Raw genomic sequence first — 137,376 nt, forward strand, 5'->3', positions numbered from 1 at the left:
TAACATGGTGGTGAGAGCCCTACAACCATGAATAGGAGGAGTCCCACTAGGTAACCAGTCATGGCTACTGATGTGGTAAGAAACTATCCATTAATTCTTTTTCACAAATATTGATGAAGGCCTAGGCACCACTGGAGGGGCTTGGGATACAGCAATGGAGTCAAACTGCCTTTCCTCAAGGAGCCTACATTTTAGTGAATAAGAGACAGACAATAAACAAATATCTAAGCGATAAGTGCTTCTAGGATAAGGAAAGTGGGGCGAGAGGGAGGGAGAGCAGACCTGAGCTTTAGGAAATTGTGCCCACCTAGTATTTCCCCCAGAAAAGCTAGTTCTGTGAGATGTTCCATGTTAAAAGGGCAAATAAGTGCTGCCTGTACTCTTTCCTTCCAGAGATTCCCTATGCATGCTAGTAAATTGAAGGCCCTGAGAAGTCCTGCAATGATGAAACTCATTTCAATTTCTTTAATCTAGCACTTTCCAACTATAGAATGTCCATGGTACCTCTTGGGCTTGGTATAATAATATAATTCCCTTATGTACTTGTATAATATCTCTTTTATATACTTTCTGGGAGCCGACTTTCCAACTTTTTGTGTCTCTTAACTTATTCCTCAAAAAAGACTGTAGTTGGGTTCCTGGGTGGCTCAGCTGGTTAGGTGACTGCCTTCAGCTCAGGTCATGATCCTGGCTTCCTGGGATCCAGTCCTGCATCGGGCTCCCGCCTGGCGGGGAGTTTGCTTCTCCCTCTGACCCTCCCCCTTCTCATGCGCATTCTCTCTCTCTCTCCCCCCATCGCTCTCTCTCTCTTGAATAAATAAATAAATCTTAAACAAACAAACAAACAAACAAACTGTAGTTTCTTCCAGATCAATCCACAAATGAGGCCCTTATAGCCACCAGAGAGGCAGCATGTGTTGGGAAAGGAGCCCTACCCTGGCCTCCTAGGGGGCAACTCCCAGAAAGCTTCTTGGCCTTTCAAGGCCTCAAAGATAAAATGAAGATCTAGACTCTGTGTTCTCAGATTCCCTCCAGCTCTAAAATTCTATGGTTTTTTGGCTGCGTTGTTAGGACTGTGGTCGTTCTTGGTTATTCATGTTCCAGACACTGATCCTGCCGCTTTGGTGTGGAAAAGAGGTTCATTCTCATTTACGCTCAGACTTAGGATCAGTTGGAAGCACTGTCTCTAAGGTGAGCACTGGAGTCATCTGGAGGCTTAACAAACACCCTTACTTAGATCCCATGCCCAGAGTTTCTGATGGAACTGGTCTTGGGGAAGGGCCTGGGTTTTGGGATTTTGACAACTACCCTGGGATTCCTAGGTGCTGTGAGGTTAAGAATCACTGCCTTTAAAATGCAGCCTTCCCTGGGCAGCCTTTCTTGTATACCCCCCATGGTCTATTACCATATCTGAGTACCATCTGGGCATGGGAATGTATGACTATATGAACAGTTTTATCTTTTTCTATAAATACAAGATAGCCACAAAACAAACCCCCCCCCCAAGATGGAAAGCAATATAATTAAATTCTAGCTAGATCCTAGTGCCTGCCAAAATTCTGAGCCTGAGGTCAGCATTTTCTTTATGGAATGAGATGTACAAATGTAAGAACATATTCTGGTCATGGTGGCCCCAAACTGAGAGTTTCCCCCCCAACACAACCACAGTGATGGTCAGAGAAATGAAAAGGGACAGATTCCCCTTTGAGTGGTTCAATATATTTAATGATGCATCTGGGACCTCCTCAATTCCTCTTTCTCACTACCGCTGGATCACACTTTGGGGGATGCTCTTTAAGGCCTCTGATGTTATTTCTTAAGGGAATTATTACTGGAAGTGGGGCTGTGAGGTCAGGGACCAACTTACCAGGACTTATTTTTCCAGTATTTAGGAGAAAGTGTCCCCCCCACCCAAAAAAGCATCAGAAAGAGAAGACAAGGTGAGAACCAGAAAAATGCACAGTGAGGTTGAACCTGGCAGGGCATCCACAGTGGGGACCAGCTATAGCAGGTGAGCCTGAAAGGGAGGAGAGGCAGGGGAGGGCGACCTGCTGCTCCTGTGTGTATGAGAGCCTTTCCCCCAGCTCCACCCAGCAGTGTGCCCTCCTCCTGGCCCATAGCCTGGCTGGAGGAGCCTACTCACCCCCCCCCCCCAGAAGTATAGGGTCCAAGGGCATTGCCATGATTTATCCTAAGATAGGATTAGCTGCCTCATTCCCTGTTCTGGTTTTGGAATATTCTGTGCTAAGGAGAAGCCTCCTAATTAGGCATTCGAGAAACCCAAGGAATAGGCTCTACCAAGAAGAATGTTTTTATAAACCCTCAAATTTAATAAACAAGAAAGAATAAACTGTTCTGTGAAAAAGGGAAGTCTGAAACTAACTGGAAGTGTTGCTTTCAAGAGGAAATGAAGCAAATGGGAGCACGAGTTCCCAAATGTGATGATGATAATCACATCACCTTTAAAGATTAATGAGTATTATTTTCTGTCACAGCAATAATTCTGGATGGGGAAAAAGGGAGGGCAACACAGTGCTTCTAATGGTAAATGTCCTCCGTCGTGGTGTTAATGAAGCCACCTCGTTCTGTTGGGACTTTGCTCCAATAACCTCCAGCCAAATGCTCCATAAGGAATCAAATGCCAGCTGGAGAGACATTTATCATGTCCCGGAAAGGACAAAGGCCTTCAATTATCAGCCATGAAATGAAACAATCTATCAGCCAGTAGACTATGAGCTTTAAAGGAGAAATGTGATGCAAAGAAACCCAATCCGGGGCTGCCAAAGTTTCATTCTTGCCTTTCAAGCCGCTTGCCTGGGAGAAGGCCAAGTCCAGTGAAGGCAGGAGAAACACTTCTGAATTCCCTGGAAGTTGTGAATGGAGGTGTCTGTTTTTAACTGGTATCGAGCTCTGTCATGGGGGCTGATGCTAAGCCATTGAGTAAAACCAAATTGGATGCAGGTTTGCATGTAAAATTGATTGGAAACTGTCTCCTCCAGTGTCCATGGAGCGAACGGGAAGAAATACGTGCCTCTATTGTGTTGGCAGTCAGGGAGGTGGTGGCAAATATATCAGCAAACAGACCCATGGAACCTCAACGGGGAAACTTTTTTTCACTCTCTTTTTTATTTAGTTTACTGTCATGGAAATGTTTGTATTAATTCTCCCTAAAAACTTCATTTTGGAAAAAAGAAAAAGAAAAAGCTTACACGGAAGTCTGAATAAGCCTCTACGTATTAAAGAAGAATCAGTATTCATTACCCGCCAAAACAAGAGCACCAGCCCCAGATGGATTCATGGGTGGATTGTACTGAATATTTAAGGAAGAAATGATATCAATTTTCTATAGTTTCTTCCAGAGGATAGAAGTGGAAAGGACACTCCTTTAACTGATTCTAAGAGAGCAGCTTTGTCCTCATACTAAAACCAGACAAAAAATTACATTGTTTTATGCAAAGGAACACTTCTGTAGAGTCTTATGATGTCAGTTAAATTGGAGCATTATTTTGAGACCAACCAATCAGAGCTTAATGATAAAAAGAATCGAGTATTTCAAGTGTTGAACTGAAAATTTTTTATGATTTTTCAAACCAAAGTGGAAAAGCCACTGAAGCATCCTACAGGTTTTAGTTCCTAATAAGGCAAATACTATAATCCACATAAACAAAAGCCTCTTTTTTTTTTTTTTTTTAAATGGTAAAGTGTTCTTGAGACAAAAAGTTAGAAAGCCACTGTGGAGTATCCCTGGCTGTGATAGGTCCATCTCTTGCTATGACTTCATAAGGAGTCATTGTTATGGAATTCCACGCACCTATATAAGTCCCTGGCTCAGCCTAGATTTTTGGTCCTTCTAGCTTAGGAAGCTGGCTTTTGGTCACCTGAGGTACTTTCACCAAAATTAAGTATTTTCCTTTTTGACTTTTTGTCTATTTTGCTTATTTAAATTTTTTCCTTTTTTTATCTTTCTTATTTTTTTAATCCCTCTAGTTATAATTTTGTAATTTATATTTTTTTCTGTTGCATTTCCCCCTTTCTTTTTCCTGTTTTCTTATTTTTCTTAACCTTTTACTTTTCCCAATTACCTTTATTGTCTTTTCCTCCTTTTTAAATTTCATTTTTATGAGTTTTTCTTTATTCTGTTCCATCTTTCTCATTTTTAAATTCTCTTTCCTTTTTCTAATTTTTATTTTTATTTATTTATTTATTTATTTGACAGACAGAGATCACAAGTAGGCAGAGAGGCAGGCAGAGAGAGAGAGAGGAGGAAGCAGGCTCCCTGAAGAGCAGAGAGCCCGATGTGGGGCTCGATCCCAGGACCCTGGGATCATGACCTGAGCCGAAGGCAGAGGCTTTAACCCACTGAGCCACCCAGGCGCCCCTCTAACTTCTTTTCTTTATTGTGAGAATGCATATTGAGAATATACGATGTTTCCTTCTACATGTCCACGGAATGTGAAAACCTCAAGAAACTCTTTGTCCTCGGTCCCATCAAGGAAGATAGAGGTGATCATGAAGGTTCTGTGGGTGGACATGGACCACGAGAAGGAACTAATGCTTTACATAGAACCACTCTCTAACTACAAGGAGCCTGGGTGACGGAGTTGATGGTGTCCATGGGCTACATGTGGGAAAGGAACAAGGACTCACGGATGGGTCAGAAGTATGATGAAGTGATGGTAATCTCTGTGCTCAGTCCTGTAAGTGATCTGAACCAGATGGCCACCCCATCAGGCTGAAGCTCCACCCTTGGGCTGGTCCCGCCCACAGCTACCATTTATACTCATCCTGCAAGATACGGCATCATGCCCGAAGCAGTGGAATTTCAGTGAGCCTGCCATTTCCACCTCTACCTTCCAGTCTGAGAAGAGGCAGGGCAGCAAGACAGAAGAATTGTGGCTTGAGGAAGACCAGGAGTTAAGACAGAAGGCCAGCAGCTCAGCCAAAGCGTCTGCTAGTCCCCTACCTGGCGGAGAAAGGAAGACCATCCCAGCAGAGTCCCCAACATGGTCCTGTAGCATCCCCAGCACCCACACACCAGAAGCTGTGATGAGTCCCAAATGGAACCAGCTCCCCCTCCCCTGCCATTGTATCCCCCAAAGGAAATGCCACGCCTTCCACACCAGCAATTGAGACAGGTGCCTGACCACCAGAATTTGCCTGATGGTGTGACCCCATCCTCTCCCTCTGGCCACAGCCAGGGCCTGCAGGGGGTCACTGGGAAGGGAAAGGTCCTTCACCTTCATCCGCACCTGTGTTGGAGGTCAGCCAGAAAGACCTGGCATGCAGCTGAGCCTGGAGACGACCAGACCTCAGGTAGCCAGAGCAGTGACAGAAACAAGAAGACATGCTGGGAGGGCAGGCGTGCTCCCTGCACTTCCCACGAAGCATGAAGATCATGAGCTCCATGGAACCTGTCAAGAGAGTGTGGGAGACGGGCCAGGTGCTGGACACAGACAGCGCTGGCAGGAACTGAGCAGGACGTAACTGATGCCATGCGTTCACAGCCCGCCGCGAGAGGACTTCGTGCATCCAAAGAGAGAGGGGCCTATGTGCCCTGCCTTTGCTCACAGGGTTCAGACGAGAGGATGGCTGGCACCTCCACAGCCTTCACAGGCAGTCTCCACTTTATAAGAGAATGGCCCTGAATGCTTCGAAATTCTCTTGTGATCCAGCTGAAAAAAAAGCCTTCAAACCACTTTCTTTGAGGGAAATCAAAGCCTGGTGAGCTCACTCTAAGAATGGGACAGATGTCAATGAATTGTAAAGGGGACTACATTCAGGACTATGACATTGGCTTTTCTTTCTGGAAAAACAAGGCCTGAGGATCACATCTATCTAATCAATATTGCTAGGAGACAACCTTTTCAATATTTATAAACCTCTAACAATATGTTCTCTCTCATAGTCCTGTAGAGTTGGCTGGGCTCAGCTAGGTGGCTTTCTCTGCTCCTTGTGGTCTCTCCTGGGCTTGCTCCTGTGGATTCATCCAGCTGGTGGCTGGGCTAGGCTAGAAGGTCCAAAAACGGTCTCTTTCAGCCATGTGAGGCCTTAGCGCTGATTGTGAGCTGGGGTGCCCCTTCCCACAGCAGGAAAGCCAGAACTTCCCTCTAGCATGGCAGTTGGAATCTAAGAGGAAACATTCCACGGTGACAAGATCCAATGGGAAAGTGCTTATCAAATCCTTGCTTGCCTTATGTTAGTGTTCCACTGGTCCTAGCAAATCACATGGCCAAGCCCAGAGTCAACATGGGAAGGGATCACACAGGGATGAGAGTACTGGGAAACATGACTCACAGGGGACCATCAATGTCACAGTCTACCCCATACTGCTGTATAGCAGAGCAACAGGCTCATTTAGAGAACCTAGTGAAAATGGTCCTAATGGTGAGTTTCACAGCTGAGGGTCTGCACACAGAGCAGCAGAAGAAATGTGAAGGCTGACAGTATATCCATTGTCACTGTCTATGGGGTCCATCCGTGGTCATTCTGGGCCATCAAAAGCCATGACTCCCAGGGAGGCAGGGTCTGATATAGAAAGTTCAAGTGTACTGCCAATGGCTGTGTTTCATCATTTTGGGAGCACAGAAGCTGGCTGTGGTGGAGAGTGACAAAACTACTGTTGATGTCAAACGAATATTCAGGACAGAATCTAGCACGGTCATTGCCCAAGGATTGGTGCCATCATAGATGTCAGTAGCCTGGCCAAACCCCTTGCTGACTGAGAAAACGGGGCCTCTCTGCAAGGACTGAGGTTTTGGGGGTTGGGGCATCTTTCCTTATCCATCTGTCAGGTGTCATCCTTGTCTCCCAAGGAAGTCCCCTACACTCAGTTATTTTTAATGTACAGCTGTATCCTCTTCCCCTTTCCTTTATTCAACATGTTCTGCTCTTGCTGATTTAATATCTGCATTCTGCTGGCCTCGCAGCCCTGGGAATAGAGAAATCATGTGTTTTCCTCATCACCGTATCTCCAGAGCCATGGATGTTGAAGCTGAACATCGAAAACTGCTTTCCCTTCTTTCCTTCCAGGACCTCTCCCTTCCCCCGAATCACTGTTTACCTCTGAAACCACCAACTAAGAAGCAGGACAGCGACCCCCACCACTCTGTCCCTCTGACCAAGGCCCCAGGCAATATCTCTGTTGGAAGGAGCAGGGGCCACAGGGTGTGGCACTCAGCAGGAATGATGGGACCCTTGCCCTCTGCCAGACTCCTGTCACACAGATGTCAGCCAGACCCTCGCTTCCTGTCCTTGGATGGTCACGTGACACCAGCCCAACCTTCCATTCCCTGTGTAGCAGGATCCCAGCCAAGTTCCCAATCTCAGTGGGGATTCGTGAAAGTCAAACATGTCACCAGGTCACCCTGAGATTTTTGTTCCAGTGAATTCCGGATCTCTCCCTCATCTTTCATATTTCAGCGGCCCCTGTCTCGCCATCCCATAGCTACCCAGAGAGGCTCAGCTCCTCTACCTGATTTCTCCTGAACTACACTCAGTCAAGGCCATTACCTTTCTTATTAGAGGTTCAGGGTATAAGTGTGGGGGTTACATCAGAGAAGAGCACAGCAGATAAAACAGACTGTCAGTCATCATTAGTCTTAAAGCCTCTGGTATCCCCTTTCCCTCGGCCCCATCCCTTCCTCATTGGGAATGTTCGCTGGTCTTCTCTTCTGTTTCCTCCAGACTCAACTTCTTCCTGGGTCCCTTTGTTCCCCTTCACCTCCCTCCTCCTCACCCTGGCTCATCTCCTCCTCCTCCCAAAATAATCCTGCCTCCTCCTCCTCTTCCTCCTCCTCTTCCTCCTCCTCCTCCTCCTTTTCCTCCCTCTTCTAGTTCAAAGAGCAGTCCTTTTTATCTTTTGAAGATTTTTTCCCAACTTTATTGAGACATAATTGAAGAACACTAAACTGCACATATTTAAAGTGTACAATTCTGTTTTGACAGACACACACTCTTGAAACCATGACCTCTCCAACAACATTTCCATGACCTCCCCACCCAATTTCCTTGTGCCCTTTTTCATCCTCTCCTTCATCCATCACTACCCCAAGCAACTGCTGATCTGCTTTCTCTGCATATAGGTTAGCTTATATTTTCTAGAGTTTTGTGTAAATGGAATCAAGCAGTATGTTCTCTCTTTTTTTTTTTGCTTGGCTTCTTTCATTCAGTATGATGATATTCTTCAATAATGTGTGTATTAGAGGTTTGTCCTTATTGCTGGGTAGTAGCCGGTCCTATGGATATTGTTGTTTATCCATTCACCTACTGGTGGACTTGAGTTATTTCTGGTCTTTGGCTTTAACAAAGCTCCTAGAACATTCATGTACAAGTCTTTGGGTTTCATGCTCTCATTTCTCTATGGTAAATACCTACGAGTGGAGTGGCTGGGTCATATGGTAGAAACTGCCAGACTGCTTTCCAAAGTGGTTATACTGTCCCACACTCCTACCACCAACGTGTGAGTTTCAATTGCTCTATATCCTCACCAACATTTGGTATGGCCAGTCATTTAGAATTTCATCATGTTGTGGTTTTGTTTGTTTCAATGCACAGCGGTTTTGCTACCTCTTGGCTTCACTTCTACCATACGTTTAGATTAACCAGATTAATATATGCTTAGATTAACCAGGTTATGCCTGCTGTGCAAGTGAAGTTAATAGTGTCCCTTTTACCCTGTAAAGTGTCCTGGTTTGTGTAATAAAATATGTGATTTCTTTACTGCTATTTCCAACTGGTCATACCCCCAGGCTGTCTGTCCACAGCCGCAAAGGCTCATCAAGGCATTATGCTCAACAAAGACTTTCCTCCTCTACAAAGGATTTTCGTGCTTTTTCTGAACATTTGTTCTCCTATCACAACAGGATTCCAGGAGGAAAGGATTGGCATGATGTAGTTTAGGACTAGAGTTGCAGAGTGGGGTGGTGGATGGAGGGGAGAGGAGGAGAGAGTCAGACCAGGTCCTGATGACATCATTTGAGCGGGATGCAGCCATGCTTGGCATAGGCTTTATTCCTTAACTTTTGCACACAAGAACACAGAACCCCCACTTTTTTGTTTTGTTTTGTTCTGTATAAGCTATTGTAACTTGTATTTCTGTCACTTGCGATTAAGTCCTGACTAGTATGCATAGTAGGGAACTGTGCCTCAGAAAGGCAATAGCTTTTGCCAAGCCCTGGCTGCTTCTCATTTCACATCTTAAGTGCTTTCTGCCTTCCCTAAGAGTTACTGTTTTTGCTGACCTAGCCCTAGGAATTTAAAGCAGGAGCATTGGTCACATTGGTTGGGGGAATGAAACTTCAGAGGACACTAAATGCCCAGGGTCAAAGTATTCAAAACTATCACCACATGGTTTGTTTAATCGAATACTCCAGCTCCCTGTACCCGCTGTAATTCAGCAGGCTCTTTAATCTTTAACTACAATGTCATTTAGTGGTATGATCCAAAAACTGTTCTGAATTTTGGTAAGCAATCTCCCTTTCCATCTAGCATTTTCTGTCTTCTTAATGATTAAATTTAATCCTTATAGGAACATAACCATATTTACTCAGAGCGCTATACGTTCAAACAAGCAACCCTATTAAGAGACGTCTTCGAGCACATCTCTAAGTAATCGGTGGTTCATGCCCTCTCCTAGCAGGGCAGTGAGTTACTAACGTTGTGAGGACATCTCTCTCTGAGCAGTGCAAAGGTAATTAATTCTCCAGTGGAAGAAAAGAGGAGGTCGAAAGTCTGGGGGGGTCAGAAGTTAAAAAGATCCCATTCAGTATCCTCTGGAAAGTTCTCAGCTTGACTGCTGAACTGAACTGAGCGAGGCCCCTGACATGCAGGTCTCCCTCCCCACAAGGAGTGCCCAGACCCTGCCCCATGCCCCAAAGATGATGTAAACTCAGGCTGTTGGCCTGGTAGTGTTTGCGCCCTGGGCTGCTCTTGCCGTAAAATAGCTTGCCAGGTCTCCCCTCAGGCAAGACTAAACACCCTCCATCCCGCACATCCAGCCCTGGGTCTCTGATAAAACCACTCTCCTCAACCCCCCAACAGCTGCAGGACCCAGGGTAACCTCGGTGTGACCGGCAGAGGCAGCCTGAGCATCGGCCCCGCCCACTCAGTCCCTAAATCCCGCCTCCGTGCCCCCGTGGCCCACCCCTCCCGCTGTGGCCCCGCCCCTGCTCTCCCGTATTCCATCTCCACCCCCACGCGCTCGGGCCGCCCCCGAGCACCAGGGCCCCGCCTCTCACACTCCCCGGCTCCGTACTCCACCCTCTCGCGTTCTGGCCCCGCCCCTCGGGGGCCGTGTCCCCGCCCCCGGACTCCAGGGCCCCGCCCCAGCGCGCTCGGGTTCCGCTCTCCCGGGCTCGAGTCCGGCGCTCGTGCCCCGCCCCCACGTTCCCTCTGGAGTCCCGGGAGGAGTTGCCGCGCGGGGGGAGGCGTGGCCGTGGTGCCGGCGGAGGCGCGGGCGGCGCGGCCAGGACTTTGGCTTTGACACGGACGGCGAGCTGGAGCTGTGGCTTCGGTGCTGGGCACTGAGGCGGTCCTGGCGGATCCCGCGTCCGAGTCGGGAGCAGGACTTTTCGGCTAGATCAACGCAACTGCGGCGACGCCGCAAGTCCTGGTGCAGCCTCGAGACTTGGTGCAGCCACGGCGGCCGGATTTCGCCGCCGCTGCCGCCTCCGCGCAGCCCTGCAGCTCTTGCCGGCTCTGGGAGAGCGACTCTGAGAGTTTCTCCTGCAGAAAGAGCCGGGACGCGCGGCTGGAGGCGGCCCAGCCACTGACCATACACGCGCGGGCACCCGGATTGGAGGCAGGGGGCCCGCGCGGTCCTGGGCTAGGCTCAGGCTTCTGAGCCGCAGGTGGAAGGACGCCCCGGGGGAGCAGCGGAGAGGTGGGGCGCCGGGACCGGCGGCGGGTCTGGTGGAGGTCAAGTCCCTTCTCAGTACCTGCACTAGTAAGGACGGGATTCCCAAGTTGCAGATGGTGCTGAGTGTCAGGAGGAGGGGTGGGCGTGGGAGATGCGCTCTCGGTTCTTCCTGGGCCCAGGTGGGGGCGACCTAAGGGGAGGATGGCCTCTTCGCTGCCAGAGGTGAGAAAGGCAGAGACCAGAGATGTGGGCTGATGAGGGTAGGTCTCTTTCCAAGAGAAGCAGCTCATAGTCTGTTTGGACCTCGATATGACAAAAATCGGACCTCTCCAGAGGAAAATCCATATGGGCCAGCCTCATTGTGTGTGTTCAGGAGTTCACGGACAGCCATCAGCCTGGGACTCCTGGTTAAAACTCCTGCTCTAGATAGGGAGTGCTAATGCAAACTGATTAACTGATTCAATCGATTTGTGTGTTTATTAATTTGTTTTCCAGGTGGCCAAGTGAAAGGTACTTTTGGACACCCTGAGCGTGGAGATTTAGTGTTTGTCTTTGGTAACTGTTTCATTCCCTGCATCCTGAACCTGCCCTCTTTCTGTGCCAGTAAGGTCTATTGGGCTTCCTCCCTAGCCAGAGAGTTCTTCTGCGGTGGTGAGGCCTTCCCAGAACACTGACCCTGGCCGGCATGGGGAGCACGCTGGGCTGCCACCGCTCCATACCGCGGGACCCCTCGGACCTGTCCCACAACCGCAAGTTCAGCGCGGCCTGCAACTTCAGCAACATTCTGGTGAATCAGGAGCGACTGAACATCAACACGGCCACAGAGGAGGAGCTGATGACCCTGCCTGGTGTGACCCGTGCAGTGGCCCGCAGCATCGTGGAGTACCGCGAGTACATCGGTGGCTTCAAAAAGGTGGAGGACCTGGCGCTGGTCAGCGGCGTGGGTGCCACCAAACTGGAGCAGGTCAAGTTCGAGATCTGCGTGAGCAGCAAGGGCAGCTCGGCGCAGCATTCTCCCAGCTCCCTGCGGCGGGACCTGCTCACTGAGCAGCAGCCTCACCACCTGGCCACCGCCGTGCCCCTCACCCCGCGGGTCAACATCAACACGGCCACCCCGGCTCAGCTCATGAGCATACGCGGCCTCACGGAGAAGATGGCAGTCAGCATCGTGGACTACCGCCGTGAGCATGGGCCTTTCCGTAGCGTTGAGGACCTGGTGAGGATGGGCGGTATCAATGCTGCCTTCCTCGACAGGATCCGACACCAGGTGTTTGCAGAGCGGTCCAGGCCCCCGTCTACCCACACCAATGGAGGCCTGACCTTCACCGCCAAGCCTCACCCCAGTCCTACCTCGCTGAGCCTGCAGAGTGAGGACCTGGACCTGCCACCCGGGGGGCCCACCCAGATCATCTCCACGCGCCCTTCCGTGGAGGCCTTTGGAGGCACAAGGGATGGGCGGCCAGTGCTGAGGCTGGCCACTTGGAACCTGCAGGGCTGCTCAGTAGAGAAGGCCAACAACCCTGGAGTGCGAGAAGTGGTGTGCATGACCCTCCTGGAAAACAGGTGAGGGCGGGAACCACCGGGGCATTGGGTGTTAAGGCAGTTCTCACATGGCCTCATCTGGGCATGCAAACGAGTGGACTCTTTTGGGGATAGGGAGAGGGCAAGACTATTTAATCAGTGCTCTTGAGGCCCCAGTCAGTACTGTCACTGTGGCTGAACTCTCCTGCTCTAGAATTTTTTTGAATACAGCCATTGGGGCTTGTGGCCCATATCTTGAACAAGATATATTCAAGATCAGTTCCTAATTTGGGGGGTAAGTGGAGATTAGGTTGATGTTATTGCTTTGGAGAATGCTGTTTGACTCAGAAGACTTTGTGGGGTTTACACCAAATCAGGCACTCAGAGGCCTGGGAACCATTGCACAGTTTTGCATATGAGAAGAGAGCTAGTTGGATTTTTTTTTTTTTTTAAATGAGAGGGAAAGTCACATTTGTCTCACCAAATATGCCTATTTGTGTGCACAAAATCATCTGAAAAGGCAGGTATTTGCAAACACATACGCTGTGTATATTCACCGAAATGCTGTGAATGAATCACTCCTCATTCTTTTTCCTTATTTAGCCTGAAGTTGGTGTTCAGGCCCACAATTGCGGCCCCAAATGTATGTAACCTCTCTTGTCCCCATAGCCAGGAAAGGTCAGGCTGACATGTGGTGAATATTGGCCAGATTTTACCATTTGAACCACAGGGGAAGAGACTTGTAGGAAGGGCTCTTACCGCAGCATGTTTACATCATTCACAACACTGCTCTCTGTAGGAACTTCCGTTACTGCCCCCCCACCCATGAAACAAAACAATATGATTGTAGCAGTTAACTCCTGCTGTTAGTAAAATAATATAGTGTATCATGTAATCAGCTTTGGGAAGGAAAAGAAATATTTTTAATGGTCTCGTCTGGGTCAGAAATCCTCCGAGTCTGGTCTTGAGGGACTGTACCCCTGCTACCGGCCAGACGTAGGGTGGCATGTTTGTGGCCACTGGCTACTTGCCTGTGCACTGGCTCGTCAGTGAGCCTGACGGGCAACAGTTTAGTGACAAGAAGTGAGTCCTCAGCGGGCAGTCGCGGTGCGTTGTGGCAGAGCGTCAGGATAAATGAGTGAGGAGAAAACCAGGTCACACCATTTCCCTGGCACTGTCCCCATGGCACACTCTCATCACAGGACTGAGGGATGGTGCAGCAGGTCAGAGAACTGGACCGGGAGAGCTCCTGAGTGCTCCTCCTGCACAGCTGTGTCCCCTGCCTTGTGCTGTAGCTCACTCCTTTTGCAAAATCGTCTTGTACACAGGTGAGAACTAGACTCAGCGTTGGGTGATATTTATCAGGAACGGCCTGATAATTGTTCTCTTTATCCATTAGCAACGTAGGTGCTTGTGGGGGAAAGGGGAGGGGAGGAAGAGGGAGGGATGGCTGTTTAATTCCTATCTTGAGTTTTCTTTTTTCTTTTCTTTTTTTTTTTTTTTAAAGATTTTATTTATTTATTTGTCAGAGAGAGAGAGGGAGAGAGAGCGAGCACAGGCAGACAGAATGGCAGGCAGAGGCAGAGGGAGAAGCAGGTTCCCTGAGGAGCAAGGAGCCCGATGTGGAACTCGATCCCAGGACGCTGGGATCATGACCTGAGCCAAAGGCAGCTGCTTAACCAACTGAGCCACCCAGGCGTCCCTCTTTTTATTTATTTATTTATTTTTAAGATTTTATTCATTTGATAGACAGAGATCACAAGTAGGCAGAGAGGCAGGCAGACAGAGAGGGGGAAGCAAGGCTCCCCGCTGAGCAGGGAGCCCGATGAGGGCCTTGATCCCAGGACCCTGGGATCATGACCTGAGCCGAAAGCAGAGGCTTTAACCCACTGAGCCACCCAGGTGCCCCCTATCTGGAGTTTTCTTAAGGCTCCATTTTGGGGGGGGGGTGAAGGGGGTTGAATCAGGATCTGAAGTCGCCCCAGAGAGAATAATAGACCAGGCAGCTCTTGCCCATTTACTATGACAGTGGTTTTTCAAGTGTGGTGTCTGGATCAGCATCAGCGTCAGTGACTGACTCAGAAACCCTGGTTTTCTGTGTTTTCACACACCCTCCGGACGGTTCCAATACACACTGAAGTTTGAGCCCCATTGTGCTGTTTGTTGGGCCATCAACTGTCCCTGTGGTTTTCTCTGTAAAGCACCTCGTCCAGGTCCGTGAACCCACAGAGACCTTCCAGAACTTTCCAGGTACTATATTTTCTTAGATTGTTCTGATCATCCCTGTAGTTGTTTAACTTCATGATGCTCTTTCTGGCCAGAGTTTGAGGGACTTATTCCGCCTCTAAAACAGATGAATGCGATGGGTAGGGAATGGGAGAGAGAGCAGGGGCCGGTTGGCCTCAGAGTGGTCTTTACTCTGCAGTGTAGACCTGGGTCAGCCAAGGGCACACTGAGGAGAGTACTAGCAACTCTTGTCCCGCATGGAATTAGGACTTCTCCTGGTGTTTCTTCTTTGGATTTCCTGGAGGGATGGTGGTTTGTTGAAGTCATTTAAATACTGTCCTCAGGTGAGAGGAAGAAGAACTTACCCAGACTTGGTAGGATGGAGAAGGAAACACCTGTAAGTAAGCAGGAGGGTGACCTATATCCCCATCGCGTTTCTCACACTTGGCCAGCTAGGTTGTCCTGTGGCTTGGTGGTTTCTTTGGCCTGTTCACAATGTGTTCAGAGTATTCTGGGCACTCCTAGCATCTTATTAGTGTCCAGTCAACATACAGTAATGGGCTTAGGGCTTGGTCCCCTGTAGAGCTGGAGTGGATCCATTTGTCTGTGTGACTATCCCAGGGCACCCAAAGATGGCTGCCTGTTCCAGAGTGGGTCCCATGTCCTCAGAACAGAGTGCACATTCCCCAAGAGCTGTTTGTTCATCCTGATTCACAAAAATCTCTCGCATTCCAATTGATCCCTTTATTAGTAAGAGGATGTACATGTAGTTTGAGCAAGAATGAGTGCTGGTAATTTTCAAGGTGGTTCTTATTTTTGTACATGTGTATATGTAATACAAGTCTTGTTCATATTTTCTGATACTTCATATTCATTTGGTTTCCCCATTAGCCTGGGAAGGGGATAATGCTTGTTTTTGTAATGATGCTCCATCTCTGGGTGAGGAAACTGAAACCAAAGAAGTTAAACGACTTGCCTCCATCCCATAGCTCATTAGTGACTCAGCTGGGACTAAGACCCAGACCTTCTCACTTTAGTCCCATGTTCTTTGCAGGCACACTGTGTTTTGTAAGCACACCGCCTTTACCCTACCTCTTGTTCAGGCATCCCACCCTCTGCCTAATCAAGGCCACTTGCCAGTTTGTGTGCCGGTCACATTTAAGAAAATAAATCTATTGTAAAAGCATTAAAAAAAAAAAAAAAAAAAACCTTGGCTCCACACTTTCTGTGTAAAATCAGTGAAATTCCTTAACTTTTCCAAGTCTCAGTTTTCCCATCTTTTAAATGTAACTAATGAAAGAAAGAAAAAAAGCCTTGAAAAAAAAAAAATGGAAAAAAAGAAAAAAAAAAACTTTTTTTGTAAAGGGAATTGCTAGCTGGCTCTTCATTTTCCTTTCTGTGGATTTGCTTTCTTCCACTAAAGGGTGCCAGGGTGGGACTTCAGGGCTAGAGTCCTTTCTTGCCCTGAGAGGCTGCTCCTGGATGGACAAGCATGTGTGAGCTACAAAAAACCGAGTTTTACATGAAGACCAAGGTAGGACCGCAGAAAACTAGCTAATCATGCAGTCACCAGGAGCCTTCAAGGACATCACCCTGTGGCACAGAGCTGACGGGTTTCATCACATTCCTTTGCCAAATCTCAGTCTCAGGCAATGTTTCTCCTCATCCAGTGTTTATGAGGCAAGACAGAAAGAGGAATGCTTCTGCTAAACATCCTGGCAAATTTTGGGGACAGCCCACATATGGAATGAAGATTAATTTTTAATTTTCACTTTTTGCTGAGTAGCTCTTCTATTCTGAAAAGTCCCTTTGGTTTTTGGAAGCATAAGCCCTGGAGGAGCAGACGTTGACAATCTCCAAAAATAAATAAATAAATGAATGAATGAATAAATAAATAAATAATAAATAGGTTTACTATCCTACTTGTGCATTTCCCCACGGCCTCCATCAGAAAGGAACCTGTCGAAGTCTTCAGCTTTATAATGCTCTAAATCTGTTTTCTTGCTACATGTCTGTCTGCAGTATCTAAGCACAAGGTGAATTGGTACGTTGTGCGAGATGGGGTTTTAGTTGATCAGACATGATTAGTAAGATCCATGTAGACGCAAGCCGTATGGTCCTTTGATTCATTCATTGAAAACTGCGCGGAGTAGCGGCTGTGTACATGCAGATGGTAAATGCGGGAATCAGGTTGGCCTGTTATTTAACTTGAGTGAAGTAAATGGGAATCAGCTTGTGTGGCTCAGCCTCCAAAGAGTCTGAGAAACCCAGATTTTGGGTGGGTGGGTGGGTGGGGGAAGTCATGGAGTGTGATTGATTTCGGGTTGCATCTTTCCCATCCCAATAATGAGCTTATCCTGGGAGATTGAACAGTGAGTAGATGCAGCCAGACATAACATCTGAGGCAAAATGGCCAGCAGTCCTCTTAAAACAGAAATAACGAAAACTGCTTTCACTGTGGAAACTGAGGCGCAGAGCAATGTGATAGCATCTGTGTGGCCTTCAGAAATGTGGATTGCGGTCACGATTTGAAGCCAGGCTGTGTGTGATTTTAGGGTGGGGAGTGGAAGTGTCTTTTCCCAAACACCGTGTCCTTTGATTGACCCTTGGCCCACCTGCTGTTTCCTCCGTCTTGGGCCTCGGATGGCCAGGCCTCAGAGCTTCACCTAGACTTCTAGGGCTCAGTCAGGCCCCGGGAGGCCTCTGCTCCCTTCCTGTTTTTGTTCCTCTGAAGGACAGGGCTTATGGCCAGAGGTAGAGCCGTCCAGAGGGCGTCAGGGCTTCTCCACCCGGCCCCTCAAATGTGAGTCTGTGACCTTGGCTGAGCTCCACGGCAGAGTTCCGCTTTTGTGAGCCAAGGAGTTCTGGGTGGTTTCCAGAGGGAGAGGTGGTCTTTAATAAGACTGCTGTGGATTAATAAGAGGAGATGGTGTGGCTGAAGGGAAGTCCTGGGGTGGGCACAGGGCAGGCTTTATTTCACCAAAGGGAGAGATGTTAGTTTGTTTTACAAGATGGGCCCATTCGGGATCTGATTTTGGAGGTTTGATAGTAGTGCTTCTCCCGGGGGCTGTTCATACCTCTATTATTTATTTCTTCCACAGATACTTTTTGAGCTCTCACTAGGTATGAGGTTCCGTGTCAGGCCCCTCATAACAAGATATTGTCCCTGCTCTCATGTGAGGAGCTAGACAAGTCAATACATGATGGATAATGACGGATAATGGTGAATGCTGAAGAGGATGGAGGCGAGCTGAAGAGAAGCCTGCTGAGGTGGCTGGGGGTAAAGGAAGGCCTCAGCTAAAGCTGATGGATGAGAAGGACCCAGGCATAGACAAAGCTCAGGGGAAGAGTACTCACTAGAGGACCCAGCAAGTGCAAAGGCCCTGAGAGTGCTTGTTCTAGACAGAAAGCCAGAGTTCTGGGCATGGTGGGTGGTGGGGAGTTGAGGGGGGCTACAGAAGGAGGGGAGGCAGGCCAGATGGATAGGGCTCTTATTTTAGCAGGAGGAGGCCATAGAGGATTAGAAGCAAAGGTTGGTGACTTACCTGTTACCAGGCTCTTCTAGCTGCCAGAGTAGGGGGAGGCACTTGGAGCAGGTCCTGGAGTTCGGTAGAGGGTACAGTTTGAGAAGGTTGAATTGCAGAGTCAAGGTTACAGAGGATACTGATGGGGAGAAGGGGGAGTGGGTGGTGACGAGAACATCCTTTGGCAGCAAAGACTGGAAAGCCATGCCTGTGTTCCAGACGTCGGGGGGATTAAGCACATGGATTCCTAGAAGGCAGGCTCAGAGGGGGTTAAGGAACCCCAGGCTAGCCCTTGTGACTATGCATTGCATTGATGTGATGCAACTTGCCAGCCTCACCCCTCCCCTCTCTTCTTGCCTCACACTGGACGGGTGCATAGTGCTTCTTCTGGACAGGGAGGGTCTCGGTCCATAGTAGATGGAGGAAAAGGCCTTGTGGTCTGTCCTCTGTGCAAAGTTGGGGGCCACTTTCTTTACAGTATCAATTACATATATAACAAGGGCATATTTGGGGGGATTGGGGGTAACTATTTCTATTAAAAGACATTTAACTGAATTTAATTCAACATCAATTAAGAAGCCCTCTTTATCCCCTCTCCCCAGTGGCTTGGGGACACAGGGAGAGCCCACCCTGTGGTTAAGGAGCTCACAGTCTGGCTGGGGGACACATCCACTGGTACTTACAGTGTGCCATGGGCTGGGCTGTGAGGGAGGAGGTGACGTTTAAGCACAGGGATCTGGTACCTGTCAGCTGGGCTCTGGAGATAGATCAAGTCCTCATACAGGGGAAGGATGTGGGGCTAGGAGCAAGTCAGGTGGCTTGGAGGGAGCTAATGTGGAGAGGAGGGTGGGGTCTGGGCGTAAGCGTGTGGTGGTCCTCACAGTGAAAGCCAGCAGCCCCCCAGCAGTTCCTGACACTTTGGGGGTCCAGGCTGGCTCGCTGGCCAGGTTTATAATCTGAAATACTCAGGGAGCACAGTAGGTTCCCAAGAACCGTGCCTCATAGTAGGGAATAGTATCGAGGTAGGTGTTATTTGCGGTGTGTTATTTTTATCTCAAAATTACCCTACTTTACACAATTTTAATCTCAGAATTCCTTAATAACAGTCTGTGGATAAGAAAATGATGCATTTCACCAATATTTGATGTGCTCGTCACAGACACCCTGGTCTGAGTGTAGTGATGCGCAGTTGAGTGGAAATTTCACACCAGTGACTGCTGGCACCGAAGCAGCCAGCAGATGCCACACAGAAATGTCCCGCTGCCCCTCCAGATGTGTGATCCTCCTCAAATATTTAGGAACCCCGGAAGCTTCCTGACCTAGCTGCTTGTGACTATCTGCAGGCACGGTAGGGACAGCAGCTTTTACCGCGGTATTTTGATTGACAGCTGCCCAGTAGCTGGAGAGGAACCCTGGGGATGTGTGCTCAGAGTAGAGGTTTCATTGTAACGAAAAGTCTTGAATTCTTCTACCAAACTGCTGGATAGAGAGACCCTGGGTTTTCTTTCCTGAGCACAGCTCCCCACCTCTGTTGCTTTGGCATTTGTTTCCAATGGCCCTGTTTCCTGAGAATTCTATTTTGGTTCCGTCACTACCTGATTAAGCTGTTAAGCTGGGCCTTCAATTGTTTTATCCGGAGACCACGGTAAGCTCCCGGAACGCAGTACCGCGGCCAAGACAATATTGTTCACGTTGCTTCATTTAAGGCTGCGTGCATTTGGAGTGCGGTTTTACCGTGTTCCAAGGATCCCAATCCCGTTTGCTCACCCAAGTGGATAGGTGACGTCTGTACTTTTGTCTTTCTCAGCTTGTACTAAAAGCACCATGTCTTTCCAAGCAGGAGGTCTCGGAGGGATTGTTGTTTTTTAAACTACTGCCCCAATATCCTGTTGGAAAAAAACAAAAACAAAAACTTCTTCAGAATGTATTTTCAATAAGCAAATTCAGTCTGACTTAAAATTTTTTGCCGTCTTCATTTTCTTAAATGGCAAAAAAGTAAACTTTTTGGTGGCCTCGAAGTACCAATGATTGGCTTTAGGCTGTGGACTCCTCTGGCCTTCCTGGCTTGGTGGGCAGCCTTTGCTGCTCAGGCCGCTGTGTTCCTCTACCGGTCAGGTCTTTAAGAGTGGTTCTCAGTTGTTTTTAAGTTGAGGACTCATTTAAAACAAAACAAAACAGAACAAAAAAAACCAGCAAAACACTGCATGTCCCTCCCACCACCTGGTAGTGGTGGTTGTACTTTCAGTGGCTTCGTGGACCTAGTAGTTGTACTAAGAACAGAAACAGTGGTAATTTGGATCATTCCTATGGCTGAGGTCCAGAGCCCAGCAGCTTCACAAGTGGGTATCACCAGTAACCCTCTTATACAGATGCAGAGAGATGGCTCAGAGAAGTTGCATAATTTCCCCCAAGGTCACACAGGTTTTAAGTGGTGGAGCTTGGACAATAACCAAGCAGTCAGACCCCAAATTTGGATGATAAAAACCACTCTGAGCTCACTAATGCTTTCGTATGTACTTGTATTTACGTATTGCCCTCATCTGCACACCTGCATATGAGAATACATGTTCCTCTAACCAACCTGTTTTGAGTTCCCTAGGCCATGACCTTTCCTAAGTGTGTTGATCTGAGATGTTATCTGTGTGTGTAGCTTGTCCTTGTTTCTTCAGAGTGGAGCAAGGATATTTGCAAAGCAATCTGAGTGCAGGATACTGTATTTTTATGGCTTTTCAGTCTTTTACAGTGGTCTCACCCACACCTATTATAACAAAGGTTTCTTTAAACAAGTTGCTTTTATAGAAGCTTTGCCAGCATTTGTCTTAGTTTACTTAGAAACCACTTCTTTTTCTGCTCACTATTTCATCTCTTGATGTCACATTTTAGGAGACCACAGTCACATGTCCAACTGACATAAACCTGGGGACAGATACACCTGAGTCCGGGTGAACACGTGACACACAGTTGATCTGGCCAGGAGTACTGAGCATGCCATGGCCATCCATCCCTCAGAAGGGACTGAGGATAGCCTGCTGGGTCCCCCAAGTAGAGGTCAGTTAGGAGAGCATCTTTGGGATATTTTGAAAAATGCTGGTATCTGGGCCCTGGGCCCACATGTACTATTTCTATAGTCTAAAGACAATATTTGCCATATATGTATATTGCAGACCTCCTGTGGTAACTGCAGGTTGGTACCGACACACTATTATTTTCTTAGAAGACTGACTCAAATGTTGTATCTAGTTATAAGGTCGGGGACTCATTGTCCCAAAATCCTCACCCCCCAAAAAATCTCTTGCAACTTTTAGAAATAAAAGAGGTGAGGAAGCAATGAGGGTTTTTTTTGTTTTGTTTTTGTTTTTGTTTTGACTGAAGACCTATACTAGCCAGCATCTTCTCGGTAACATGGATGCGCTGCTTATGACATTCGTGAATAACAGTAAGCTGGGAGGGATTTAAGCAAGCACTGTGGACTAGATACAGTATCTTTTAAAGTACATCCCCAAATGTGTACCTCTGTGCTTTCTTTTTTTGCTGGTCTGAACTTAATTTAATTTTCAGGTTTGATTTTTGTTAATGTTAAATACACGCGCAGACACGCAGGACTGAGCAAGACACTGTTGCGTTGCTCTGCACACGTGCTGGACTCGGTGAATGGCCAGGCAAGACTGTCTGGGGTTGATTTGTAGTCTTCAGTTATGTTACTGTTCATACTTCCAACATTTCTAATAAAAATGCAGGGAGTTGTAAAATATCGCTCGAGTTTCAACTTCGAATTTGCTTCTGTCTTTTAAACTTTGGGGTAAATTCAATTGAAGAGCTTCTGAGATTATAAGATGGTTGTTTAAAATGTTACCATTTGCAGCCATTTATCAAATCTTACGAATATCAGACATTCCTTGTTACTCATCTACCAAAGCAAGGTATAGAAATAAGCTAGATGACGGGAACTCCCCTCTACTTGCTAGATAGGAAACAACAGGCTGATTGATAAAACCAAAACATCTTGGGGGGAAAAAAAGAAATAAATGGGATGGAGAGTGAGAGATGATTGCAGGATCACCCATAACCTCTGATTTCAAATGAAATGTTTACATTCATCAAATAGCTGTGCTATTTTTATTGGTGGATTGTATGGGTAAAGGTTATATTTTAGAAGTATACGTTTCTTCTAAATCACAAAAGTCTCTTCTAATCCTGAGGCTTTTTCAAGAGAGGGTAAGGGATCACTGTTTCTGCCAAATGCCCTTCAAATCTGAGAAGGAAAAGCAATTGTTCCTATGGGCAAGATGTGTATTTATTTGCTATGGCTGTCCTAAAAAGGTACCACAGACTGGGTGGCCTAAACAACAAAAATTTATTTTCTCACACTTCTGGAGGCTGTAGGGCCAAAATCAAGGTGTTGACAGGGTTTTTTTGTGTTGTTGTTGTTAGTTTTATTTGTTTTCCTGAGACCTTTCTCCTTGGCTTGTAGATGACCATCTTCTCACTGTGTCTCAAATTGTCATCCCTCTCTACCTGTGTGTGTCCAAATTCCCCTCCTCCTCCACTGCCACTGCCGCCACTGCTACTACTACTTCTTTTTCTACTTCTTCCACCTCCTCCTCCTCTACCTCCTCCTCCTCCATTTCCTCCTCCTCTTCTTCTTCTCCTCCTCCTCTTCTCCTTCTTCTTCTTTTTTTAAGTGGGCTCCATACCTAGGAGCCTAACATGAGGTTCAAACTCATGACCATGAGATCAAGAGTCAGATGCTTAACCGACTAAACCACGTAGGCGCCCCAACCAAATTTCCTCTTCTTATAAGGACACAAGTCATATTGGATTGCAGCCACTCTAATGGGCTTCTTTAACCTTCATTACTTCTTTGGAGACCCTGTCTCCAAATGCAGTCACATATTTGGGGTTTGGACTTCAGCATATGGCTTTGGGGGACACCATTCATCCCATAACCAAATGACACAAGAAAAATTGCCCAGGGATTCCTTCTTGGCTCCTTGTGAGGACTCTGCGTCTTTGGGTTTTTCCTGGAGAGATGATGATTCAGGATACTTGTTTAACAGTTTAAACACTAGAGAACATTATACGAGAGTCCTGGAGTGACAGTCTGATGGACAAGAGGGATGGCTTTCTTGCCAGCCACAGTCAGCATGGACCAGCTCTTAGGGTCTGGGATCCTCAAACGTTTCTCTTTGCAGTTTGAGAAAACCTTGGTTTTCTCCTGAAATTCAGCAGTGACCTGCAACCTTTTACCCACCCTGCCAACAGTATTCCACTTTGCTGAGTTCATTGCTTGCCCTTGGCGGCAAGGGATGGTGATACTTGAGTGTGTCTGCCCTTTTGAATTTAGTGCCCTTTGGAAGCGTTGGCAAAGGTGAGATTCAGAGGGACCACCATGAAGAAGTCCACTCAAGTTCAGCTATCCTTGGCTTGTATGGTTAAGCACTGCAGCTGTGGGCTCCCCGGTTGGCTTATGTTCCCCTCCCAAATAGTCATTGTGTTGTAATTGCCTGTATGTTGCCATCTGCGCTCCTAGACCATAGCACAGCCTACTTTCAGCACCATAATACTCAGGGATTTGTGGAAAGAAGAAACCACCACTGACATTTATTGACTATTTACTTTACCCCAAGCACTTCGGCTAAGCCTTTTATCTTCATACCATCCCAGTGAGGTAGCTAAAGTATCCCACCTTGCACATAAGGAAACTTATCTTACAGAATTTGAGGAAACGTGCTCAAGGTCACATGGTTGGTGCATGTGGAGCAAAACTTCAGAGCCAGGAAGAATTACTCAGAGACCAAAGCCTTTTATACTCAAAGGCAAAGAATCCATAAACTTGGAGATATCCTAGCCTTTTTGTATTTGGAAAGTATGAAGAGACACGTTTAATTGGGGGGTACTCCCTAGAGTGGGTCCCAGCTGATACTGAGGAAATCATCCCATTCTATCATCCGGTGAAGTCAGGAACGTGGGGCTTTCAGGGTGCTGGATTTTGTAAAAATCGTGATATAATTTACATAGCAGACAATTCACCCTTCTAAAGTGTACAATCCAGTGGGTTTTGGTAGATTGACAAAGTTGCGCAACCCTCACCCCGTACTTGAACATTTTCATCACCCGAAAAGGAAACTCTGTACACATTAGCAATCACTCCCCGCCCCACCGCACAGGGCAACCACCAAGCTACTTTCTTTCTCTTTGGATTTGCATAGTCTGGAAACTCCTTATAAATGGGATTGCATAATATGTGGCCTTTTATGTCTGGCTTCTTTTACGTAGCATGTTTCAAGGTTAAGCTGTGTTGTGGTGTGTATGTTTCATTTTTTTTAATGGCTGAATACTATTCCATTATGTGGATATACTACATTTTCTTTATTCAGTTGTCAGTTGATGGACAGCTGCGTGGCTTCTCCTTTACGGCCATTATGAATAATGCTGCTGTGAACATTCATGTGCAAGTTTTTGTGCGGACGTATGTGTTCATTTCCCTTGGGTATATATGGAGGAGTGGAGTTGCTGAGTCACATGGCAATTCTATGTTTAACATTTTAAGGAACTGTAGACTGTTTTCCAGAATGGCTGCACCATTTTATATTCCCCTCAGTGATATACTGGGTCTCCTATTTCTCCACGTCCCTCTAACAGTTGTTATTCCCTTTTTTTCTTTCTCCTTTTCCTTTTTTTTTTTTTCCTTTTTCTCTTTTTGATTATAGCCATACTGGTGCGTGTGAAATGGTATCTCATTAGGGGTTTGAGTTGCATTTCCCTAATGACTAATGTTGATGTTGAGCATCTTCTCATGTGTTTCCTGCCTTTTGTAGATCTTTGGAGAAATGTCTGTGCAGATCTGGGTGGGCTGTTTTCACAACTGTTTCCAAGCGGATAAAATACAGAATATTTTATGCGGATTCCCTTTTTACTCCACATTCTCCCTCTTCCTTGCCCCTTAATCACGGGGTCATTATACCAGAGCCTAAACTAGAATAATCACTTTGTAATAGGAAAAAGGGCCCACCATCCTACAGGAACACCCCCCTCCCCCACCCCATCTGGGGAGTAACTTTGAGAACACCATTTTGTGCTTCAGTACTCTGGCTGGAGTGGTCTGTCAACACTGCACTTTCAATACTGTCCTTGAGAAGTGCTTGGTGTCTTCTGATTTTTATATTTAAACTGTGTGTTTTGGGTGGAACTTTAGCACTTTTTCTCTAAAGCCAAATGTAACATACGCTATGCCAGGGTTTGCAAAGAGAGGGGAGCTTTGGATCATTCATGACAATATCTGCAAATCACAGGACCCCAAGCCAGGAAAAGAACCTTGAAGGAGCACTTTCCATAAGACCCTGCCCAAGTCATCATGGCCAAATGGAAACTTATGTGTATTCTTTTGAGCCCAAAGGTAGAGATTTGAGTCCTTCCTTACACTCTGCAATGTACAGCACCATGTGTCACCCATCGATGCTAGGCCCCACTTCCGTTTGGTTTTATTTTAAAAATGTCTCTTCTTCTTCCTCCTCATCCCCCTTCACCCTCTTCCATAGATCCCCAGTGCAAAGTGTTAAATAAACGTCCTTAGACATATCTTGGAGAAATGGAGTGACTTTAATCTCCAAACACCTCATGTTTTTATTGTTGCCAGCTAGCTCTTTGCTGCTGATGGTTGCTTTGTCCCTGGCCATGTGCAAGGACAGGTGCCTCATATGCTTACCCATCCCCCGATGGTGACACACCAGATGGCCTGGGGCTCCCGGCTACCTGTGAGGCCAGCGTGTCCTTCATGTCCTTTTCAGCCATTTGGATTTCCTCTCTGAGGAACAAATTTTCTCAACTTTTGCTCCTTTTATAAACTTTAATATTGCCTTAAAATTTTTTTATTATTATTTTAGTTGTTCGGAAGTGTTTATGCACATTCTAGATGCCAATCCCCAGAGACTGCGAAAAAGCTCTTCTCCCAGCCCATCACCCTCTGCTCGCTTTGTCTTTGGTGCCCGTCATGCAACAGAAGTTGTTCATCTTGATGTGACCGAGTCTGCCAAACCCGTCTCACCCCCAGTTCACACCTACATTTTCCTCTTCTCTTCTACATTTTATAGTTTGCTTTTGCATCTAAGTGTTTGACCTAACTGAAGAAAACCTTTGTGTAGGGATGAGGAAGGGACCCACTTTGGTTCTTTCTGACTTTCCTAATACCAACCCTTAGCAAGTTATCCTCTCCCCCCTGATTTGGGATGCCACCCTTATCACATGAGTCCATCACGTCTCATGATCCATTTGTGTGTACCTGTGTCATTCCCACACTGTTAATACCATGGCATCTTGTCAGGGGGACTGTCCTTTGTTCTTCTACTTCAAGATTTCCCTAACCGCATATACTTTGGAGTCACTGCACATCTCAAACATCCCGTTGGAATTTTGACTGGAATTGCATTAACTTTACAGATGACGTTTGAGGAGAAGTAACGTCATTGCAATGTTAACTCACCCTGTCTTTGAACATTTGTATTTTTTCCTTTATTTAAGTCTTCTTTTGGAACATTTAATGGGTCTTCACTCATTTCTCCATGGAGGTCCTGTGCATTCTTTGTTGGGTCAAATCTTAGATGCTTTGATTCCTTATTTTTAAAATCCCCAGAGCAGTAAGTTCCGTGGTTTTATTTTGTCACTCACGCTAGTGTGACAGAGCCCTCCTTACTACTACATTGCTCTTCCTCTACTTACTCTGTATCCTTCATTTATAGTTTAGGCCCTTTTTGCTGAATCCTTCCTAGTAGAAGTAAACACCGGCCAGCCAGAACCTCTGTGAGGCTCGCTCTGGACATGGGAAGGCCTCCATTCAGCTTCCTTCCACCTTATGGTCTCGCTCTGAATAATGTAACTTTATTTTGCCTTTCTCCGTGGTTCACATTTTTCAAGGATAGATCAATATTCTAGACCTCAGATTGTCCTTTTTTTTTTTTTTTCTTAAAGTTTCCTTGTTTCTTTTACTAATCTCAACATTCAACGTGGGGCTTGAACCCACAGCCTCGAGATCCGGGTTCACACACTCTTCTGAATGAGTCAGCCAGGTGCCCCAGATTGTCCTTCTTGTATGAGTAGATAATCCACGAGTGGATTCCGTGGAAGAACCTAAAGATATGCCACTGGCTTAACCCAAGCCTCCCCCAAAATACATATATATAGACCCTAAATTATAAATGTTTAAATTTCAAATTAATTTTATTTGTGTAGAACAACTCTAGCAGCGAGTTGCATTTTATTGTGCATCAAATTTGAGATCAGAGACCTTGGAATTATCTTTAATAGTTCAAACATCATTTATGGAGTCTCATTTTTATAAATCTTATTTCCTTCTCACGTGTCCGTGGATTCCTGTGAGTCTGACCACAGACATATGTCTGTACATGCCTCCACCCACAGAGTGTCTGGGTATGTGTGAGTTATAAATATACCCATCGTTTTAAATAGATCTTTATCTTTAGTGTTAATTGCTTCTTTCTTCTTCCACTTTCTCAGTGAGTAAGCTGAGTTGGGAGGACCTGTACGCAGCTGGCTGTGCACTCCCTTCTAACTAATTATTTCTAAGTTCTCTGTAGTTCGTTTCAACCCAGCCCAGTGGTACCTGGCATCTGATTTCACCTAAAAGCAACCCAGGTGAAAATGAGAAATTTCTTTTTCTATAATCAGGCTTTCAGATGGCCTGGGGGTTACCAAAGTCAATGTCAGGTGCCATGACTTAAGTCTTTTTTGTAGTTAGAGCCAAACTGTGTCGTTTCCTTTTGGTGTCCAAGTCAAGACCTTTAGTTTTGATGTGAGACATTTAAAACATACAGAAAAATGTAAATAATGCCTGACCATTTTCCCCCTCTTGTCAATGTATCTTGCTTTCTTGAGGACTCAAAGCCCTTTTATCCCACTGTCATCCTTTTGGATTCCTCCCAGCCCACCCCTTCTGTGCTTGTAATATTTCCTTCCTTACAAGACTTGGTGCACAGCAGAGTCTAGCCCCCATGGGGGCAGCTGGAAATGCAGAGGCTCACTTTCCCAGTATCCTTTGCAGGTTGGGGGGGTCCATCCTCATCTCTGAGTGGGCAGCCAGTGGGACTGACAGCTCAGGGACACAAAGAGCTCACTCTGGCCCTGGAGACAGTTTACACAGGATCGTGTCCCTGGGACAGCAGAAAGTGGCTGCTGGTAACAGTGGGGTCCCTGGGGGGTGTTGTTGACTGCATAGGCTGCAGCATCAAGAGTTTGGAATTGTGGCAGTGGGGTCCTCACACCCCAGTTCTGCGGCATGTTCACCCCTTGTTCCATGATTGCCCAGCCCCAGCTTCTTCGTATCCTTTTAATGAAGTACTTTTCTGCCTCAGTCTGCTGATGTTGGTTTCCGTTTCTTGCCATCTAGAATTGTGACTCATACACCCTGATCTAGAGGCCCTCATTGTGCTTTTAAAACACTTTGTAGCCAACAAAATCTGTTTGTAAATGAAATCTCATGGGGAAGCACAAGGTAAAGCCAGTGGAAGGGCTTCTTTGGGTGAGGGGCCTCCGCTAGGCAAAGCACAGTTGAAATCCACAGCCCTGACATTTTTTGACCTTGGATCAGTCACTGTCTCTCTACCCACATTGCCTAAGCCCTGTTTTCTCTGCCACGCAGCCACTGGATGGGCAGAGGGTGGCGTTGGCTACTGGTTCTTCACTGGTTTGTGTTTCCAGGCCCCCAGGACTCTGGCCTTCTCTCTGATGGCTTGCACAGGTGAATGGTTATGAACGTGGCCCGCGTCCAAATCCTGTGAAACCTGGAGCAACCTGGAGCAAAGGACGTTTTTTTCCATGTCTTCCTTGGAGTCTTCTTTAAAACACACATCCATTTTTACAATAAAAAACTTCACTGTCAACTAATTAGTGAAATTCACCCTCATGTGTGGAGAAGGAGGTGCCTTACAGCGGCGTTTCTCAACCTGGGCAATTTGGACTTAAAAAGACCTTTCATTCTGAGGTTATTATAGATCCACACTCTGACACGTTGAACCAGATAATTCTTGGTTGTGGGGGTTGGTTTGTGCATTGTGGGGTGTTTAATGACATCCCTGGCCTCTAGACGCGAGGAGAACCCTCCTTCTCCAGGTGTGGCAACCAAAAACGCCTGTAGACATTCATTGCCAAATGCCTGTCCCTTCTCAGTCCATTTGTAAAGAAGCCTCGAAGCATGCTGTGGGGAGCAGGGCTCTGCCTGGCAGATTTTCCTTGGCTTCAGTAGAAGTGCTGGGCTGTGGGGGCATGGGCTGGATAGGGAAGGAGGCAAACCAAAGAGGCTGAAAGGTAAACCAACTGGTCTCGGTGAGGTTGAAGAAGGCAGGCGGGTGACCTCTTGCAGCTGGAGAGCTGGGGGAGGGGTAGCAGCTGGGGCATGTAGGTGTCAGCCATGGGGCGGCTGTATGTGGAGTAGAAGGCAGGGTTAGGGAGGTAAGGGCCCAAAACCCCTCTGCACCCCTGACCCTTGCTGGGACTACTGAGTGAAGAAGGTACTTGGGAGCCACAAACTGATCTACCTCCCTGGTCATGAGGGTGAGTCGGGGATGCAGGAAGGGCAGGAACACTAAGCATAAGGCCCCATGGAGGAGATTCCCTAAAGAGGATAAATCAAGACCTTCCTTCCCTAGGGAGGCTTATGTACCTGCTGGGCTGTGGATCTCCGCCAGAGCAGCCTGGAGAAAATCCCTTCGCTCACGCAGCCCGGTGCAGTGCAGAACTCTGCAAAGATAGGGGAGGAAGGCTTCATTATCTCCCAGCCTCACTTTACAATAGAAAAGTTGGGTCTCATGGGAGCCTAGTGGATTTGGCAAGTTCTCTTATGCAATGCTTCTTGAATAAAATTACTTCTGTCCTCTGGTGCTGGGAGGTATCGTTGTAACCGTTGCGAACGTGTAGGGAAAATATTAGCAGGGTTTGAGACCCTCAAGCACTAGTGTCCGTACTTCTGTGGGGGAAATTATAATTTTCCCTTAGTAATGACCTCCCCTTAAAATAAACACAAAACCCTTGTTGAAACAAAGTATTATTTTGTGTATGTGCAGAGAAACATCACAAAGAGATAATTGTATTTGACTCTAGATCGTGCTAATTTGATGTGTGCTTGACTGTATCATAAATATAATCCTAAATAAACCGCTAATGCCGAAAAGCAGACTAAATCATTTTCAGTAAGGAAAAAGACGTGGGAGGGAAATAGCATATGGTATAAAGTTGTACAGCCTAAAAATAAAGCTGCCTGGTTCTCCTCAAGTAGCTCTGAGGCCCTCTGAGTGTCTTCAGTGGAAAAAAAAATAATGAATCAAAAAATGATAAGGTATATTTTTACTTAAAATGTGAACACTTTGATTTTTAGGGACAGAAAATGGATCGGTAGTTGGGGCCGGGTTGACTGCAGATGAGCCCAAGGAAACTTTTGGGGAGGATGGAAGGGTTCCAAAACTGGCTTGTGGTGATGATCACACTACTATAAATTTCCTGAAAATCACTGGATTATACATTTGCAATGGGTGGAGTTGACGGGATGTAAATGTTCCTTCGCTAACGTGATCCGAGAGTTCTCGCTCTGTGCTAGAGGTAATACCTTAACTTGACTTCTCAGCAGTTTTTCTGTGTGTGTGTTTCCTGACCGCTTTTAACAGGTGTCTCACTTAAGGTAGGTCTTAAACTCTCTGTGCCTCGTGCCGTTTTCCTGGAAATGGGGGTGATCATGTACTTCCCCAGAGGTTGGCGGGACCTGCAGCTGCATTAGTAAGTGTGAAGCCCTTACAGCAGCCCCTCTTCCCGATGTTCTTGTCACCACCACTGGCATCAGCATCAGTATTCAGGCCTGTTGTCATTTCCTTCTCTATCCTGGCCCAGGCCTGCCTCTGAGCCTCCCGTATCTTCCTTTCCACAGTCAGACTGCAGCTTCCGAAAGGAAAACCTAATTTTTCTGAAAACAGTGCTGTAGGTGGTTTCCCATAGCTCTTTGGGTAGGGGCCAAACCCCCTGTACTAACAGGGACCCCCACCCTCTCTGTGACCCCTTCTTCATCTCCAGCCTCACCTCCAGCTCTCCAGCCATCTCTCAGCCCTCGGCGTTCCTGTCAGTTGAGAATTCTTCCACTCCCCCATCCGGGCTCTTCCTGGAAGGATCTCCCCACCATTTCTCTTTCTGTAGGTGCTGGCATCCCTGTGGCTTGTGGGGAAATCAGCCTGGAGCCTGTGCCAGGCCCTTCCCAAGCCCTTCAAGCCATTGCTCCCATCATCCCTTACCTACCTACTGGGAGCTCCACAAGGTAGGGCATGCCCATCTCCTCTGTGTTGGGCGCAGTGTCCAGCACAGGGCCTGGCTCTTGGTCACTGACCCTTGAAGAACAGCTGTTTCTCTCAAGTGCTAGATTGCCTTGCTGCTTGAGTTGCCCTAGCAAAACAGGCTCCTCCAAGTATGGATTCTGTTCATTGTAGGAAGCCGCAGGTCTGGAACCCTTTCTCTCTTTGGGTCTTTGTTCAAGAGAAAGCTCATCTGGTCTTCCACAGGTTTGACTTAAACTGGAAAAGAGATGTGGCCTTGGTATTTCACAGGATGGTGCTTTTCAAAGGCAAAGATCCTGTCTCTGTCTGATCTCCTGGGATCTTAAAGCCCTAAATTAGAAATGCTGTCTTTGCATGGAATAAAAGAGCTTACCCATTAACCATCTGCTCACCTGCAAACCAACTTTTTCCTGTGGAGATCTCCTTTATTTTTCTACACGTGTGTATAAAAAATACATTTAAATAAAACAAGGTTTCTGTTTTAATCTGAGGGATTCAGTGGTTTAGCTTCCTCCCTGATAATCAGCCTTTCTCTCTCCTGCCACGGCTGGGCCAGTGGGGGACTGGCAATTCCCTGAAGTTTTATTTATGTGAATTTTATTATGTGAATTTTATCTCATCCTTTTAATATTTCTATTTTAGGTGTATTTGATAACGTGTACAATATTACTTTAGTGCTTCTACATAATTTATCAGTAAGTTTTATGTGTGTATATATATATGTATATATATACACACACACACACACACAAAATACCAAGAATACTGGTGATGCTGTAAGGATGGTTGAGGCAGTGATGTGTTATTTTAAAAATTAGAACAGAAATTAGAAACAGGAGGGGCGCCTGGGTGGCTCAGTGGGTTAAGCCGCTGCCTTCGGCTCAGGTCATGATCTCAGGTTCCTGGGATCGAGTCCCGCATCGGGCTCTCTGCTCAGCAGGGAGCCTGCTTCCCTTCCTCTCTCTCTCTGCCTGCCTCTCTGCCTACTTGTGAACTCTGTCTGTCAAATAAATAAATAAAATCTTTAAAAAAAAAAAAAAGAAAAGAAATTAGAAACAGGATTACAGTGACACAAAAACTTATCTAGATGCATTGGTTTGCAGACTTTAAAAAAAAGCAGAAGCTTTTCGTACAAGAAAATTGTAGGTAGAACTCCAGAACGTATACAACACGCACCCCGCACCTAAGCACGAAGCACTGGGGCCCAGAGTCTTGCCCATGTGACTTCCCATCACAGCAGTGCTCAGCCTGGTTTTGTGCTTCTCAACCACCTGAGGAGCTTGGAGGATGTTCCCACGCCCATTTCTGCCCCAAAATGCCCCTGTGCTGCCCAGGGTGGGGCTGGGCGTGGGAGTTTTCCTCGGGGCTCCCTCCTGGTGCTGGGAGCAGCCCGTTGAGAACCGCTCCTCCCAGCCCAGTGAGCAATGGCTCCAAGCTCCCTCCAAAGGTGCTCAAATACTGGAACTGTGGAGCAGTAGGAAAAGATCTATGCAGACTCTGACACCAAGAAGAGATTCACAGATAAAGGAATTGGGTAACTGGCAGAGCCTAAGAGGCTTAGGATAATTGTGCAACCACGGGAGGAAGTGACAAGGGGTAACGCCCTACCCATGCAGCAGGTGCCAACAGTTTCCTATCTGATTTGCCATTTGTCTGGTTATTATCTGATGTCATATTTCATTGTTGCACTTTCCCACTTGGCCCGACCAGGGCTGGCAGAGGAGGGCAGAGGTGATGCGACCGCAGCTGTTTCCTTCCTTCTCTCCTTCTGGCCCTGTCCACTTCCATTTCCCATTCTGGGGATAGTGGAGGAGAAGTGTCCAGAGCGGCTGCAGATCTCCCCCAATAGCCCTTCCCAGAAACCAGGGCCATGGAGCCTCTTTCTGGCTCTGCTTATGGAATGTTGGGGTTTGTGTGGCTGTACTCATAGCTATGGGTTGTCACAGAAAATAGCAGGAGGCAGGAGATGACATACTCGGGACACAGGCAAGGTGGCTGGCACCAGGAGCTCTGGGAGGTTGGGCATGTACCCCCGCCCCGCAGCAGGGCTTCTCTCTTCTGTGCCTGCTGGGACAGTGGGCATCGATCATAGGCCTGGTCTGCAAACTCACACTCCCAGCCCATCAGTGTGCATGTGGCCTCATGCCCTTACTCATCTTGGGGCCTCCTGCCCCTTCTCACTTTGCCAGCTCACGGTGCCCTGGACTGATTAAGCCTGCTTATCCTGTCACTCCACAACTCCCTTGCCTTCAGCAGTGTTTCCTAGAGTCAGGTTGGACAATCTGCAGAATTACCCGGAGTGCTTTCTTGGTGCGGATTCCTCAAGCCCCCCAGGACCCACAAGATCTGACCTCTATGGGTGGGGCCTGGGAAACGTGTGTTTGACAAGCTTCCCGGTGATGCTGGTGCAGGCTGGAGTTTGAGGACCAGTGAGCCCAGTCCCCCAGGTGCTCAACAGCAACCTGTCCACCGGCCCTCTTTATCTTGCATCCTTCCCCCCTCCCCACCCCACTGTCGCCACATCCCGCTGCCCTCAGCCTCCTCGCCACCTCCGTTCCCTCCCACACTTGGAGGGCTTTGCAGTCAGTGTGTCACAAATGCGGGCCGGGGACCCCCCTCCCCCCCCCGCCATGGCCCCCTCCTCCTGTCCTGTGTTCCTCTCTCTGTTTTGGCCACTACTGAATTGAACTGCCGCCCACCCCAGGAATGACTTTTCTGTAAGCTTCTCAAGAGGAGAGGTCCTATTTCTGCATGACTGGCAGCTCACATAGTCCGACATGAGAGGCAGAAACAGACGTTTTGAGCTGAATGCAAGTCGAGGGTGCCCAGGGTATGAAGGCCCTTGAGTTGCCTGTATCTTGCACATTTTCCCTGTTCTTAGCCCCCAACCATCCTCCTCATTTTATTTTTATTTATTTATTTATTTTAAGATTTTAATTTTTTATTTGACAGGCAGAGATCATAAGGAGGTGGAGAGGCAGGCAGAGAGAGAGAGAGAGAGAGAGAGAGAGAGAGAGAGGAAGAAGCAGGCTTCCTGCCAAGCAGAGAGCCTGATGTGGGGCTTGATCCCAGGACCCTGGGATCATGACTGGAGCCGAAGGCAGAGGCTTAACCCACTGAGCCACCCAGGTGCCCCTCACCCTCCTCATTTTAGAGGGAAAAAAATGTGGATACATTTGGGAATACTTTGGTGTAGGAGATAAATAATTATGGCAACAGAGTTAGAAAACATCCATGTTTCTCTTGGTGCCCCTGAGACCTGAACCCCAAGACAGGCTGGCAAATGGAGCTCACAGTTTCCCCTTTCATAGACGTGTTTAGTGCATTTGTTTTCATATCCCTTAAGTGCAATTGTTGTTTCCCCAACTTTTTGTGGGTGTTAACAAGAAGGAGGAGGAAGAGAAGGGGCAGGGCATCAGGACAGTCTTGCCACAGAATGTTATCCCTTCCCTAACATTGCCAACAAAAACAAGGATTCCTAACACTCTCAACCCCAATTCCTATCTCTTATGTTTCTCACCATTGACTAATTGACTAAAGCCATTGACGAAAATAAAGATGATTTACAAAAGAGTAGCATCAGGGAGGTGGGGTTAAAATCTGTGATAGGCTTCTGGGAATTTATCCTGCAAACAAACCAAAACACACAAGTGAGTGAAGTCTGGATTAGGCTGCGCATTGTTTGTGACAACAAAACCTGCAAATAGTCTGTGTGTCTACTGTTAACAGACTGGGCACAGCCCCACCAGAGGACTCCGCAGCTGCAGCTGTAACAGAAGAAAGAGAAGGTCCACACAGAAAGATAGCCGTTCTATCTTACTAAGGGAAGAAAGTAAGGTAGAGACAACATATATACCTTTGTGTAAGAAAAGGAGAGAAAAATAAGACAATATATTTGTGTTTACTTGTAAATGTGTTGAGAGATGCTGGGTAGACACCAAAGATCCAATAAAATGGTAATCTATGATGGAGGATGCCTGGGGGACAGGGATGGGGATGGAAGCCAGATTTCTCAGTGTGTCTTTCCATAGTATCTTGATTTTTTTACGCCTATGAATATATTTCCTTTTAAAAAATTATATACAAATGAAAATACTTCTAATATGTTTTTAAATGTAATGGTACACCAATAGACTATTATTTTGTAATTTAAATGAAATGTTCACATTCCTTCTATTCTGTCTTTGCGAGGCGGTCATGAGCTTTCCTAGGGCCATGTGGTCAGAAATGGGCAGGCAGGCTGGGAACGCCTGGTCCCCAACCCAGGGCTCAGTCTGTACCATCCTGCAGCAAAAGCAGAGAGCTTCCTTCCCTTCAGCAGATGGCCACAGGCATTAAAACGGCTCCCTGGAAGTGAGATCCAGCATCTTGGGTCTTCCTGCCCTTTCAAAGTTTTGCTTCACTGCTGTAGATGTTCTTTAGGGTGTCCATGTGCAGGTACGCTCTACTGCTTATGTGACAATGACCTTAGACCCCTGGCCTCTTCCTTCCTCTGAGGACAGTGGGAGCCATGGCCACCTCCAAGTTCTGGTGTTGGTGAGTCTTCTTGGTTGGATGGGTCCTCAGGGAGGAGGGCCCAGAGGGGTGCCAGTCCTTGTGTGTAAGCCCCGGCCTCTAAGCCAGTGCACAGTCCAGTTTGTTAGAACTGTTCTTGTCAGATTCGAGCAGCTGAGTTTGGGCTGCCCCTGAGTGTCTGAGGATGTGCGGATGGCACGCACACATCATTGTGTTCTCCACAGGGACTGAAATCTGGTTGGCTTGGCACGGGTTCTGTACTTGGGTAATCCACAGTCTAGTTGTGTTCCGAGGAGAAGATGGCGAAGACCCAGGAAGGCTGAGCATGGTCTCCGTTTAAAAGAATCTGGTCATATCTACTTCGTAGACCATCCTGACAGAGCGCTCCACGGAATTGTGCACTTGGCTTCTGTCACAGTAAGCTCTCGCTGTGGGGATATTGTTAGGACACCAGTCAGCGTGGCAGCATCACCCCTGACGGGAGAACAGCTTTGCTCCAAGTAACTTGTGTTTTTGTTCATTTTCCTCAGACTGTGTAAGTTTTTCCACAGTACTGTGACTGCTCAAAACACAGATTGGTATTCCAGTCTTGTTAACTGTGTAGGCCTCATAACCTGGATGGCCTATCTCTCTGGGCCGGTCTCCCCATTCTAGCCAGATGACTCCTGGCCCTCATATTTAAAATTTATATTCTAGTTTATTATATAGTGTCACAGAAGCCATAAATTCTTTATGAAATGAGCCTGAATATAAGCAAAGAAGCACATTTTGTGTCTCAGGTTCTTTTCTATTTGCCCTGAGGTGTTTTTTTTTTTTTTTTTAACTTTTCTCTAGGATAAGGTTGTCACATTTTTTTCTGTGAAGGGTCAGATAGTAAATATTTTAGGCTTTTGGGGCCATTACCATTGTTTTTTAAAGATTTTATTTATTTATTTGACAGAGAGAGATCACAAGTAGGCAGAGAGGCAAGGCAGAGAGAGAGGAGGAAGCAGGCTCCCCACAGAGCAGAGAGCCCGATGTGGGGCTTGATCCCAGGATCCTGGGATCATGACTCTAGCCGAAAGCAGAGGCTTTAACCCACTGAGCCACCCAGGCGACCCCGGGCCATTACCATTTTTGTTGCAATTACTCTGTTTGCTGTTTGTCGTAGAGGGAAAGCAGCCACGACGACACACAGATGATGTGGTTGTGTTCCAGTAAAATTCTATAGACACTAACATTTGAATTTTATGTAATTTTCTCATGTTAAAGACCATTCTTCTTCTGATATTTTTCAACCATAAAAAAATGACGAAACCATTCTTCATTTATAAGCTGTACAGAAACCCGTGGCAGACTGGAATGGGCCCGTGGGTCTGCAGTTTGCCAAGGCCGGCTCTAAGCCACCAGTGGGTTTTGAGGACTTCTAAGCAAAAGGAGCTCACGGTATGTAATCTGGAACCCGTCTTATCCAAGTGACAATCACAGAGTCAAGAATCAAGTGTACCCTGGGAATATCAGATCTGGGACCACGTGAGGGCAGAAGATGCCTCTGGAAGGACAAATCCATGTTTCTTCCTTCTCCTGAAGAATTCCAGTCCCTTCAGTTTGAAGCTAGAATGACTCTGTAGTTCTCTCTCATAACCAGAGAGTAGCTGTTGACTCCCTTTGCTTTTTATTTATTTATTTTTAATATTTTATTTATTTTTTTGTCAGAGAGAAAGAAAGAGAGGCACACAAGCAGTGGGAGGGGCAGAGGGAGAAGTAGACTCCCCGTTGAGCAGGGAGCCTGATGCAGGTCTCCATCCCAGGACCCTGGGATCCTGCCCTGAGCTGAAGGCAGCCACTTAACTGCCTGAGCCACCCAGGCACCCCTCCCTTTGCTTTTTAAAATAGCATTTTTATAAAACCACAAAAACTTTCACGAAATATCTATAAGAGGTAAAGAATTAGAGAGGTGGTATACACCCATTTGCTACCACCCAACTTAAAGAGAACATGGTTCTCTTAAAATTCCCTTTGTGTCTTCCCGGCACAGAGATGATGACTTGGGGAGATTTGTGTTCATCATTTCATTGCTTTTCTGGAGTTTGACCACTTGTATTTGTGTCCATCAACAGATGCATTGTCGAGCTGCATAGACTGGAGTAAAGTGCCCCATGTTTCTCTGCAGCTCAATCTTGGTCACACTCAGCCTCACGCTCCTGAGGTCTGTCCACGCTTGTGCTCAGAGCCATCCCTCATTCGGCTCGGCTGCTGTGCTGTTCCACTCTGTGGGGGCACCACGGTTGACCTGTCCATTCTACTGCTGATGGACATTTAGATTGTTTCCAGGTTTTCGTTATCGCAGGCAGAACCATATAAGACATTCTTATATATGTCATGGCGTATGTGGGTGAGAATTTCTCTTGGGAAGAGATGGGAAGGAGACTGGCCAGTTTTTGGTGTCTGATTAATTTTTATTTTATTGATCACACTAGCATCAACTATCCCTTTGCCAGATGTGATTTAACAGTGATTGCTGAGCACGTCGATTCCCAGTTCTAACTCCTGTGAGCTTAGCCCACCCCATTGCTACTCTAGCAAGATGTTGCCCTTTCCCACTGATGAAGGGTGCTGGTAGTTAGGAGCATCCTGAGTTGAGGTTAGCTCCTGTAAAAAAAGGAGAATTGTGGGGCGCCTGGGTGGCTCAGTGGGTTGAAGCCTCTGCCTTCGGCTCAGGTCATGATCCCAGGATCCTGGGATTGAGCCCCGCATCGGGCTCTCTGCTCAGTGGGGAGCCTGCTTCCACCTCTCTCTCTCTGCCTACCTCTCAGCCTACTTGTGATCTCTGTCTGTCAAATAAATAAATAAAATCTTAAAAAAAAAAAAAAGAAAAAAGAAAAGGAGAATCGTGCTCTCCATCTGTTCATGGTTCCTAAGCAGCTTTGATGTTTTGCTTGGTGCCCTTTGTGTTGGTGGCAGTGTGTTTGTTTGGCGTGTTGTTAGACTTTGCAGGGATCAAATGTTCTCTATCAAGTTTCTTTTAAGCTCCATAGAAGATCTTCACCTTGGCGTAAAAGTGTACAGCACAAATCAGAATATCCTTTTACCCATTGGCAAAAGGGACCATTTAACATGGAAGCAAGTGTAACTGGCTGTTCTGTTATAACTACAGATAGTTGAAGTGCCTTTACTCACTTTTTCCTTTCCAGAGATTATATTTATTTTGCCTGGTGGGTTACTTTTTTCCCCTGGCATTTGTAGAAACCAGCAACATGTGATCGTATCTTTGCCTTCCCCAGGGATCCAGAGCCCAGATGGCCAAAACTTTGTTGGCACCCAGACCCGACGGCAGCACCTCTCAGGGCCCTCCCCTCCCCTGAGTACTGGCACACCAATTTCTCCTGCCGTTTTCCTTCCCTCTGTCTTTTACCCTCCTCTTCCTCAAAAATCTACTGTGTTGTCTTTAGTTTGCTCAGGATTCACAATGAAGGGTGACAGTGAAGGCAGGTGGGGAAAGGGCTTTAGGGAAGGCTGGCTCTTCTTCTGACCCTGGAAGGTTTATCCCAGGTGGCATCATCCTAAATTTCTGAGTATGATTCCCAGAGAGAAAAGCAGGGTGCATTCCTCTGGCTCCAACGCCAGACCTTCAATGAGAGTCTTAGAGGCTTCTGTCAGCCTCATTTAAAGACACAAAAAACCACATCACCATATCCTCCTTTTGGATTGTGAAAATACATTAACAGCCTACTGGAAGGACTCAATAATTGTCTGTTTTTTCCTTTAGGAGTTCATAAATCAGAATGTCTGCATTGATCTAAGGGAAATAGAATGATTCAAGGCAAGCAATTAAAAGCAATTCAAAATAAATGTACAGTTAGGATGCCTAATTGTATACTTGTGTGGGTGGAGGTAAGGCAGGATCATTGCTGTGGCCGGGGCATATGCAAAATTTGGGCTGATCAGAATTTGACAAGCTAGCCAATCTTTCAGCAGCGTTAGGAGCTATTATTGGAAATGTTAGATACTGAAACGTTTGTCCATATCACGTGTTTCTATGATGTAGGTTAGCTCATACACTATTATAATCATAAATATGGCAATGATGTCAGTATAATGTGGAAGTCAACTATTCCTAGCATATAAATATTTTGCAGCAGTGCACAAATCCAGCAGAACTCTGCAAGCCAAGGAGGAACCCATTCACCTTGTTCTTCTTGGTTCGTTTTGGCTGTGCACTCTCTTCCGAAAGTGACTTTGTGCGGGTCTGTCTGAGCTTTGTGCATTTCACCCTTGTCATTAGAACCTGACACCCCCAATCCCCTCATCCCTCCTCTTCACTCAAGCCACCTTTACCTTTTAGAATTTTAAGTGAAGTCTTCTTTTTTAAAATTTTAGGGGCACCTGGGTGGCCCAGTCGTTTAAGCATCAGCCTTTGGCTCAGATCATGATACCAGGGTCCCTGCATCTGGCTCTCTGCTCAGCGGGGAGTCTGCCTCTCTCCCTCTTCCTGCTGCTTTGCTCGCTGGTTCTCTCTGTCTCTGTCAAATAAATAAGTCTTAAAATTATTGTGTAAGACAGATATAACATAAAATTTGCAATTTTAACCATTTTTAAGTATATAATTCATTGGCATTAAGAACGTTTGTTTTTATGGAAACATCATCACCAGGCATCTCTAGAACTTGTTTTTATCTTGCCAGACCAAAATTTTGTGCCTGTTACACACTAATTCCCCATGCCCCTGTCTTCCTCTGGTCCCCGGCAACAACCATTCTAGTTTCTGTCTCTGGGCATTTGACTATTCTTAAGTGCCTCATGTAATGGAATTATATGGTATTTGTCCTTTTGTGACTGGCTTATTTCACTTAGCTTAATGTCTTCAAGTTTCATTTATGTTGTCGCACATGTCCAAATTTTTTTTCCTTTCTCCAGCTTAAGAATATTCTTAAAATTAATATGTATATAACACATTTGGTTTATCCACTCATCTGTCTGTAGACCCTTCGGTTGTTTCTACCCTTTGGCTACTGTGAATAATCTTGCAAGCCCTGTTCCTCTACTTCTTAGTGATGTAACTTAACTGTGCTGATAATTTTTTAAATCGGGATGGCTAGTTTCTTTAGTTCTCTGGGTACAAATTTGCATCAGTTTTGAATTGTATCACTCTCTCTTTTCCTGTAAGCACCATTATTTTTACCAGAGGATTTTTAGAACATGTGCTTTTTTTTTTTTTTTTTTGGATAGTCAATATAGCAGTAATGATTGTGTGTGAGGAAGAGGCCAGACATGAGTAGGAAGAGGCACTTCCTATTCTACTAACATCAGTTATATTGATGTAACTTTATCAGTCATTCTGTGTGTCTGGCACCTGCCGGCATAGAGCTGGGAGCCGTCTGGATGGTGTGGTCATGGTCTTCGATCTCCACAGCATTAGGATGCTGCAGCTAGCTAGCAGTGTGGGGACTGAAACTAAGACGGGTGGGCCAGATGGTTGTCATCTGGGTCCTGCAAGAACCCAATGGCTAGCGATCAATAATCAGCTTCAATGAAAAGCGAGATCTCCAGTAAATAGATGGTGAGGGTCAATTCTACGTCCCTTTTCTCTTGTCCTGTTTCTTAGTCATCTGTTGAATTGAGTGGTTTGTGTTAGTGGAATAAACAGGTGGGTGGTTGCCAGAGAGGTGGGGGGAGGTGACATGGGTGAAGGGACCAAGAAGTACAGACTCGCAGGTAGAAAATGAAGAAGTCATGCTGATGTAGTGTATGGCATGGGGAATATAGGCGGTAGTGTTACACTTACTGTCTATGGTGACACGTGGTAACTAGACTTACTGTGGGGATCGTTTCAGTGTCCACAAGTGTCGAATCACTGTGTCGTACACTGGAAGGGAATACATTGTATGTTACTTTTACCTCAACGAAAAGAAATGCCAACTTTAAAAAAACTGAGCACTGAAATATGAAGTTGGCTGATTATGAATACTTTTAAATACATTTGGGAAATGAGTAGATGAATTCTTATGGAGCTCATTGGTTACTATACAATGGAAAATGCCACATGTTATCAAAGATTTATATAATTTCATATTTGGAACTGCTTGGTAGCAATTTATCAGCAAATGTTAATTTCTGCATGTAAAAATATCTGTTTAAAGCATGACAGATTGTATATCCTTTAGTGGATTCAATTGGACAGATACTGTGGAAATACGAATAGTAACCGATCCCATGGAGACATTCCTGTCCTTCACCCTGACCTCTGTGAGTAGGTGGCAGACCCTTTCCTCCGTGCCGGGCCCCCCGGGACCAGGGATGCAGTGAAGACAGCCACTGGGGAAACTCCAAGGCACCCAGCCCAACACATGGCACAGTGCGGTCCTCAAAAATATATTTGCTGATTGGTTAACCCAATTTATAAAAGTTTCAGGATGAGTTCTAATCTGATGTCCAAGGATGGAATATTTGTCACGTTGAAAATAGGGATTTTTTTTTCTTTTTTTAGTATTTAGTCTTGAAATATTATTACTGATGTAATTATTAAGTGTTCAATAACAATGGTATAACATATTCAACTTCTTTATGTTACCTTATGTTTAATTTTCCTAAATCTCTTTGAAGTTCTTTGCTTCTGTTATCTTCTTTTTAAAAATTTTTGTTTATTTATTAGAGAGAGAGAGAACATGAACTTGAACATGAACATGAACATGCAGGGTGGGCAGAGAGGGAGAAGCAGACTCCCTGCTGAGCAGGGAGCCTGGTATGGGGCTCGATCCCAGGACTCTGAGATTATGACCTGAACTGAAGGCAGACACTTAACGACTGAGCCACCCGGGTGCCCCCTGCTTCTGTTATCTTCTTGAGGTAGATTTTTGTCGAATGTGAGGCTCTGGAATTCCAGTCAGTACCTGCCCTGGGTAGAAGGCTCCGGTTGGTGTAGGCTTTTGGGGTCAGAAAAAAGCGTGTACCCCACCCACCCCCAAGATGACTGAGAAGGAAGGCTTCCCAGAAATTAGTTCTTCTAGCTCCCTTGCTGAGGTTATTTAATGCTGTGGTTAAGAGCGGAGATCTGCAATTAGTTCAGATCCTGTGCCTGATGCTTGCTGTGTCTGACATGTTAGACAAGGTATTAACCTTCAGTGCCTCAGTTTCCCCACCTATAAGATAAAAATAAACATGGGCCTCGTTGGTTTTGATGACATGTGGATGAGAAATGCATCTAAGTCTCTGTTGGCCTGGGGCCCTGGTCAGTGCCATTGTTTTTAGCCTGGGGACCTCAATTTGGCTCTTGTGTCAATCTCCCACTCTTAATTCCGTGCGTAGTCAGACAAACAGATCAATGTAATCGTGACCAAGAAGTGATTCTTGTTTGATTTTTCAAAGCCTGCACGTGTCGTCTTTAGGCACAGGCCCCTCTTGAAGGTGAAACGGGGCACAGCAGCAGCACATAGGCTGGCCTTCGTGGACTCGCGGAAAGAAAAACATCTGGCACCTTCCATCGGCTTCCTTTGTTCCTTTGGGTTTATTTTCGTTCTCTGAGTCTGATACCTAATGGAAGCCTGACACACAAAAATAACACTAATCCGAGTACAGATATAAAGCAGCCCTCTCTTTGAAGGTGGGGGAGTGGGGGATGAAAGCCTGGAGCTTGATTATCCCTGGGTTATTTTTAGAGAGGAGAAACCCACCGTCAAGTGATTGCATATCCTTCCTGGCCTCTGCTTTCTGGGGTTGTGTGGGAGCTGCTGAGGCCGGGGCCAGGAGCGTGACTCGTACCCACCACACCCAGAATGTTCAGGCTTCCTCATTCTGGTCTCTTGCCAGCCGTCTCCTCTGAAGTCATTACCGGTCATTGACCTCTTCCCCAGGAAAATGCTTAAGAGGTTTCTGAGCTTGAAAAGATTTCTACATTCGCTTTGACTCAGGGAACGCTGTAGTTTCCTCATTTGGGCCAGGTGATGTAAAAGCAGCACTTGGAAATGACCACAGTGGTGTCGAGTTAGGAAGTGTCCATGGAATGTGTCAAGGAGACATTCTTCTGAGAAGAGTTGGTTTGTGCCAGATCCCATGACCTTGGACATCATAGCTACTGGTCCTAAAGTTAAGCCTGGGCTTGGCCTGCCCCAAGCGAGTTCATGGGACTAGGAGATGGGCTCCTGAGCATTGCGGCAGCAATCCGCAATGGCTTTTGTCTAAAACCTAAAATTGGTGTTTCAGCCCTGATCCCTTGCTGAGGGCGAAAACTCTGTGGCATGGCTGTATAGGTAAGCACGGGAGAAGGTGTTTGCTGCACACCCAGCAGATGGGGAGAGGGAAGCCGGAGGAGCCTGGAAGCAGCTTTGTCCTCCCCATTATGGCCGAAACCAGAGGTGGCCCTGACCAGGGCTGACTAGCATTTGCTTTGCCCGGTAAGATGTCCAGCCCACCCTGAGTAAGAGAGAGGAGCGCTTGGATCAGGAATGGCTAGTGACCCGTTCAGCTGCCTGGTCAAGTGTGAGCCATCTCAGGTGACATACAGGTGGGGCACTTCTTATTAAAATCAGACATGTGCTCATGTCCTGTCTGTCCCAGATGGCAGTGCTGGGTCTCCAACCAGCTGCCCTTCCTGGTGTGGCTCCGCGGCTCCAGGGACCATATCCAGGTGAGTTTGTGGCCAGAGACCACGGCTTTTCTGGAGTCTGGGATCCTGAGGCCGGTTGTGATCCCTGCCATGTGCCTGTGAGTAGAATGGGCAGGTTTGGGGGCCCACGCTTCGGGGCACTGAGGCTCTCTCAAGTTGTTGGAACTGCAGGTTAAAACACCTCATCAGTACAATCTAGAAGGCTCCGGGCACCCAAGTCTTTCACCCTTTTCTAAAAGTAGAGAGTGTGAGCTTTGCATTGCAGATGCGATTTTTATTTTTAAACGCCAAGAGTGATGGTGTATGAACAGTGACGCATCCCCAGCCAGCTAATCTGTATTGTGTAAAAACACACAAACCACAAATTATTTTTAAAAGGGAAGAAGGCAAAAGAACAGATGCAGAGAAGTCCTCGCGTCACGTGAATCAAGGGAAGAACGCTGCTAGAGGCTTTTCTGAGCAGCGGCAGAGGGAAAACTAGCTCGATGGGAACGGATGGGCAGGAAATTGTCTGCTTGCCTTCTTGGGGGTACTGACACCTGTCTTTGTCTCTAATTTCCAGGGCCTTGATGACAGCCATCGTTAGGTAGATGTGTTCCTTCTTTCTCTTAAAATGAATTTGAATACCTTTTGTGTATGTGCTGAAAAGTACAGAAATTGGAAGTACAGAAATTATAGTATTGTCACAAAGTGAACGGATGTGGGGGCTCTAGCAAGAGATCCTCACCAGTCAAAGGCCTGCATCTCAACACTGGGTAATACTGGGCAGACCTGGTTTACTAAACGCAGGCTAACAGATCACCCAGCGACTCTTGTATCACAAAATATAAATAAATAAATAAATAAATAATCAAACAAAGTAAATTTTTAAAATTTGATATTAAAACCTGAGAAGAGAAATGATACTTTTTGGATCAATAACTAAATCGTGTTTCCACAAATGAAATGAGAGTCCTTCAGGACTGAGTGGGAGGAATTCCTTCTTCCCTGTCCCTCGTTAAAGGGACTGGTTGCTCGGCACGTTCTCCCTGGGGAGGAGTGATGCCCAGATGTTCCTGGGCTGGAGTAGAAGGGCTGTGGCCCAGGGTTCCTTCTGGGCCTCAGTCTCTTGTATGGGCTCAGGTCATTGTGGAGCCTGGGGAGGGACAGCCTGGCCTAGACCCTTTCTTTCTGCTCTCCAGATAGTCTCAGCCTGGCCCTACTGGGCCCTGGTCTCTATCTAGACTGCAGCAACTCCCGGTCCATTGGAGGAAGCAGGCAGGGCACAGAGTGGGACCTTCACAGCATAGAAACTAACCGAATCTTGGGGTGAGCGGGGCGTTGGGGAAGGCCCCCAGAAGAACTGATAATGAATGCTAAGCTCTGAAGTGCCATCCAGGAGAAGTTAGATGGAAGAAGAGACTCAGGGAACAAAGTTCCAGAGAGAGAGAGAGTGCAGAGGCCCAGAGCCAGGAGACGAGGGAATGCTTGGAGAGTAATGAAGGCAAAGTATGGTGAGTGTACAGAAAGAACCATGTGGGGGAAATGAGGGAGAGATGAGGCTGCACAGGAAGGGAGGGACCCCCTCATACAGACCGTGGAAGGCCATTTGGAAATGCGGAGTTCCCCCAAGGGCAAAGGGAAATCGTGGAAAGAGCAAAGGACGGCACAGGAAGACCCATCAAGTTCTGAAATTTTCATTATTACGTGTTAATGGAGTTGTGTCCTGAGATGACCAGATACCCTCTCCTAGTGGAGATGGAAGTCTAGAAAACCTCCAGGGACCACAGCTTCTAGAAGGCCCTGCCTTGGTACACTGTCAGCTAGTGTTCTGTGTTCTGTGAGGGGCAATCTTAAGGACATGTGCCTAGAACTGTGTTTTCTGAGACATTCAGGAATTGAAGCCATCGTAGGTGACAAGTCAGTGATGAGTAGCAGACCAGCTAACACAGTTACTAAGGCTTTTTCCAGAATAATTATCACCTCCTTGTCATGTGGCCTTTGGGGCCATATTGCCATGCTGTGGCAGAGCTGGCAGTCAACTTAGGCCTTGGACAGGATGTGAGGGGCTTGGAGGGCTTTGCCTAGAGCCGCTCATCTTAACTTGAGTCCTCACGACCAGGCTGCTCCCCAATAATCCGAAGATGGGCCAGTTCTGGGTTTGTGTGGCCTCTGAACTCCATGTTTGGAATCTTCTTCATTCCAGAAGAATGATGCTACTTCTGTCATGAGGGGAAAATAAGATCTGAGTTTATACGTGAGGGACCTTTTGGATTTCTCATTCCACATGAGAAAAGGAGCCTACTGTCCAAAGTAGTGGATTTATTTGGCCCCCTACAGTGGATGTCCTCTCATCTAGCATGTCTTCCTGGCCTTGAGGACCTCTGTTGGAACAGCTGAAACATATGTGGAGCCAAATTCATGCTTTAGGTTCAGACCCATATCCAGACTTGTTGAGTACATGTTGGTAGAAGAAATCCTGAAGTGAACGAATGAATGAATGAATGAATTCTAGTTCCAACCTGGGAGAATTTTCAAGTTGGTGATTTTTACCCCAGACATCATCCTGCCCTGTCCATTCCTTTGTGCCTGCCTCCATGGCGAGTATCCCTGAGGGCTTGGGGGGAACCTCACAGAACTTCCCATGTCCTGGGCCCTCCTGCTGCCACTGTCTTTCCGAGGCTTGCTTCCCCCTATTCCCTTTGCATCATGATTTAAGTGTTATGAATTGAATCTTTTAGGACCTGTTCATCCTCATCCCAGGTCTTAGTCTCAGAGGAAAAGCCCTCACATGGCTTTCTGGGGGTGCTGTACTAGTGCAGGGACGCCAAATGGGATGGACTGTACGTGATTGTTCTTATTAGAGAGTGGTCCTCAAATGTCCCCCTACTGAAAGCTCACCTGGGCCTCATTGTAGAGAAGCAGATTCCCTGGCCCTAGTCCCAGCCAGTCTGACTCGGTAAGCATGGGATGCAAGCCAGCAGTCATCATCTCTAATGGAACCTCAGGTACTTGTGAGGTAGGTAACAGTGGGGGTGAACGGTGCACTTAGGGCGCTGCGTGGAGGCACCCGGGGCTAGGCGTGGGCTGGCCCAGGAAGAATGGTGGAATTGATTGGGAGTCTGCCATGAGAGAAGGAGATGGGAGAGGCAGTCTTGGGTCCTCAATCAGCCCTTCTCATCCCAGGTTGCCAGCCTCGTTGGTCTGGAAGTGCCCATTTTTGAAATGTGCGGCAGTTTATTGGAAATGTGCGTGTCCCTCTATGTGCTAAGATTTGTTACTTGGCTCCAGGTCTGATTTGGATGTGACTTTACCTGGTCTCCAAATACGGGACGCTAAAACTCATGTCCTTGGCGACTACTAAATCTTTAGTTTTCAAACGAATCCTAATGCCCCAGGTAGATCTCTTGACTTGCAGTCTGTCTCTCGTTTCTTTGTTTGTTCCTTTCTGTATTCCCTTGGTGATCAGGTGTTCCTGAATGCATTCGCTGTAGGGACCTGTCCCAACCCTGGTCATATAGGGAGAAGCCGGAGGCAGGGCCCCCTACCGAGTGCCGCAGGTAGGTGCCCTTTCAGCATGAGACATGGGGCCGAGAGTGCTGACAGGGCTAGGGACCTGACAGACTTTGTGGTAGGAGGAGATGAGGGGAAGCATGTCTGATGTGTTCCCGGGAGAAATGAGGGGACTCAGAGCCGCCAGGCCCCTACAGCCAGCTTCCTGGCTGCAATGCTCTTGGCAGTGATTCCATCCAGGACCTGCTCCTCCCCAGGAAGTCAAGGGTGGGTCTGAAAAATAGTTCCCTTCCTAATGATTCCTAAAAGAAGCCAAGAAACCCATCAAGAACGACCTGAGGTCCTTCTGCACTGAGATCGTAGTGACTTCCCCAGTTCTCGATTAAGGCTCTGACAAAGTGTGCAAAGGTAAGCAGGTACCCTTTGGGTCTGTGTGCAACTTGAAGAGTACGTCACTGCTGGAAAGTTGAGGCCCTTCTTCCCTGAAGATAACAGAGAGAGCTTAAAAAGATGAGACATTCTGTGTTCCTTGGTTTGTGGGAACAGGACGAGTGCTATCTTAAATCAAGGCACAGTTTGAGATTGAAGGGTACTTCGGTCATGATTGTTCCATCTGCAGAGGCCCCAGCCAGCACCGTGTCCCCAAGCATATGTTCATGGTCACAGGGGTGGAGCCTGCTTCCGCCCAGCCTTCCCCGTCTTTAGGGATCTGACTTACAGCATGCCCTGTGGCCTGAGCAGTAAGCCTGGTAGAATGAGGGTATTCTGCTGAATGTGCCTGAAGTTCTCACAGTGAGGGAAAGACCCCAGGGAGGCCCAGGGGGAGTCTCCTAGCTGTCCCTCTGAGGTAGCACACTGCAGGGGTCTCAGGATTGTCTACCCACCCAGCCAGCCCCAGCAGGACGCAAGCTTTGCATAATGCCTTCCACTGAAACCCTGGCCCAGAGATGCAGGTTTGTCCTTGGAGGAGAGGAGACAGGAGTTTTTTTTTTTTCTGTCTGAGGAATCTGAAGAAAGTTCTCGGAGAGTTGCGGTACCTGCCAATGCTGAGTACATGCTGCCTCAGACCCATGTGTTTAGGGTGCTGCCCTCCCTAGCTGTCTTTCCTTGAGGTCTCAGGAGATGCCTCGGTTCTCCAGGGACTGTCTAGATAATAAGAATTTTCTAGGAAGGGGGACTTATCGTTATTAGCATACCATCATTATTAGTATCATTAGTAGTAGAAGCATTAAAAGTTCTTTATCCCCTCCCTTAAGAATTTTAAGTTTCTAATTATTGGCATGGCCCTCAGAAGAGGGGGAGACAGTGGCTTGCTAAGAGATGGCAAAACATGGTGTTTGTAGGAAATGAGACCTCATGCCTGGGCTTAATAATAATATAATAATAATGTCTGGGATTAATGAATCCATAACTTCTGAAACTTCCAGAACTCCCAGGACCAGCTTTGCAGAGCCTTAGGAGAAATGAGTGCTGTTGGATACGCCTGGGTTCAGACCACTATTTACTGCCCGGGCAGTGGCTTCCTTGCTGACTCTCCGCTCCTTCTTCCCTAAAATGGGAATCATAGGCCCTCTCCAGGAGTCGCAGTGCCCCCAACATCTGGGGTGGGAGGAAGGCTTCCCCTGGGTGTGGGGAGCTGCGAGTAAATCTTAACTTCTTCCCACTCCTTTCAAAGATTTCTGGGTATTTTCTTCCACACCATCCCATGGCTTTAAGCCTGCCCAGTTTTGCTTCAGATGAAAGCCCAGCTCTACAAGGAAGAACTTACTTTAAAGGAATCATTACCTGCACCTTCCAATTTTTTAGCACGGATTCTCTGCTGTGCTAGATCTGCCCATTGGAATGTTCTTCTTGGGAAGATGACATCAAGGGACTTGTCTGTGTTTTTGTTCTTCCTGTCACTGAGATTACCAGATTTCCCAGGCCAGATCCATGCCCCGGGCTGTTGTTGCCAAGCACTCATTGGAATCTTCTGCACGTCATCTGTTGTGCAAACTGGCCATCAGCAACCACATACCCAGGTTTCCCGAGTCCTGTAGCCCTACCCCTGTGACAACGGGCACGTGCTCCAGAATCAGCTGTCCGGACATTTGGGTAGCCTTCACGTCTCCCCACACCATCCTTATTCATTACCAAGGAAAAAGCCAAAACGTTCCCCCTGAGACACCTGCAGACATCACCACACCAAGACATCACATGCTCGGGCATCTCCTGCTACAAGGCTCTAACGAGAGCACAGGCTCTCCTCTGGGCTATTTTTGCCCAAGTGCATAACCTAAATTTAATCATGAGGAGACAACAAACAAATACACATTGAGAGATAGTCTCCAAATGTCTGGCCAGTACTTTTCAAATATGTCTGACTCCCAAAAGAGAAAGAAAAGCTATGGACCTGCTCTGTGCCAGGTTGCAGGGGACCGAGGAGACACGGTGACTTGGTGTGGTGTGGGGTCTGGATTGATCCTGGGGCAGGAAAGAACCCCAGTGGACCACTGGTGAGACGTGCATGTAGCCTGTAGGGTAGTCGATCAGAGTATTGTGTCACCGTGACTTCGCTGATGTTGATAATTGCACTGGTTTGAAAGATGTTAACCTTCTAAGGAAGCTGGGTGAAGGGTTCGGCGTCTTTCCTACACCAGGGTGTGGAGAAGAGCACTCAGGTTTTGGAGCCAGAAAAGCCTGGTCTGGGTTCACGTCCTGCCTTTGATAATGATCAGCTAAGTGAGGCTGGCTAGGTAGCATTATCCGTCAGAGCTGCGGTCCCCTTCTCAGCCAGTCCCCTGGCGTTACTGGGAGCATAGAGGCACCTGTCTGCACCCCACTGAGGTTAATGTTCCCTTCCCCAGTGGTAAACCAGGGATCTGTCTTTTTCCCCACCTCCCAGCCCTTCCCTGCCCCGTCCCTTATCTCTACCGACCTCCACCGTGCACTCTCTCATGCAGAATTTTCAAAAAACCTGCACGTGCATTTATGCCCAAGGTCTGGGAAGCTGGTTCTGTGGGTGAGAAACCCTCTCTGTGGTTCTTGCCAGAAGAAGTCTGAGGTAGGAGTGAGGCCTGGCCCATCCTGCCCTTTTGCCAGCTCTGGTTTCTTTTAGGATTCTCCTTCAGAGGCTTCATGCCCCTGAAGCAGACCAGCAGCCTCAGATTCATCCAAGAGCATGTTAGAAATGCAGAGTCTCAGGCCCACAGGCTGTGACTCTGCATTTTACCAGGTGCTTCGTGATTCAAGCTTGAGAAGTCCTCTGCTTGACCTGTGAGCAGTCTGCCTTCTCGCGTGTGTCTCTGCCGTAAAGAGGCTGGACGAGGGTTGATGAGAGAGCTGAGAAATGTGAACACAGGTTAGAAGAGACTTCAGGAGGCATCGTTCTAGACCAGGCCCTTGTGTGGAATTCTCTCCTGTGAAGACTTCAGAGATCTGATATCCTGCCAACTGCCTGGAATTTTGGCCGGGATGTCTGCATGGGGGTGCCTGGCCAGGGAATCGCTGGGGAAGGGCTGTTTATTTTCTGTGAAGACTTGGATTTCTCACCCTGTTTATTAGCCTGTGTCAAGCATGCCTGGTCCCCACCCCCAACAGGGCTGACAGCATCCAGCGGCCCCAAGGATGTCCACAGGAAAAGGATAACGGCACAGGTTGCTTTGAGACGATTGGCTTATGGCAAGACTTGATACCGCGCAGCGTGACAGGTACCGCATAGCTGTCATTGAAACTAAGCTCACATTTCTTGGATGATCTGGCGTTCCCAGGAACTGAGCTGTGCACTTTATCTGCCTTGTGTTTAGCTCCCCCCCGCCATAAGGTAGGACCACCATCAGCCCCATTTTATAGTTCTGGACACCAGGACTCAGAAGGGCCGATAGGGGCTCAAGGTCATGTAGCTTGTAAGTGGAACTGGGATTTGAACCCAGAGCCCATTTTCTGAACCCTATATTGTACACACTTGGGTGCCCTTCTGCTGTCTAAAGCAACACAGCCACACCAGGCCTTCCAGCAGGCTCCTTCCTGGGATTCTGTACTTGCCCTGAAACCATGTGCCAGGACCCAGTGCCCCAGGTCCATGATGAGGCAGGGTATATTGGGTGCAAGGGTTGGGTTCTGGGTTTGGCTGAGAAGGGAGAGTTGCAGGCCGGGAGACCAGGCAGAACATATGGGTCAGGGATGCTTGTCCTGGTGCCAATCCTGGAGGCCAGACCTGAGCTGGCATCCAGGCTTCTTCCCACAGTGGTTGTGAGGCGTGACCACTTCAGTTGGGTCTGGAACAGTCACAGAGTGGGCTGAGCCCGGACAGGAAGTAGCTCAGGAAGGCACCGCAGGTCATGCCTCACACCGCCCACGCTCGTTCCTGTTCTGTGGGCATTTTCCTTCCTTACCCTTCCCTGTCTAATAGATGAGCAGAAGAAAGCAGAAAACCACCAGAGACTAAATGAATGCCCCGCCAGTTCGCTTTAGCCCGGGGACTCTGGTGCAGGAGAGGCTGGTGTATTTGAAATGGGTTTTCCTTTAGAATCAACTGAAAGGCTCAGAGGTAATTAGCTGTTACAGAAAGACTCTATCATCATTTTCAAAAACTGCCCAGTGGGAGTAATCATTATTTGTGATAGGGTGGGAACATGGCAGTAAAAATAGACCCTGGACCTCATTTGTAGGAGCTAATGGAAAACTGGCCAATTAGCTTAATGAAAATTAGGCAGTGGGACAAAAGTTGTCACTCTCTCTCTTTTAAATGTAAAGAAAAAATGTCATGAAAAGAACGCATTTTACTGTGAAAATTTAGAGGAGTCAGAAAAGCACAAGAATAAGGTAAAATTATCCTTAATACTACCATTGGGAAGAATTTTTCCTAGTTCTGCATTTCCTGTGCTCGCAGATAAAGGTTTTATGCACAAAATTGGGATCATATTGATGCATTGTCTTATAAAGTACTTCTTCCACGAAATAATATTTCAGTTTTCCCCCACGTCATTAAATGTTCTTTGCAGTAGTCAAATGACTGCATTAGATAAAGGCATCATAATTTATCTAAGAACACCAGTGACAACGGCGATGACAAGGAGTACAAAGTTTTGTATGGAACGCGCTCTGTGCCAGGCACGATTCTGAGCTAAACGTGTGAATCTACTTTATCGTCACACAATCTGTGGATGAGGGTTGTTGTGCTTCCCATTTAATCTTTGTTGTTTGACATTTCAACTTTCTCTTTAAAACAAAAGGTATTTTAAACAACTTTGTAATAAACACGTCTTTTTTTTTTTAAGATTTTATTTATTTATTTGACAGAGAGATAGCACAAAAGTAGGCAGGGCAACAGGCAGAGGGAGAGGGAGAAGAAGCAGGCTCTCCACTGAGCAGGGAGCCCGATGAGGGGCTCAATCCCAAGACCCTGGGATCATGACCTGAGCCAAAGGCAGCCGCTTAACCACCTGAGCCACCCAGGCACCCCTAAACACACGTCTGGAAACACACCCTGTTTTCCCACAGGTTGCTGCTGGGTCAGAGGGTGTGCACATTTTAAAGCTTTGATGCACTTCCCCTTTGTCCTAGAGAGTGAGTCTCCACTCCTGTCTCTGTTCTTCTTCCCTTTTTTTTGGTCTGGAGGTGGCCTCGTGGTGGCCTGCAAGGTCAGGGAGGGTGACCATCAGCCCTCTGCTGAACACTGTAGCTTGTGACTGAGGGGTCTGGAGGGAGAGCATGTCTTTAGTCCTGGTTCTTTAGGTCCCATTGCCCTGATCACTCTCTTGGCCCTTTATTGCCCCATATTAACTCCAGTCTCTTATGTGGTGTCTCCCAATTAGACTGAAAATTCCTTGAAGGCAGAACTGTTTCCCTTGTGTTTTCTCAAAGCTCAGTGTCCTACACAGGCTGCTTGCTCTATAAACATTTGCTGATTGAGCAGAGAGGAGGAGACTAGTGTCAGTAAATATGGGTGGAGTTTACTAGTGGCTGAAATAGATTTAGGAGGGGGTGAAATCTGATCACTGCCCCAGGCCAAATCCCCAGCCAGCAGTCTTGCTTTGGAAAGTCCATTGGGTTACATGGTGTAGGGTCATTTGCTCACCTGAGTAGAGCACCGACCTTGACTCATAGACCACCCCCACCATGCACTTCAGGGCTCTCTGGTCCTCTGGGGTTCACAGGTGCCCCAGAACAGACTGGGAGTGAAGTCTGAGGGTCTGAAGCCTGACTGGCAGATGGGGCCACATGGGCTGTGGAGGCTGGGGCTGCCACCGCTCTCTGGGTGCGTCTCCCTGCTGCCCAAATGTGGAGAGCCTACATGGAGCTCTGAAGTGATCGGAAATGACTCTCCGGCGGTGGTTTAGAAAGTTGCGTGTGCTCTAGGACAGTATAGGAAATACTGGTTGATTCCTTCCTGGGTATCAGCTACATCCTGTGCTGACCCTGGGGGCATTGAGATGAATAAATCATGGCTCTTCTCCTCTAGGAACTGGGGAAGACCATCCCGTAAGGGTTCTAAGACAGCGTGGAGCTTAGCTGTCTGTGAAGCTGGGAGCAGCTTCTGTTCGCATCAGTGGCCTGTCACACATAGGTCCTCCCCGGCTCTCCTCCACGCTGATTCCCCACGGGGAGAGGGTTACGGGTGCCTGGAGCCCTGGCCCTCAAGGCAGGCCAGATGGGCAGGGGGAGGCAGGGCCCACAACCAAACGGGCCAAGCAGACATCAGGTTGCCTCAGAATCAAAAGTTGAGAACAGGGCCCCGGACGTGGCCGCAGGGTGGGCTTTCCCCTTCACTCGCTTCGGTGTTTCAGGGATTATTTTTACCATGAGGATGCAGCCATGTGTTATTGGTATAACCAGAGTAATTTAGAAAGGTAAACCATAGAAAAGAAAATTAATCTTTGACTCCAGACTCTCCAGAGATGCCTCTCCTTTCAAAACTGGATGGTGTCTAAGTCACAGCCGCTCGATTGTTTGGTGATGAGGAGGACAGGCACCACAGTTTACGTGGAGGAGGAGGGAGCAGCCTGCAAAGTATTTCTGGCCTCTGGTGAGCTTTGAAAAGGGTTTCAAGTTTCACTGCCCAAGCAGCCCGGATTCCTTCTTGGCTCCAGCCCTGCTAGGGGCCAGGCCGGGGAAAGCATTTGTCTCGTCTCAAGCGTGGTTTAGAAAATTAAGCTGCAGGTGAAAAGCAGGGATTGTGATTCTTTCCCCCCAGGTGAAGTGGCATTAGATTTGGAATGACATTTTTAAGTTTTGAAAAGAGTGACGAATCCCCAAAGGGCGTGGGCCGTTAGATCAGGAGGGGTTATAAGCAAGGAGCACGTGGAAATCAGAGCTCTGGCTCTTTCTAAAGTAAGAGTTTTAGTGCCTCTGCAATGTGGTATTTTCTGCAAAGAGGGGACAAAGGTAGCGAAGAGTGGCATAGACAAAACCCCATAGAAACTCTGCCTGCGACTCTAGGGTAATGGGGCCACTGAGCTAAATGAGGGCAGGAGCCCGCTGAGTACAATGAGCTCCGGCTGCCAGGATGGGCTGAATTGAGGCCGCCGTATCCTCCCATCGCACGGCAGTCCCTGTGCGCTCAAGCCCCAGACGACCCGCTGAAACACAGTGTGAGCCACGTACACAGTTTTTAATTTTCTAACAGTGTAAAAAGGTAAGACAAAACAGGTGACATGAATTTTAACATTTTTATTTAATTCAGTTATTTCCAAAATGTTTGCATTCAGCATTTATGCACATAATCAATATCAAAAGTACTAATGAAATGTTTTACATTCTTTTTGTGTGCTCTTGGTTGCTGTACTGGAGAGTGGACGTCTAGGAACCATATCACTCAGCATCTTACCGAGTGAGGGGTGCAAAACTGCCAGAATGCCCTCTGGGCCATAGGATCACTGTGGCATTTGATGTACAGTTCTCAGAGCGTTCTTTCACCGTTAAAAAACAAACAAACAAACAAAACTTAAGTGGTGCCTGGGTGGCTCAGTTGGTTAAGTGTCTGCCTTTGGCTCAGGTCATGATCTCAGGGTCCTGGGATTGAGTTCTGCATTGGGCTCTCTGCTCAGTGGGGAGCCTGATTCGGGAGCCTGCTGCTCCCCCTGCTTGTGTGCTCTCTCTCTCTCTCTCTCTGACAAGTAAAAATAAAATCTTAAAAAACAAACAAACAAAAAAACCCTTTAAACTCTAATAACAAGTTATAAATAATAATTCTTTACATTTTCATAGGCCTTTCCATTATAGGATACTTTAGTATTTTCTCTCTTACTCCTAAAACTCTAGGAGGGAGGCAGGCAGGGGCAATTCATTTGACAAAACTCTATCAAGGTTTTACTGGGTGATAGGCCCTGATTTCACATACAACTCCTGCTTGGAGTTCAGATTCCAGTGGAGGAGAAAAACTACTCATTGTGTCAGTATGGTTGGAACTGTAGTGGGAATGTGAGCAGGGACAATAGGAGACACGGAAGAAACACCTTCATTTCTGCCCAAGATGTCGGGGAAGCTCTTCAGATGTGGGATATTTGAGTAGAAAGTTGCAGAATGAGGAGGCTTTTGCTAGGCGGAGGTGGTGAAGGGGAGAGGCATTCTGAACATGATCCACTGGGGTTAGAAGCTCCAAGCCTAGTAGGTCCATGGTACAGGGTAGACAGAGTAGGCCACTTGCTTGATGTCCTGCTGGGTATACATAGGAGGGGTTTCTGGAGCCCAGGAGGTCAGGGTAGCCACGCCTAGGGGGCGATTTATTTGGAAAAAGTGGTTTCTGAGCAGGTTCCTTAGAGAGTTGGTGGTGGGAGAGGCCCTTTCCAGGGCCTTTCCTGCCTGTAGCCACCAGATCTTGTTTTGAGATCTGAAATAAGAATGGCCTGCATGTAATCCTGTATTGTCATTACGTTCAAGTTCAGTAAGGACATGCGCTTTAAGTACCATTTGCTGTGGTTCTGTTGGAGTTACTGGGGAGTCTTGGGAGAAAAATCACTATTTCTGGATGATTCCAACCCCAGGTGATCTGACTGCCCATCTGGAATCTTAGTTCACGGGTTTAAACCCAGACAGGGACGTGGGCTCTTGCCTTTTGTCCACAAAAGTCCCTTGGCCCCCATGAGGACAGGACAGAGACGGCACCCACATGCCGGCCGAGGCCCTGCTGCCCTCCAGGAACGGCGAGCCTCCGCTGGGCTCAGCAGTTTTTATTTTTATCTCATCAGCGTGTTCCTCCTTTTAAAGTGTGAATCCTAGTGACCCGAATGAGCTGTCTGCCTGGGCCTGGGCCAGAGGGACCAGGTTACTCCAGTTCAGAGGCGGCCCTGGGCTGGGATTGCAGAGATGGGGGTTTCCTGTGTGGCTGGCTGCAGTGGGGCAGGGCGGGCTCCCCCCTGGCCAGGAGCAGAAGTGACCTACCAGGCCGACAAGTTCTCACGCTGGGCAAACATGATGCTAAATGTAACCTGGGGCCTGTGTTCCCCCTCCCGCATCCCCTTTATAGCAGTCCTTTAAAAAGAACCAGCAGAGTTTGCAGAATTCAGATTAATGTTTAGAAACACAAAGTCAAAGGTGGGTACCTCTCAGAGCTTGGCTGTGGATAAAATTCAGGCCCGTTGGCTTTGGTGCTCATGCATGTGAGGCTTGGCTGAGATTTTATCCGTGCTGAGGCACCAGAACAACACGGTTTCATATTCAGAGGCTGGACATTGGGGCTGTGCTCTTTCCCTGGAAATGAGCAGTCAGGGGCAGCTGCCCCAGCCTCTTAGGGGAAGGTATGGTAGAATTTCAGACACAGAAAAGCAGAGACCTGCCCTGACCCTCTCTTGGCTGATGCTTGAAACCCACCTGAATCAGAAGTAAGAAAAATAATATTTCTGGTCCCCCGAGGCTGTACTAGGACCTGTGTTAAGTGCTCTGCCTCTGTAGGCTCATGAGTTCCATGCAACTGTTCTGTGAGTTTATCATTGTTAGCGGGAGTTTTCCTTCCATCGGGCAGTAGTTCTCCAGGTGTGGTCCCTGGACCAGGGGCATCAGCCTTACCTGGGAACCTGTTAGAAATGCATATTCTTAGGGGATGCCCATGACCTCCAGAAATGAGGACTCTGGAGAGGGGCCCAGTTTATCTGTGTTTTCGCAAGTCCTCCAGGTAATCCGGAGGCACTCTAAAGCTTGGGAACCCCACCCGAAAGGTAAAGAGCACAGTCCTGGGGCTAATCTGGGCTCAGGTCTCAGATGTGTGGCTTTGGGTGAGTTGGGCAACCACTCTGTGCCTCCATGTCCTCGTCTGTAGGTTGGGGGGTGGGTATTAATAGTGGAGTACACTGACGTGTGGATTCCATTAAATAATTTGTATTAAAACTAGGAATGGTGCTAGGCATATGCTCAGTACCCCCTAAGTGTTTGCTCTAACTATCTCAGATTCGGCTTTGATCCCAGGTCTGATTGAACTCAGGGCCATTTACTAATTTATTGTACTGGCTGTTTCGTAGAAACCTAATTCGTTTAGCATCTCATTCTGCAAAAATGTCAGATTTTTGTAGGTCCAGGCTAGCAGGGATGTCCCTGTCTCATTGTCAACTCTGGTACCTCAGTAGGAGCTGCTGGAAGCCTGAGAGAAGGATTTTAAGACCACACCTGATCTTAGCATATGTGTGTTGTTATTGATTAGTGATGGCTGTTCTGGGTGCCCACAGAAGGGTTCTTCTTTCCTGCTGTTGGTGGTTGTCAAGCAACCTAGAGTAAATTTCTTTTGCTTTTTTTTTTTTTTTTTTTTTTAAGATTTATTTATTTGAGGCGACTGGGTGGCTCAGTGGGTTGAGCCTCTGCGTTCGGCTCAGGTCATGATCTCAGGGTCCTGGGATCGAGCCCCGCATTGGGCTCTCTGCTCGGCGGGGAGCCTGCTTCTCCTTCTCTCTCTGCCTGCCTCTCTGCTTACTTGTGATCTCTCTCTCTCTGCCAAATAAATAAAATCTTAAAAAAAAAATTATTTATTTATTTAAGAGGGAGAGCAAGCAGAGGGAGGGGGAGAGAGAGCGAGAATCTGGAAGCAGACTCCCCGCTGAGCGTGGCACCTGAAGCGGGGCTTGATCCCAGGACTGGCAGGTCATGACCTAAGCTGAAATCAAGAGTCAGTCGCTTAACTGACTGAGCCACCCAGGTGCTGGTAAATTTCTTTTCTTTTCCTTTTTTAAAGATTTTTATTTATCTGAGAGAGAGAGATACCGAGAGGGAGCACAAGTGGGGGGTGGGGGTGGTGACAAGAAGCAGGCCCCCTGCTAAGCAGGGAGCCCTATCCAGGGATCATGACCCTGGGGTCATGACCTAAGCCGAAGGCAAGTGCTTAACCAACACTGAGGCACCCAGGCACCCCCGCCTCAGTAAATTTCTGATCCTTTTCTGTTATTGGGTTTTAATGGGAGGCTGTTAAGAGTCACCACTAAGTGCTGCAGGCCAGAAGAATTATTGTGGGATACATGTGTTCAGGGTGGGTTAGCGGGAGTCTGCATGTGGTTTGCGGGTCATGTCTGGCCTAATGTACTCCTTGGCCTGGTGCTGTCCCTTTTGGGACTTGTGAGTGACCGTGGCCCCAGAAAGGGACCAGTTGAGGATCTGAATGTTCTGAATCTTGGCCAGATACCTGTGTATTTTATCATGATTAATAGGAGCTTTTAGGTCCATTTTGCAGATATGGAAAGGGCTCTCACAGCGGAGTACCACAGACTAGGTGGCTTAAACAATAGAAATTTCTTTTCTCACAGTTCCAGGGGCTAAAAGTCTGAGATCAAGTTGTCACCAGGGTTGGTTTCTTCTGAGGTCTCTCTTCTTCGCTTATAGGTGACTGTCATCTCCCTGTATCTCCACATGGTCCTCTCTCTGTAGCTATCTGTATCCAAACTTCCTCTTCCTAAGGACACCCACCATATTGGATTAGGGCTACCCTATGGCCTCATTTTGACTTATCCCCCTCATTCAGCATTCTATCTCTAATTACAGTCACATTCTAAGGTACTGGGGATTAAGACTTCCACATATAGATTTGGGAGGGTCAATTCAACCCATAATACCTGGCCTCAGATTATCCATGTGGGTCTTTCACAAAAGGGAATCTTGCCTGGGCAGGTTGGCCTTGAGGTGACTGAGTTCACTGAGTGCAGAGATGAGGAGAGGAGAAGCTAGCTTAGAGGGGGTGGCGGAGCACTCTGGGGAACACGACATTTTGGACATCCTGTAAACATGAGTGTTTATAAAGCAGAGAGATAAACTGAGGTAGAGAAGTAGGCAGGGGTGTGGAAGGAAAGGAGGGACCCTGGTTTGAGGAGGTGGTTAGTTGTAATAGCTAAGGCAAGAGATAACGTTGTTGTCATGACTTGCTCAACATCCATTTCCCCCACTAGAAAGGGAAGCAAATAGAGAAGCTCTCTGCCTGGTTCCCTGCTGTGTCTTCAGCCCAGAACCATGCAGGGCACAAAATACCAGCTTGGTAAATATTTGTTGAGTGAATACAGGAAAGCATGATGGTAAAACATAATACAAATGCACCGTAATTAAAGTAATGCTAGTGTATGTGTGGAGACAGAGATAAAAGGAACAGAATAATATCTTAGAAGCTAACCCTAGTATTTATGAGCTTTTAATATATGATGATTGAGTATCACCAATCAGTGGGGAGAGGGGATGAATAATTATTCAATGACTGATGCAAAATAATTATATCTTTTCCTCACAACATGTATCAAAATGAATTCCAATTGGACATATCAAATTACATGAAAAATCCAAGTAAGTATGTGGGACCATAGTGAAGAATTGGCTTTCTAAGCACAAAGCACTGGGGGAAAATTCAGAATAAAGAGTTGCAGATTGGACTACTTTTAAGAATTAAGCGTATAACTTAAGGCCTGTATCACGTGGCTTAGAAATGAAATTTATCATCGATGTAGAAATATTGAAACGTGACAGAAAAACATGTTTGAAGCCTTTAATATGCAAAGTATTACTAATTTAAGTCTATGGGAAAAAACTCATTAATATCTCAATAGAAAAATTAGCTAAAGGGAAGATATAGATAATGCGTAGAAGAAATATAAGCAATGATAATATAGGGGAAGATGTTTAACTTAACTGCTATCAAAAAATTGCAAAGTAAAATGAGATATAATTTTTCTCTAGTCAGGTAACCCAGGAGAGGTTGGGTTGCAGAGGGTACTTTGCTGAAGTGCTGGTGGGAGTTTAGCTGGAGAAAGGTTTTTTGGCATAACATTTTAAAGAGGCTTAACTCTATACATGTCTTTTGCCCTACTAATGCCAAGTCTAAAATCTAACCCAAGGAAATAATCAGAAGTACATGCAAAGATATTATTAGAAATATGAGCTATGTGGGGGAAAATCTGCATGTCCAGCAATAAAGGAAGTAGCAATTCGGTTATGGTACATTCACACAGGAAATATCACATAGCCTTTAAAAATAATTTTTTAGGGGCGCCTGGGTGGCTCTGTCGTTGGGCGTCTGACTTTGGCTTGGATTGTGATCCGAGGGTGTTGGGATGGAGCCCCACATCGGGCTCTCTGCTCAGCGAGAAGCCTGCTTCTCCCTCTCCCACTTCCCCTGCTTGTGTTCCCTCTCTCACTGTCTCTCTCTCTGTCAAATAAATAAAATCTTTAAAAATAATAATAATAACTTTTTAAAAAGACTTAATTATTTATCTTAGGGAGACAGTGTGTATGTGTGTGTGTGCATGAGCAAGCAAGTGGGGGGAGGGGCAGAGGGAGAGAATCTTCAAGCAGACTCTCTGCTGAGCATGGAGCCTGACTCAGGGCTCCATCCCACAACCCATGAAATCATTGCCTGAGCCAAAATGAAGAGTGGGACGAGTAACCGACTGAGCCACTCAGGTTCCCCCCAAATAGTTTTTTAAGATTATTTCATGCAGAAAATTTTAACTAAGGGCCTTTATTTGTATCATGCTCGCTAATGTCCCATTGGCTAAAGCAAGTCATGTGACCAAGCCCTGACTCATAAGCAGTGAGGAGTGAGGGCCACCTACTTGTCAGATACGTTGGTATTATGATTGCATTTTCTAAACACAAGACACACAAAAACACACACACCTATACAAATAGGACAATGTTATCAATGGTTATTTTCTAATTTCTATGTATTTTCAAAATTTTCTATAATGAGTATATATTTTATCACAAGCAAAAGATATACATTGAATTAGGAGAGTATGGCTATGGCTTTGGAGAACTTAATATATGATAAAGTTTAGATTCAGAAGATGGTTGGGTAGATAGAATTAACCTGTGTCAGTGGCTTTTCAGGTGATGGGATATGGCAGGGAGTAGGGGGTTCAAGAATAATGGCGCTCGGACCTTGGTTGGATGATGTCTAAGGTGGGGGAAGTGGGTATAGACCAGCTTTGCTGGGAGAGCTCTCATTTAATGTGTTGAGTTTGAGGTCCCTCTGAGGCCTTGTAGTTAGAGTCCAGCAGATATTGGAAATACAGAGGTGGAGTTCAGCAGGGAAGTGGGTACTGGAGAGAGAAATATTTTTTTTGAATCACTGCTGGTCATTGTGACAGAGAAAATAGGATTGGGTCTTTTAAAAATATGATTGGACCCAACATTCAAGGCACTGACAAGACAAGGGTCAGGCCAGTTCCCGTTCCAGACCCTGCCTTAGTGTGGCTTCCTTCAGAAGGCCCTTGCTCCAGCCCCAGACTAGGTTAGTCACCCCGCACCTCACATCCCCTCATATGCTCTCCGAGGACCTTGTGCTTCTCTTTTGGAGCACTTGACACGTTTCTAATGAAATGACCAGTCATGTAATATGCTCCCGTACCAGCGGGAGTGGGTCATCAGTTGCACGCGAGCAGGGCGAGCCCTGTCTGTCCACTGTTGTTCATCACTGCGGTCTGGCATGGGTTTTCAGGGAGAATGAATGAGCAGAAACATGAGGCAAGCAAGCCAAAGAATAAAAGTGTAAGAAGGATTCAGAGAAGCTGCTGGGGGTCTGGGAACATATCCAGGAGGGATCAGGGGCCAGTGCCAGGCAGTGGTGAGAGGTAGAGAGAGATGGTTCTAGGAAGAGTGGGAACAGGTCCGGGGGAGGAGAACGTGATCGGTCTTTCAGGAGCACAGGTGGGTGCGTTGGTCTTGGGCAAGGGGAGTAGAAGCTCTTCTGAGTGGCCAGGATAGTAAAGAGGTTGGAACAGGCACATAGGAAAGAGGAGGCCATGGAGTAATTCAGATGTCATGGTTCGAGGCCAGCGGAGTTGAGTACTCTGTGACATCTGATTTTTCAAACCGAGTGTCCACAGGAAATAGGTGCCCTGTTTGAGAAACAAAAGTTGTAGTCCTATCTGGCAGCCAAGCCACCAAGAGTCTCCCCAGAGAGTGTGCCTCACCAAGGCTGGTGCCTTGTAAAGTTGTCTTTGTTGAAATTGTCATGAAAGTGGCATTCTGAGTGAGAGCAGATTCTAATTCAGCGATTCTTCAAGTATGGTTCCCAGTCTGGCAACCCTTGCCTCTCCTGGGAACTTGACAGAAATGCAAATTCTCAGGCTTCCTCTCAGACCTACTTAAATGGAAAACTCTAGGGAGGGGGCCGGTGGTCTGTTTTAACTCTACAGCTCGAGGACCACTGCTGAGCTACAGAATGCAAGCCAGCGCCTCTTGGAAACCGGCTCGCTCCACTGACGCTCAGGCAGCATCCTCCAAGAGCAGGGATGTCTGCTTTCTTTCTGCCTGCTTCCTGGAAGAGGAAGTTGTCAACTTAAAACACACTTTGGAACTCGAGGCCCCTGTCTTGCAGAGGCCCCTTCCGTGTTTCATATAGGACCAGCAGTTTCTGCGGGGATCCCAGGCAGCTTTCTGGGCCTGACTCTGCAACAGGAGGTTCTGAGCCAGCTGGTGAGGGGAGGAGAGATGGGAGGTGGGCTTCTGGGTCTCCCTGAATTCAGTATTTTAAATTAAAGACAGTGAAGAACTGGAGAGGCCTGAGTTAGAGGCTGGAGGATAAGGTTTCACGCTTAGCAGCTGGAATTCATAGCAGCCCTGTCTGGGACGATTGCTTTGAAGACCCCATGAGATGCTGTCGTTTGACAAAAACAGGTCCCAGCCCCCCAGCCGCTGTCCTCCTGGTGACTCGGCACCCCGCGGGGACAGACACCAAGCCCCTCTCGCATCTTGGGTTCCCTGGAGATGAAAGCTTGGCAGTGATGGCTGCTGCTGTGACTTTTAAGGGACTTCACTTCTTAGCTGCAGCTCGCAGTATGGACACCCAGCCGCAAACGTTAATTGCTAGAGAGATTGAGGGAGTCTTCTCCTTTCATAATTTGGAGGGACAGATATCTGGGACAGACATCAAGAGACCAGCCGGATCCCCACACATGTGGAGCTGACTCTAAAAACCAGGGGCTGGAGTTTTACAGGTAACCAAGGCTCCCGGCAAAGCATAGGTGGCCATTTGTCCCTGCAGTGACATGCTCACTCTCCCTCCGAGAGCCTGGGGATGTTCTGTTGGAATCCTTGCTGCCCAGGGTTTGTGTTCCAGTCTGTTCTGTACTGTTGAGTGCAGTGTTGTGGTTAGATCCTGAGGACCCGTGGCTGGCACTGGCCCCTGACGTTGGGGTTATTCCCGGGTGGGAAGGCCTGCGGGCCAGTGCCTGTGCTTTCACTTGGGGGCTCCCTCTTCCCTTCTGGAAAACCTCTGGGCCTCCCTGTAGACTGCAGACTTATGTCCAGTCTGACTAAATTCTTTTGCATTGTGCACAGATGCATCGCTACTTCTTTTGCTGCCCAAACCGTAGGGAAGGTGGGAGTCCTCAGTTCTGGTTGTAGTGTACCCAGATGACTTTGAGCCAACAAGGAGATCTTTCAAAATACTTTTTTTTTTTTTTTTTACTCTCTCTGAAGTAAGTAGGCTTCAATCATACTTCTTCTGGCTGGTGGGGCCCTAGACAAAATTGTTTTGGCAAAATATTGATAGTAGTTGTTTTCAAGAATTTGGGGGAATTTAAAAGCCTTGTACGTACTGTTCTGGTGTCTCCAGAGAAATATATCCAATTAAGAAAGGAGAGGGAGGAGACAAATGGTTTGAGAACTTCCACTGAGGTACAGAGGTCTGATTGTTCATTGATTACCCTGCACAGGGCTGCTGAGCTTTGCCACCCCCCACACCCCACTACATCCCCACTCCAAGCTTTCCAGTGTGACTCCTAGGTGCTGCAGAATATTCCCTGGGACTGCTCCCCTCCCTTGCCATCACTCACTAGCTCTGATGAAAGAATAATTAAAACCTTCAGTTTCTCTGGTGGAGAAATACATGTAAATTTAAACAGCTTAATTACGCCTTTTCCACCTATTGGATTAGGGAGTTTTTACATAAATTATACAGGCCAGGGAAGTGGGTCATACAACAGGTAGCAGAAGTCTAAGTCTGCAGAGCAGTTTTGCAAAAATTATTTAAAATCTTAAAAATACTCATAGTCCTTGACGTCCTGGAAATTTATTGTTGGAAACAAAGTTATACAGAAAGTAGTATGTTCAGAATTATTCACCAAAGTGATCATTAGAACACTGAAACATTGGAAACACCTGCTGGGGTGGAAAAATGTTTGCTCTACCCTTCTAGGTTCTTTGGCTGATCTGACAATTAAATTGACGTAAGATAGATTAATAGGAGAAAAATAAATTTTTAATTTCATACCTCTGAGAACCTCATAAAAATACAAGACCCAAAGGCAAGTCAGGCAGTTGAGGCTTATGTGCCATCTTGAGTTAAGGGATGGGCAAGGGGCCTGGGGCTTCAAAGGGGAGGAGGGTGATTCATAAAGCAGTAGATGCAAGATGTGAGCAGATGTTCGATAATGAGCTGTTTGCTCTGCCATATAGATGGGTCATTCACATAGAAAGTTATCCCTGGTAATAGCTCTCTTTCTGGGCCAGGCTCCATATCTAAATTGTTTATGGTAGTTAAGGGAGAGGTAAAAGTTTTTCTTGAATCTGCTGAGTCTTGATTGCCTTTAGCTAAAACAATCCACACGCCAAAATGGTACATGGTGGGGCAACCTATTCTGCTCCCTGTCGCAGATTAGATGTCCAACAAAGATTGTTAAATATAGCTTATATCTGTATTTATATCTCTTTAGCTCTATTAAAATTATATCAAATAATACTTAATGACATCGAATCATGCCAATTAATAATGACAATAATTTATAACATAATGATAACTTAAAAATAATAGAACAGCATGTACAATATAATTTCAATTTTCCAAAATGCATATATTCATCTTTTTTAAGTCTAAAAGCGTAGAGATGAAGTTATTAATGATAATTCCTGAGTGGCAGAATTATGGTCAATGTTTTTTTTTTCCATGTCTCTTTTTGTATTTTCTAAATTTTCTCATATAAATATGTGCTTTGCAAATGACTTCTTTAAAAGAAAAAATGAAAGATTGCTGTGAAATATGCCCTCATAATTGCTGCTTTAAACAACTCCCTGACCAGAGAATCTTACTGGCTCATTTGCAATATAAGGAGGAATGAATGTTTACTCTTTAAGCTGATTAATGAGGCCATTGCTTCTGACAAAACCCAGGGGTGGATTTTGTCTGGCCTAAAAGGAAGAGAAGCCTAGCTAAGAGGTGAAAGGTCAACCTTGAAGCCAGATGAAAAATTTTGGCTGGAACATTAAGTTGGAATCACAGACCCTGCATTGTGTTAGATAACTTTGTAATTTCTAGTATGTTCTTGAAAGTGGAAGTTTTTTTTCTCTTACATATTCAGTTCATCACTCTTACTCTTTCCCAGTAACTAAGTTCTTAAGAAGGTGCCAGTGTATAGCTGAAACCAGTAGCAATAAGCCTCCTTGGGCAGCCATGGCACTAGGGTCACTGAGACGTGGGCAGCGGACTGAAAGGGTCACAAGACAAGCCAGTCTTATTTGGTTTTGAAGGGCGCCTGGAGAAATCATACTGAGTACTATGTGAAAATAACACTCATTTCTTGGCTGAAAATATGTGATCAAACATAAAGTGGAGCTTTAGAAATATTCATTTCATGGTGGCTTGATGGAAACATTAAAAGGTGGAGGAGTTGAGCTGGAGGGGAAGAATGGCCATTTAGTCCAGGTTAAGGGAGGCTTTGGTTAATGAAAGCTTCCGGGACAGCCTTGAGAAAGGCCTGGAGGACAAACATTCATGCTGGTGGACCTTCAGTAGAGCTCCAGGGTGGGCTCCCACACTGGAGTCTAGGAGTCTGCAGGGATTTGTTCAGTTGAGAATGAGAGGAATTACTTTGAAGCCAGCCTTTGTGTGAAATACGAGACAAATCACTGGGCTCCGGCTTACTTTGAAATGCATTTTAAAAAAAGAAGAAAAGAAAAAAAAGATGGGTAGATGGGTGGTTGGGACAGATGTGTGATAAAGCAAATAGTGTGAAATGCTAATGATGATAGAAAGTGGGTGGTAGGTATGTAAGTGTTTACTGTAGAGTTCTCTGAATTTTCCCAAAGGTTTGAAAATTTTTGTAATGAAAATATCGGGAGCAAAAAGAGCAACTAGTTGGCAAAACCTAAACTTGCGGACATTTACAGAAAAACTAGGTAACAAGGAATCCCCCATGAATCCCAAAATACAAAAAGGGTGGGGACAAAAAAAAAAAAAGCCAAAACTCATAATTATTGCTATGATAGCTGGCCAGCCACATAGTACTCAGTACTTATTTCAAAAAGCAAAGGTGTGTGTGTGTGTGTGTGTGTGTGTGTGTGTGTGTGTGTGTTGCTTACTTCCATTCTCACAGGATTTGATGCACATAAGGAAATAGATATAATGCAAAAGATTAAAATGTTGGAGGGAAGCTTTGTGAATGGAAAGGGAAGACAGGAAGAGACAGGATCACCCCTCAAAGTACGTCTCATGTAGTTGTGAAGGAACTGCTAGGGAAGACCATAGGAAAGTAGAAATGTAATGGGGAGAAAGGTCAAGCTATACCCCTTTCCAGGTAAGGTCATGCAGGATGGGGATACTGTCCCCACAGTACATACAAAAACTTATTTGATCTGGTTATTTTTTTTACCTCCCCCAACGAAAGTCAAGGAGCAACCAAAGAGGATATAGGAAAAGCCACCTGGAGGAATGCCTGGGTGGCTCAGTTGGTTGGACGACTGCCTTCAGCTCAGGTCATGATCCCGGAGTCCCAGGATTGAGTCCCGCATCGGGCTCCCAGCTCCATGGGGAGTCTGCTTCTCCCTTTGACCTTCTCCTCGCTCATGCTCTCTCTCACTGTCTCTCTCTCAAATAAATAAATAAAATCTTAAAAAAAAAAAAAGCCACCTGGAGAGGAGTGTGGTGAAAAATATTTCTTCCTCAAGGAAAAATTATCTTCAGATGATATCTGCAGCATTTTCTGACTTGTGTTGGGCAGGTAGCCCTTCTTGGGTGAAAGTATGTTGAAAAAAATTACAGAAAAAGGTATGAGTTCCAAGAAGTCCCCAGTTTACTTGGATTAGAGAAGGAACGGTACCAGTGTAAGAGCCCCCTCGGTTTAGGGACATCTGGGCCTGCATTTCGTCATAACCGCTTGGAGTAAGAATGACCAACAAGAACCTCATCCAAGTTCTGAGGCTGTGTCATTAACCAGTTGGATGCGACAGCAGGTGGGAATTTGAAGTGAAACCAAGAGGTGCCAGTCAGGGCCCTGAGCCCTGGGTTTGAATGATGGCTTTGCTCTTGCCATGTGGCATAGCCCCACTGTAGTCCTCTCTGAAGCAGAGCTAAGGAGGCCAGACTCTCTGTGATGGGCAGACAAAATGGGGATGCTTGCGGGGCATCTGGCCCTTTGCATTGCAGATGGCAGGCTGAGAAGAAGATTTTTCATTCTCCTTTAATCCTCTGTCCTCATAATGAACCTCTAGCTATAGCTCAATTCTTAAAGAAATAGTAAAAGTAGTTGAGCATTTTTCTCTGTTCAATGGGAAAGTTTCATCCTTCAATGTAAAATAACTCGATACTTAATTTCTTTTCAACATTTCATGCAGTTTTATCTTTGAGGGGGTTCTCGTCTTTACCGTTTTGTTCAGAGACTTGCATTCTGTATGAATGGCACAGCTCTGAATGAGTGTAAGAACCAATGCTGTGGTGGAGGCTTTACTTATTTATCTGCATATCTTTTTGTTTTCAGTTTAGAGGAGGAAGGAGAGCAAAACTATGGGGTCTACTCATCCAGAAGAGTTACAGCCTTCTTTGTACCTCTTTGAGGGAGGGTGGTGTAGATTGATCTAGAATTAAGGAGCTAACTATTAAAGAATTTAATTGAATTATTCAATAATAATAATGGGGACACTGCAAATTCTAACATCAGTGTTAAAAGGCTTGGCATTAAGAACTTAGCGACTCTATGTGTATAGCAACATTTCGAGGTTGTTGGTCAGTCATTTAGAACTCATTTAAGTGGCTAAAATACCAGCTTGATTTTTAGGAGTGAAAACTTTGTATTCTTATCAGTTCTAAGGAAGATGAGAATTGTGTACCAGGCCATCTCTATATCAGTTCAGATAAATATTAATAGCCATCATTAATTGAGTACCTACTATATACTAGAAGGGATTATTCTACAGTAAGTGCCATTTCACCCAATCCTTATGATGACCCCTTTAAATAGAATCATTATCCTGATTCTATAGATGGGAAAATCCAGTCTCTGACCCGATGTCATCTCGTGGGATAAGTGTTCCTGACTTCCTCATAGCACCCTTACTACTCCTTTACCCTACTTAGTTTCTACAAATTCATCACCACTGGGCACATTACCTAGTTGTATGATTTATTATATATTCAATTTGTAATTAATAGAAGATTGGTTTGTCGCAGATCCCTGCTCACGGTGGTATGCTGGAGCTGGTGGGAAGTGGCGTGTCTCTTCCCATCTCTGTGTTTAGTCACGTCAAGCTGGTGGCTTGAAATGGGCCATCATAGGAGTATTTCCACCAGGGAAATCAGCAAATGCTGCAGCTCTCCTGTCCCTGCTTCCCTAAGGCCAGTGGTTAAACAGAAGCCAGCAGACCACTACTCCCCACCCCTCGGCAGAATGAAAGCTTCACGAGAGTCAAGATTTTGTTTTGTCCATTGCTCTATCTCTAGTGCCATATGCCTGCCACACAGTGGGTGCTCAGGGAACATTTGTTGCTTGAGTAAAAAGTGGCAAGGGCTTTCAATCATCCAGACCTGGGTGCCATTCCCTGCCCTTGTGTGGATTTTTCACAAGACACTTGATTTCTCTGAAGCTAAAAAGTAGGAGTTGAAATCCTTGCCTCTTCAGCAGAGAGTAAGCTATCCCACAGCCAGGAGGAAGAAAAAATGATATTGTGGCATGCAAATCATCCATTCAGTCCCCAAATGCTCTTTCGCTTTGGAATCTGTGGTTTGTTAGAACTATGTCCACGAGGAGAAACTTCGAGGTGTAAGTAAAATAATGTCATAAAGGCTTAGTGCAGTACCTGACATCTGGAAGTCTCTCTGTTAATAGGATCCTCTTTCTCCTCTTCATTGGTTCTGTCTACATTTCCATCTGTTCCTGTGTCTTTTCTTCCAAACTCCCTATGAATAAAATTGCCCAGTTGACTAGAGCTTTATCTCCTGCAGTTAAAGCAGGCTGTTAACTTTCTAATGGGCTTTCCATTGGGGCCCCAGACCTTAGATTAGGTTAAATGTCTCCGCCTTTTAGGAAAGTGGCATGAAGTAGGCAGTTTGCTGCTGAGGAAAAAAGTGCAGGTGTGGAAAAGTGATTCCTGGTCTCCATTTCCATCTCCAACCTCACTTCCACTGTTAGCTTGTCCAGTCTTGGATCTGATCACCTTCTGCTGTTTTCAGTTAAAGTCAGGCTTCCTCACTGCAGGCCATGCCCCTGGTTTGTGCTTGAAGAGATTTCCAGAAGGTCCCATCCTGATTCTACCCTGTGGACACCCTACCAGGTGTTCAGCAGCCTTGAGACCTGAAGCCCTGGGAGCTCTGAAGGGCCAGATCGAATGCGGGGAAACGGTTTCTCTTTTGGATACTTTTCCCCACATGGAGGACGAAAAGCCCTGAAGTTTGAGGGAGCCAGTCTTTCCATTTACTGAGCAGGCCAATTGCTAAAAACGAGAGACCGGACATTATCCTGCCCTTCAGAGACCCCATCTCTGGAAGGTTTGGCTCAGATACCCATGATGACACAGAAAAATAACAAAACCTCACAGGCCAGCAAGAACTGAGAGGAACGACAAATGGCGGAAACTTGGAGGTGTCAGCTGGTGACGGTGATGAGACGGACAGCACCAGGCTGGGGGAGCCTACCCAGGGTATTGCTCGTGACACAAAGGGCCACCAGGAGAAGACCCCACCTCACCACCACCCCCTTCAGCCTTTGCCTGAAAAACAGTGAGAAAGTAATTTACACGTTTTTCATCATTTGTTCCTGACTCACACACTTAAAGCAAATTCCAGCTGGTTAGTCTTTCCTTTCTATCCTCCGCTACTAGCCTCAGATGTGGGCCCTTCCTCACAGTGCCGTCTCTTTGGGATTTTTCTCCATTGCCAAGTAGAGAAAAAAGAAACATCAGACTATAACCAGATGGGAGATAGGGGGAAACTGGCATGATTTCAGTGCACTCTAGTAAATCTACTCCCCAAAAGCAAAGTGCTACAAGTGGGGTGTCCTGGCAGATGCACGTGTTGGGAGACACGATGCTTTCTATCTTGAACTGACTGAGAGTCTCCAAGGAGGAGGCGAACCGAGTTGGCCAGGAGCTGTGCCCTCAGCCAGTCCCCTTCCATAGCAGGTCTGGAAAGGAGATCCATCCTTTATGCAGGTGAGCAGAAAACAGCCATCGTCAGTCTGCTCATAATGTCTGTTGAAAATCAACCATTGGTCAGGACAAACCTTTCCTTACTTAAGGATGAATAAGACAAAAAAAGACTTTATGGAAAATTCCTGCAGAACAAAGTAAAGGCAGAAGCTTCTGGAGACCCAGAAAGTCATCTATAGCAGGTTACAAAAGAGAATCTGGGGGAAATGTGTGGCATCCTCCACATACTACGGCAAGACATGGCCGCTCTGGAACAGGGACAGAAAAACATAAGGAAAGAATGGGCTAGTAGGAAAAGGCAACAGAAATAAAATTTTAAAAAGAGATGCAGTGAATTAGGGAAGGTTTTGAGGAAATAAAATTCCACAACAGAACTAAAACCCAAATTAGTAGGAGTATAAAGAGTATTAATGCGTGGTAGGCTGAAAAATGGCCCTGAAAAGATATCCATAGCCTAATCCCTAGAACTTGTAAATATTATGACCTTATAAAGCAAAAAAGATGTCACAGATATGATTAAGCTAAGGATCTGGAAAGATGGGGAGACTATCCTGAATTGTCCTAAGTGCAATCCCTGGTGTCCTTATGAGACAAGCAGGGGAAGGTTTGCCGGAAGAGAAGGCGCTATGATCCAAGAGACGGAGACCCATTGCCGGATACTGGCAGCCACTGGTAGCTAGAAGAGACAACTCATTCCACCCTAAAGCCTCCAGAGGGAGTGTGGTAGACCCGATACCCTGATTTCTGCTCAGTAATACTGATTGGAGATTTCTGGTCTCCAGAACAGTGAGAGAATATATATGTGTTGGGCTAAGTCACCAACTTTTTGATAATTTGTAAGAGCAGCCCCAGAAAACTAACACAAATGCTATGGGAAATCAGTGATGTGAATGGAGGGGAAGAAAAAACCAACCTTGAGAAATGGTTCTGGAAAATACAAGAAAGAAAGAGAAAAATAAGAGACAAGGTTATCAATGTGGAAGACAGAACTGACAGCCTCTATTCAGATTGGTGTTGGTGATTACTGGGACCAGTGATCCGGATTTAGCTACCTCCCTGAGCAGCAGAGAGATTGGGTCTGGGTATAAGGTACTTGCTCACCACGTTCTGAACAGCTGTTGGAGAAAAGAGGCCCAGATCTGGGTATAGCCCGGGAAACAGAGAGAATAACAAGGACAAAAGGGGGAGAAATTCATGGGAATCCAAGCAGAGAAAAGAATAACAAAAATCAGGTTGGCTTTAGGCTTGTTCTCTGCAACAGAGAGTCTATATCTATGGAAGATGTTGGAAGACTAGAACACCTGGGAATGTTGTGTTGTCTTGTCTTTAATTCAGATATGTTCCCAGGCCCTGTATCACTCCTCCCTAGGTGGGGTCTGGAAATCTGACACATTAAAAGTTCTTCTGATTGTCAAGTAAGTTGGCAAACCAACTCTGAAGTTTTGGGGGATATGTTGTAACCCAACAACTTCACATCACACTCGGCTGAGTTGTCTTTCGTTTATGAAGCCAATCAGAAAGACATTCTTGGGCATGCAAGGGCTTGGGAAAACATAGGAACATACTCCTTACTTTAAAGCTTACTTTGGGGCGCATGGATGGCTCAGTGGGTTAAAGCCTCTGCCTTCAGCTCAGGTCATGATCCCAGGGTCCTGGGATTGATCCCCGCACATCAGGGAGCCTGCTTCCTCCCCTCTCTCTCTCTCTGCCTGCCTCTCTGCCTACTTGTGATTTCTGTCTGTCAAATAAATAAATAAACTCTCTAAAGCTTACTTTAAAGATACGTTATAGAAGTTTAAGAGATAAGACAAAATATTGCTCAAGATGAAGTAACACAGGGGCGCCTGGGTGGCTCAGTTGGTTAAGTGTCTGACTCTTGGTTTCAGTTGGGGTCATGAGATCGAGCCCCATGTTGGGCTCAGTGCTCACTGGGGAGTCTGCTGGAGATTCTCTCCCTCTGTCCCTCCCTCCTTTCACTCTATAAAAAAAAAAAAAGAAGAAGAAGAAGAGGTAGCACAAGCCCTGGAATCAGTAGAACTAGCAATTTTTTATTTTAAGTTTGGTAAAGAAGCAAATAAGAGTGTCAGATATTGTTCTTAAGGGGCGCCTGGGTGGCTCAGTGGGTTAAGCCTCTGCCTTCGGCTCAGGTCATGATCCCAGGGTCCTGGGATCGAGTCCCGCATCGGGTTCTCCGCTCCGCGGGGAGCCTGCTTCCTCCTCCTCTCTCTCTGCCTGCCTCTCTGCCTACTTGTGACCTCTGTCTGTCAGATAAATAAATAAAATCTTTAAAAAAAAAAAAGAAAAGAAATTGTTCTTAAGAGCAGCCACAGGATGCAGCAGTAGCAGTGGGACTATACTCTGGATCTGTTAATGGGTGTTAATGGAAACCAAAAAGCAAACGGGAGATAGAGAGGTTTGTTGTGCTGCTTATCTGGAAATAGGTTGGTAGCACAAAAAGTTGTTGCTTTCTTTATTCTGATTTTTAGAGAAGTGTTAATAGCTTAAAAAAAAAAAAAAGCCCTCAATAATATTCATACCAGTATCCACCATTGACAGTGGTTTACCCTGAGCTAAGCAATGTGATAAGTACTTCCCCTGTGTCATCTATGTTCAAGGTCATAGGGGTGAATGCCAGATCCCTTCCCTGCCTCCTACCTGCTATTCTTAAAGTTCTTAAGATCCTGCAATGAGTAGGTGATACAGCTTGAACCCAGGCAGACTGACTGCAGAGCCCTTCCCTAATCCCCCTACAGTAATATGAAAGCTTAAAGGTACACACTGGGAGATTGAAAAAAAAGTTCTAGAACTACTCAAACCCTGGGAAATAGGGAAAATCATCATAAAATAGACCAAAAAAGAAATACAATCCAAAGAACTATCGACTCCAATAAGAGACCAAAATAGCAGCTTCAGACTTGGTGGTAGACGGCTACATAATGAAATTGGAAACAAGGATGAATATTTACATAGAGAATGAATTTTTATTCATGGCCTTATATATAATAAAGAGATCTGAATCATGAATACCTGACTGAAGAAGGTAAATAGAGAAACTGAAGAAAACAATGGAAACTTGGTGAAAGGAATTAGTGAAGGTAAATGTTGACCTGCTTAATTAGGAAAAAAAAAATGGTAGACTTAATAAGTTCAGGACCTATTTTTTTCAGAGGACCAACAAAATAGACTCATCTCTTATAGATCTACTTTTTTAGATGAGGAAAAAGTATCTATACACATTAAAGAACGAGGAAGGGGACATCACCACAGAAGCAGAGGTTTTTTAAGTTAAAGTGACCACTGGTACCATTCTGTGCTCAAACTTTGAAAGTCTGAATGGATTGGGCAATTTTCTAAGAAATTTCTAAGAAATGGAAATTACTGTAATTGATTCAAGCAGTCGAAAACCTGAATAGAACAAAAACTATGAGATTGTCATCAGAGAAGTTTCCTGCCCACTGTTTCGCAGCTAGTTTTCTCTAACCTGCCAAGAACAGCCACCCAAGCTAAATTCCATGCTGATTGTTCTGATGGTGTTGTTGTGGTTCAGCCCTTGGCTTTGGGAAGGAAGGATGAGATGGTGAGTGTGTGTTTGGCAGCAATGGGACGAGATGCTGAAAAGGGCGTGTTCCCTGGGGGCCTGCCTTCTCTCTGAGGTGTGCACGCTCACTAATATCCGGAGGCTGATAGCCGCTGTGTTCTCCCAGCCCTGAGTCAATGGTGGAAGAAAATCTAGCCTTAGGGAAAACAAGTCTGCATTTAACATCCGTGGTGGCATGTCTAAAATTTGATGATCAAAAGAGAACTCTTCCTTCCTTTGTTCAGGAGAAGTTAATGGGGAACCTTCCTTCAGAGAGAAAGGAGAAGCAGTCCAACGACTGGGTTGACCTAGTTTCTGAATTCGACTTTCGTGAAGTCTTAAGTGGCTCCCATGTCCTGCATGTGGATATATGGATAGAGAATCATCATTGCCTGTGGCTGCTGGCTGTGATTCCATCTTCTCTCTAAATTCTGCTCTTGGGCCCCCTGTCCCTTCCTGGGAGTCTGCCCGGAGTGTCCCCTCTCTAGAGATTCACATCTGTTCTGCTGAGGATACAGGTGGTAACCACGGCCCCGCACTTGCCTGGTTTCCAGTCCGGGAGACAGTTTGGGCTGGCATGCTGGGTGCAGAGCTCGGATCTCACTTACTCCATTCTTGTCCCCCACTCCCACTCCACCCCAAGCCCTTCACACCAGAGCCACTTTATACCTTTATCGGGCATCTTCTGCCCCTTGGGGTCTCGATGGCACCACTGCCCTAACTCATCATTAGCTACTCCTTGCCTCAAGATACAGTTCAAACTCCTTAATATGGCTTAACCAACCCTCTAAGCAGGCCTGGCCCCAGTTGTTTCTGCAGAATAATTCTTTGGCACCTATCCCACCCTCCAGACATCCCTGTGGTCCCTGGTGGGCATTCAGTCTCTAGGCGGGGTGGGGGGATATGTTCACTCTACCTCCTGGTTCCTTTGCTCATGCTTTTCCTCCCACTCGATCTCTCTGCCTTGCAAGCCCATGGGCATCAGCCTAGAACAGTCACCTCCCAGGGAGCCTGCCAGCTTTGCACTGCCCTTCCAAAGAGCCCATTGGCACCCTGTGTTTGCCCCTTGAGGGTGCATCTGTGGCTGATGTAGGTACCTGGTTCCTCCATCAGACTGAGAAGTTTGAAGGCAGAGGCTGTGTTTGCCCATCACTGCACCCCCAGTGCCCCACAGTGCCTAGCGCATAATGCATAACCTTAAATATTTTATCCATGCAGTGAGTGGATCACTCCTCCATGTTATATGAACATTCGTAACGCATTACCAAATGCTGCTATGTCTCACGCACTATACTGTGTCCCTCATAAATGCAGGGGAAGCTCGGTGCCAGAGTCCTCCAAGAGAGGGAGCTGGAGGGAATCCTTGACTCTGGTGCCGCCCATGAGTTTCTGCATAGTCGCAAGTTTGGCCTTTAAGTGATTTTGTGGCACCCATAGAGCCATCTGCCTCTTATCTTATCTGACTCTTTGCTGCCTTTTCAGGGGCCATTAAGGTTCAGTCTGTAGCTCCAAGCCACCCCAGACTGCAGTGGGGCGGGGGGAGCCCTCCAGCTTCTGTCTCTTCAACGTTGTTGCTTTGCTTCCCTGCTTTCAGTGTCTGGTCCGTTCTCTGGTCCTTTCCCCATCGCTACCTCTACTTCCTCGATAGACCTCGCTGGACCAGGCTCTGTGCCGCGGGATAAGGCCTCGGCCCTCAACCAGCTCATCTCCTTGTGGCTTAGTTAAGCAAAGGTTAATAGCATGCATTCGTGGTCTACCCAAGTGTTGTCCACTTTGACTTCAGAACTTGTCCTTAAAGTCGTTTTTCTTTTTTTTTTTTTTTTTAGATTTTATTTATTTGACAGACAGAGAACACAAGTAGGCAGAGAGACAGGCAGAGAGAGAGAGAGAGGAGGAAGCAGGCTCCCTGCTGAGCAGAGAGCCCGACGCGGGGCTCGATCCCAGGACCCTGGGATCATGTCCTGAGCCGAAGACAGAGGCTTAACCCACTGAGCCACCCAGGCGCCCCTTAAAGTTGTTTTTCTAAGTAAAGCACTGCTCTTGGCTGCTTTTGTGTTACCATTTGCCTCCGTTCTCAGCTGGGTGCTGAAAAAGAAATTGCTTGTCACTGAGACCTCTGATGGGAGCTCTGCTGTTTTCAGAGGATGGTGACCAAGCCCCAGGCCACCATAAAGATATGCCCTCTTTAGTCCAGCCACCAGCCTACAGAACCCAGGAAAGGGGGGCACACTTCCTCGGGCACGTGCCCAAACAGGATCCTAGCCTCTGGGAGGGCAGGGATAGTGTGGGTTCATCTCGGTCACCCTGATGCCTGGCAGTTTCTGAAATATAGGAGGTATTCAATACACATTCATGGACTTAGCAAAAGCACAGAAGGAGGACGAGAAGGAGGGAGAGGACGAGGGAGGGAGTGAGGGAAAGATGAGCAAAGCTGACACAGAGATGAGGGGAGAAATGAGAGGTGTTAACTGGAGGATTCGGAAAAGGGCTTCATAGGAGTGACATTTTGTCCCAGGGACTCTCAGTATCAGATTAGAGGAATCTGATACCACACATACTGAAAGAAATACTCCAAACTTGGAGCATTTCCAATAAGGGAGAACTAACATTAGGGTAGTTATGTAACAGGAAACATCTCATATACTCTTAAAGACTACAGCTCTGAGGAGGGGAAAAAACCCACAGCTCCCTGAAGAAATCCAACGTTATAGCAGCTGGGGCAGTAATTTCTTATTACCATGTGTTGTTTCCATTTTGAAAGATTCAAGTGTCTTTTCCTCTTCCCATCTTTTCTCCCCCTGCCCCTAAAGCAATCTCATCTCACACTGATGCTTTTGAGTAGTGTGGGAATGCCTCTCTTTTTCTCTGACCCCCTCCATGGGTTAATACTCTTTGGCTTTGGTTGTAGAGCAGGTGTTAAATCAGTTTAATCTGACGTGCCCACTCGAGTAGGTTGGTTGGGTCTCACTGGAGTGTTGAGGATTCTGAAGCTGCGTCTAAAGTACACGGGAGCAAAGTTCATGGGAAGAGGTGGAGAGGGTTGGAGAGTGGCCCTAGGCATGCCACGTATTTGCCACATGCCCATTCAAGAGGAAAGTCAGAGCAGGAAGCAGCATCCTTCAGGCGCTGACTTAAATGAGAGTCAACTGATGTTGTCTTTATGTCATTTTCCCTTAGAGCCTGAAACTGTTGGTTTTCAGCTCACGTTCTACAATGGCTTGTGTGTAATATCTTTGCAAGCAGGGAGAGAAGGAGAGCTGACTATCTCAACAGTGTTTAAACCTTTCCTCTCATCGGTCGATGTCTGATATCCAATCCTGAATCGGACTTCAAGACCATGGACTGGGGCAGAAATGAGACACTGCTGAAAAATTTCCCCTGGTAGAATTATTATCCAGTGGTTATTTCAGAAGCAATTTAAGCTTCTGAAACTTGAGCTCCAGCTAGAAACCCCTCACTGAGCATGTAAGTTGCCATCCAAATCGATGGCCTGGAATTTAGATTCGTGGGGAATCAGAATGTGCCGAGGAGTAGCCAGGAGCGCTGACCGGCCACTGGATACATCCCATTCATAGCGGGCGTGCGTATACATGCCCGCAGTGCGTGTCACCGAGGGAAAACACACAGTCATCTCGTTGGAGGCATTCTTTCACAGAGAGAGAAACTGAGGCCCGGCCAGTGAGCCAAGCTGGACTGCATCAGCTATAATATTGACTGGGCCCTGCTAGTCGGTTAGTAAGTGTTCCTTGAATCCTTTCCATGCCTCAGTTACAGAGCCTGCAAACAGAATGGTGAGAAGACCCTTGAGCTCCCAACTGTAAGGAGCTTCCTTGCTGTTTGGGAAGGGACAGACCACAGCACCCCAAGAAATCAATGCTTTAATGGACTAGGAAGTGGGCCAGAGAAAATGAAATGTGACGATCAGAGACGCTGCTTGACCTCAGTGTCCAGAGAAGGCTGCTTGGAGGACATGGAGTTCACATTTGGCCTGGAATGACACAGTGTCAGAGTCAGGGTTGCAAAGATGTTGGGCAGGACCCAAGCCGATGAACAACAAAACCAGTGTCCGAGAGACGGAGAGTTAGCGTGGCTGGAGAAGAGGGAATGCCCCGAGTCCTGTCTTTTTGCTCTGAGAGTTGCCGAACTGTTAGTCGTGCTGGTAGTGTCTTGTAAACTTTAAAACCATTATCGTACTTCCCCGAGTTGCTCTTGTGTAAGCCATTGCATTTGGCTGGATGGGCTTGCCTAGTTGCATGGAGAGAGTACGAAGAATTCTGTAAATTAAGGTGAAACTTATCGTGAGCAATAACCCCTTTGGAGGGAGGCTCGTCAGGTGGGGAGTGGGGACATTTCTGCTCCAGAGAATCCAGGCAGGTTGGTCGGAGGTAGAGAACACAGTGGCCAGTGACCACAAATAGATTGGCTCTGAGGAGAGGGAGTGTCACGCACCACCCACAGCTGACCTGCTCCCTAAACGATCTCAGCGAGCGCTCGTGCTTCCTCCCATGTGCTCTGAGTCTGGCCTTCTGGCCACAAACACATCAAGGGCAGCGTGTCGTGATGGGGAGGATGCCTCCTTGTAAAGCCTGCATCCACTAACGAATTCTCGTCTCAGTTGCTGGCTACGGTCCGGGCTCGGGTCCCTAAACCGGAAACTGGTGGGTTCATACGCTCCACACCTCTCCTCTCCCTCAGTGCCTTTGCCTGGGCTGCCCCTCTGTGGGTCGCCTTTCTCCCCAGTCAAGGCTAGCCCAGACCCTCCCCCAGGAAGCCTTCCTTGTCCTCTGCCAGGACCGGGCTTCTCTTTGCATCTTGGCCCGTCGACGTGGCACCCTGCCTCGTGTTCTGACTGTGGTCTGACTATGGCCTCCGAGAGGCTGTGAGCTCCTGAACAGGGAGCGTGTCCTGGTCATTGAGCACCCTTGCCCACCTGCACACAGTAGGGCTTGGTTACTGTCTGGTCAGCAGCTGAGCAGGCCGTCTTCGTAAGCAGAGATTTTAGCTGTTGGCTTGTTGGCATCAAAAGGACATGAAGGAAAGATTAATACTGAACATGGGCAACTGTTTACTTCTTTATATTCCTCTGAATGTGTTCAGATCCATTGCATGAAGCAACTGTCATTATATTTAGAATTTTTTTTTTTTAAGATTTTATTTATTTGTTTGAGACAGAGCACAAGCAGGGGGAGTAGCAGGCAGAGGGAGAAGCAGGCTCCCTGCTCAGCAGGGACCCTGATGTGGGACTTGATCCCAGAACCCTGGGATCATGATCTAAACCAAAGGCAGACGTTTAACCAACTGAGCCACCCAGGCGCCCTATTTTTGGAATTTTTTTAGGTGAAATGTACATAACATAAAATCTGCTATTTTAACCATTTATGAGCATGAGAATATGCGAGTACATTCACAGCACCATCCATCTTCAGAACTTTTTGGTCATCCCAAACTGAAGCCCTGTACCCACTAAACAACAGGTCCCCCATCTTCCTTACCCCCGCCCCAGGCAACCGCCCTTCTGCTTCCTGTCTCTTTGGATGTGACCGTGCTAGCTATCTGATAAAAGTGGAATGAGACAGCATTTTTCCTTTTGTGTCTGGCTTGTTTTACTTAGCATCATGTCTTCGTGCTTCCTCTATGTTGTAGCACGGGCCAGAATTTCCTTCTTTTTCAGGCTGAATACAATTCCATTATAGGTCTCTGCCATATCTTTTTTATCCCCAGCATTGTCCATTAATGGGCATTTTAGTTGTGTCCCCCTTTTGGCTGCTGTGAGCATGGATGTGCAAATGTCTGCTGCAGGTCCTACCTTCAACCCCTCTGGGTGTAGGCCCAGACGTGAAATTTCTGGATCCTATGATGCCATCAATTGTACAATTTAGAAACATTTTTGATCATTCTGAAGCGGTCATTTCAATTCAAAGCAAAGTTCCTTTAGATGGGACTCCGCAGAAATGCAGGCTGACAGGTCAAAATTTGTTCTCATGACGTGGCTGATACTTGGTGATGTGAAATGATTTGTTTTCAATTTGAAATGATTTGTTTTCAAGCCCAGTTTCATTTTTTTTTTTTTCTTACAGCATCAAGCTTCTAGCTGTGCAGGAACTACTTGACAGAGAGGCTCTGGAAAAGGTAAATCTTTTGTTCTTACCGCCCCACTGTCACAAACGTAGAGCAGAGGGCCACACACGGGAAAAACTCAACTCCCTGTGGCCAGAGATAGCACTTACTGCAAAGTGCGTCTGTTACTTTGTGTTTTTACCAGTCAGTGAAGCGTGCAGCATTTTCATCCACGTTTCCCACATTGCTCACATCCTGTTACAAACCCAGGACTGCTCGGCCGCTTCAGGGTCCTGTTGAACACAGAGGCAGCCTTTCTTTTCCTTTTAACACCAGGCACTGGACCAGACTCCATGCTGGCCCCTTCACTCCCCTTCTGCGTGTGGGTGTTAGTTCCTGTCTAGGCTTGTGAATGATAAAACAGAGGCCCAGTAAACTTAAGTCACATCCCCAAGAAAAATTAACTAAGCGGCAGAGTAAAGATTTGAACCCCACGGTTCCATTTCCCAAACCAGTGCTTTTTCTGTTTAATGGGCGAGTTCATGAGTTTGATCCCCCTTTTAGGCTCTCTGTGAGGATTAGGAAACTCCCTCCCCAACTCAAACTAATGTTTCACTATGCCCTGGAAGAGATACCCAGTGTTTCAGCTCTCCGTGATCAAGTCAAGCAGGCAGCTGAGGATCCTTTCCAGGTCATGAGTTCAAGTTCTGTGTGCAAGGTTGGGTAGGCTCTGGAAAACAGATCGGGCAAGACCAGGACCCACCTCTTGGGCATCTCAACTCATACCAAGCTACTCTCCTGGGAGTGGCTTTGTCTCTTCCTGAGTATGTAGCTATGGGTACTAATTAGAATCTATAACGTTAGTGTAAAAGGAAATGGTTAGAGATATAAACACTCAAGCAGTATTATTTTATTAATAGAATTTTACACGTTTGGATTAGTGGTCAGTCTGCTGGTTGGCCCTGATGCAGTCTTGAAGCACCAAGTGGTCATGTGTGGAGAGGGGGCTGCTGAACGCTGGCTCTGAATTTAACATTACTTCAGGCTCATTTTGGCCCCGGGTAAAACAGAGATGATGCTGCTTGCCTGACCTCAGAGAGGCAACATGAGAACCAAATGAGCGAGTGCAGCGGAAGGGCTATCTAAAATGCCAAAGCACTCGACACTTGTTAATTCTTAATGATGTGTATCAATTCTTAATACACATCCAGCCGTTAAAATGCAGGAGGTCTGGCTCACAAAGATATCCTTGGGCCAAATGACAATGTTGGATGTGGATCGTGGATTAGATTAGAAAGTATTATATCAATGTGAACTTTCCCTGAAGTCGATAACTGGCACATGTCAGAGAATGGACTTGTTCCTAGGAATTATGCACTGATGTGTTTAGGAATAAAGGGGCATGCTGTTTGTGCCCTCTTCTCAAATGATTCAGAGAAAACTGTGTGTACACACACACACACACACACACACACACACACACACACACACACACGTGTTGGGGGGGAAGAGGTTGCGTAGATGATAAAGCAAATGGGGCTGAGTAGGACTGGGTAGAGGAGCGTATGAAGATTCTTTGTTCCAGAAACCTTTAAAAAGTTACCTCTCCGGGGTGCCTAGGTGGCTCAGTGGGTTAAAGCCTCTGCCTTCGGCTCAGGTCATGATCCCAGAGTCCTGGGATTGAGCCCCACATCGGGCTCTCTGCTCCACGGGGAGCCTGCTTCCTCCCCTCTCTTTCTCTGCCTGCCTCTCTGCCTACTTGTGATCTGTCTCTCTCTCTCTCTCTCTGTCAAATAAATGAAATCTTAAAAAAAAAAAAAAAGTTACCTCTCCACAAACAGTGTTCTCCTCAATATTCTCTATGGTTCTTTTGTTTTACTACTTAATTTCAAAGAAACCCAGAGCCCTTCAGATAAAACTCATAAACCTGTGGTGTCCGTGCACTAAGCTGTATCTGTATAATAAGAACTCAGGCACCGAGACCATCGATTAGGTCTTGCAGCTGTGTTAATACTTGATTTGGAGAAGCTGCCCCAGGCAAGCCAGTTTGGGGGTACTGACTGGGGGGGGGGTCAGGGCTCACTGTGGGTGGCAGGGGAACCGCTGTGCTGCCCTGAGGTGGGAGTGGTGAGCCTGCCACGGAGTGGGGTGGGGAGTGTGGGGCTCAGGCAGCCTGGGCCGGAACCTGCCTCCTCCTTCGTAACTAGGGCATCCCAGGTCACTGACCCTCTCTGTGCTTCCATTCCCCAGTCTGTAAAGTGCAAATCTTTATCATCCCCACTTCACAGAGGGCTTGAGAAGATTGAGTAGACAGTCATTGTAAAGGACTTGACTCTGTCTGACGCTCAGTGATCCCCAGAAGTTAGTGGCTGCACCTCCCCCCTCCTCTCCCCTCCCTCCTTCCTTTTTCTCCCCAAGTCTGACAGTGGTTTTATATTATTCCCCGATCTCCGCATGTGGTAAGTAGAAAGATTTATGAGATAGTCTAAATATGCACAGAGGCTAGCTGGGGACCAAGTTCACTTAGTGTCCTTCTTCCTGCTGCCTTCTGTTCATTCGTTCATTCATCCATCCATCCATCCATCCATCCATCCATCCATTCATTCATTCATTCATTCCTCTCAAGGCCTCTGTTGAGCTTCCTATGTGCCAGGCAAGTAGCAAACATTCTTCGGAAAGTCCAGAAGCAACCAGTTGATGCCAGCTGGGTCGTCAGTGGCATTTTGAGGGACACATGGTCTGTTACCTGGCATCGTATTACCTTTTTTGCATCAAGACTGACCTGGTTCCTTTGCTGGAATGAGATAGGCTCCCAAGATGCTTCATGACGTGTGGATTCTCATTCACCTGGACAAGTTCAAGACCTACCTAGGAAGGTGCTTAGTAAACTTCAGAGTTTGCTGTTCGGAGTGTGGTCTGTGGGCCAGCAGCATCGTAAGCTGGTTAGAAAGGCAGATTCTCAGGCTCCATCCAGACCCCTAGAATCAATCTTCCTCCTAAGAAGACCCGTTGAGTTGTGTGTGCTAAGGTCCAGGAAGCTGTCCTGAGGATATCAATTCTGATCACCATCCCTGCTGTTGATGCACCCATCTCAGTAGAGAACCTCTGAGGTATCAGGCATTTGGTTTGGGGGCCAGTTAAGCTCTTTTTCTTCCTTTCTTTTTTTTTCTTTTTTCTTTTCTTTCTTTCTTTCTTTTTTCTTTTTTTTTGCACCAGAAAAGCAGCAAACATCATCTTTCTATTTGTCAGAAGCCAGTTTTTATCTTTAGTTTTCCTGTTTTTTCCTTTCATTTATTTTATATATTTTTTAACACAAGGATGATAGTTCAGTTTTTTTGTGGGTTTTTTTTTTTTTTTTTTAGATTTTATTTATTTGACAGAGAGAGACAGCGAGAGGGGAACACAAGCAGGGGGAGGAGCAGTGGGAGAGGGAGAAGCATGCTTCCCGCTGAGCAGGGATCCCAATGTGAGACTCGATCCCAGGACCCCTGGGATCATGACCTGAGCTGAAGACAGATGCTTAATGACTGAGCCACCCAGACATCCCTTCTTTTATTTTAGAAAATAATCTTATTTAATTTAATAGTTAGAGCCAGAAAGGCGTCAGCTAGACACACATCCTGCAAACCTCAAACCTCTTTGACTGCCTTTGGAGCTGGGCTTCCAACAGCAGTCTGCTTTTGCGGTTTGCAAGACTGAACTCCTGAGACCCTGCCACAGTGGAACTGGTCCCCTTCCAGACTCAGGCCCAAGAGCGGTGACCTGTTGCCCACATGCCTTTCTCTTATACTGTGGAAGCTATTTGGGCATTATCTCCCTCCCAGGTACTTGCAGGTTGAATCCGACCAGTAAACAGTCAGACTATGTAAAACATACTGGAAAAGGCTGAAGAGAAGCAGTGTTTTGGAATCTCCTAGATACTACGATTTCTAGTGCTTTTTCTCCCTCATATTAGGCATTATTATGGTCTTAGTATTTCAGCTTCAAACTACCAGCCACGTGCCTGACTCCTCCTGTCCCAGGTTTTAGGCAGAGAGCCTCTCTGCTGTAATAGTGGCGAGGTTTTCCTGGCTTCCGCAGGGCCTTGGGGTCAGCTCTGGGGAGGCTCTGTTGTTGTAGAGCCAAGGTCCCCTCCCAGTCTCACCCCTATTTGGCTACTGGACCTAGCAAGGGACCTTCCTTGGAGGCCCCAGCCCCTTTCTTCATGCATAAAACTGATCTCTCTGGTGCCCTCCTACCCTAAAATGCTTGGGTTTTACTTTCTTAGTACATCTCTGATCACATCATGAAGAGGAGGAAATTGTTTTTTTCATACTGTTTTCTTGTATTTTCTCTGCTTCCCTGCCCCAGTGGTCCTTACTGGGCTTCAGGACCTCTATGGCTAACATCTGCCCTACTCACCATTAGAACACCCTTCCTGAGGAGATGTGAACATTGAGCACAGGCCCAGCAACCCTCACACACTCAGTAGGGTTCCAGTTTTCACCTCTCCTAACACTGCTCATCTTAAATCAGTTGCAGTAGATTGGGTTGGAGCTTAGGGACCCCTGGGGGGATTAGGTCTCTGAATTTCTCTTCTCTACAAATGCTGCAAAAAGTCATTTCCTAGATGAGTGTCTATTACTTGTCTTTTATTTAAAAAATAAGCTATAAACCATACAATTAATGAACTAAGTTTCTCTACCAATTTCTTGTCTTAAAAAACTGTTGGAACCACAAGAAGATTACTTAATATGCATACATGTCAGGACATGTGACATACCCCTGACAAGAAGTTTTGGATTTTGCTGGGCTTTATCGTCAAGCATCTATCAGGAGCGGAGAGTGAGGACCGGCTTCGAGAAGGGTACATGCCATCCTGTTCTCTCCGTTCTCTCTGGTTTAAGTGTGGGACGCTTTTGTTTTTCTGAACTTAAGGCACACAGACTAGTTTCCCAGGCCTTATAAACAGGCCCATCCAATGCCTTTAAACATGGCATTGCATGAAAGGAAATAAAAATATTAGTACAGCTTGATTTAGTAAGATCATTTTTCAATGACCCTTTCAAACAGCTTCCTGCAAAGCTGCAAACAATAGTTTGGCCGTTCACTCCAGCTGAAGGTCACCCTGTTGCTGGATGAGCCAGAGGGCAGAGCACCGGCTGACCCAACTCCAGATCCAAGGCGGCCTGAAAAGCTGCCTGTGTGAGGTTCAGGCCACCCAGCACACAGCCATCAGCCATCTCGTGCTACCCCCACCCCGGCCTCCACAGGCCATGACTCAACCGTTAATCACAAGCTGGCTGAGCCCACGCTCTGTCCCCTGGGACTCTAGCTCCGAGGGTGAACAGACTGGGGTTGAATCCAGCTCTGATATTTACCAGCTGGGGGTTCTCGTGGGCAAGTTATTGATCAGACTTTGTTTCTTTTTGACATGAAAGGACTAATACCTACCTCCTTGGATGTTTTACGAGAATTAAAGACAATAACATGTGAGATAAAAGAAATTATGTCTAGAGTGAGCACCAGAGTGATGGTGGCTGGTGCTGTCCCTGCTTACTGAGATTATCCGTGTTGTCACCATCACCATCATCACCATTGGTATCTCTTTTTTCTCCTTTCTTGAGAAGCCCAACTTGAGATTGAGCTGATGCCTTAGAGGACGTTGAAAAAGGAGTTACCACCCTGCCCTCCCCTTTTTTGGGAAGTTGTCCAGGACAGAAGGCCTGCCAGTCTTCGTGTGTGCTCTTGGACATTTTCCCTAGAATTTCAGCACTGAACCCAGGCTCTGAGTCTAGTTTTCCTACAAGGGGAGCAGATGATTCCTCAGACCTCTTCTAGCACTTCATGTGGGAGATGAAGTGAATATGTTTCACCTACGAGCCTGACACTAGAAAAAATGAACTTGGGGACGCCTGGGTGGCTCAGTTGGTTGGACGACTGCCTTCGGCTCAGGTCATGATCCCGGAGTACCAGGATCGAGTCCCGCATAGGGCTCCCAGCTCCACGGGGAGTCTGGTTCTTCGTCTGACCTTCTCCTCGCTCACGCTCTCTCTCACTACCGCTGTCTCAAATAAATAAATAAAATCTTTAAAAAAAAGAAAAGAAGAAAAATTGAACTTGGTGCTTGTATGTGGTGCTGGTCAGGAACTTTTGCAGCTGGACCCCGGTGGTGGGCAACGCTGGAATTCAAAGTTAGTAGCTTCCTGGGAACTTTCAGAAGGAAATAGGGGGTATATAAGAGTCACATCGATGGGTATGACTGAGCTATGGATGCTAAGTGCTTGTGTCTCTAACCGGTGACCGGCTTTCCTGAACATATGCGCAGGTGCACATAAGCTTTAGCTCTGACATTACCTGCTGGAGTGTTTTTCGCTCTGATTTGGACTTCCAGTTAATTTAGTTTGTGCAGCAATCAGGTACTTAACATTGTGCCTAAGTTGTACTATATACCAAGGGAGGTAAAGTTATGTAAATACATTTGAATGGCGTGTGTAGAAACTCAGAATGCCAGAGCTGAGGGAAACTGTTCAAACCCTGGGTTCTCACCCTGTCATCTTATAGACAGGACACAGAGGTCAAAGGAGCTGAAGTGTCCCCTTGACCCAGGGCCAGTTGTTTTGGAACCAGGAGTGCTCCAGTGGAAGGGGCTTCAGTCCAGAACTCCCTTCAAGAGAGCCACTGCCTGACTCCCATGATCTCATGTAATCTGGACATGAGCTTTCCCGCAGGCTTTGTGGAAGCTTCTATCTCTGCATCTTCCAAGAGTGACCCAGAGGGTCAGTCCTAGGCCAGGTGATGAAGAGGTGAGACTCAGGGCTTTTAACAGAATGACTTGTAGTGAAACAGACACAGGCATGTAGTGTTGGTCTCCCTGAGCCCCCGTTGGGTCCAGGAGGGGAAATAGAGAATATGGGCTGGGGGTTGGAGGGCTCCGGATATGGACAGGCCCAGGGGAGCATCTGAGAGTGGTGTGAGGGCTGCGGGGGTCTGGGGGCCTGCAAAGGGGCAACACAGAATGTGCAGCAGACACGCCCTCCATGTAGGCTCAGCGTCAACATGAATAGCTTCAAGAACCTCAACATGAAGTCTACTTAAAAATACCTTCAAAAAATAGCACTCTGTCTTCATTTAAAAATATCAGAGTGAGATTCTTCAACTCCCTTGGTTTATTTTTTTCTCCCGTGCCCCGGTCCTTCGTGTACTCCGAGCCTAATTCAAATGCCATCTTGAATGGTCAGTATTCATGTGCCTGTTACTTTTTTTCTTTTTTTAAGTGGGTTGAGCCAGATCAGTGTCTAAGCATGATTAAACTCATTGTAACCATGTTTCTGGCCAAATCCCTTCCAGCAGGCAGCTTGTTACCTTCCAGAAGGGTCCAGGAAGCAGAAATGGAGACCCCTATTGTCAGACTCCCCCTGTTGGCTCTGTGGAGTCTGGCTCAGGCCTACCACTGGGCGGCCACAACCACCCCCTCACCAGTTCTGCTTTACAAACTGCGCACTTCGACCCCACCCCCGTTCTGGAAAGGGCTCTTGGCTGGGGTCCCCCCCCACACCTCCTCCCCAGCCCCTCAGCTGCCAGAAAATGGAACATCTTGGTGAATTATGGGCCAGGCCTCACAGTTCATTTTAAAAAAATGTATTTTCTCTTTATTCTTTAAGAATCACCAAGAGACCAGGTAATTTTAGGGTCTCCCACCACCTTTCTTTCTTTATGAAAAGCTTTTATTTGAAGTGAGCAAAAAGTAGAGTTCCAAAAGGGCTCTTAAATCCCCTTTAGCGTCCTTAGCTATCAAAGAGACATAAATTAAGCAAAAAACACTTTTAAATTTATTACATTAGCAAAATTTTTTAAGGAACGTTATAGAATGTTCATGTGGGGATAGAGCCGGGGATCCCCATTCATTGCTGGGTGGGGCTGGTGATGAGGTGCTGTCTTCCCATAAGCTCCTGGGCAACATGTTTTATCAGCCTTCAAGATGCCCCTATGCTTTGGCCAGCGATCCCATTCCTGGACGCACATCTTAAGGAAATGATCCATAAAAGCAGAAAATAATAAGCCTGTCATATCATGCTTTATAATTATAATAATGAATGGCAGTTCAGTGCTCTGTGGGAAGGGAGGGGTTAAACGGTCTGTGGTAGCAGTCCCCAAACCTGAAATGTGTGGCTACTTGTCCTACTTTCCTCTTCGGTCCTGTCCTATTTCTCTTCTTTCTTGCACTTGGAGTTTCCTGTACCCTACACGGTCAGCCTTCATCCCTCCTCAGCGATCCTGAACCCTTTGGAGCCTGACCCCTGCCAGTTCATCTGCTACATCATGGATTACCCTAGCCAGCTTCCAACCCAGAACATTTTTATTTAGGCTTTTTTTTTTAATTAAAAAACTGTCAACTGATTTTAAATAGAACTTAAAAATTTTATAAGCAGTTATACATTTTTGATAACTTCTGTGTAACTTTGTTTTTGTAATGGATACATAATGATTTTATGTTAACAAATATTTCATAACAGTTTGAAGCCATTTAGATACAATGCTAGGAATCTGGGAGTGGGAAAAGAAATCATATCTGAGGCTTGTCTTGTCTAGGTGAGTCTGAACCCCCTGCCGCATTGTACCTGTGACGGGTTGTCCCTGGGGATGTTCTTGGTGATGGTTCCCTTACTTTGCCTTCCCTAAATTCATTATTTCTTCATCTCCTAATTGATTCTGTATGTATAGAGGAAAAAAGGAGAAATCTCATATCCACGTGAATTGCAGGTTCAGGCAGAGGCCCACCCAAGGCCTATTCCAAGAGCAGAAAGATAATTTGATTCAGGACTTCAAAGCGGAGGAGTCCTTGAAAAATCACTGCTCTCTGTTTTGCTAAGAATTATATTATTATCAACTAGAGAGTGACTGGCTTCTCCTAGTGGCTTATAAATGATGGTCCGGTCTTGTGCACTTGTCTAGTCCATGATTTAAACATACTGTGTCCATGTTAATATTTTTCCTGTGCTGTGTCTTGGCTTGAGATGCCTTCTTTCCTCTTCAAGAGGGCATCTGGGGGCCCCAGTTCTAGAAATGACAATGTAGCTTGTATCAGTATAGCCTTCCCTCAAACAACAATGATCAACTCTGCATAAAATGAAAAAAGCATTTTAAAACTTCAAATTTCAAAAATTTCAGTAAAAATTTTTCAAAAAAATAAAAATATTTAAATTTCAAAAAAATTTCAATAAAATTTCAAAAATTTGAAAGCACCAAGAGCTACCCAAAGCAGGCAGACAGGGGAGAGCCATCAACCCTGGAAAGAAAGAACCAGCCCTGAGTGAGATCCACATCTGTTTGGCTTTCCCCCGATAACCTTGCCTGGCCTGTGTGCTCAGCTAGAGTTCAGGCAGGAGATCTTTGGGGGGGATATCATGAGTCTTCTTTTTCTTTTTTCTTGGTCAGTCTAGCTAAAGGTTTCTCTTTTTTTGTTGGATTTTTCAAAGACCTTTTGAGTTTATTGATTTTCTCTGTTATTTTTAATCTTCTATTCCACTCACTTCTGCTCTGATCTGTGTATCTTTCATTCTCTTTGCTTTGGGTTTAGTTTACTCTTTTTTCCCCACCGGTGTCTTCAAGTGGAAGTTTGGGCTATTGATTTGAGATCTTTCTTCTTTACTAAGATAAGCATCTACAGCTTTAAGTTTTCTTCTAAGCACTGCTTAGATGACCCCCATAAGTTTTGGCATGTTGTATCTTCATTTTTATTTATCTCAAAACGTTTTTAGTTTCTCTTGAGATTTCTTCTTCTTCCCATCGGGAATTCACAAATGTGTCGTTTAATTTCCACTTAATTCTGGATTTCCCAAAATCCTTTCTGTTATGAACTTCTAATTTTTTTCCATTCCACAGTGATCAGAGAACATGCTTTACTTAACTTCAGTCCTTTTAAATGTATCAAAGCTTGTTTTATGACCTAGAATATGATCGATTCTGGGGAATATTCCATGTACACTTGAGAAGAAAGTGTATTCTTCTGTCGTTTGGCTGAGTGTTCTATAAATGTTTATAGGTCTGTTTGGTTCATATTGTTGCTTAAGTCTTTTATTTTCTGTTAATTATTCATCTAATTGCTTAACCATTATTGAGAGTGGGGTATTGAAGTCCTTAACTATTGTTCCTTCCTTCAGTTCTGTCCGATTTTTTTTTTAAGATTTTATTTATTCATTTGACAGACAGAGATCACAAGTAGGCAGAGAGGCAGGCAGAGAGTGAGGGGGAAGCAGGCTCCCCGCTGAGCAGAGAGCCCGATGCGGGGCTCGATCCCAGGACCCTGAGATCATGACCTGAGCCGAAGGCAGAGGCTTAACCCACTGAGCCACACAGGTGCCCCTCTGTCGAATTTTTTTCTCATGTATTTTGGGACTCTGTTATTTGGTGCATATAAATTTATAATAGTTATGTCTTTCTGATAGAACCCTTTTATTATTATAAAATGCCCTTCTTTATCTCTAGTAACAGCTTTAATTTTAAAGTCTACTTTTCTAATATTAGTTTAGCCATTCCAGCTTCCTTATGGTTACTGTTTGCATGATGTGTCCTTTTTATCTTTTTACTTTCAACCTACTTGTATCGTTTAATCTTAAGTGCTATCTCCTGTACCCAGCATATAGTTGGATATTGTTTTTTATCCAATTTGACAGTCTCTGCCTTTTGATGGGGTTATTTAATACATTCACATTTAATGATATTATTGATATGGTTGAGTTTACAGCTCCCATTTTACTTTTTGCTTTCTGTATCTTACATCTTCTTTTGTTCATTTTTTCCTCTTTCACTGCTTTCTTTTGCATTGAGTATTTTCCAAGATAGCATTTTAATTTCCATAATGATTTTTTTTCACTCTGCTTTTTGAGTTATTGTCTTCATAGTTGCTGTTGCATTTACCATATAAATCTTAATGTATCAGATTTACACTAACTTCTTTCAGATCTGTACTAACTTAATTCCAATGAGAGATAAACCCATTGCTCCTGTATAGCTATATTTCCTTTTCCCCTTTTTGAGGTGTTGTTACACATGTTACACCTAACTACTGTGCTACAGACCCAGCTATACATTATTATACTCATTACTTTATATACTTGTATGTCTTTTGCAGAAGATGAGGAGAGAAGAAAGGAGAACAAGTAGCTATTTATACCATTAGCTACATTAACCCTCTTATTTACCATTTCCATTTCACTTCATTTGTTCCTGTGGATTCACATTACCATTTGGCATCATTTTCTTATTGGCATCTGTTATCTTATATGTATGTACAAATGGACGGATGAGTGGGTAGGTGGTTGGATGAATGGATAGTTGGATGGATACATGGAAACATACATACTACATACATACACACACAGCTGGCAGGCAGACAAATAGAATATACCAGATTGCCATATAAAAATATATTTACCGCTATGAGTCATGGTCACAAATGTTTGAAAACTGCTGTCCTGCACTATTGGTTGGTTTGGGGGAGAGGAAGAGGCTTGCTCTGGCATTTTTTTTTTTTTTTCAGTACTCAAAAGGCTTGCCCTTGGGTATATCCTGAGCACTTTCCCCTCTGACCTTGCTTGTCTCTTGACTCTATGTTGCTTCTCGACTGAGAGAAAAGGTGCTCGACTCACCACATTCCCTTCAAACTGTAATGTAGCCACTGCCTTGTACAAACACTCACATCACCATGGTGACTGGAGTTACACGCAACTTCCTGTCCTATTTGGTCCACCCTCAAATGCCTCTGTTATCAGGAAATGCTAACAATGAGTTAGTGCTGAGAGAACTTTCAATTCACTTTTTTAGAGAATTCTGAGACTTTTCACGAATGATTCATTCATTCATTTCTTGAGAGCATGACTTTGTACTTAGCAAGTGTGGGTTTCTTTGTCATTTTAAATAAAACAGAAGGGCAGGTAGGTAAAACTGTTTTGCTTAGTTGCTAAAAACATTTATGCTGGGTGTTCTCAGTGGGTAAAATTATCCTGATTGAGCTGGTCACTAGGGCTTGCTTTGTCAGAATTAATTCAGCAGAGAAAGCTATCAAATTATTAACTACCCATTTAGAATGAGCAATTCCTACAGCTGATAAAATATTTTTTTATTAACCTTCAGGAGGCATTGAAAAGGTGAGCTTGGGCCTTAAGATTCCAAACTTCTGGGAAAGCATCCAACCTGCTTTCAGAGATTTTGATCTATCTTGGTAGAATTTCAGAAAAGTCTATTGACATCCCTTATGAACACAGTCCAAGACTCCTTTCTAGATCCTAGACTTGGTTTCTCTTCCACATTCTGACTGTGCTGCCTGGCACTCCTTGCCTCACCGCCAGAATTCCCACCTAACTCTCATTCATGAGATGTGGTCCCATTTTCACAGGCAGAATTAATTAGGTTGGAAGAAGACAGCCAGAGAAAACAAAGCAGCTCCCCATATATGAATTATTCTAAAATTACCTGCCCTCCTAGTTATCTGTCAGTGACTTCCTATACCAGTAGCCAGTCCAGAGATTTATTTAAGTGGCTCTGTAGACTCATTACTGAGACAAAGAGCACCTTCCTGATGTGTCCAGCCCTCGGTAGCCACAGGAATCAGAAGTGCCCAGGGCTAAAGCAGGATCCCCAACATCTATAAGCCAAAGAGCTGAACTTGGAAGGGAAAGTGACAAGCTATGGTTTTTGGCCTGAATTTCCAGCATTTACCCCAGCTCCAGAGATGGGGGTAGGAGCAGTGGATATGGATTAAAGCCTTTTCGGCCTTGATTACAAAATTATGAGACTGTCGTTTTGTATTACTGTGAATCTTTGCTGTCTGGCAAGACTTGTCTTCCCATCGTCTCTCCACCTGGCTGAAACTTCTAGTTGAAGAATAAGTTGCTACATATCAGTTGTTCATTTTATTTCTAAATTACCCAGACATCCCTGTATATGCGCTTCATCAGTGGGGCTCTATTTGTGAATAAAAGGGGAAGAAGTACAAGTATTTTTAGGCTTCATTTCAAGATGTGGCAGGGACTTTTTTAATGTTGTTCTTGGTGTTTATTTAGCAACAGCAATTAATTTGCTTTTATTTATGAAGAAAATACAACGTGTGTGTGTACACAGACTGGCACGTCTTCTTCCTGCACAAAGTTCAAGCCATTTGATTAGTATTTATGCAATGGCTAGAAAAGTGAGATTTCTAGAAAACTTGAAAGCAGAGAGAAAAATTAAAGCATAGACAAGGATTATTTGGTCTCCGTAGTTGAATTTTGTTTCCGTCCTTCATTTATAGTGTTACCAGATAACCCTTCTAAGATGCGGGAGGGATCATGCAACACCTCTCTTCATTCTTGCATCAGCAGGAAGCGGAAGGGCATAGTGGGGTCACATAGATGGGGATTTGGGTCCTGGCTTAGCCCCTTGCCCTCTGGGTGATCTTATCCCCTCCAGGCCACACTCTTCATTGTTCCAGCCACTGTGTGAGTCTCATCAAGCCACGTGTGCAAGGAGCCAGCCATCATGTTTGGCTTGCAGTGAGCTGCTTTGGTTACAGCTCATTAATGTGGACGTCTTTTGGTGCCCTGCAGGACACTGTTCTGGCGTCCCTGGGTTGGCCCTTGCCTGGTAGGCCACTGGATTTGTGTACCACTTCTCTCCGCCCTGTTTGCTTTTACTCCACCCACTCCCAGGAGTTTGCAAAGAGCTGGAGAGCCTATCAAGCTAACCTCAGGCAGCTAGGCTCTTCTAAGTGCCTCTGGCCAAAAGTGTAACAGGAGGGGAGTTTGACTAAAAGATAGTTCGGGGACTTGGCTTTCCATTTCTCCCATTAGCACAGAAAACTGAGAAGTGATGAGCCTCAGGCCATTCTTCAAAATGAGGATGCTATTTCACGAACCGCAGCCTAGAGTTCTTGCTGCCAGAAATGGCCTGGGGTGTGACAAATCGCCCATCTCTCCATCCCTTGCTGCCCACGCAGAAAAGAACAATCAAATATATGGGGTTTGCCCTGAAATAATTTAGGAAATATGAAGGCTTGAAAGTGTAGGATTTGGCATAATGCAAATCAAAATAAAGTAAGTCATGAATCAGTAATACTTTCACCCACAGCTTCGAAGTCTTTATTTTTATGATTATCGCTGCTGAGGACGGCAGCCTGCATAAACGCTGTTTAGAATAGCTGAAGACTGGCGTTTTATAAGAAAAATGGCTACCTGAGCAATTTCCCTGAGGGTCCATAAGAACTAATTTTGTTTAATGTGACGGTTCCTAAATAACTCTGGCTTCTTCACAGGAACACACGGGGAAGGTCTGGGAGCTTTGCAGCCGAGACTGAGTCTAGGAGTGAACGAGTTGTCAGTCTTTAGGGACTGAGAAAAATCTATCTCTGGGGCTAAAAAGATGTAGGTGTTCTCGTAGGAGGATAGGGATGAGGAACTAATGTAAACCGTGGCTTTGTTCTGCTGCTTTTTGGATTATTTTCTTTGGATTTAAATACCTAAATAATGGTCTCCTACTCTCTTGTCTTGGCTTTTTCTCTCCTCCCATCTTCCCTTTCCTTGTCCCTACCCTTTCTGTTGCCATATCTGAAACCTCAGAAGTAAAAATACTCTTATTAATAAATTGTACTGTAGGATGGTTTTGGGGGGTCTAGAGACACTCTTTTCCTGATCTATACCCATCTTACCTAATCTTTGAGCCTGTTCCCCTGAAAATATCAGAAAGGGAAGGAGATTCTAGAAAGGAAGAGCCATCATTGGCTACACCAGCATGGCTTGTCTTAGGAAATGTGATTGTTACCTTACAAGCTTGGGGCAGATGCCTTTTGCTTATAAGTAAAATGTTGTAACATGTATGGATCACATTTGCTATCGAAATTTTGGTTCAGCATTTCATGAGGAAGGGCCGAATGAAACTCTGTGCTCTCAGCCTTGTCACTGGCATGTTTCTCAGGTGATATGAAAATATTAGGATCTGTGAAATGGCATCCTCAGAGCAAACCATGGTGTGACCATCCCAGTGTCTCTGCTCCAACGTGGGGTGCTTCACTCTGCCCGTAAGCTTTCCTACACTCTCCTAAAATAGCCACAAAATCCTCCAAAACTCATTGCTATTTTCAGACCTGCTTCCACTTGGAATAATTAGCTTCAATCATTACTCACATGTTTAATGCCTAATTTGGGACAAAGTATTTATTTTATTTGCCCTAAAACTGTCTTTTTTGAGCTTTGGAGAGCCTCTATTCCATGAATTACTGGGTGCTATGATCCTCTTCTAGGTGCTCTGTAAAGTGCCGAGAACCCTGGAGTCATCCCCATTGCAAGGTGGCCTCCCCGGGGCTGGCACTGAGCCCTGTTCCCTGCCGGGCAAAGGGCTCTGGGACAGCCCTCGCCCTGGTTCGCGTCTGGTCTTTGTGGTTGAACAGAGTGGTTCCTCTGCTTTACCTCCAACACCCAATCCATTGTCCAAGGCACTGTCGTTATTATCTATGTAAAATTCACATCCCATAAAATTAACTAGTGCAGAGCTCACTAGGAAGCATGTCATCTGGTGGCATTTAGCATGTCCACAGTGTCGGGCAGCCATCAACTCTGTCTTGTTCCAAGACATTTTGATCATCAAAAAAGAAACCCAGTACCCCATAATGAGTCACTCCTCCCTCTCCCTTCCCCTGGCCCCTGGCAATTGCCAGTATGCTTTCTGTCTCTGTGGATTTGCCTGTTCTGGGCATTGCATATAAATGGAATCATACAACATGAGGACCTTTGTGTCTGGCCTTTTCACTTAGTATAATATTTTTGAGGTTCATCCATGGCAGACAGGGATTAATAGGTCATGCCTTGTTGGGGGTCACTACCATTGCATTCCATGGATGTAGTACACTTGGTGTATCATTTATTGTTTGATGGGCATGTGGGTGCTTTTTATCTTTGGGCTGTTGTGAAGGGCGCTGCTGTGAACATTCCCATCCTAGTACTGGTTTGAGTACCTGTTTTCATTTCTTGGGAGCCAAGTTATGCTTGTTTCATGATTATCTCCCAAACTTGTCCACTGCTCTCCTTTTAGTCAACCACCCTCATATCTTACTGCGCTACCTAACTGATCTGGCCCTTCTCCAGCCTGCATTCTACACTGCAGCTCAAAGGCCTTTTAAAAATGCAGATCTGTTATTCATGCCCTTCATCAATTTTAGGATTGCTCTTAAGGAACAGAGTCCTTGCAGGTCGGGCAGGGGTCTGCAAGCCAGGCCTCGGACATTCCTTTAAGCTCATTTCGCCATTCTGCAGCTCACCATCCGTGCTGTAGCCACAGTGACCTTTCTGTCCTACAAATCCTCCATGTGTGCCCCACCTCAGGCCCTTTGCATATGCTGTTCCACTGCCTGGGTTGCTGTCCTCTCCTCTTTGCCCAGTTAACTCTGTCTCATCCTTAAACATGACCACACTTAACATTACGGCTTTGTTTAAGGCACCAGAGTGGGGTAGACGTTCCATTGCACTGTGGCCTGGCAGGACACCTGAGGGTCCTTACAGATAGATGGACAGCAGGACAAATTCTCTAAAGAGACATTTTATTAAAAAACAAAGCTAGGGGCACCTGGGTGGCTCAGTGGGTTAAAGCCTCTGCCTTCGGCTCGGGTCATGATCTCAGGGTCTTGGGATCGAACCTCGCATCGGGCTCTCTGCTCTGTGGGGAGCCTGCTTCACTCTGCCTCTCTGCCTACTTGTGCTCTCTCTCTGTCAAATAAATAAATAGAATCTTAAGAAGAAAAAAAAAAGCTAGAGGGAAAAAAATAAAGGTGAAATTTATTTATCTGTAGGTGAAAGAAACTGAACTATTTTTGAAGATTCCTATCTCTTATATCAGGGAGTTAAAAAAAGAAAGTGTCACTTCCTCTCTGATTGTACATTCCTGGGGCTTAAGCTTAATGTCTGTGGTCATTCACACTCTAGGCCCTGTGCTGCCGTCTGTCTATTTATCACCGGTATATATATTTAAATAAGCAAAGACCTCCTGATTTATTTTCAGAGCTGAAGATGTTATCATTGTAAACACTAACTTACTGAGGATTTTTATTTAAACTTGTGGATGAAATCACTTTGAGCAGGTGAAGGTAGAACTGGTCTTACGGCTACCTTGTTAGGTGGTTTTAGGATGTTTATAGTGAAACAAAATGAGCCTCAAAAAAGCAGAAATTTCTTCCAACCAAAGAAACCTCCAGCACCGTAGGATGGCATGCCACATCACATGTATAATAGCATGTGAGGCATCCCATGGAGTGGATCTAGAAAGGTTTCTAATAGCATGGCACAGTATATAGCTTCCCACAGTAAGTGGGAAGAGCAGAACACAGAGCCGCATGTGTCTGTAGGAATAGACAGACGTATTGACGAAATCCATAGGAAACAGCCTGCAAGGAAATCCACAAAAGGTTAGCGGTGCTCACCGTCACATGGTGGCCTTCTGTGGGTCTCTGCTTTACAAGTTCTCCTATAATGAGCTTGTGTTCCTTTATATCCTGACATAAGCCTCGATTTAGAGAAGAGAAAAAACCCACCACAAAACTGTCACAGTCTTCACATCCAAAGACCTTTGGAGAAGAAAAAAAAAACCTTTGGAAGCAGCCCTGGAGGGCAGCAGTGATCGCTGATGAGGACAGTGGGGAGGGCAGTGCGAGTGCGGGTCCCTCCCTTCCCAACCTAACTTCCACCTCCAGGAATCCTCCCCCCTACCCTGTTCTCCATCTTACCATTCCCCCTGCAGAAAAATGTCTCAACTGCCCTTGAAAAGCGTCCCCCCTCCCCCGACTTCTGCATATTTTTAACCATCTTGTTCAGGAAACATGTGATAAGTAACTTTTGGGAGCACAGAGGAGAGGCTACCAGAACCCGCAGCGTTCTGTTGACAGAAGTGCATGTGGGCGTCCCTTCGCCTGACTCTGTAAAGGCAGCTAATGATTAGCTGGTTGTGGAGGCTGAGGAAACGTCTCTTTGTTTGCTCTTTATCCTCCTCGGCATGATAAGAACGTTTAAACAAGGGTGAACAGTCACCCAGAATTCCGCTCGGGTCCCCACGGAAAGCGCCTGTTCTTGGAGCTGATGTGGAAGCGCCCCTCCCCCGCCGCACCGCCCCCGGGGGGATGAAGGGGCTGTAAGGCCATGGCCGCCCTCCACGGGTGATGGAGGACGGGGTCCGAGCTTTAGAGCAGGGGCTGCCTTACGAAGCCCTGAGTGCTTGAGGTAAGTTACAGAACCGGCTAGTCGTGCCAGACCCTGGTGCCCACCGGCAGGAAGGCTGAGGTCTGACGCGCGGAGCTCTCCAGAACTGCTGTGTCCCCACGTCCCCGGGCCCCCGGGGCAGTGACGATGAGCTCCAGCAGCACTGTGGAGACTGCGCAGGGTCTAGTTCCGGAGAAGCCAGATCCTGGGGTGCGGGGGACACACCACACTCCCCAACCCCTCCGCCCACAGGTTTGGGTTTTCTCAGCTTTTCCTCGTCTGTGCGTTTCGGCCTTCGAGCTGCGCATGCCTGGGTTCTCGCCCCGCCGGCCCGCTTGCTGGCAGTGAGTGACCTTGCCGTGTTTCTTTTCCGAGCGCTGCTTTCCTCGTGGGTCCCATGAGAGTATTATTACCTGCCTCCCGGGGTTATCATTAGGATTAAATGTGATAATCTGTGAAAAGTACCTGCCAAATAATTGGCACTTAATAAATGTTGGTTCTCTGCCCTCCCCATTCCGTCGTCCCTCTGGGTCTGTTTTTCATACAGGGTTCGGAAGCTGACCTGCTTGTAGATTACTGGCCACCTGTGTTTCCTACTGTTGTTGGATGTAGGCAAACCTAACCTATTAGAATTACTACCTATTAAAACTATGCTCTTATTCGGGGCAGTTGAGTGAGGGGTCTTTGAGTGGGGCTTAGGGGATGTGAAGGGAGGCCGATGCCATTTTGGGAAGAGGGGAATCCACTCTTCCTGTTCTGGGGGGAAAGCCTATGGAAAGTTCACCCAATGTCCTGTCAATGTAGGCAGCTTCTTCGCAGAGTTCATGCAGGGATTATCCCAGAGAAAGAGGGAGAAAGTTCTAGTCTTTGTGAGAACCTTGTATTCCCTCTCCCATCTTTACACTGCCCTCACATGTTCCCCCCTCCACCTTTCCCTCTTCTCTCACCTTCCTCCCAGAGTTCTAGAATCATACAGTTTTGGAGCCCGAAATGTCTTTGGGCTGGGTCATCTCCTCTCATCCCTGTACTTTATAGGTAGGGAGACCAAGACCCAGGGTCCCAGAGCTCCTCTTCTTCTTCCAGCCCAGGAAGGTGGCCCTGAGGAAACTTGCAAAGCTAGGAGGAAACAAGCCCAGTTCTTTCTTTCAATAATGGAAAACTGTAGTTGCTCAGTGAGCCCCCAGGAGCAGAGAGAATGACCTGCTTCTCTCCCTCTGCGGACTCGTGGCCTTCTAGGAAAGGACATGATAGGCAGTGCTGTAGCTGTATTTAGAGAGGGGCTCTGTGCCCTGGAGTCCCCACCCCACCCCACCAACATCGCTCTCTGTCCCACATTGCACCCGGATATGTACCTGCGTTTGCACTGACCTAAGACAGGGCTTCTTTCTTCTATAATGGTCCTGGCTCTGTGGGATAAACCGATGAGCAAACTATTTTCTTCTGGGCAGATTGAGACAGAAAGAGGGTTTAAAGACTTTTTGCTTTTGCTTTATGTCCTGTTGCATGCTGTGTGTGAGCCCCTGCTCTGCAGAGAGGCATGCCAGGGGCCGGTCAGATCTCAAAGAACCATGAAGGCACTTAGCTCCTAGTTCAACCAAGCGGTGGAACTGAGGACACTGCTGCCCCATAGGCCTTTAAAACACCAACATCTTAAAGTCTAAGTATCCCAGGAAAACTTTGTAATAGACTTGTTATACTTAGAAGGCCAAACAGAGTTTGACAGTTGACATTCATATGTAATTTGCTTTTGCATTGGTGTTTTCACTTAGAGTAGGCTGACATTTTTTAATGACCTTAACCAATCCTTGGTTTCACTTTAAATGTGATCCTTCACCAATACCGGTAGATGTGCTGGCTTCTATTATTGTCCCTAACATTTCCACCCCTGAAGATCCTGGCAAATAATAAGCCCTTGTTTGCTATTAAGATTACAAAAATGTCTGTGTCATTTGCTCCAGTTTCTATAGTATTCAAATGAAAGTTCAGTCTCTTGACCTCACACCGTCTAAAACAGGGACATTTGTATTTGATGATGGCAATTTATCTCTTTAAAGGAGAGCTTACCTGTGCTGTTTTATCCATCATATGCTGCGTTTTCAATGGCCCACTGCTGAGTGCAAGGAAAATGGGAAAATCCTGTCCAGGAGAAGTGACCTCCACACTCTGAAAAGCAAACAAAACAAGGAACTCAAGGCAAAGCAAGTTTATCTGGAAATTTGACCCAGAGGGTTCTGAGTGAAAACACCCTTTCCCCACCATGCGGGAAGCAGGACCAGGGTGGCCGTTTAGAGCTGGCCTTTGAAATGCCTGCCAGCACTCCTGATATTCCATCTTGGGCTAACTGGGTGGTCACAACCTCAACACATCTTTATGCCTACCTCACAGAACCCCAGGTTTCATTCTGACATCACCGGACAGGGACAATGGAGGGATCCCTGAGCGTGGCGGTGGCTGGGCCACGGAGTGACGCTGGAATGCCTTTCCTATTTATGTTTCTCACTCAGGACCAGATAAGTGAGGATGGGGAGGGAATAGAAGGAAAGAAAAAAAGAAGTCCGGAGGTCCACAAACAAAACACAGTTTGTCTCAAGGCTCAGAACCCTTCTGTCACTGTGGAGATGAGCAGAGTGAGGTGATCCAGGACAGACCCAAGCTGCGGCACATCTAAAACAGGGCTGAAGGACTCTTTTCTTTTAGGACTTGACATGCCTAAATGCCAGTGCCTCAGGCGTCTTGTAGATTGGAGTTATCTGTCTGACTTTGAGGTCCCCTATTGCCGAGCCAGAGGACAGGGTGGGTGTGGAGTTGATGATCAAGTGCACGGCTGTCTGGACCTGCTGGTTATGGGGCGGGGGCTACAGAATGGTGATATCACCCCATCTGGTCTGCAGCTAGAAAACAAGTCCAGCCCAGGGTCATTCTTGTGACTTATCCTGGGAGAGAGAAGCCGTTCCCGGGATGCTCAGGAGATAGCCCTTTGATTCATTCATTCTTTGGGCCGGTATCTACTGCTTGCCTTGCTGCACCTTGCCACGGGTGGGCTCCCTTCATGTATCTCCCAGGATCATCTGACAAGAGCCACAGTCAGAGGCTTTCACAGTGTGTGGGGACAGCCAACACGCTATGTTTGTTTTGAAGAGTCAAAACCATCTTTCTAGACCACAGGTATGAAAAATATGAAGGCTGAGTTCAAAATCAGCAATTGTTGAGCCTTGTCTGAGCTTCTGAAACTTTTTTTAAAAGATTTTATTTATTTATTTATTTGACAGAGACAGCAAGAGAGGGAACACAAGCAGGGGAAGTGGGAGAGGGAGAAACAGGCTTCTTGCTGAGCTGAGCAGGGAGCCCGATGTGAAGGTCGATCCCAGGACCCTGGGATCATGACCTGAGCCGAAGGCAGACGCTTAAGGACTGAGCCATCCAGGTGCCCCTGAGCTTCTCGAGCTTTAAAGTTGCTCAGGGGAGCTCATGAGAACTGCCCAGATTGGCCCTAACCTCAGTGATTCCAAGTTGGCAAAGAATGAGGTTCACAAACCTGTGGTTTTAAAAACAGGAACCGGTGTGATTTTGATGGAGGCAAGGGATAGGCTGAACCCCAGAATTTTAGAAACACGTTTGAGAGGGCTTGTTTTGGGTTATGCAGGTCAGTTACCTGGGAGAATTCTTCCCCATCATACACATCTCCCCATTTCCACCCTTTCTGGCCTGGTGAGCCTCTTTTACTTAGGAGAATATTATCTCTGCCTTCTGCTCTGTGGGCAAAGCAGAAAATTTGAGAACCAACTGTTCTACATAAAACAGTTTCAGGCAGAGTTCAGATAGAGGGCTCTCAGAGGATGCTTTTGTTTTCCTGGGACATTTTTAGGAGAAAGGATGTAAGGCTTCGGTAAGGCGACCGGCCTCCACGGCCCCCCCCCCGGCCCCCACTATTTCACCTGTCCAGCCGGGAGGTAGGGCAGCAGGAGGCAGACCTCAGTTCAGACCGTCCCCTCACACTTACCCACTGTGTAATCTCGAATATAAACTCACATTTCGGTTTAGCGTTTCTTGCTGCCCTTCACTTGGGAGTCACCGGTAGGCTGTCGGCCTCAGGGGGGCCAGTGGTGGGGGCTAATAGGGCTGAGGTATACAAAACAAGAAGGCTCTGAGCAGGCTTCTCACATTTGCCGAACTTGTAAATCATTCTGGGATCCCGTGAAAAGGCCTATTTCGGTGCAGGAGGTCTGAGGTGAGCCTGAGACTTGGCATTTCTTTTCTTTTCTTTTTTTTTTTTTTTAAAGATTTTATTTATTTATTTGACAGATAGAGATCACAAGTAGGGCAGAGAAGCAGGCAGAGAGAGAGGAGGAGGCAGGCTCCCTGCTGAGCAGAGAGCCCAATGTGGGGCTCGATCCCAGGACCCTGAGATCATGACCTGAGCTGAAGGCAGAGGCTTTAACCCACTGAGCCACCCAGGCGCCCCGAGACTTGGCATTTCTAACAGACTCCCAGGTGAGGTCAATGCTGCCTGTCCATGGACGACCACGCTCCAAGTCGAAACAATCTTTTTTTTTTTTAATCTTTTTCTCCTCTGAGTAGCAAGAATCTCTGAGGTGCTCCTCAGTTTTGCTGCAAACCAGGAGTGCCGTCGACAAAGTTAACTGGCAACTGTTTTCTTAGCCCTAGGAATAGAGGACAGTCCTCCGGCTCACCTAGCACTGATCATGCAGATGGGCAGAGAAGGCTTCCAGCCGTCAACAACTTTTTCCCGGTTCCTTCAACTATGAAGTGTGTCCGATAACATAAGAACTACTGAAGAAGGGGACAGAGGGGCGGGTCATCTGACTGTGTGGGCGGAGAGAGGTAATCAAGATCAAGGCTTCAGATGTACGAAGGAGAGGTGGCCCTTAAGGTTTAGGAATTACGGTTCCTTAAATCTCTTAGGAGTTTAACTGCTAAAGAAAGGCTTTTAGGTAGAAAACGAAAGGAGAATGTCTTTCCAAGAACAGTAGCTTTAAATTGTGTCAGAGTCCCCTGCAGGGTCTGTTAAAATGCAGATCACCTGGCCCCAGCCCAGAGTTTCTAATTCAGTCGGTTGGGGCGGGGCCTGAGAATTTGCCTGTTTAATGAGTTCCCAGCCGAACCTGAGGATCCCACTTTGATTAGCAGACTCGAGGCCCCAAAGGCCATAATCTCGAAGAGTGGGAAGCACGGAGCACAGTGCCAGCCCGTGCCACGTCTTCACATTCTAACCCTTCCGATCAGAGGGGCGTTGCCAGGAGGGCGAAATGTTTACGCAGAGCTGGTGGCTGGCGTTTGCAGTGTGAACTGGAGCTCCGAGTGTCTTGAGGTATTGGAAGGTCCTGTGAGGGTTAGGAAACGTGAGATGTGTAGCACCTACATATAGCTCTTTCCAGCGTGATGGGGTCCCCCAAGGACTGGGGCTCTCTAATCTGGCTGGTTGGCTAATCATCTGATGGGGCTTTTGAAAAATAGAGCCCCATCCCCCAGCTGCTTCCTGGGAGATCGGGGAGCAGCCAGGTGCGGGACTCCCCACGTGGAGTGGGGGAGCAGCCAGGTGCGCGGGACTCCCGTGTGGGGAGGGGCGAAGCACCAGCCGGGCATTAGGAGCTGCTCTCCTTTTTAATGATTCTCGGATTCGGCTCTGGTGATCACTCAGCAAGCAAATGATTCCCCAGCAGGAAATCAGATCCTTCATGGAGTGCATTTCCTCGCTGGATCCCTGAAGTCGTCGTCAATACATTCCGGCTGCATTTTCCAAAGGGCTTCATTTCCCATCCGAGGATGGCTTTCAGCCAGGACCATCTGGCCAAGGGGACCCATCTGCGATGAAGGCCCCATTAAGAACAGCGCTGGCCACAGCCACTCAGCCCCGATGACCAAACCCCAAAGAGAATACCTCTCAGGCAAACTCAGGGTCAGGTTCAAATTGAGGCAATTCTTTAGATAAGGAGCTGCAAGGAGAAGTGTTCATCATACCCGGATTTGAGGCGTGCCGGCCTCCCCGGGGTTCCCTGGTTCACCAGCAGATGCTCAGAGAGGGTCCCTGGGCACCATGCTCGGTGCCAGGTGAGCTTGATAAAGGGGGCTTGGGAACAGTCCCTGCTCTTATGTTACCTGTGGTCAGGAAAAGACAGACACTTAATTGCCTACCTGTCAGCACAGAACCCCGAGAACAGCGTGTGTCTAGAGTAGACCTCCTGTCACGCATCCTCCCTTGCCCGGCGAGGGGTGCCCCCTCTTCCCCCCTGAGGCATAAGCCAAGTGAGGGCCCTCCCAGGAAGGGCCAGGAACGCAGCGCTGTGCGGTGGAACTGTTTCTGCGGGACTGATGGCTGACAGCTGTTTGCCCCCGCCTCTGCGCTGCGTGCGGGGGCGGGGGGTGGGGGGGGGATGCCTCTGAGGTCAGGGCAGCCACAGTGGCTCTCCCACCTTGGTGGGCATCAGAATCACCTGGAGGGCTTGTTAAAAACAGGTCGGTGGGCCTCACTTGCCGTTCTGATCCTGGAGGTCTAGGATGGGGCCAGAGGATTTCTAACAAGTTCCCAAGTAAGGCTGAAGCTCATGGGCCCCAGGCCACACTTGAAGAACCAGAGGGCTAGCATGTGAGCATGGCCATCACAGCTTCCCCAGGGACAGATGGAGGGAGGCAGGAGCACTTCACAGCTATGCTGCTGACCCAGGCGAGAGAAGATGGGACTCTGAAACGGGCCACAGCCGTGGGACTAGAGAATAGAGAGAGGGAGCTCAGGACATGTATGACAGTAGAATAGGTGGGCCAGGCCCAGTGAGGAGAGGACCCGGGAGGGGAGGGAGTAGCTGCAAGGATGGAAATGAGAGGACCGGAGATGGGAATGGGACCAGGAGAAGGGAGATGGGCTTGTCTCTTTGTGACCTGCTGGGTTTGTGGTTCGTGGAGACCTTCAGGTGGAAACGTGAAAAGGGTTGTTAAACTACTGTTCAAACCTCAGGAGAGAAATCCGAGCTGCAGGCCCAGATGTGGGGGACAGAGGTTTAAGCTAAAGCTGAGGAGTTAAGTAAGACTAGTTAAGGGCAGCTCCTAGAGGAGAGAGTGGTGAGGGCTGGGCAGAGAGAGAAAGAGGGGGCTGGCGTTGCTCCGAGGTGCAAGAAGCAAAGGGACAGACAGATGGTGTCACCAGAAAGGGGCAGAGCCAGATGTTGGAGCACCTCAAAAACTGACACATTGTGGGGACTCCTCAAAAGAACAATCCTCCCGAGTGTGGGTTGCGTTTGAGGTGAGAGTTGGAGGAACTGATCCACATATTTTGAAATAGCTTCTTAACTCCTCATTGTTTCTTAACTCCCCATTGACTTGGCCTGGGCAGTTTTCTTAGGCCTTGGTGACCCAGTGGCTTCACGGGTCCGCCATTTTGGTGGAACACGCATAAGCAAAAAGAAGCAGACCCTGAGAACACAGGTGGAGTGCAGCAGCCATGGTAGTAGGCTTCCTTCTCCAAAGAGCGTCAAAGTGAACAGTATGGTAGTTTGGGGTGAAGCTGGGGGCCCATTTTTCCACCTCTAAGCTAGCCTCCAGGGAGAAAAGACACTGAATTCCTCTTCCTTCCTCCCACCCCATTTGATACCAATCTGGACCCCCTCTCACATCCCCCTCCCCCCCAGGACCTTGAAGCCACTGGTTTTACAAGGTTAAAAAGGATTCTGACTGCTTGTTTTGTGCAATTTGTACGAGAATGCTACAGAAAGAATTGATTTCTATGAACTAACTAAGCCCGCCAGGTGATAATTGTATATTTTATAGTTTGCTTTTTTAAATTGTGAGGCTTTTGAGTCCTCTGGGTCTTCACAATCCCTAAGAACACAGAGAAAGTCCGAAAATCTCTAAATAAGGCCGATGAGTCCGGGTCAGGCACTTCCTGGCCCCTCTGGTTGCCACCAGCTATTAGGAGCTTTGGGCAAGAACACACACCGACTTGTTGCTCTGTCTTTGCAGTTCTGTGCGGAGTTAAACCAGCCTATCCTGCCCAACATCCGCAAGTGGAAGGGGCCCCGGGGATGCTGGAAGGCCGTTGTTGCTGAGATACCCTCCACTCAGCTCCAGAAGGTACCCTCCCTCTGCAAAACCTGGATTTTGTCTGCATCTTACTGAAACCTCCTTTTTCCCTAATCACAGGCATTTGCAAATTTCCTTTGCCAGCATCCTTGATGCAATTCTGTGTTTCTGCACATTTCTTAGCTCTTTGCCATTCATTTCAAAATGCCCTGGTTCCTGTTTCATGTTTAGATCAGGAATGGACCGCTGCCCAGACGGAAATGGGAGTTTAGGGTGTTGGGAGGAGAGGAGAAATCCTGTCTGGAAGCCAAGGCTGCAAAAGGGGTATTTCTGTCCTTTGTCCTCTTAATCCCGTCTCCACAGTTCCATCCTCTGCCAAGTTTGTGGAGAGCCCATTGTTCATTGAGTGAAAACTTCAGATTTGCTCAATTCATACACAAAGCATTTGCTTTCAGTGGTAGAAATTGTGCGCATGGAAATGTTCTGTGGACATTTTGAGCAGATTCTCATTTTGAATGTTCTTTGCTGGCATTTCCCCTGTGGCTGTGGGTAAATTGTGGAAAGGGTACCTGTCACTCGTACAGGTAGATTCACGGCCGGTTTTCACTCACTTGGAATGTCTGATATTAATGGGGTTTTGATCTTAAAATGGACTTCCAATAGTTCATCATGAGTCAGAAATTGTCAGTACATAGTTTTTCTATAAATGCGCATGTCGTATTTTTTTTTCTTTCTAGTATACCTCACATGTTTATAAATACACAGGAATAGCATTTATGTGAGCGATACTGAGACATGGGGCTTTTAAATTATACATACTGGGTTAGAACTATTTTATGGACATTAAGCTCTCATTTATGGACAATAAACTCTCTTTTTAAAGCTACTACTTAAAAATGTGATGTAAATCTGATTTCTCTGGGTTTTATGTTTAGGACTATAAATGGTTCCTATAGCTGGCAGCCGGTGTCTGTTTCCCCATAGGCTGGAAACTAAGTCAAACTGGGAGTTATCTAGTCTTTACCTCTGTAGCCCATGGCTGTCCTTTCTCAGTCCATATAGAAATAATTCCACCTTGCCTTTTTTTAAGGAAAAAATAGCATGTTATCCGTACATAGGGTCACAAGGCTCTCCTAGTCCCTCTATTTATCCGCTGAGAAATTGTTAGAAATGTTCCCACGTGCCAGGCACTGTGCCACATGCCAGATACACATCAGTGAAAAACACAGACCCAGGGACCCAGGCCTGCCTGTTTGTAGTCCTCGCAAGTCCAGGGGGAGAATCCATGCTGAGCTGATGGGGCCCCTCCCTCAGGAGCTCACAGCCGGCTGGAGGCACAAGGTGGGAAACCCTACTCCAGGTCAGGGTGGCAAGGCTGTTGGAGGGTGGTGTGCAATTGGAGGGAGACCCATGTTCAAGCCACTGCAACTTCTCAGCCTCAATTCCTTCATCTCTAAAACGGGAGCAGTTTTTACTTCCTTCAGCCAGTCACTGGGTAGTATAGGATTTATTGAAATGCCCCATTAACTGAACACAGGCCAGGCCTGGCGGGGCCGGCAGGAGGTGGCAGGCTGGCCGGGCTGTGCCAGCTAGAAGTCCATGCACCTGTCTCGGGGAGCGGCTGGCTCATCAGGGCCTTGCTGCCATGGAGGCTGGAGGGCCTCGTGGGGACAAATCTCCCGGTCTCTCAAAAGATGCAGATATCTAGATTTTAATGTGAATTTTCCAGACTTTTAAATATGGACAGATAAGCGAAAATGTTTTTAAATGCTGTTGAACAAATTGAATCTGTGAGTTGCACACATTCCACCTCTACCTGGACAACCATGGGCAAGTGGCCATGGCAAACATCGTTTCCCGAATGCCTAAAATGGCATCAGGTACCTCTGTTCGGGTCTCCAGTCCTCGCCCTACAGCCAGAGGGGCGTCTCTGTAGATGAGAAAACGGAGCTCTGTAAGACTGAACGATTTGCCCCAAGGTCCTCCGGTGGCCACATGGTGGGGTCAGGCTGGCACCCAGCTGTCGCCGTGGTTCTAACGGGATCTCCGGCTGCCCCGGAAGGGGGTGGGCCAGTTCTTCCCGAGCCAGGGGCTGCCTGGGTCCAGGGGATCGGGAGAGGCTCCCAGAAATGCCGGTGCTCACACAGGTGAGCAGGTGTGAAGGGTGGACAGAACAGGCAGGTGCCTGGCTGGCGGGTTCCTCGGGCAGGGGCTAGGGTGCACCGGGAGCCACGGGAGGGTCTGAAGCGGGGCTGAGCACCTGTGTCCTACCTTGTTTGGGGATCGGTAGATGGGAAGACGACCCTCCACAGCAGAAGGGGCAAATCCCATTTCTGTCACTATATACCCAAGGAGACAAGTTTAGAAAAACAGAGGGCTCCGTGCCCCCACGGTGGAGTGACACAGGTGGCCCCGAGATCCGGGTCATCCAGTTCTTAAACTAGGGCTCTCTCCAGCGGGCAGGCAGGCCTGCGGTTCTAAATCTCAACATGCACAGTTTGCAAAACATGGTTGCCTGTTGATTCTTTCCCTCCTCACCTCGAGTTGGGCTAGTGGAGGTGCAGAGCCCAGCAAAGCATGGCGCTGGGACCGTGCGGTGTCGGGGACTCAGCAGAGGCCACTTAATGCTGTTCAGGGTTGCTGCCTCTCCTTCAGCAGTAAGTGTTGCTGGCCCCTCCAGCGATGCCACAGATCCTACTGCCCATCTCTGATCTCCTCCAGCTGCTGGGGTGGAGTGGGGAGAGGAAGCTTTTCCCTCTTTCCAGAAGGGACAGCAGCGAGAAGCAGACAGACTGACAATGGCCCATCTGTAGCGAGAGAAGGTGGCAGCTAGCACCAGGCCCCAGGACATTCCTGCCCCCCCCTTCGCTGACACTCACAGACCTCCATCTCGGGGCTGCAGGCTCCTGTGTGGGCCCCGTCCACCCGCAGAATGCCCTTGACCGGTTCTGAATCGTGGGTACTGCTAGCGCTGACCTGCATCCACCCAGCAAGTATTTATGGAGGATCCACGAGGTGCCAGGTACTGGTGATGGGAAGCTGCAGCTTATCAGTAAGCAAAGCCTAGCCTTTGGAGTCTTCTGCTTCATTCTCAACATTGCTGTTTACCAGCTGTGGGATTTTAGGGAAGTTACTGAACCTCTCTGAGCAGCTGAGTCCCTGCCTGGTGGAGAGGGGTACGAGTGTCCATCTCATGGGTTGTGATGATTAGGAAGATGACTCTCTGCTTAGTCTGGGCTTCCCCTCCCTTCACTCCCCAAAAGATAAGAGCCCCTCCCCCCTCGGCTACACCTAAAACAAATTGGTAGCATGGGAAATCTGGGGCAGCAGGCAGGGCGGAACATGCTGTGGCTTTTGGCGTATGCTTGTGTTTCAGAAACAGTCCCTGCGCATATGATCTCAGGACCCAGTGCAGAGTCCCCCTGCCTCCTCCCTGCTTCTCCTGCCTCTTCCCCCAGGTTGGGGCTGAGCCCTTCCACGAAGGAGACTGGTCTCCAAACTAAGTGATGCCTTTTCTTCTCCTGCAGGGGGCTGGGTTCTCTGGATTCCTGTGGGATGCCACGGCCGGTGTGGAGCTGAGAGACGCCAGCTCTCAGGAAAATTCGCCTGGTAATGGGCACGGGAAGCCGCTGGGGCCCAGCCCGTACCTTGCACGGTTCAAGGTACCATTTGTGTTGCTGTGAAGGTCTACTTCTAAAATGGGGTTGGGGGGGGTGGTGGTCCCGTTCTAAACTGTGATCCAGAGCTGCCTCATCTACTCTGTCCCACGGTCAGGTCAGCACATACTCTTGGGGTTCCCTTGGCTGATGAACCTGTCCAGGGCAGGAATGAAGAGGATTCTGGGGGACTCTGACAACTCTGGCGTCTGGGCAGGAAGGAGAGCAGGCGGCTGGTTCCCAAACCCAACACACATCAGAGTCACCTGGGGAGATTTTCTTAAAATCAGGGATTCCTGGGGCACCTGGGGGGCTCAGTCAGTTAAACAGCTGCCTTTGGCTCAGGTCATAATCCCAGGGTCCTGGAATTGAGCCCCACATCACGCTCCCTGCTCAGTAGAGAGCCTGCCTTTCCCTCTCCCTCTGTCTGCTGCTCTGCCTACTTGTGCTCTCTGTCCATCCCTCTGTCAAATGAATAAAATCCTTAAAAAATTCAGGGGTTCCTGGACCCCACCCCAAACACACGGAATTTCTGGGATAGGGCCCGGGATGGCCCATTTTTCAAAGACACCTTTAGGGCTTCTTCATCCCTCTGACATTTGGAAATCACTGGATTAGAGGACAGCAGCCCTTGTCTGGGGACCCCTTCTCCTGACTGTGGGGAAGGGGCTCACCTTCAAGGGGTCACTGGGTTCAGAGGGGATTCTAAAGGAGCTTCTGGGCTGTGGGGTCAGGGAGAACAGGGGGAACAGCAGGGAGACTGATCTGAGGGCTCTCTCTGATACTCCCCACCCCCATCCCGGGGGAGTGTACCTGAACAGCGAACACTCAGGAGGGAGAAGAGGCCGGCAGGTTACCCAGTCGGCACTCAGCTGACCTGAGACCCCGGGCACTTCCCAGTGAAATCACAGGGCAGGGTGGGAGTGGGTTCCCGGCACAGAGCCTAGCAAGCCACTGCTGGGTGTTTGAGCCCCCCCCTTCTGTGTGCTCCAGAGGGGCTCTGGAGCCTGAGCGTTCCCTCCAGCCACAGCGTGTTCTCTGGCAGCCCCTTGCTGGGGCAGCCCATGTTTGGGGCACCGCGTTGGCTCTGGTGGGGATCTAGCCCTAGCTCCTGCCCCTCGCTGCATGGCTGTTGGGGTTCTGTGTGCACCCACACACCTGGGGCGTCTGCAGGTTGTGCTTAGGAGACTGAGGTGGATAATCAGCCACTTACCATCTTTAGGTCCCCCTCACACCACACTGGGTTTCTCATTTATGTAAAGTGGTGATGCTTGCTCTGACCTGACGAGGCCACAGCCTGACCAACCAGTGTCTCTCACAGGCTGGCTGCTTCTAGTGGCCAATGAGAAAATGCTACCGTGTCCTCATTTGCTGGCCCAGATCCTTCAAAGTGCGTAGACAGGCCTTCAGCCCCCTGCCAGGCTGGATTTCCCAGCCTGTGGCCTCATGGTGATTCCTCTGTGGTCAGAGCCACCGCTGCTGAGAGCCGTCCAGGCTGGGGGGGATGGGGGTGGGCAAACCAGGGTCACATGTGTAAGATGAAACTGGCAGCCTCCACTTCCCAGGGGCTCCCCCTATACCCCCTTCCTCCCTAGCAGTGTTTAGTGTTTGTTGCCATGACAAACGGAAGGGTGGGATTGCCAAACCCTGAGCCGCTGAGCAATGCTGCCATACTCAGGAGACCAGCTCTGACTGCGTGTTCCTGTAACTGCCCGCCGCGGCACGCACCCTGGGGGTGCAGACTGGACATAGCCTGTGCTACCGAGATTCAGCCACCTTCCCCATTTGACACATCTGAAATCCGGAGAAAGTGAGCGTCAGGGCAGAGCAGTCTCTGGAGGGAAAAGAAGGCAGAGGGGTGGGTGGGCTGGGGAAGGAAGTGGGTCCCAGAAGAGGCTCCTGGCAGAGGGACCTCAGCCTGCCCTAGAGGGTAAAAACCCAGTCTTGGTTAACAACCAGCTGCTAGAACTGCCGCTGCCTCCTTCTCCGTCGTTGCTTAGAAGGAAAAAAACAAAAACCCAAACCTGACATTTCCAGATGTGCCTGGTTTTCCAGACCCCCAGCTGGAGTAGGGGATGTGATGTGGGGGTGGGGGTGGTGGTGGACTGACAAAACAAGATCGGTTTCGGTCCTCCGGGTGCCTCAGGAAAAAAATCCAACCCTGAACCACCTTAATGGGGGTGTAAGCCAGCCTGGTCTGCGTTCGCCGTTGTCGGCATGGAGCAAGAAGCTGTTGGTAAGTGAGGAGTCACGAACACGGGAAACAGGGACATCTAAGCCTGTGCCTGCTGCTTTGTCTCCTCTCGCCTCAGGTGGGAAGTAACGACTTGACCCTTGTGAACCTTCACCTGGCAGCCTTGATCCTGCCGGGGAGTGAGAATCTGAGCAGGAATCACAGCGACAGCCACCGCCTGGCCAGCTTTGTGCAGACCTTGCAGGAAACCCTGAAAGGTAGGAAATGCTCTTTCTCCGTGACTGGGCCCACAGCTCCCACTTCTGAAGGGCAGGCACGGAGTGGCCTCTTCCAAGCATCTCTTCCATCCCTTAGGCTGACCCGGCTGTCGGCAGTGGTGTATCTTGAGGGCACAGAAGACCACCATCCCTGGGCATGGTGACATCTGTCTCGGCGGGTCTACCACACATGTCCTGTGGTATCAGCTTTGGGGCCCTTCTAGCCTCCCTTTGATGGAAAGATTGTGGGGGGAGGAAGGGAGGATACCTTCCCTCGTGACCAGTCCTCCTGGTTCAGCTGCCCCCGTGGGGGTACCACCTGCAGATTCACACGTGCTCGTCTTGTGAGAGAGAGACCATGGGTGACAGGGGACTGGGGAAGTCCTGAAGAGCACATGTAGGCTTTTTCTTCCTGGTGGGATGCAGGTGACCCTGAAGGAGCTCTGGTGCTCTCAGCAAATCTGGTTGTTCATCTTTGCTCCTTCATAGTGGTAGGACCTGGACGAGCCACCCCACACCACTTGAAGCCTGTCTGGTCGGGGGATGGCCGGTGCTCACCTCCCAGGGGTGCCCGGTGGGCACGGTGACTGTCTGTGGATGAACCAGGCACATAGTAGGGGCTCAGCAGGCAAGAACTGACTCAGAAAATACCAGAACACTGAGAAGAGCAGAGCTTTGGGAGGGAGTTGGTTCTCTGGGTCCAAGCTCTGGCCCAGCCTTACAGAAAGTTCTTGTGTGCAGGGTTTACCAGGAAGGAAACGTTGACGCTGCTGTGAAGACTGGGCTGTTGTCAGCTTGGTGGGGTTCTTCAGAGCCCTGCCCTTCTCTAGGTGAGGGTTTCTGGCTGGAGTTCTGGAATTCTCTTCCATGCTCGCCGATATTCTCTAGTTTTCTAAGCCTACTGCATGCTAGATCAGTCCCTCACATGGGTGATTCATGAGCATCCGGCTATAAAAATAATTAGGTCATATTATAAATTTGCATCTTAAAAAGGTGTCTTGGTTGTAGTAAAGTATATCCGACATGACACTGACCGTCTTCACCATTTTTAAGTGTACGGTTCCGTGGTGTTAAATTCATTTACACAGTCTTATAACCACGCCCTCCATCCGTCTGCAGAACATTTTCTTCTTTCCAAACTGAAACTCTGTGCCCATTCAGCATGAACTCCTTGCTGCCCCCATCCTCAGTCCCTGGCGACCGCCCTTCTCCTTCCTGGCTCTGAATTGGGCTACACCAGGTACCTCTGCTAAGTTGGAATTGGGCAGTGTTTGTCCTTTTCTAGCTGGCTTCGCTTACATTAGGTCTTTATGGTTAATCCATCGTGTAGTCTGTGTCAGAGTTTCCTTCCTTTTTCAGGCCCGATACTATTTATTCTGTTGTCTGTCTCTACTGAATTTCCACTCGTTTATCCACTCGCTGGCTGATGGATCCCTGGGCAGCTTCAATCTTGTGGCTGTTGGGAGGAATGCTGCTCTGAACATTGATAGACAACTTACATTTGAACCAGGATGTGCTGTGGCCAACATTCTACTTAGGAGTTTGGGGGGCTAAAAAAAAAAGTTTAAGCCAAGATACCCCATCCAAGAAGCATCCCTGTGGGAAATTGTTCACACACAGCTGGTTTCTAACCTATTAAAAAGGATGACCTGATGGCTTTTAAAATCTGTGGACATTTCTATCATTCTCCACCTCAAGCCCTTCTTTGCCTGTATGTAGAAGCAGAAAGCGGGAATTCCGGTTCATAACTTCTCTGGTAATGTCTCACTGCTTCTTCCTGACACTTAGAGAGTAAGCAGGTCATTGTACCAAGCTGCCAAGGGGACTGTTGACCTACAGCCTGGCTCACCTTGGCTTGTCCAGGTATGGATGGTGACTCCTGTTCCCTGCGCCCTTGTGTTTCTGATATCCAGTGAACGGGTGACACAGCAGACCCAGGGGTTCTGGAAGCCCTCCAGCCTGCCCCAGGTGCAGGGGCAAATCCATTATTTGCAGAGGTGGCGGAGCTAAAACAAAGACAAAGCTTTTTATTCTACAGCCTTGCATCAGAGCAAACAGAAGCGATTTGATTAGCAAACTCTGGGCCTTTCTGCCTTTGTCTGGAATGTGTGTCTGGGTTGACATGAGCATGTGTGCCAGGCCTCTGTCAGAGTGTTCTTCTTTCAGACCCCCTGAGGCTCACTCTGTGAACTCTGTTAGACTGAAACACGGTGCGCGGTAATGCCTGGCATCTGGGTTGGACCATCCCTCAGTGGGGACCAGCTCCTGCTGTTGCCCCTGGCATTCTGCAAATCTGTCACTATCTGAGGAAATCAGCCCCAGGCATTCTCCCCTCACTCCTGAGAACCAAGGAGCCCATCCCTGGGAACCCCAGGCGGACGGTGTTCTCGGAGGGTTCAGGCCTCCTCTTCTCAGAGGCAAGGACCATGTTGATGTCCTCAGTGCCACCAATTTAACGGAAAGCAGAGAAGTCGTGGGGGACCCAGATGTGCCCATTCAGAAAAGGAGCTGTTATTTTCATTCTTGAAGTTACACAGAGCTGGGGTTTTTGACCTTTGACACCAGCGTCTCGCCTGGTTTCAGAATTGCCTTTTTGGCCCAGACTTCTTCAGGTGTGCATCCCAATGAACACTTCCTATTGTGAGTAATGTTCTGCCTCTGTTCTCCTAACCTTCAGTTTTTCTTGTCATTTAATAAATATAGCATCGTTCTTTCCTTTCAAAGAGTCCATCTGCATTCTGGGGTTTTCCTTACGCCTCATTCATGAGTTCACTGCATACGTGTTTATCGACTGTCTGCCAGGCAGCAGGCCCTGTTCCAGGCATGGGGGATTTTGTGACGAGCAACCACCCATGTCCCTGTGGCTCTGCTGTTTCTAGCGCTTTGTGAAGAGCCAGGGACTTGAGGGCTGGTCTAATGCATTGGAGCGAGCCATTCAGCCTCTCAGAGACTTAGCTCCTTACCTATGGAGAGGGGCCCGCACCAGGTGAGGCCTCTTGGATGGGCATTAGACCAGTCGGGTAGGAGTTCTGAGGTCTGCTTTCCTGTTGAGGTTGGCACTGATTTCTCAAGACAGCGAGAGCTTGCCCTGCTCTGGGCACCAAGGTTGTTGAGATGTGGCGTGGAGGTACCATCACACAGTGGGGCCGCGGGAGAGTCTTCCTTCCCCTTGGCCTCCAGCGGTGGGGGTGACCACTGCAGTGCCCGAGTGCCCTCTGCTGGTGGCTTGTGTTATTTCACTTCAGATTTCTTTGCCTCTAGCCATTATTGCTGCCACATATTCGCGTTCAAGAAAAAAATTTGTTGAGTGTCTCAGATACCTTTGGCTGTCATTCATGAACTGCTTTCCTCAAAGCCTCCCTTGCTAGTTAGGACGGAAACCCTGCTTCCCACAATAATGTGGCTTCCCTGAGGGAACCTGGAGACAGGAAGTGATGGTTAGGCAAAGATAATGGGAATCCAAGAGCCTAGCTGGGGTCCAGTGTCTTCTTGGAATGTCTGCTCCATCTGGGAAGTACTTTGTGATGATTCCACTTACTCTAGTGTACATCAAACAATGGTAGAAATACTCAAAGTACTGTAAAGAGAAAACATTTCTACTCTGGCCCTGTATTAGTCGGTTAGGGCCACCATAACAAAATACAGCAGTCTGGGTGGCTTAGACAATAGAAATGTATTTCCTCACAGTCCCGGAGGCTGGAAGTCTGAGAACAAGGTGTGGGCAGGGGTGGTTTCTCCTGAGGCCTCTCTCCTTGACATGTAGATGGCCACCATCTTGTATCTTTGCATGGTTTTCTCCACTGCGCCCAATGAACGTTTGTCAAGCTCTTATGAAATATCCAGTCAAGACCCTCAGGCTTTTTCTGCCACGAGATTTGGATCACATGAGCTGGAACAGGGATGATCTCTGCATCCTCTAGCTCCCCTTTTCCAGATGTGTTACTCATCTGCTCTTAAAGTCTTGTGAGCATGTTGGAGTTTTTGTTGTTGTTGTTTTGTTTTGTTTTTTGGGGTTTTTTTTTGTTTGTTGGTTGCACAAGGTATTTAGAAAAATTGGAAAAATGAGAACCAGATAGATGCACTCCTGACCCCACGGAGTCCAATCAGAGAATCGAGATCCCACTTTGTGGGCTGTGATCAGTTTTGTTTTGACCTCCCAGCACCTCTTAAATGCCTGCTTCTCTTTCTTTCCACCTGCAGGAGAAAAAGACATGATTGTTTTAGGGGACTTCGGCCAGGGTCCTGAGAGCAGTGACTGTGATATCTTGAGGAAAGAAAAATTCTACCACCTGGTCCCTGCGCACACCTTCACCAACATCAGCACCAAGAATCCCCAAGGCTCGAAGTCTCTAGACAACATCTGGATCAGTAAAAGCTTAAAGAAGGTCTTCACAGGTAAAGCAGAAGTCCCTCGGTCTTTCTCCTGCTCAGAAATGTTGTAAGAGAGACTTGTCCAAACTGATCGTCCCAGATCCTTTGGTTTGATGACTCTGGTCGGGAGTTCTCCTATGTCCTCTGTGGGTGATTTACAGGATTATATATGGTTTAGGCTCCTCTGTAACCATCATTCAAACAGCCACTCTGAGGAGTGAAGGGGGCCATGAAAATGGTGAAAAGGCATTCACTGATCTTCAGTAGGGGCAAACCTGGTTATAGGCCGGCAGAGTACCAGTTCTGAGAGGAGCCCATACCTTACTCTAATTTTAAGGACACTTGGTCATTTAGCAAGCATTCCTCAAGCCTCCTCATATTCAGGCACTATGTTGTGGCCTGTGGTTTCCTGAAGCGCTGTCGGTGCCCCAACGAGCTGCCATTGAGGACGAGCGGACACATCTCAGAGCATCGTGGTAGGATGGGAGACATGCTTTACCTGGACCTCATGAGGACCAGGGTATGGTGGGTAATCTCAGAGCAGCAAAGCAGCCCCAGGAGCCCCCAAACCAGTAGCCTGCCGAGCTGACTGTGGGCCAGGAAATATTAGTCAGAAACAGGGCAGTGATAGGCAGTGTCTTTTGATGAACAACAGAAACTGTGGTTCTCTGTCCTGCCTGGCCGCTTTGCTAAGTCCCAGCATGTTATCCATATTCTACTTCAGTGAGACATTTAAAATCTGTGAAAGCACCCATTTTGGAATTGGCCTGGGAGCACCTCCTGGGCAGCCAGCACTGAACTCCTCAGCAGAATTTCCAGTCCAGGGGCGCCTGGGTGGCTCAGTGGGTTAAAGCCTCTGCCTTCGGCTCAGGTCATGATCCCAGGATCCTGGGATAGAGCCTCGCATCGGGCTCTCTGCTCAGTGGGGAGCCTGCTTCCTCCTTTCTCTCTCTCTGCCTGTCTCTCTGCCTACTTGTGATCTCTATCTGTCAAATGAATAAAAAAAAAAAAAATCTTTAAAAAAAAAAAAAAAAGAAAAAAAAAAAAAAAGAATTTCCAGTCCAGGCTGCATCACCAGCTTCTTGCTCCTCTCTCTGGGTGTTGGTTTCCCGTTGGACTGTGTTGGGGGCGGGTCTGCAGGTAAAGGAATGGGTCTCAGGAGGAGTGGCAATCATCCAACTCAGTGAGACATGGTTTGTGGAAAGGCGCTGCTCGCCAGAGGCTGGCCCCAGGCTGCCTAGGCTGCCCAGGGTGCCAGGAGGGCATGCTGTCATCAAAAGAGAACACAGGGCCAGAAGGAAGTTAGAAATGATTTCATCGGCCTCCTTGCTGCGAAATTCTAGAAACTCAGGTGTGGGGAGGAGTGAAAGAACTGAATAGGCAATTTGTAGGACTTCTTTGGAAAAAATGTCACTGTGTACATGAGAAGACACTCAAACATCACTCATTGTCAGGGAAATGCAAATCAAAACAGCAATGAGATATCACGTCTTTGAGAGACATTTGACCCTGCGTCAGAAATTTATTCTTGTTGTTCAGATTAGAAGAGGTGTATGGTGAGGAGGAGGTCAACCATAGGCCGATGGGTATGGCAGTGAGTGGGAGGCCCAGCCTCCGGGGGACTTCGGTGCCTACACAGTAAGCCTTCGCTTGTCCAGAAGATCACATTGGCCAAAACCTGTTGTTTGCGCCGGCAAGCTGGGTGTCTGAGGGGTATTAACCAGGCATCCTGGCTCCCCACTGCAGCAGAGTTCTCCACCCACCGGTCCATGGCCCCAGCCAGCCCCAGGCCTGATCCCAGGGTCTCTCTTCCCTCTCCCTCCAGGTCACTGGGCCGTAGTGAGAGAAGGCCTCACGAACCCTTGGATTCCCGATAACTGGTCCTGGGGCGGAGTGGCTTCTGAGCACTGCCCCGTGCTTGCTGAGTTTTATGCTGAAAAGGATTGGAACAAGAAGGAAGGCCCTCGGAACGGCAACGGGGTCACCTTGGAGCGAAGTGAAGCCAACGTTAAGCACGAGCGATGACGGCACCCAGAGGTCTCTCCACCTCTGAGTCTGGAGGGCCCCAGGCAGGGGAATCCACCCTTCCAGGTGAAGACGCGGAGCCAGAACTGCATCATGGTCTTGGGCCTGACAACACTAGCCCCTGGGCCTCGACCTGCCTGCCTTCTCTGTGGACGTTCTTGGACCTCTCATGGGGGAGGTCCCATCAGAAGCACAGTGGGGGACCCAGATTTCTTGTAATCTGGGGATACCATCCACCCCTGCAGATGCAGGCTGGCCGGCCGCCGCCCCTGGGTGGCGGCATGCACAGAACTGTGACAGGGCTGATGGGGCCGGAGAGGTTGGTCTTAGGCTGCTAGGCCGGGTCTGAGCCGTGCCAGAAGCGCTCGTCTCTGACCACCGGTCCATGACGCTCTGGCTGCAGACTGCATAAAGGTTTTAACTGTGACTGAGCTGAGCACTCTTCTCAGATATTTTGAGTGGTGATTTTTAGTTTTGTTTTGAAAAAAATAAACAGAGATGAACGTGCCTGGTTGCAGTGAACGTCCCAGGGGTGGGTCCCCTGCCTACGGGTGTTTTGTGCACCTCTGTGAGGCTGTTGTCCAGGCAACTGCTCGATTACACCCCCTACTTTGCAGAGATGCCTCCCACACCCCTGTCGACCCCCTGAGTTTACTATAAAATCTTCCTATGACCTTCTCCCTCCCAGCCTGTTTTCTGTCTTCTGACCCCTGAGCGTCATTTGTGTCTCTGGCCATTCAGTGTCGGTTCCCTGCACTGGGCAAGAATTCCAGAATGATCCTCTTTCCTCCCTCCCTCCCCACCCACTTCAATTTTCAGTCCGGTTCCTAGCCCAGAGCTGCCCTACGGTGATTCTGAGGACTGTTGATTCTAGATCCACAGGAAGCTAAGCCTGTGTGTATTGAGGGAGGCTTCATTTTTGTGGGGGTTGGGGGCGGGGGCAGGGAGATGAGCCCATGTTAACAGCCACAAGGTATCCCTTCCTTTGCTGGCATGGTTCTCCCTTAGGTCTCCTGTGAGACCAGATTATAACACCCATTTCCAAAGAAACCGAGGCTTAGAACACTTAACCTCCTGCAGGTCGCATAACCGGTAAGTAGATGGGATTCAAACCCAGCCCGAGAGCCCGTGCCCACATGTCCAGTCTGTGCTTGCCAGCACCAATGCCCCGAAGGCAACAACACTGATAGCGAATGTGTGAGTCCTGAGCCTGAATGATAAGTTGTTCCAGATCACCACAGAAGCCAAGGGTTTATTCCTCCCTCCACGCTGAAAACCCAGTGTGGACCAGTACCCAGAAACTGCTGTCACCACACAGTGTGAACCCAGTGGCTGGGGCTGGGGCCAGATGCAGTGACAGACGCCTGTTTCCACCAATGACCGTCTTTTGGACCAGCCGGCTGCAAGGAGCGTCACTGATCGTGGGCCCAGGAAGGAGGTCCTCCAGGTACTCTGGGGGTGCCTGGGCTTTGGCCGGGCCTCTCCAAGGGACCAACTCCAGTGGGGGAGGTGGGGTGAGTAGTGCCTCTCTCTTGGGCTTAGGCTGTGCCACTGGAGACATGAATGAGCCTGGACCAAAAGCACTCAAGTTAGAAGGAAAGGTCATGGCAGGAAGGAAAGGATGCTTCCCAGCAAAGCAGACCATTTTTTGTTGCCTCATCTAAAGAGCAGACTTCACCAGGATTCACCAGCCAGCTGCCCCAAATCCTTTTGGCCAGATTGGCTTTTGCACCAAAACTATGGAAAGACAAGTCTTACGTGAAAGTAAAGGAAAAGAAATCCAATTAAATGACCTCACTGAAGGTCACTCCGTTTGAGGCAGGGAGGGAGGGGGCGTGGAGTGGAAGGCAGCAGCCACATCTCAGACACAGAGTAGGTCCTGGCTTTGGCTCCTCACATTCAAGCAGTTGCTTGGAAGGGCTGTCTGCAGGGAGGGGGCACTGCCCGCAGCGGGGCAGGCCTGTCTGCAGAGGGAGCTGCTGTTCTAGCCACAGACTTCTTGGTTTTTGCTTTAGGGGGGATGGTTTTGACTTGGGTTTTATTTTGCTTTGCTTTTTTTCTTGGTTTTTTTTTTTTTTTTTTTTTTTTTTTTTTGCCATCTTTAATTAATAGATGTTATTTTCAGGAGTGGTTTTAGGTTGGTAAGGAACCAGAGCAGAAAGCACAGAGTTCCCACACTCGCGGTGCGGTAGTTTTCCCTGTTGTTAGCCTTAGTGTGGTGTACTCGCTACCACTGAGGAACCAGGACTGATACGTTATTATTAACTGAAGTCCATAGTTTAAGGTTCACTTTTTGTACATTCCATGGGTTTCAACAAACGTATAAAGACATATATCCACTTTTCTCTGATCTAAAAATCCTCCGTGCTCTGCCTGTTCATCACCACCCCCCCCCCGCCCCGCCCCAGCAACCGCTGGTCCTTCTACTGTCTCCCTGGTTTTGCCTTTTCTAGAAGGCCATATAGTTGCAATCAGTCTATAGCCTTTTCCAGTTGGCTTGTCTTAGCAACCTGCATTTACAGTTCCTCTGTGTCTCTTCGTGGCCTGATAGCTCTTTTCCTGTTATTGCTGAACCACAGTCCATTGGATGGACTTTATCTGATCCCCACCCCTTGGACTCTTTCTAAATCCTCACTTTCTCCAGACTTCCCTCCCACCCCATCCCCAGCTCTGTCCTCAGATGGGACATTTCTCTCCCATTCTTCCTTTCCTTCCCTCTCCATTCTTTCCTTCCTTCCCCTGCTTTCCAGGATTGTTCGAGAAGGGCCCTACTGCAAACCCACTTTGTTGGAAAAGCCCAGTTGGAAAAGCCCTGATGCACAACGGTTTCTGGCAGGTGGGTTTGGGCAGGAGATGTGAAGGAATTACGTGCTAGGGACCCGCAAAGTCCCAGGGGACAAGTGGAAGCTCTGCCATCCTCCCTGGGTCCCTCTATCCTGGAGCACCACAGGCAACCACAGCCCTTCCCCTCCTGCCCCAGTGGAACCTTCCTCTCATGACCATTGTCCCACAGAGATGCTGTGATCAGAGAGCTCCCCTCCTCTCTCTGCGCAGGAGCCTGTCAGCAGGGCCCTGGGGACCATCTCTCCATTCCGCTGCACCAGCCCCATCCCTCACTGTCCCCAGACTTAGCGGCAGAAGGTGGGGGCAGACAGAAGCCCTTCCGTGCTACAAATAATTGGCTCCAGGCTAGGACTCCCTCACTACTGCTTGGAAGATGTCAAAGGAAGCAAAATAGGCATGGCCCTCAAGAGCGGGCTGTATTCTTCCAGAGCCAGAGGGATGTCCTTTACTTCTTTGTGTTTCTTTAGATCTAAGAGTTGAGTTCTCCCCGGATGCTCCCGTGCAGACAGGAGTGAGTGAGAACCCCGCCTGGCAGGAGTCTCCGCCGTCTGTGGGATTGGGAGGTGAGTGCCCATGGCGTGAGAATGCCAAGGGGTCTGCCTGCAAAGGAAAGGAATTCATAGCTTCAGCAGCACTCAGTAATCTTAAACTGGCTCTTGCTTATAAATAATCCCTGTCCACACTTACTGGCTCCTTACTGTCCCAAGCACTTGACACTTGTAACTGCTTTATTTCTCAGAAAGGTTCAGTGAGGTTGGTTCTACTGTCCGTGTTCCTCCTGCAGATGAAGGAGCTAAGGGACTGAGAAGGGAAGACAGGAGGGGCTCTGGTTTCCCTGGGATAAGGAGGACGTTTGGTCTGGGACATGTCGAGCAGACACAGAGGGCTGTGGAAAATAAGTGGCCTTGACAAAGGCAGGTGGGACTAATGCCAAAGGGACAGGCCAGGGAGATTTTGCCTGGTCTTCCAGCTTCCTGGAAACCACCTTGGAGGCTGAGTAGCCAAGGGTGACCTAGGCATTGGTGTTACCCCAGCAGCACACAGACTGAGGAAAGCACGTGGGAGAGCCCCAGGGGTGGCCAGGTCCCCTCACCACTGCAGGCCAAGGGTGCAGGTGCAGGACAAGCTTTGAAGGCCGTGGGGTGGTCTGGGGCATCCTAGGACCTCTGACTCTTGCCTCCTAGGGTGTCTCCAGCTCCTCCCTTTTTCTCTGATGGGTGCCTGTGGCCTGTTTGGGTTTGGTAACATGGACAGTTCAGGCCCATTAGAGCAATGAAGTTCAAATGTCTGTGAAAGAGCATCGGGAAGAAGGGCTTTGTCTCCACAGCACCATGTCCTTGGGTGGCAGTCGTTCCCAGTGGCCGGGGAAGGAGGGACAAGAGGGAGAGAGACAAAGCCTCTGAAGACCTTCCGGTCTGCTTGTGCCTTCCCGAGTCTGAGGTCAAACCATATGAGGCAGGTTTCCCTTGGTGCTTGTGGTTGTGGGATGTTTAACAGTTAGTGTCTACTGAGTGGGCTGGGCTCCAATCAATGGGCAGTGTTGGGAGAGGGACATGCCTAGGCACCCTGCTGACCTCCATTATGGTGAGTCATTTAAGTGTATGTGGGGGGGATGTGAGCAGCAAGGACTCAGGTTTTACTGTGATGAGCGAGCACAATTGGCCGGCATTGTGTGATCACATAGAAGCCACCGCCTTGGACAGAGCCTGACTTTGCAGCTGGAGGAAGGTGTCTGGCCCCTGGGCCCAGGCCCATGTGTTTCCCGTGGCAGTTTCTTCCTTCTGGACTCTGAGAGGCTGAGGTGGTGGTTTTAAACAGAGATCCCAGAGACGGTTTTCTCTGGAAAGAAGGGCCAACAGGATACTGTCCCTGTTCACTGCTTTAAGGAATCTATGAATTTTCCTGGCTAGAAAAATCCACCCCACTCCCCCACCACTAACTCTAAAACCCAAGGCCAGTGAGTGAGGAAATGCCAGGATGAGGCCAGCTATATCACAAATTTGCTGGGAGCTAGCAGCCACACTGAACTGCATTTCCCGGGCCTTCCCTTTACTTTTTGTTCTAAAGTGTTCTGACTGTGTTGTGGAACAAGAACAATCACTTACTGGGGCAGTGGACCTCCCACTCTGGTACATGGAAGGATCACCCAGGAGCTTTCTGGCAAGCAGTTTCCTTAGCCCTAACCCAGGGAGTCGGAGAATAGAGCGCTGATAGGTCTGGCCTGTGACCCAGCAGAATCAATGAAGGTGCCCTGAGTCTCACCCTTTGAGAAACATCAGTGTTGTTGGGGCGGGGGGAGGGGGACTTTAAGTGCCTAGAAATGTGCCTGAGCCTCCTATACATAATACTAAAGATAGGACATCAAGAAGAAATGTTGATTAGGGTAGTTGATTAGGATTTCAGTGTGGCTTTTAATGACTAGGTAAGAGATTCCTTCAGTGGGGACAGTAACTGTGACTAGTACCAAGTCTCTGTAGGAGATCAGCGGGAGCTGAGCAAGCGAAGGCTCAGAGTTTACAGGCAGCAGAAGCATTGTTACTGTGACTGTTGGATTAAGTGTCTGAGCCCTGGGCTTGCTGATGTCGCCAGGGTCTTTTCATGACTTTAATTACTGAACACAAGACCAGGTTTCAAAGACCGATGTTGAGTAAATCCTCACTATTTGGTTAACAGCTGGAGCTCTGAGAATTTGTGGAACTTTCCTCCGGAATTTTTCTGAACATCATTCATCACTTATTCAATTTTAAATTACTGGAGAACTTTTTAGAAGTTTGATCTTCTCACGTTTACCACACGGGGGTCTCATGGGCCTGCATGCAGACTGAGTAGTTTCAGTGCTGAGGCCAACTAGGCTCAGTGAATATATGGGAGCCTCAGACCCAAGAGCCTTCACAGGCAGCTTCCAGATAGACCCTGGAGGCAAGGGCCCCAGTTCCCATCCTCAACATAACATACAGTATGTTCATGTTCTCAAAGCCTAGGCTTTCTCTGACAAATCTAGTCATTTATTTAACCCCTAAACGCCTCGGTGCTTGGGAATCCCAGTTTATAGGTATGTTACCTGGGGGTATGGGGTCATGAAGGAGAAGGCCTCTGTGTGCTTTCCAGTGTTTCATCTGAAGACAGTCCAGAAGCTTATAGGGTTCGAAGGTGCATTGTTACCAGGTACCTGGGGTACTCTGTACCTGGGGACAGAAGACCTAGAGTCACCCTAGAGGTGTGGTACATCAAAGCACTGTGGGGCTTGAGGTCAGAAGTTGTGAATTCCCTAGCCTTGCCTGTGATCCAGAAACAGTAGGGACCTCAGTCTGTGAGCCATGGTTAGCTGTCGAGCTGAGAAATCTCTTCGGCCAGAGGATCTGATGTCTTTCCTCAATATCTCCTCTTATTTCTCTAAAAGCAAAACACTGGTTGTACTGAGTAGTGTCTTAGGTATTTGTATTCGGAGGCTGTGGTAGGATAAAAGAGAACCTAAATTTCAAATTGTTCTCATCTCACAGATTTGCTTATTTCAACACAATGAAATGTTATTGAAGATCTCTCTCAAGACTGTAAATAGTATTTAATATACTTTAGCATATAATACACTTCCTGTGTTTATACACAGAGTACGTATATTGGTTTTTAGCCTAACTCAAGGAATTTTTATGGCAAACTCGTTAATGAGATTAAAATTGAACACAAGAGGACACCTGATTTTGGAATGGGACTGCAGACTTCAGTAAGTTCTTCTCCTGAGCTCTTGAAAGGGTTATACATATCTTTCCTAGAAGAATTATGATGGCTTAAAGTCAAAGTGTAGTTCTGGGTTTAGCTGTTAAGGATTAACCAGCAAGATTAGTCTAATCTAGACCTCCTGCAGGCTGAAATAAAATAGGGAAAGGGAAGAGCCAGAAGAGAAGGGGAAAGAAGAGCTCGTGGTCCCTCTAGTGGGTAGTTGTGGAGTGGCACTCAAATTCCCTCCAGCTCAAATAACTCACTCTAGAGTTAGGTCTTCCTAGATCCAGGAAGGCCCATTGACCTGTAAGATCCAAGATACTTAATTTCCTGGGAGAAACACAGTGATTAACCAGAGGAGTACAGTAAATATGATAGAGGTTATTTTTAAAGGGCAAAAGAAACAAATAATCTGATTTATCTAAATTTGAGATTTTTACCCCTGAGGTAATCATGTATTTGCTGCTCTTAAGAACTTTGACATAAATGGTGTTTGGGACTTTTTCAGGTTTATCTAATTCCCATATTGGAAAAAATAATCTCCAGCATTCCACAATCTCTTGAAATTATCATCCACTGAAATGCCACTTATTTTTTAAAAGAACAAACCCTCATAACTTTATTTACAGAGTTCATATCTTAGAATAATCGGATATATATTAAACAGAAAAATCAAAATACAGAAAAATATGTGTAGTGACCTGTACTAAAAAGAAAGAGTAGTTTTGCATATTTGATTGTAAATGCATAAAAGATGTCTGGGACCCAGCACACACACAAATAGTGAAGTTGGTTTTCTTGTTTTTCTGAGCTTCATTGAGCTATGATTCACAGAGAACATTATGGAGTATAATGCGATGACTGTCTCTTAAAGACTTTATTTATTTATTTAATTTATCTATCTATCTATCTGTTTATTATTTAACAGGGAGAGACTCAGTGAGAGAGGGAACACACACAGAGGGAGTGAGAGAGAGAGAGAGGGAGAAGCAGGCTTCCCACCAAGTGGGGAGCCCGATGTGGGGCTCAATCTCAGGACCCTGGGATCATGACCTGAGCCTAAGGCAGATGCTTAACTGACTGAGCCACACAGGCGCCCTTAATGTGACGACTTACTATGTTTATATACTATGAAATGATTACTACAGTAGTATTAGTTAACACCTCTAGTTAACACCTCTACAACCTCACATAATTACCATTTCTTTTCTGTGGTGAGAACATTTAAGATCTACTCTCTTGACACCTTTCAGGTCTATAATACAATATTGATAACTGTAGTCACTGTGCTATACATTAAATCTTTCAGAATCAACTGGAAGTTTGTATACTTTGACTAACATCTCCCCAGCAACATCCCCTGGTAACAATTATTCTACTCTGTTTCCATGAGTTTAGCTTTTTTATATCCCACATATAAGTGATAATCATACAGTAATCATCTTTCTCTGATATATTTCACTTAGCATAATGCCTTCAAGCCCATCCGTGTTGTTGCAAATGGTAGGATTTTCTTTCTTGTGGCTGATTAATATTCCAGTGTGTGTGCACGCGCATGCACACATCTTCTTTCTACATTCACCTTTGCACAGACACTTAGATTATTTCCCTATCTTGGCTATTGTGAATAATGCTGCAGGGAACATTGGAATGCAGATATCTATTCAATACCCTATTTTTATTTCCTTTGATTATTTATCCAGAAGTGGGATTACTGGCTCCTATAATAGTTCTAATTTTAATTTTTTTTGAGGAACCTCCCTTCTGTTTTCCATACTTGTTTTACTGATTTATATTTTCACCAACAGTGTACAAGTCCCTTTTCTCCATATCTCTGCCAGTATCCCTTGTCTTTTTGATGATAACTGTTCTAACAGGTGTGAGGTGATACCTCACTGTGGTTTTGATTTGCATTTCCCTGATGATTAGTGTTGTTGAATGTCTTTTCACATACACGTTGGCAATTTGTATGTATTCTTTGGAAAAAATGTTCAGTTCTTTTGCTCATTTTAAAATCAGATTGTATTTTTTGCTCTTGAGTTGCATGAGTTCCTTGTATATTTTGGATATTAACTCCTTATCAGATATATGATTTGCAAATATTTTCTGTCATTCCAAAACTTGTCTTTTCATTCTGTTGTTCCTTTTGTTGTGCAGGAGCTTTTCAGTTTGATGTAGCCCCACTTATTTATTTTGCTCTTGTTACTTCTACTTTTGATTTCACATCTTAAAAAAAAAAAAATGTTGCCAAGGCCAGTGTCAAAGAGCATTTCTCCTATGATCTCTTTTAGGATTTTTACGGTTTCAAGTCTTGTGTTGAAGTGTTTAATCCATTTTGAGTTAATCTTTGTGAATGATCTAAGACATCCAATTTCATTCTTCTGCATATGGATATCCAGTTTTCCCAACACTATTTCTTGAAGAGACTGTCCTTCTCCCATTGAGTATTCTGGGCCTTCCATTCTGTTCTGTTGGTCTGTGTGTCTATTTTTATGCCTGTAGGATACTGTTTTGATTACAATTGCTTTATAGTATAGTTTGAAATCAGGAAGTGTGATGCCTCTGGGGTTTTTTTCTTTCTCAAGATTGCTTTGCTGATTATTCAGGGTCTTTTGTTGTTCTATATCAATTTTAATATTTTTTTCTATTTTTGTGGGAAAAAAATTTTCACTGTGTCTTGGGTTTTTCACACTGGAATTTTGATAGGGATTGCATTGCGTCTACACATGGCTTTGGGTAGTATGGACGTTTTGAAAATATAAATTGTTCTGATCCATAAACATGAGTTATCGTTCCATTTATTTGTGTCTTCTTCCCTTTCTTTCATGAAAGTCTTATAGTTTTAAATATATAGAACTCCTTGATTAATCTATTAAGTATTTTATCATTTTTGATACTGTGAATGGGATTTTCTTTTTCAGATATTTCATTGTTTAGAGACACAACTGATTTCTGTATTTAGATTTTGTATCTTGTAACTTTATTGAATATGTTAATTAGTCTATGTTGGTGGAGAAAATCTTTAGGATTCTCAATGTATGAGATCATATCTGGAAATGTAGAAAATTTTACTTCTTTATTTCCAGTTTGGATGCCTTTATTTATGTGCTCTTGCCTGATTGCTGTGGCTAGGACTTCTAGTAACATGTTGAATGGGAGTCATGAGACTGGGCATCCTTGTCTTGTTCCTGATCTGATAGGGTAAGTTTTTAACCTTTTACCATTGAGTATGATGTTGGCTTTGGGCTTGTCATGTGTGGTCTTTATAATGTTGAGGTTCATTCCTTCTATACCCAATACTTTTATTTTATTTTATTTTATTTTCAGCATAACAGAATTCATTGTTTATGCACCACACCCAGTGCTCCATGCAATACGTGCCCTCCATAATACCTACCACCTGGCTCCCCCAACCTCCCACCCCCCACCCCTTCAAAACCCTCAGATTGTTTTCCAGAGTCCATAGTCTCTCATGGTTCATCTCCTCTTCCAATTTCCCTCAACTCCCTTCTCCTCTCCATCTCCCTATGTCCTCCATATTATTTGTTATGCTCCACAAATAAGTGAAACCATATGATAATTGACTCTCTCTGCTTGACTTATTTCACTCAGCATAATCTCTTCCGGTCCCGTCTATGTTGATACAAAAGTTACCCAATACTTTTAGAGTTTTTAATCACGAAGTGATGTTGAAATTTGTCAAATGCTTTTTCTGCATTTATTGAGATGATCAGATTATTTTTATCTTGTATTTTGTTAATGTGGTTTATTACATTTTTGATTTGTGTATGTTGAACCATCCTTGTTTCCCAGGAATACATCCCACTTTATCATGATGTATGATCCTTTTAATGTCCTGTTGAATTTGGTTTGCTGTTTGAATTTTGTTGAGAATTTTTGCATCTGTATTCATCAGGGAGATTGGCCTGTAGTTTTGTTCTTCAAGTATCCTTACCTGGTTTTGATAGCAGAGTAATTCTCACAGAATGAGTTTAGGAGTGTTCTTTTCAATTTATTGGAAAAGTCTGAGAAGGAATGGCATTAATTCTTCTCTAAAGTTTTGGTAGAATTCACCAGGAAAATGATGTGACCCTGAATTTTTCTTTTTTAGATTTTTGATTACTCATTCAGTGTCCTTACTTATTACTGGTCTATGTTCAGATTTTCCATTTCTTCCTTATTCAGTCTTGGTAAGGTTGTATCTGTATCTTTCTAAGAATATATCCATTTCTTCTGAATTATCCAATCTGATGGTATATTAATTATTCATAGTAGTCTCCTATAATCCTTTGTGTTTCTGTGGTATCAATCACAATGCCTTTCATATCTGATTTCATTTGACTCTTTTGTTCTTAGTGTAGCTAAAAGTTAGCCTATTTGTTTATCTTTTCAAAAAAACAACTCTCTGTTTTGAATTTTTTTTTCTATTGTTTTTCTGGTCTTCATTTTTCCTCTGATCTTTGTTATTTCTTTCCTTCTGTTAACTTTGGGCTTATTCTCTTGTTTTTCTAGTCTCTTGAGGTGTAAAGTTACGTTGTTCAAGATTTTTTCAAATTAGTGTTAGTGTTTATCATTATATGCATCTCTCCTGGAACTGCTTTTGCTGGATCCCATAACTTTTGATACATTGTATTCCCATTTTCGTTTTTTTCAAAGATTTTTTTTTTTTTAATTTTCCTTTGATTTCTTCTTTGACCCATTGGTCGTTCAGGAGCATGTTGTTTAATTTCCATATGTTTGTGAATTTTCCAGTTTTCTTTCTGTTACTAATTTCTAGTTTCATACCATTTTGGTCAGGAAAGATACTTGGTATGATTTCAGTCTTCTTAACTTTGCTAAGACCTGTTTTGTCACTGATTAAATGATCCATCCTGAGGAATGTTCTGTGTGCACTTGAGAAGAATGTGCATTCTGTTGCTGTTGGGTGGAGTGTTCTGTATTTATCTGTTGGACCATTTCTATCTAAAGTGTAGTTCAAGTACAGAATTTCCTTACTGGAAATAATACATTATGTTAATAAAATTTTTTAAAATTTAAAAAAAAGATACAAGAAAAGTGGAATATTGAAGGTCCCCTACTGTTACTGTATTGTTGTCTATTTCTCTATGTGTATTTACCTAATATGTTTAGGTTCTTCAGTGTTGGGTACTTGTGTTATGACTGTTATATTCTTTTGAACTGACCCCTTTATAATTGTATGATGATCTTCTTTGTCTCATTAGCCTTGTAGGCTTAAAGTCTATTTTGTCTGATACCAGTTACCCCTACTCTCTTTTGGTTTATACTTGCATTGGGTATCTTTTTCCTTACCTTCACTTTGGACCTCTGTCTGTCCTTAAAGCTGAGTGAATCTCTTGTAGGCAGCCTATAGTTAGATCTTGTGGTTTAAGTCTATCCTGGCATCTGTGCCTTTTGTTTGGTATAATTGTTGGTAGGTAAGAATTTATTGATGCTATCTTAATGTTTTCTAGCTATTTTGTATTTTCCTTGTTTCTTATTTCCTCTCTTGCTTCCTTCATTTGTAAATTCATGATTTTTCATAATGGGTATGCATTGATTCATTTCTCTATCCTTTGTAAATCTTCTGTAGGCTTTTACTTTGTGGTTACCATAAGGTTTACATAAAACATAGATACAACAGTCTGTTTATGCTGGTAACCACTTAACTTTAATTACATACAAGAACTTGATCCTTTTACTCCTCCCATTTTTGCATTTTTGTGGCCTAATTTACCTCTTTTTATATTATGTATTCATTAACAAGTTATTGTAGTTACAAGTATATTAACAAGTTATTGTAGTTATCATTACTCTTAATACTTTTATAGTTACTTTTAATACTCTTGTCCTTTAACCTTTATACTAGCCTTATGTGATTAATATACAACCATATCACAATAGGGGTATTCTGAATGTGATTATATATTACTTTTACTAGTGTGCTACTAATTTTATTTCAACTCAAACTCCTTTCAATTTACAGATTTAAAAAAAAATTTTTTTAGGTCTTCAAGTAGACTATAATTTTAATTCATTAAGCAAGACTGACAAAAAAAAACTGCATAGCAGGATGCCTGGGTGGATCATTTAATTGTCTGCCTTCCAACTCAGGTCATGATCCCAGAGTCCTGGGATTAGTTCCACTGAGAAGGAAGCCTGCTTCTCCCTCTGCCTGCCTCTCTCTGATAAATAAATAAAATCTTTTTTAAAAAGAGAGAAAAACAACTGCATAACAAAGTGCCAGGGACATCCTTTACAAGGGAATAAAAGCATTTTAGAGAAGGAGGTGTCAGGCGGGGATAATTAGAAGATGTGGCATGGTAAGAGTGCTGTAGAAGAGGGGTGAGGTGCCATAAGGATGGATGGAAACCTGATTTAGAAACGAACAAAGGCAGAAACATGAAATGCAAAATGCTGTTTACAATTCATCTAAATTTGTGATACAACAGGATTCCAGTGATTTGGGAGTAGACTTTAAAGCATCCAGTCAGAATCACAGAATACACCTTAGTGGTGTAAAATCATGACAGACTCAATCTGTGACTATTGTGGAACTACACTGTCAACACCAAACAACTACCCAATGAAAATGTAAGTTGACATCAACTCTGCTACTGAAATTTTATTGAGTGAGACTTTTTAAAATCAGTTTCTTGAATCCACCAGAATAAGTAAGTTTCTTATGACAGGAATCGTTGCCTAAGTTGCATAACTGTACCAAGTAGGATACTTGGTATAAACAGATGACTAAGTCCCACTGGGTTCAAAGGAAATATCTCAGTTCGATTTCTAAATTAGTTTTCTTGAAGCACAGCTTTCATATTCTTATTCCTTGGTTCAAAAAACAAGGGATCCCTCTTAAATCTAAGATAAGCTTGTTGAACTTGACCTTCGAAATCCTTTCCCACTTTTTAAAAATTTAATTTCAGTATACTTAACATATCATGGTATATTAGTTTCTGGTGCCCAATATAGTGATTCAACAATTCTATATATTACTCAGTGCTCTTGTGATAAGTGTACTCTTAATCCCCTTCATATTTCCCTCATCCCCCTGCTCCCAACTCTCCTCTGGTAACCATCAGCTTGTTCTCCATATTTTTTTGGTTTGTCTCGTTTTTTCTTTGTTTTGTTTCTTAAATTCCACATATGAGTGAAATCCTACTGCATTTGTCTCTCTGATTTCAGTTAGCATTTTACTCTTTAGATTCTTCCATGTTGCTGCAAATGGCAAGATTGCATTTTTTTTTTTAAGATTTTATTTATTTGACAGAGAGAGACACAATGAGAGAGGGAACAGAAGCAGAGGGAGTGGGAGGGGGAGGAGCAGGTCTCCCGCTGAGCAGGGAGCCCGATGAGGGGCTGGATTCCAGGACCCCCGTTTATGAGAACCTGGCGCTTAAGGGGTGTCGTGTGCCCTACAGCTGAGCCACATTTGCCTTCAGGCTAGTCATCTGCACTGGCTCTATTTGCCTGGTTGTGGGCAGGGTTTGGTTACTGTGTTGTTAGTAGGCCAATCCGGGGACACCTTGAGCTTGAACTGGGTCAGAACAGATGTTTGCTAGAGCCCAGGTGGCATTGAACTGCAGGGTGCTTTCCCTGTGTTGTCTGAGAAGCTTTTGTTGGTGGGCAGGGCCTGGAGTCAGACCAGTTATCTGGCCCGTACATGGCTGGGTTTGCAGTGTGACTGGTGTGATTATCTTCCCCTCCCTCGCCAGGTCAGGAGTCATGTTAGGGTGGTGCTGGCCACTGCTGGGGTTGCTTGCACCCTGCCAGGGTTTTGACACTGCTTCAGTTTCTCGCTTGCCCAAAGTGCATTGGGCGGGGCGGATCTGCAGGAGAATGCAGAGGCAGGTCGTGTGGTGCCAGGAAGTTCTGCACTGGTCCGCTGTGAAATGCGCTGTTCGCAAGCTAGATGAGACTGTTCATGCTATACTGGTTCCCACAAGTGTCTGTGGGTACAGGGGTGGAAGAAATGGCACCCACCAGCTCTTTTGTTCTTGATGAAGTCTCCCAAAGATCCCTGCCCCACCAGCACACACGCGCTGAGATTAGGCAGTAAATCTTGCTGTATCCCCAAGGCACATTTCAAACTGCTGCTCCTATGCTGTATCCCTGCAGGGCTGTTTGTTGTGCTGTCACTTTAAGGGAGAGGACTCAGCGTCCTATTGCCCTCTGAGCCCACTGATTTGTAAAATTTCAGGTGTTAAGTCTCATTATATAAACAAAATTGGGCCCCTCTGGTTTTCAAAGCCAAATGTCACTGGAATTTGTCTTCCCAGTGGGTCCTTTGTGTCTGGGGTGCCTGGTGTGGGATCTGCTCCTCTCCCCTTCCCATGCCCAGGGTGTCCCTCTCACCAGTGCAATCCCATGGGTCAGTTTGGCTCCTGGCCCTGTCTCTGCCCTCCCTCTTTGATGTGGTCTCTTCACTACTTAGCTGTGGAGAGTCAGTTTTGCCAGTCCTCAGGTCATTTTCTGGTTTATTTACTTTGATATGGGAGTTAGTTGGTATTATAACCATAGGAAGAGGTTAGCTTGGGATCCTCCTACTCTGCCACCTTCTCTGGAAGTCAGCATTTTTTTTTTTTTTAATTTTTGAATTTTAAGAGTTCTTAGATATATGTTCCTTATCATATACATGATTTGCAAAAAAGTTCTCCCATTCTGTGGGTTGTCTTTTCACTTTCTTGATGGCTTTGAAGCACAATAGTATTTTATTTTTAGCATTATGTACAGTCTATTTTTCTTTTTTTTCTGTTGTGGGTTATAATTTTGGTTCTAAGTAAAAATAGCCATGTGTACAGAGTTGTTTATATAATAATTGTCTCTGTAAGAAAGGATGAGGGACAAGAAGAATATATGTGTTTATTTGCTTATATATGCATAAACAGTATAAGCTGAAAATAGCACTTATCTACTATTAGGGGAGAACTTCAGGGATGGGTGCCATGGGTAGAGAAAGGAGACTTTGCTGTATACCTTTTTTATAAACTATTCATTATGTAAAACAACTAAAAATAGTGCTTGAGTAAACCTAGGATTCTAGTATTATACTGAAGATATTATGTGCATATGGTAGAAAAAATCCAAACAGGAGTATGCAGTAAAAATGAATCTTTTTACCTGTGATCCCCAATCCTTCAGATGTCACCATTCTTACCAGTTTCTTGTGGAGCCTACTTGAGATAGTATGTGACTATAAAAGTGTATATATTCCTGTACAAATACATACCACTCCTGTATATAAAAAGTGTATATATTCCTGTACAAATACATACCACTCCTCTCCCTTCCCATTTAAAAAAAAAAAAGAAACAGACTATAAACACTTCCTGCAAACATGCTCTTTACAGAAAAACAGACTTTGTACATTTGTTCTACAGTGATGTAAAATCTGCCTCAATACTTATTTTTTAAGTAGGCTCAATTTAATTTTTAAGTAGGCTATATAATTTTAGTGTATGTCATTTAACTATAAGTTCCTTGATAATGAATTTTAAGGTTGTTTTCTACTCTCTTGTTACTACAGTGTTGCAGTGAATATCCTTATACATATATGCTATGTATATGTGATGGATAAGTGTATGTGATAGTATATATATTAGATAAATTCCTGTTGTTGAACTGTTGGGCCAAAGAGTATATGCTTTTGGAGCACCTGGGTGGCTCAGTAGGTTAAGCATTTGCCTTCAGCTCAGTTCATGATCCTGGAGTTCTGGTATTGAGCCCCATGTCAGGCTCCCTGCTCAGCGGAGAGTCTGCTTCTGACCCTCCCTCCTCTTGTATTCTCTCTCACTCTCTCAAAATCTTTTTTAAAAAATGTATGTGCTTTGGTCAGTTTAGAAGATGGCTGAGAAGTAGCAGGCTGACACTACTTCAGGTAGCGGGAGATCAGCTAGATAGCTTATCTAAAGATTGCAAACACCTACAAATCCAACGGGAGATCGAAGAGAAGAAGAACAGCAACTCTAGAAACAGAAAATCAACCACTTTCTGAAAGGTAGGACTGGCGGAGAAGTGAATCCAAAGCGACGGGAAGATAGACCGCGGGGGGAGGGGCTGGCTCCCGGCAAGCGGCGGAGCAACGGAGCACAAAATCAGGACTTTTAAAAGTCTGTTCCGCTGAGGGACATCGCTCCAGAGGCTTAACGGGGGTGAAGCCCACGCGGGGTCAGCGTGGCCTCAGGTCCCGCAGGGTCACAGAAGGATCGGGGGTGTCTGAGTGTCGCAGAGCTTACAGGTATTAGAACGGGGAAGCTGGCTACTGAGACAGAGCCGAGGAGTAAGCTCTAAGCTCAGGGTTACCTTGAACCGGTCGCAGGCTCCGTCAGCTTGGAGCGCAGCCGGAGGCCAGGGTGACAGGAGTAATTGGGTGCTGTTCTCTGAAGGCGCACTGAGGAGTGGGGCCCCGGGCTCTCGGCTCCTCCGGGCTGGAGACCGGGAGGCCGCCATCTTCATTCTCGCCCTCCGGAACTCTACGGAAAGCGCTCAGGGAACAAAAGCTCCCGAAAGCAAACCCGATCGGATTACTCAGACCGGCCCCAGGTAACGGCGGTGCAACTCCGCCTGGGGCAAAGACACTTGAGAATCACTACAACAGGCCCCTCCCCCAGAAGATCAACAT

At 46.6% G+C, this 137,376-nt stretch overlaps 1 protein-coding gene across 1 annotated transcript; it reads left to right on the top strand.

Annotated features, from left to right (window-relative positions):
• Window positions 1–10,667: 10,667 nt before the first annotated feature.
• On the top strand, window positions 10,668–120,663 carry LOC111147327 (endonuclease/exonuclease/phosphatase family domain containing 1). The gene is made up of 8 exons (XM_022503317.1): window positions 10,668–10,879; window positions 11,351–12,418; window positions 81,484–81,535; window positions 107,629–107,739; window positions 111,216–111,350; window positions 113,657–113,795; window positions 117,996–118,190; window positions 119,992–120,663. Exons 2-8 carry the CDS (start codon window positions 11,541–11,543, stop codon window positions 120,189–120,191), a joined length of 1,710 nt encoding a protein of 569 aa, XP_022359025.1. The 5' UTR covers window positions 10,668–10,879; window positions 11,351–11,540; the 3' UTR covers window positions 120,192–120,663.
• Window positions 120,664–137,376: the final 16,713 nt, after the last annotated feature.

This window comes from Enhydra lutris, unplaced genomic scaffold, assembly GCF_002288905.1.
Source record: "Enhydra lutris kenyoni isolate GAN:26980312 unplaced genomic scaffold, ASM228890v2 scaffoldscaffold16, whole genome shotgun sequence".
In the NCBI taxonomy this organism is placed as follows: Eukaryota; Metazoa; Chordata; class Mammalia; order Carnivora; family Mustelidae; genus Enhydra; species Enhydra lutris.

Coding starts and splice junctions, on each gene's coding strand:
- LOC111147327 (XM_022503317.1), top strand. CDS start 11,541: ATGGGGAGCACGCTGGGCTGCCACCGCTCCATACCGCGGGACCCCTCG. Junction 107,740..111,215: donor CCTCCACTCAGCTCCAGAAG/GTACCCTCCCTC, acceptor CTTCTCCTGCAG/GGGGCTGGGTTCTCTGGATT. Junction 111,351..113,656: donor CGTACCTTGCACGGTTCAAG/GTACCATTTGTG, acceptor CTCTCGCCTCAG/GTGGGAAGTAACGACTTGAC.